Source organism: Arvicanthis niloticus, chromosome 13 (assembly GCF_011762505.2).
Source record: "Arvicanthis niloticus isolate mArvNil1 chromosome 13, mArvNil1.pat.X, whole genome shotgun sequence".
NCBI classification, from domain to species: domain Eukaryota; kingdom Metazoa; phylum Chordata; class Mammalia; order Rodentia; family Muridae; genus Arvicanthis; species Arvicanthis niloticus.
This window is the reverse complement of record NC_047670.1, coordinates 71247138-71391316: the sequence shown is the minus strand read 5'-3', so window position 1 is coordinate 71391316 and position 144179 is coordinate 71247138. Positions and strand designations below refer to the sequence as shown.

Genomic DNA, 144179 nt, shown 5'->3' with positions numbered 1-144179 from the left:
TGGGCCTCTGGGGATTCCCTGTCTCCCCATCCCGTGTTACCATAGGAACACTGGGATGGTAGATGTGAGCTATTGCATCCAGCTTTCCTTGGTGTCTGGAGGCCTGAACTCCAGTCTCTGTCACTGACTTGTCCTCCCAGTTCCTTGGTCTCCTACTCTTTAACTAGGTGAAGCAGAATACTACTCCTGAGGCAAACCTCTTGGGTCAGATTCCCTGGGTTTGAATGACGGTGGGGCTCTCATCGGCTGTACCATGTTAGCATTTCAGGAAGCTTTTTTCCACATATACATTGCTGGTTAGTTCTCTGTTGGAGGGTTCGTGTTAGGCGTACACAACAAGAGCTACAGTTGTGCATACCCCAGCTAGTCAGGAGGCTGGAAATAAGTTGTATGGAACATGCTTAGAATAGCCTGGTAATACTCTAAAAATTGCCCATATTTCCTTCTCTACGGGTTCTTCATACATTTTTCCATGAGTTAGTTTCTATAATCATTTGGTCTGGTTGTCCAATTCATGTTCTGCAAATTAATTATTTAATTATAATTCCCACATAAAAATTAATTATTATGTGGGAAACTATATCCAGTAGCGAATCTTTCCCCCTTTTTAAAAAAATTGATTGCTTCATTTTCATTTAAATTGCAAACTCAGGGTTTTTTATATCAATTCTAACCTATTTATTTATTTATTTATTTAGTATGTGTATGTATGTGGGGCATTGTGTGGGGATGTCAGATGATAACTGGTGGCAGTTGATTATCTTTGTCCACCATGTACATCCCAGGGATTGAACTCAGGTCACTGGGCTTGGCTGCAAGCACCTTTACTCATTGAACCATGTTGCTGACTCCTGACAATTTTAACTGTAAAAATTGTTGTTTGTTCACCAAATGGTTACCATTCTCTACGACTGGTTTTGCTTCCTGGCTTTAGTCTTTTGGAGTGCTGGTTTTCCTCATAGCCTGGCGACTTGGTTTCTTTTTCATGTTGCTGAAAGACGTACAATAGCTTGGCCTGGAGTTGTATTCAGCAACAAATACTTCACTCTCTTGGTTAAACATCGTTGTCAACAGAGGTCCAAATAGGAAAACAGAAACCATGCTAGGTATCAATCATGAAATTCAATTTGTTTTCTAGTTCTGAGTGTGAACTCGGAGACTGAGGCATACTGCACGAATGTTTTCCCACTGAACCATGCCCCTGGCCCCTGGGCAGGTCAAGTTTAATGAGAAGACTCCTTAAAAGGCTCTTGGAAGGTTTTAGTGGAGCAAACACAGTAAAGATTAAAAAACTACAGGAGACTTTTTTGGGCCAAAGAGGAGGAAGATTTAAGTAGACAGACAGACAGACAGACAGACAGACAGACAGATTGTGTTGCTGATGCTGGAGCTTGGAACTTGAATTTGTGAGCCCAGGAATTTTATCTAGTGGGTTACAATTGACAGCTGCAAACAGCTGTCTCCAAGGCTGGGAAGCCTGGTGCTCAGGGAAGCAGGTGGGCTGGGGCATTCAGACGACAAGAGTAGGAGCCATGACTTGCTGGTGAGTGCATGCTCTGCCACAGACTGCCACACACAATTATCACAGGCCACCGTGTCTGACAGAACTAGTTCCAACTAGATTCTGTGTTTCCTGAATTTGTTGCAGAAAATACTTTAAGAGCTATTTTAGAGAAACATTTACTTTTGTTTGTTTGTTTGTTTGTTTGTTTTTTGAGACAGGGTTTCTCTATGTAAACCCTGGAATTTACTCCAGGCTGGCCTCAAATTCACAGAGACCTGCCTGCCTCGCCTCTGCCTGCCTCTGCCTCTCTGCCTCTCTGCCTCTCTGCCTCTCTGCCTCTCTGCCTCTCTGCCTCTCTGCCTCTCTGCCTCTCTGCCTCTCTGCCTCTCTGCCTCTCTGCCTCTCTGCCTCTCTGCCTCTCTGCCTCTCTGCCTCTCTCTGCCTCTCTGCCTCTCTGCCTCTCTGCCTCTCTGCCTCTCTGCCTCTCTGCCTCTCTGCCTCTCTGCCTCTCTGCCTCTCTGCCTCTCTGCCTCTCTGCCTCTCTGCCTCTCTGCCTCTCTGCCTCTCTGCCTCTCTGCCTCTCTGCCTCTCTGCCTCTCTCTCTGCCTCTCTGCCTCTCTCTGCCTCTCTGCCTCTGCCTCCTGAGTGCTGGGAGTAAAGGCATGTGCCAGCTAGATGCCTTTAAAAACAACAAACCGTGTCTCCAAGGAGAATTTAGACCCCCGCCGTGTGTGTGTGTGTGTGTGTGTGTGTGTGTGTGTGTGTGTGTGTGATGTGTGTGGTGTGTGTATGTGTGTGTGTGTGTGTGTGTGTGTGTGTGTGTGTTAGTAAGACTATTTATAGAGGTAGGCATGTACACAGGCATATACGAGCCTAGAGCTCATCATGGGGTATCTTCACCTTTACTTTTTGAGACGGGGTCTCTGACGGAGCCCTAAGCGCATGCATTTGGCTGTGCTGGCTGCCAGTTGGCTCTCTAGAGCTTCCTGTCTCCACACATGCTGGTATTACAGGCATATGTAGCTATGCCTGGATTTTTCTGTAGTTTCTGGCCATCCAAATTCAGGCCCACAGGGTTGTGTGGCATGTCCTTCTTCCACACCTATTCCCGAGCCCACAAGTTCAGTTTTGTCCTTACGGTTGCCATGGGAAATCGGTACCCTACTTTATCTTCTTATTCTAACTCGATATTCCAGAAGACTTTGGTCATACTGATCTAAGTATTCAGTATTTTTGTTGTGTCCCCTGAGGCAGATGACAATAATTCTGTTCTCTCTAGCATTTTGTTTTTTGTTATCTACAGAGCTGCCAGACTTGAGCTAGAGTATCTTGGGACTTGGATGCTCTCCAGACATGAGTATCACTTTTCAGACCATAAAAGGAGCCTAAGAGCTTTTGGCAACCAGGGTAGAGCTGACTCAATCTCCGAAGGGCTGACTTTATGCTGTCAGGAGCAGCAGAGAAAAGGGACCACAAGAAAGCAGAGGGGCTGCCATGGATCACAGTTTTCAGGCACACTATGCCAAGATGGAGAACTCATCTGCAGTGTGGAGAGAAAGGAACTGATTGGTGTGCCCATGCATGCGAGTCCTGTCATGCTTGTCATTGTGCCTTCTTAAATTGCCCACTTCAGGCAAGCACTTTAGCCCATGTTGCCGATAGGAAGATTGAGGCTTAATACTTTCAGGCAACTTCACCAAATAGATAGAAAAATGGTGGCATTTTGGAAGGTCAAACCCAAGACTATTATACCCCAACACTCAGGTTCATCCCTATGAATCATGGTATCTCTTTACAAGGTCAGAAGTTGGTGGGAAACTTCAGATCTCACAAAACTACCAACAAAGAGAAATTTTCGAGATCTGTCCATCTCCCACTAATATGTTGGACGCATTATAATATTCTGTATTAATGTGTTGAAATATATTACAGCTTTCACTGTCTGATTTGTGGGCGGAGCAAGTAAGTAGATGTCTTCCAGTTTTACATGAACTTGAGTAGCTGCAGGGACAAGCCAGGCTTTCTGGTCCCCTGCCAGTCTTCACCCTGTTCCACAAATAGAGCAGCAGTGTGTCGTCTGCCCATGGTTGGTACTAAACACACACTTGTGCACACACCCTGAGCTTACTGCTTCTCTGAATGTTGACGGCCACGTCTCAAATCGTAGCTAGGAATAGGAGAAGGCCAAGAAACCAAACACTGCTCTCACAGTCCAGAACCCTCACAAGAGCAGAGTGGACTTCAACAGGCAACCTCAAGTCAGTTATGGAGCAGGGGAGTTCACGTGTGCGAGGAAACTGTTCATGAGATGGCTTCTGCTCTGGTCCTAGGTCAGAGGCTCTGGAAAGCCAGGCACTTGGCTCTCTTGTCTGAATTCCTTCTTAGACCACAGTGTTTGCTCATTTATAAACCCGCAATAGGTATTGCTTAATACTGCGTGTTATTCAATGCCAATCATGGGCTTTCCTCCTTGTGTGCTTTCTGATTGATCAGTTGGTTAATCAGTGCAGCTCTGATGTTTAGGAGCTAATTGATCTGGCCATCTGAGTTTGCAGGTGAGGTTCTCAATCAAGGCTAATGGCCACTCTCCCACAGAAGCCACACTTCAACCTTCTGTCTGCCACATCCTGGTTTTAATTGAAATACACCTGGGAGGGCCCTTCTGTCTGCTGACAGAAAATACAAACATCCTGTCTCCCTTACATCCTCTCCCGTCCTCTCCCTCCGATCCACTCATCCTCAAACTTCATCATGCATGGCAGCGTTAAGTATGATGTGCTCGTTGAGAAACAGGTGGCTTGTGCCCCACCCTGAGGACACCCCTTTCACTCATGTCCAGGATGGAGCCCGAGGTCTATGTTCCTAGCATTCACCTCTGTGTTGCCTAAGCAAAGCATAACATTCTTCAAAGACTTGCCTTTGACAGCAAAGACACTAAGGGCTTTGTGAGAAAAATAGAGAAAAACCTAGGTGCCCTGGGATGAGCTCCTGATTTAGAGCTTCTCAATAGTCCCTAGGTCAATTATCAGCACCATCTGAGGACCTCACGGGCTGTGACTCTCAGGCCCCACCTAGGCTCCAGCCCGATGCTGCTAGTGGAGCCCAGAAGGCCCCAGTAATAAACTGTGGGAACCATTGCTTCAAACCTGTGCTCACAGGACAGAGAGACATCCCCCAACACACACACACACACACACACACACACACACACACACACACACACAGACACACACACACACACACACACACACACACACACAGACACACACACACACACACACACACACACACACACAACTGAACCACCGTAGATCACATCAACAATAAGAAAGAGCAGAGGTAGACACTGTGTCTACCTTGGCCAGTGTGTGTAAGTTCTTAGCCCTATATAGTTTTATCCTCCAAGGCAGCTCCATGTCCACAGCACCAGCCAGGTTTCCACACTATCCAGATCATTCAGTTTGTCCTTTACAAAGACACCCATCTCCCCTGCTCCCAGGGCCACCCTCTTCTCATCTGCATCAGCAGCACCGACTGCCAATCTGATTTCTACTTCTAAAAACTTTGTCATCTGAAGAAAGTCTCATGGGGGTGGGGGTAGGGAGATGGATAACTCAGAAGGTAAAGTGCTCGCTGCACCAGCATGAGGACCTGAGTATAAGTCCCCAGGGTCCAAGTCAAAGCCTGGTGTAGCAGCCTGTTGTAACTATTGTTACAATGGTTATAATAGTTACAATAGTTACAACCATGGGAATGAAGAGGGACCAGATCACCTTGAGGTCACCACTTCTGAGTTGCACCCCTGGCCCTTTGGCTTGTTCTGCTAATTTGATTATCTTGTCAATGGCTTTAGTCTAGCTTTTGAAATTTCACCATGGATCCTCAACACTAGTTTGTTGGGTCTGAGGTTTGCAAATGTCTCCTTCTAGTCTGTATCTTTTCTCGCCTTCACACCTTTCAGAGAATAAAAGCTTTTCATTCTGATGATGTTCAATGTATTGATGGTTCTCCTTTGTTGAAAAAAATGACACAGAGTAATTCAAACAGAAGTGTGACAAAGGACAGATGAAAGTGATGGCCCACACCTTTCCAAGGTTGCCTATTATATACACGTCAATGTAACATTGTTTCTTTCTCTAAAACATCTTGGTGGCCTTCCACTCCTTCCAAACTCCTTGTGCCTTAGCCTTGTTCTATGCTATTATTCATTGCTTTCCCACAAACAAACTGATTTTGAGTTTCTGGAAAGACTCTGCAAAGGCTAAGCCGTTTTCAGGGCACTTCCCACCCCATAAATCCTTTCCGACTTTTGCTACATTTCTGTGGTCCTCCTTCCATGCGCTGCCCAGTGCTAACATCTCTGAACTTGAAGCACCGTGTGTGGCAGGATTAGTGCCAATCTCTTCTTCCCATAGCCTAGCAAAATGTCCACCTCACAGGCAGCCGATGCTCGCCTGCCTGGCTTTTGATCCACACTCTCCTCACAGCACTGCCCTGCAAGGAAAAAAAACAAAACCAAACTGAAACGTTAACTGGCAAATTACCGTCACCCTTAGGGTCTCTGATTGGCTTTCAAAAGATTCTGCAATTACGGAGCAGCCTTTATTATCCAGCCCTGTGTGACCGTCTTCGGGCTAAACCTGTTATAATTAGCTCATCAATTGTTTCTCTAACTCCTTAATGAGAAATATTTTCCCTGTCTTAGAGATGAGGGAACCAAGCCCAGATATGTTGGAAACCACATCTAAAATCAGCAGGAAGTCTCCGTGGCTTTGGCTCTGTCATACAACACATTGATATTGGTGAGGTTCACCAGAGCTGGACGGCACTGAGAGAGCATCATCTAGCACAGTGTTCTCTGTTGGACCATGAACAATTGAATAATTATCATTTCAGATGCTTATTCAACGCAACAACCGAACAGATGCATCCTTGCGTTAGTGCCATGTCTAAAAAGTAGCCCCTGCACAGTGTGAGCTCACCGACGAGTCTCTGACCAATGGGACAAACTCTGCTGGTTCCTACAACCTCTCTCATATGGCAAGTAGACAAAACTCATCACAAACAACACTAGTTACCTTCCCCTTTTGCATAATTTGATCTGGCGCTCATTCTCGGTTAGTTGAGAAGTCATTGGCTCTGGTTTCATTCTGTTGCTCTGATCAAACACTGACCGAAGCGGCTTAGGGGAGGAAAGGGTTTATTTGATTCTCGGACCTTCTTGAACTAAGTGTTGCTGGGTCTCTTCTTATCCCTGCTCCCTTTTGCAGTAGGGCCACAGACCTTCTGGGTCACAGTTCACTGTTGAGGAACGTCAGAGTAGGAACGTAAGCAGAAGCCATGGAGGAGGCTACAGTGTGCTGGCTTGCTTGGCCAGGATCATGTTTAACTAACTTTGTTATGTTTCCCAAGACCATGTGTTTAGATATGGTAGCACCCATGGTGGTCTAGGTCTTCCTGAAATAATTAGTAATCAAGACAAACCCCACTGACACACCCAAGGGCCTTTGATCTAGGCACTTCCTCAATGGAGACTTTGCTTTCAGATGACTAGACGGTCAAATTGACAGTGAAAGCAAACTAAAAGACAATTCTAACCTTCTCACGTTGTCAGATTAACTTTGCTCTCTAATACTGCAACCTGGCAAAAAGCAGAAGCATCCACTTAAAAAGAAGAGTGGGCACTAGGGAAAATTCAGGGAGATGGATTCCACCCTGCCTTATAACAACTACTTCTGCTTCCTCCTCCTCCTCCTCCTCTTCTGTCACCTCCTCTTCCTCTTCTTCTTCTCCTTCTCCTTCTTCTTCCTGTTGCAGGATCTCTACCCATCCTTGTCCAGTGGGCTACATCGACCTACCACATGGCCAGAATGTCAAGAATATCTCTGACTTTTCTGAGTGAACTAGTAACTGTGTCCCTTTAGCTGTCAGAGTCATAGTGGACACATTGTGGTCCCAGAGTCCCTGAGATGCAGGAGAGTTCTCAAACACTGGGATGGCCATAACAAAAGTGCATCTCAGAGGCTCTTGCTGCTGGGAGCTTCATCACCAAGGTCTCGGCTGCATCCACTGGACGCACCGGAACCTACCGTGGTGAGCCTGGGGCCATGCTTCTGCTGGGCTGTAACTTGCAGTGAGTGTGACAGCAAGCATGATGAAAATGCTTGAGTGAATTCTGTGAAGGAAGGGAGAGATGGAGGGAGGGAGGGAGGGAGGGAGGGAGGGAGGGAGGGAAGTGGGGGGGAAAGGCATGGGGAAAAGGAAGAAAGGAAAGGAGAAGGATGGAGAAAGAAAGGGAGGGAGGGGAGGAGGGAGGCAGAGGGAGGAAGAAAGGAGAAGGTAGAAAAGAAGAGAGGAAGAAAGAGGAAGGGGTGGAGAAAGGGAAGGAGAGAGGGAGGGACAGAGGGTTAGAAGTGTCTCCATTGCTCTAGAATTTAGATGCTCCTACCCAAATTCTTTCCCTCTTTGGTGCTGACAGCTCTTCCATCAGGTCCAGTTCCTTCTCTGTCCCTTTCACCTAGATAACCCCTCTGCTAAAATCCCCACAGATTTGGCATCTGTTTCTCATGGGACCCAGACTAGCACATGAACCTAGTATGAAACCATCCCCATCAAACTCTGATTCACCATGACCAACTCCAGGAACTCTCCCATCCCCACACTAACCCAATAATGATACACTGTGGTCAATGCTACGAAGAAAAAGAGCAAGATACTCATTGAGCAACTAAAGGTCTGTGGCATCAGGGGCTGTCACCCACAAAGAAACTGCATCTAGACTGAAACTTAGGGAAACAAATACCACTCCAGAGCAGGAAGCACATAGGCTAACTGCAGGGCTTCACCTCTCTTTCAGCCCCTCTACGTCAAACCCCCAATCCTCGTCCCAGCTCTGCAGCAGCTTCCTTTCTGCTGCCTTTCTTCCCCACTTGCCCTTTCTTGAGTGGGTCACACAGCTCCTCCCCTCCTAACCCTACCCCTCATTGCTTTACCCCAATCCACAAATCCGGCAGGCACTCCCTAGAAACCCACAGACTGTGACCATGGAAGTGCATAGCCTAACTGTGCAGTTTCACTTATTTCGCTTCTCCTCCAAATTCCATCCCCTAGCCTGACCTCCAGCTCTGCAAATGACCACCTGCTGAGGCCCCTTCCCCTCCCTGATGCCACTTCCAGTAGATTACACAAATCTTCCCCACAACTTCCATCTCTCCCTCATTGTTTTATCCTAAACCCCCAACTCCAGCAGTCTCTAGGGACCTGCAAGCCACTCAAGCCAGGGAACCTGGTGGGCTAACTGCACATCTTCATCTCTCCCTCTGCTCCTCCAAATCCATCACTGAGTCTCATGCCCAGCTCTGCGGCCTACCTTCTGCTGTAGCCTCTCCTTGCTTCCTGCCCCCATTCCCAGGGACTAAGCAGATCCTGGTGGAACACCCTGATTTTCTCCCTTCAGTAGACCCCCTCGGCACCTGAACTGTCAGCTCCTAATACTTAGAAGCACAATTTACTGGGAATCCCCCAGTGGCTACACCTATTAGGATTCTAGAAGAATTTCCTATAGGTAACACACAGCCACCACCCTCTCCTAAGAACCAGAGAGGTTAGCAGAAATCAAGGAACAAAACACCCACCCAGCAAAGACAAAACAGATAGCAACACTTAGAATTACAATCTCCCCAAACACAGACATCTACACACCAGCATAAAAACATAACCAATAACAGTCATGACAATATGCCTCCACTAGAGCCCAGCAACCCTAAAACAGCAGGCTTGAGTACTGTAATATAGCTTAAGCACAGGACAAAGGCTTTAAAATAGACTTTATGACTATAATCAAAGTCCTTACAGAAGGAATGAATAAATCCCCTTAAAGACATCTATAAAAGCACAAAAACATCAAAGGAAATATATAAGATAGCTCAAGACCTAAAAGTGAAAAATAGAATCAATACAGAAACCTAGCCTGAGGTAAATCTAGAAATGAAAAATTTAGGAATTTGAACAGGAACCGTCACCAACAGAATACAAGACATAGAAGAGAAAATCTCAGGCATTGAAGACATGATAGAAGAAAATTGATATTTTCGTCAGGAAAATGTTAAATCTAAAAATACTCCTGGACCAAAACATCTGGGAAATCCGAGACACTATGAAAAGATCAAAACTAAGAATAATAGGAATAAAGGGAAGAGAAGAAATCCAGGTCAAAGCATCAAAAATATCTTCAAAAAAATCACAGAAGAAAAATTTCTAACCTAAAGAAGATGCTCATCAAAGTTCAAGCAGCATACAAAACACCAAATAGTCTGAACCATAAAAGACCCTTGACACATAATAATTAAAACACTAAATGTACAGAGCAAAGAACGAATATTAAAAGCTGCAAGGGAAAAAAGACTAAGTAACACATAAAGGCAGACCTATCAGATTAATACTTGACTTTTCAGTGGAGACACTAAAAGCCAGAAGGGTCTACACAGATATGCTACAGAATCTTAAGAGACCACAAATGGCAGCTTAGACTACTGTAACCACCAAAACACACACACACACACACACACACACACACACACACACACACACACAGAATACAACAATCATTGATCATCGATGTCTCTCAACATCAATGGTCTCCCTTCCATAATAAAAACACACAGACAAACAGAAGGTATGCAAAACCAGGATCCTTCTTCTGCAGCCAAGAAACAAACTTTAACACCAAAGATAGAAATCACCTCAAGGCAAAAGGATGGAAAAAGAGATTCCAAGCAAAATGGACTTAAGAAGCAAGCCAGTGTGGCCATTTTAATATCTGACAAAATAGACTTCAAACTAAAATTACTTAAGAGTGATAGAGAAGGACATTACACACATGTCAAAGGAAAAAATCCACCAAAAGAACATTGCAATTCTTAACATCTATGCACCAAACACAAGGGTACCTGTAACTTAAACTTTTTCAAAACCTATTTGTAATTGTAGTGGCTATTCCTAGTTGTCAACTTGACTATATCTGGAATGAACTACAATCCAGAATTGGAAGGCTCACCTGTGATCCTGATCTTGAGGCTGGGAGACACAAGTTTCTGACCTGGATCTTGGCATGGAGATCTTGAGGCACAGTGGCTATGAATCCCAGATCAAGGCAAGGAGATCTCTGAGTTCAAGGTCATCTGGGACAAAGCAAGTCCCAGATTTAGGTGTGGTGGTACACACCTTTAATCTGGGCCACATCTTTTGCTGGAGATGTACATAAGCACATTGGAAGAAGGTAGATTCTTCTTTTTTTGTCTGCTTGCCTTGTGGGACTGAGCAACTGCTAGATCCTTGGACTTCCATTCACAGCTGCTGCTGACCATTGTTGGGGAGTTGGACTACAGACTGCAAGTCATCAACAAACTTCCTTACCATATAGACACTATCCATAAGTTCTGTGACTCTAAAGAACCCTGACTAATACAGTAATGATGGTTCTTAAACAATGTAACCTCCCTTGTAGCCCATTGACCATCAAAGGTCATGGAAAAGAAAGGATAGGTAGAAAGTGGGCCTGTTTAGAAATGGTTCTTTGGAACAACTCCCATCTGTGTTGTTAGGAAATCAGCAGTTCAGTTGACAGGTCAGCAGAGGCAACTTGATCCATTCACAAACACTTCACAGATCCACCAGCAGTCCAGTTCAGTAGTGTTGGAATAGCAGCAGCACTCGTACAACCTAGCAGAGACAGCCAGGCCTTAGCTAAATCAGCACAAGTCACCAGGAGGGACCAAGGTTAACAGGAATGCAAGGAAAAGTCCTCAGCTGTGACTCTCAAGGAAGCGAAGATCAGGAAGATCAGCGAAGATGTGAGACAAACAAGCGTTGCACAGCTAGTTCTGTAAGCAAGTGTAGTCCTCATTCACTATCCATTGAGTCCTATTTATACCCTCCAAACATCACGTGTCTCCATGTGAGTCTGTCTCAGCTGATATCACTCTGACAATCTGCTGAGTCCGTGGAAGCAGCAAGAAAGTGCAGCACGCCACCAGAAGTTTTTTGGTGCATTCCTCTCTATGGAGTCCCAGCAAATGAAGCCCAACTCCACAATGAAAGGAGAACCAATACATGTGTGTCATTAATGAAGAATCCTTCATCACGTGTCCTTTCATGTGCTTGTTTTAGCAGAATATCCTTTCACCTTTGTCTGCTTCGGTGAAAACTCTTCTTCACGTGTTTGCCCCAGCAAAACACCATCCTACACAACTGACTTTCCAAAGAAGCCTTAAGTTTCCACTTCAGGTCCCCAGGGTACAGCCTAAATCACATATTGACTCTCACACACTGATAGTGGGAGATTTCTCTACCCAACTCTCACCATTAGACAGGTCATCCAGACAAAAACTAAACAGAAATGCTGGAGCTAGCTGATGCTATAAACCAAATGGGCCTAACAGATATTTATGGGGCATTTCAACCAACCATAAAAGAATATCCTTTCTTCTCACCACCTCATAGAAGTTTTTCTAAAATTGACTACAAACTCAGACACAAAGCAAGTCTAAACTGATACAAGAAAATTGAAATAACAGCCTGCATCCTATCAGACCACCATGGATAAAGCCAGATATCAACAACAGCAGAAACAACAGAAATGAAAGCTTACAAACGCAACAAATGACTGTGGAATAAAATTTTAAAAATGGGTCAAGATGAGACTATTGAGGAGAGGAAGGAGACACAACGCTCTAGCTGTATGACCATGGAGTTGGGAAAGAGTGAAGAGACATCAACCACGTCAGGTGCTGGGGGGACAGCAGACATCCGGTAAGCTTTTATAGTCCTATAGAAGGTGTTTGTTGCTACGCTGACTAAGAAGGAAGTCAATGAACTGTCAATAGTGTTCTGAAATCCATTCTAGTTGCTGTGGTAGCAACAGATTTATAAAAATAACTATAGCAGGCACAATTCCACAGGTTACCCACTCCCTCAATATTTCCATTCTGTAATTAGGCAGTCCAAGGTCAGTCTAGGCACTGCTGTGAAGGAATTCTGCAGATGGAATTAAAGTTACCAATCAACAGACATTAAAATAGATTGTCTTAGATTATATGGATGGGACAAATCTAATTGCTCGTGTCCAGGAAGAAAGGAAATTCTGGATGAAGGGAGAGGGACAGAACAGAGGTAAGCAGAGGGATGATGAAGCTGATGAAGATATCAGGGAGACTGTGAGGCTTAGGGCTGATCCTCTTTGAGGATGCAGAAAGATGCGAGGAGCCAAGGAACAGGGATGACCTTTAAATATTGAGAACTGGCCCCCAGGAAATTGCCAAGAAGGAATCATGGCCTTAGTTTCATACCCACATGAAACTGAATTTGGTCAACAGCTTGGGTAGTTTAGGAATGGATCCATCTTCGGTTTTTAGAAATGTCCACAGTCTTATCAGCACCGACTCTGAGACCTGGAGCAGCAGCCATGCCAGAGGGGATCTCTATGGAAAAGAGAACATCTTCAACTGCAGAGCTACCAGTGATTTACAACAGCGGCAACAGGAAACTGATACAGGGGTAAAAGGCATAAATTAAGGAACGAGGACAAAAGTCTACCGTGCGAAAGTATGGAAACATAGGTGGTTGGTATGTCTATCTTGAAGGGAGAGGTGGGAGGGTTCTGGTCTGAGATACGCATGTCATAATTCCAGAAACAGTTAAAAATCAAAATCAAAGAGATAGGATTAAAATAGTGCAAAGGAACTAGGGATACCCAATAATGAGCAGAACAGAACATAAAACAGGCAAGCTCATTACAGATAAATGTAATTGAGGGAACTTCAATCATATGTAAAGGTAGATCATAATTGATTAGAAAATACAATTTTTTTTTTTTTTTTTTTTTTTTTTAGCGTTCAGTCTTTGCCATTTAATTCAATGAGATTCCAATCATAACCCCACAGACTTTTCTAGTTTCTGAAAATTGGCAGGCTGGCAATAAATTTTATATATTTGGGAAGACATGAAGTAACCAAGATATGAAAAAAAAAAACCAGTTGTAGGACACCCCAAGTAAAACACACTTTATACAAGTAGGGGGTAGCAAGGCATGCCACTGAGGGTGAGCACCCAGGGGGTGGAGCACCCACAGGGTGTGGGGGTATCTGATATGGCCATTTTTTCCTGTATGGTATGTGAGGCTGTGCCCTCTTGCTATGGTAGTGGTTACATGAACCTTGCTGTGGGTAGTGAGATGTGTAAGGTCACTGAAGCATCAGGAAGTGGAATGTCGTGGGTGGTGACGATGGTGGATTCCAGGGTGACCATCATCTTCTATGTAAGGTATGAAGTGATACTTCTTAGTGAATGGAATCCAGCTGTGATCATGGGGACGCCCTTGACAATAGTTGGTGCAAAATGAATTCAATAGTCTTATAGTTTTGATACTGTTCAAGACCCAAAGTCTCTTCTGAAATGCAAGACAACCATTTAACACAGAGGCCCTGAAAAATTAACAAATAAAAAAAAATCCCGTGCTTCCAATGCACAATGGCACAGACTAAACATTCCTGTTCCAAAGGAGAGGAAAGCGAACACACAGAGAAAGATCAGATCAAACAAGATGACAACTGAGCAGAGCAACGCTGTATAGTTCCAGTATCCAGGACCTGTAACATCGCCTGGGCACCTGGGTTGGTGGATCTTCGTTGACAACTTGACTACATATAGATTTACCTAGGAGATTCCCTCTGGACAGGTCTACAAGGGTGTATCCAGAGAGGTTTAATTAAGGAGAGAAGGCTTACCCTGTGTCTTAGGTTACTATTGCTGCGATAAAACACCAGGACCAAAAGCAACTTGGGGAATTATTTCAGGTTACATTTTTTTTGTTGTTTTTGTTTTGTTTTGAAACAGGGATTCTCTGTACAGCCCTGGCTGTCCTGGAACTCACTCTGTAGACCAGGCTGGCTTCGAACTCAGAAACCCGCCTGCCTCTGCCTCCCAAGTACTGGGATTAAAGGCGTGTGCCACCACTGCCCGGCCTCAGGTTACACTTCTATATCACAGTTCATCACTGAAGAGAAACAGAGCAGGAATCCAGAGGCAGGAGCTGATGTCGAGGCCACGGAGAAGAGTGCTACTTACTGGTTTTCTCCCCAAGACTTTCTCAGCCTGAATCTTTAGGACTCATCTTTCCCCAGGTGGCACCACCCAGAGTGGTCTGGTTCCTCCCTCATAGATCACTGATTAAAAAAAAAAATGTGTCACAGTCTTGCCCACAGGCCAGTCTTGAGGGGGCATTTCTCCACTGAGCTTTCCTATCTCCAAATGTCTTTAGCTTGGGTCAAGTTGACATAAAACTAGCCATCCATGAGTGTGGATGGCACCATCCGCAAGATGGAGTCTGTTGTGTAAATTTCCTCTGAGATTGAAACATTCTATCCTGCAGAGATGCTCCTTAAACAGGAAGGTAGGTAAGTAGCTCCAGAGAGGTCCTGAAGCTGACCAGATTCAGTAGGTCGCTCTCTGCCAGAGTAGGAAAGCCAAGCTCCAAAGGAGACTCTGGGACAAGACCAGCTTCCTGGAAGAAACAGAAGCCGGGTAAGCTGCCTAGCAGGGGTTTAAGATCAGGGGCTTGGAAAGGGCATTCCCAACCTGGGAAACCCTCTCCAGGCCATGCAGTGTGTTCCAGGTTCGCAGCTGTGTGAGATGCTGGGGTGGGGCTTTGGTGATGCAGATCTCTGTAGATCATTTCTGTTCCTGTAAGTAACCCCTAACTCATACTTTTATAAGTAACCCGATTATCTTTGATTCATCATGTTGGATTTTGGTGCTATCCATACTTGAGTCTGTCATGGGTTCCTTATCTGGGGTGAGTAGACATGGGTAGTGTCTCTGTTATACAACAGAGTGACAGAATAAATATAGAGAAAAAAGGAGACAAGCAGGAGAACTTTAGCATGGACTAGCTGCCTCATGGACCCGCCATCATGGCTTCCACCATGAGTGACTGTGTGTTCAAACTGTGAGCCGACATGAACTTGTCTTCTCTGAAGTTGCTTTCATTATATACTTTTGGTCACTGCAATAAGAAGAGTAGTGAACAAATAACAAAGAAAGACCAGACCAAAGACCAGCACCCAGCAGGAAAAACACCAAATCACAACCCTTGGAGAAGAAAGGGTGTATTTGGCTTATGCTTCCATGTCTCAGACTGTTAAGAGGAAACGCAGGGAGGAGCTCCAGACAGGAACCGAAGCAGAGGGCAATGAAGAACACTACTACAGGTCTGCTCTATGTGGCTTGCTCAACTGGCTTTCTTATACCACCCAGGACTAACTGGCCAAGGGTGACACCACCCATAGTGGGCTGGGACCTGTGACATCAATCATTAATCAGTGTCCCCTGAAGGCAATATGACTAATCCCCGAGCTATGGTTCCTTCTTCCCATACAACTCTGGCTTGTGTAAAGGTGACAAGAACCGACCAGCACACTTAGGCTGACTCCATTAAGTCCCTTGCAGCTTTCCCCTGTGACCTTCCACATGTGTGGCATCTCTCATATCCTGGCTTCTCCTTAAAATTCAACTTCACCTTAAGCTTCCCAGAGCCCACTCCAGAACTCTGTGTAGGTAGAGGTTATGACCCTGCTATGTATACACTGCTTGCCCTCGACAGCTTCTCTGGATCCTTTACACAATTCTCCATACTTTATACGTTGTATGCTTGCAAAGCCAAATCATATACCTGACATCTGGCTGTAGTGTCAGATTGAGATGTTATCTTGGCTCCCTTGGACCAAGAGAGCTTTGGGTGCATTCCCAGATGAGTCTATAAAACCAGTCTCCTTGGCGGCCATTCTCTATCTGTGTACTGATAGATTCTAGCCTCTCCAGACTCCACCTTCCCATCCTCTCCTTTCAAATGAGTTTAATTGTTACCCTCTAGGGCTCTGGACTGGTATGGTTTTGCCCAAGGTTCTCCTTAAAACTCAAGATGCCTTTCCTGCTGTCTCAGTGCAAGTGTGTTTTCTCTTTAATGGCCCCCTGTCCCTAACAATTGCTGGTGCACTGTTCATTGTCTGTACCTCCTTACCCACACCGGGCCTGTTCACTGATCTCTAAATCTGCTCAGACTTCTTTCCCTGCCGAACTGAACATTTTTCATCTTTTTGCTCTGCTTTCTGTTCTCTTTCACTGTAAACTTGGCTAAGAGCAGTGAACAGTAGCCATGGCACAACCTACATGTTACATTGTCTCGAGTTAGCCTTGATCAAACACTTTAGTTCGTTCCTTTAAAATTTATTAATACTTAGATTTCCAGGATGCCGAACTAACGGAATGTAGCCAGTTTCTTTGCTACAATATAACACAGATAGCCTCCATCCCAGTCCCAATACTGTCCCTGTTCCTCTCTGGAACTCCACGAGCCTGGCCTTCATTACCCACATTTATGTCATCATCTTGACCTCTTGAACGTCCACTAGAGTGACTCATTACAGTCCACTTACATCATTCTAGGGACTCTGTAGCCCACAGGTCCAGACTCTCTGACAGTCTTCCTGTAGACCAGCTCTGGAGGCTTAGGAACCAAAGCCACATGGTCTGGTATCTCTAAGCCTAGACATAGCTGAGTATGTGAGGCAGTGGGAGCTAAGCCGATGCTTCCCTACCTCAGAGATAACCAGGAAGCAGAGAAGGGGACAGAGGCAGGGCTAAGCTATGAACCTCAACCCCACCCCCACCCCCACGCTGAGTGACCTGCTTTTTCCAGCAAGGCTCCACCTCCCAGAGATTCCACACACAACCTCCTCAATAGTACAATCATCTGTGGACCCAATAGTACAGACAATGTCGGAACACAGGAGCCTTTGGTAGAGTATCTCACATCCCCCTGACTACCAACAGTCTCTTCACAGACACAGACATCACCATGTGCATAGGCCGTGTGAGCAAGCAGTTCCCTTTAGATAAAAATGTTAGACCTGAGTAGGTTTGGCTTATTGCCTCACTGTTGAGCCTAGACTGGGAGTGTCCCCGCTGCTCGGTCTGTCTGTATCCCTGACGGATAATCTTTGTGCCGCGTCTGTATGTAAAAATCCCTTTCTTTTCATTTTGCTTCCATTTCCTCATTTTGAATTATCTTCTACTTCTTTCTCTCCTCCAGGACCGGCTACCATAGCAACACCTATCTCAACCATCAGTAACATGTCCTTGTTCTGGGCTCAATTTAAATGAATTCAATAAATATTTATTATTTGCCTAGTGGGCGTAAGCACATCCCAGTTGTTATTTAAAAAAAAAAATCAGCCACAAATCTTTTCTCCCATCTCCTTCCTCACAGCTCAGGATACATTAAGCTGTGGCAATAAGATACCTGATTTTAAAAAAAATGTTAAATGAGTGAGGGGACAAAGGCAAGCCACACACAAAACACGTAACTCAAAGTTATCTAGAAAACATCGGCAAAATATTCTTGTCACAGCTCTTGTTGTTGTCGTAATTTTTTCATACCTAAAGATGCCTTTATTTTACTGTGCAGTCTAACTGAAAACTCTAAATGCCACTGGGATTCTATGTCTAGAAGGTAAAGCCTTTGGTAGAATCATAAGACAAGCCATACATTTGAGAGAAAATATTATATAGTTTTTAAAGCTCTTCTTTAATGTCCAGTATATGTATTCTTATAAAATTGTGTCACTTTAAGAGATGTACCTCTGTGGTTAAGAGGTTTCAAAGGTTTGAGATAGTTAACTGAGATGTGATTGTTTATGCTAGAGGCCATTTATTGGTTCAAATACAGTTCCGATGCTTAGGTTGGACTAGAATGCCTAAATCCTTAGAAGGCACAGGCCTAGAGCTTACCAAAGCACAGAGTAGCCTCAATGGCTCTGATAAATACCATGTGGAAAATCTCGTTAGGGTAGCCTGAACTTTATGGCTAATACCCGTTTATAAGTGAGTACACCCCATGCATGTCATTTTGCCTCTGGGTTACCTCACTCAGGATGATATTTTCTAATTCTACCCATTTGCCTGCCTACCCATTTTCTAATTTCCCATTTACCCCAAATTCATGATGTCCTTGTTTTTAATAGCTGAGCAGTATTCCATTATGTAAATGAACCACATTTCCTGTGTCCATTCTTCAATCGAGAGACATCTAGGATGTTTCCAGTTGCCGGCTATTATGAATAAAGCTGCTTTGAACATAGTGGAACAATCCACAGACCCAAAGAAACTAAAGAAGGAGGAAGGCCCAAGCAAGGATGTTTGAATCTCACTTAGAAGCTGGAATAAAATAGTCATAGGAGGTAGAGGGAGGAAGGAAACTGGGTGGGAGAGGGGATGGGAGGCATGGGGGGGGTGTCTCAGGATCAGGAGTGGGGAGAGGCAGGAGAAAGGGCCAGAGGGCTGGAGGAGGCATCGTATCTCTAGGACATGCCAGAGACCTGGGATGGGGCTCTGGGAAGTCTATGGGGAGTGACTTTCACTGAGACTGTGGGAATATGGAGACTGAAGTGGCCACTTCCTGTACCCAGTCAGGACCCTTCAGTGGAATGATAAAGACACCAACCCAGCCACAAAATTTGTTCTGTCTACAACAAATGCAGAGAGAAAGATGGAGCAGAGACTGAGGGAATGGCCAACCAATAACTGGTCCAATTCAAGACCCATCCCATGGGCAAGCACCTTCCCTGACACGATTAATGATACTCTGTTATGCCTGCAGACAGGAGCCTAACTGTCCTCTGGGAGGCTCCACCCAGGGACTGACTGAAACAGATGCAGAGACCCACAGACAAGCTTTGGATATAGCCTGGGGAAGGATTGAGGGACTGCGAGGAGGCGGGGTGAGGGGGAATAGAAACTTCACAGGAAGATTAACAGTCAACTAACCCAGAACAAGCCACCAACCAAAGAGCATACACAAGCTGGACCTTGCACATGTGTAGCAGATGTCCAGCTGTGTCTTGGTGCAGGCCAACTGGAGCTGGAGATGTCCCTATCTGTTACCTGATTGTGGATTCCATTTCCCTAACTGAGTCACCTTGTCGCCTCCTGTGGGAGAGGATGCACCTAATTCTGCAGAGACTTGATGTGCCAGGGTGGGGTGATACCCAGGGGCAGGAGGGCTCCGCCTTCTCAGAGCAAAAGGGAAGAAGGGATGTGGGGAGGGACTGTAGGGGGAAGGGATCACTGATCAGGGGAGCAGTGATCTGGATGCAAAGTTTATAAATAAATAAATTAATGGGAAAAAAAAAAAAACTCATGGTAGGGGTGAGGGGGAAAGATGGCTCAGCATTTAAAAGCACTGTCTGCTCTTCTAGAGCTCCAGAGTTCAATTCCCAGCAACCAAATGGTGGCTCACAACCATCTGTAATGGGATCCAACACCGTCTTCTGGTGTGTCTGAAGACAGCAATGGTGTACTCATATACATAAAATAAATAAATCTTAAAAAAAAAACCAAACATGTGTCACACATTGAAATTGAGTTCTGGAATTTTGCATTTGAAGACATTGAAGAGTATGTGTAATCTACCACAGCTTATGTAATTATGTTCAGTCTGGTCTCCCCTTCCTTGCAGCCATTGTTCCCTGGGTCTTCATTATTCCTTTGCAGCCTCTTGCACATGTGTCTAGGGCAGAAATCTCTCTGTTCCAGTTTCATAAATAGGGGTGTAACTCTCCTGCTAATATCGCCACAAAGTTAGAGATGGAACTGTTTTACCAGGGATGTCAGTACTCGAGGGTGTGGTTTTCCTGGGCTCAAAAGGTTAATAAGCCCACTGAGTTCTCTAATTTGTAATTATTTGAAAACAAAAGCTTTGTTTTAGCGTCATATATTAATGTGCTACATTCTAAAGGGAATGAGAAGTGCGGTGGCCCCGCCTCCCTTTACGTGGCACCAATCCCGTCTTGACCTCCACTTATCCCTTTTAGAAGTGACTCTTCCTTACCTTGTGCCCTGGCTTTCAGCATGTTAGTGTGATCTCCTCTGGGATTCATTCTTTGCATGGACATTCAGGAAGGAAGCTTGGCAGTACAGTTCCTACGAGTGGCCAAAATGTGGCAACAGCTGAGAGTGACAGTGTGGCCAGGCAAAGCAATGGCCAATGGCATTTGCCAGGGATGCTGAATCAGTCACAGGCTTTTAAAGCCAAATGCACGCTCAAGAAAATAAGAAGCAAAGCAAAGGGCAGCTGGAGCAGCGGCTGGATCCAAGGCCAGCAGCAGGCAGGCTGGGGCTTTTGGTGTTGGGGGGGGCAGGGGAGGTGTGAGGTGAGGGAAAGGGGGTAGGGTAGGAGTGTTAGGGGCCCACTGTGGAGCATACCAGTGGGCCAGGAAGAGAGAGTCAGAACTTGAGCTGTGTTAATCACGCACTCTCTGTAGTGTAGTAGCTACCGGCTCTCTTCTGAGCCCTTCCTCAGACTACTCTGTCTATAGAGAAAGGAAACAAAAGAAACAAGAAAACCCAAGGAAACTATCTGTAACCTTCCACTCCCGCTTCAATTATTTTGAACAATCTCTGTACCAGGGCCAGGCTCAGTAAACACACACACACACACACACACACACACTGCTTCTTTTTCTGCGGGACTGGAGATTAAATTCATGGCCTTGTGTGTGCTAGGCAAGTGCTCCACTATGGCACCGCCCCCCACCTCCATTCCCAAGGTACACATAAGTCATGTATCTGCTGTTCAGCCCCCATTCACCACCCAAATCCCCCACAGTCCCCTCAGCGCTGTCCTTGCATATATATATATATAGACGGTGTGTATTTTCATAGCCACCTCCTCCTCAGGTCTCACCAGCATGCCTTTCTGCTGGTTCCGATCTCCTTGAGGCTTATCTGTTCATTTATTTGGTGAGACTGTACCCCTCACTCAGCGTCTAGCCATCAGCCAGCATTGAATGATGGCTAGCTGGTTCGGAGTGTCTGCCCCGTCCTCCGCAGTTTATCAGCCTGCATTTTAAAGCATTAAAAGCGTGGCATTTTAAAGCAAAGCCTGCTCAAGATTATTGCCCAGGGTTTCTCTACCATCTAACCTACTCCTAGACTATCTCCATGCCTCCTTTTTAAACTTTATGTTTCAAGTGAAATCATCTTTTTATTGGCTATGGTATCATAGGTTGATAGCAATCATTCACGGAGTGCTTTCTGTCCACTGTTACTTGCTGGAGATTTCGTTTCTATGTATTTGTTTGTTCAGATTTATTTTGGTTTGTAGGTGTTTCTTGTCATGGTTGAGGCACTGTGAATATATAAGAAGAGAGTATATAGTTACTGCACTAACAGTGGAGCCAGGGCTTGGTTTTATCCTCCATGTCTATAATGGTCAAGGATACTCAAGAGATAGACAAGAGGTCTGGCTCCCGCTATTCTGGGTCTAGGTCTGGGTCTCCTATTTCTTTAAAATACTTTCAGAAAATACTTTATGTCTCATCAAGCATCTTTGCCAGGAGCTTTCCCACCCTTTATCTTATTATGCCAAATCGGACCAGTAGGCTGTGGCCTGATCCTAGATTAGAGACACGGGAGGGAGAGAGATTCATAAAACCCAGAATTCCACAACTGTGCTCTCAACCCTATCAGACGTGTCCCCATGCAATCCCGGCAAGGCTTCCCGTAAATCATATAGCTTGAGGTTTGCTAATTTATTTGTTGTTTTATGGAGCTTATAATTAGTAGTAGGGTGTGGATTTAAGATCTTTTATATCTGAGAACAGTATCATAGAGAGAAAGACTATAATTAGATAAGAACTGGTAACAACGACCCAGACTGAAGGATCAGGGGAGCGTCCCCCCAGAAAACATGCAGCCAGTGGAGGTAGTGCACACCTTTAATCTCAGCACTCCAGGGTTAGAGGCAGATGGATCTCTGAGTTCGAGGCTAGCCTGGTCTACAGTGAGTTCCAGGACAGCCAGGGCTACACAGACAAACAAACAAACAAAGGTAAAGAAACAGCATGTGAGCTGAGACCTCAGTGATGGGTAGACAGTAGCTCCACGAGAAAGGACAGAAGGCTTTGAAGGTTTGTGTTTTGAAAAATCTAATCTACTTGTCTTCAATGTAGTGAACATGTTGGAGAAATCCAGGGGGCATGAATGGAGAATGGTTCAGAAGCTGTAGCTGACATCTGAACGAGAGATGGTAGTGGCCTTGCAGGTATGCTAGTCAGAGAGGAAGAGACAAATGGGTTAATTTGATGTGAACTGAGGGTGTGCTGACAAGTTAAATCAGATGGTGAATAAGGTCTTAGGGTGATATCTGGGTGTCTGAGGTGCCTAACTGGGACAGTATAGCATGTCACATTCGGAAGCAGGAATAAGTGGGAGTGGGGGAAGTCACAGGTTGGGAGGGCTATGTGTGTCAAACGGAGAGATTTGTAGCACAAGACAGTGAGCTGTATGGACCCAGCTGGCACTCCAAGGAGACACGTAGATGGAGGGTGGGCACATAGGAGTTACCATTATGAAGTAATAATTCATCCCTAAACATGGACGAGACCAGCCAGGGAGGACAGAAGACTAAGAGAAGGTGGCCCGTGACTGAGCTATGCCCTCATCTGAGGAACTCTCGCCAGTCCTTTAAAAGCAAACTCCTTTCTGAGGAAGTGCACACACTTCTTAAAACATGTAATCACTTGGGCTCAGCCTCCTTAGCTCGGAGACACTTTAAAAGTGTTCCACTTATTTGTAACATTTTGCTGACTTCAAGACAAAGCCTGCTGCCCCGCATTTTCTGGGGCTGACACCGTAGGGTCCCTGACAGGTCTCTATGCTGTATGCATGAATGAAAGATTCCACAATGAAGCAAGAAGAACAGCAGCAACAGCAACAAATGTATCAGGGAGTAAAGCCTAAGCTAACAAAACATCAGAACAGAACCTTAGATGCCACAGGCAGTTAAGGCAAAAACAATGAGGTGGGGGAGCTGGCAACCAGCCTCTTGGCGCAGTATGAAAGGCTTTGTTTGTTTGTTTTTAATTCCAACGTGAGAACATGGGACAGAGAATTGACAGCTTTGGAGGGTAGGTCTTTCCTTCCTTGATTTTCAGATTTGAACACTTGGTGATATCGAGGGTAGGGTTAAGAGCAACAGTGAGAACACGTCAGGCCAGGCATGCGAATAATGCATTACAGGGGAAGGTTGAGGCCAAAATGATATATAGGCCTGCCCCTATAGATTATCCTCAGTTCAGAGCTGAAGACATCACCCTGGCAACCTTTTCCCAAAGTGGCAGCATCCCATTCATGGGTCAGGTGCATCCTCCATTGGGGTCTTGTTGGTGCTTTGATTACTGATGAGTCTGAGCCGCAGAGGACAGCTGGGGCACAGCCGGGCTGGACAGCAGAGACCTTTGTGATAATTCTACTTTCCAATCCTAAAAGCAAAAAAGTTTCCTAGTGTTTGAGTGAAACAAGGACATTTATTGCATAATCCTAAGTGCAAAGGCCTTTCCTTCTGATTCTAGAATTTCTATACGGTCAATTACTGTTCACTGTGTAGCACCTAGTCTCCTTTCAATTTCTGGCATGCTACACTGTGAAGACACTTAAGGGTTTGCATCCTTCAGTGCCTTTCACTTAGGTTTGTTTGTTTGTTTGTTTGTTTAAAGAGCCAGTCATTTTCCAGAGGAGAGAAGGTCACCATGGCTCCTGGTCTCCTGCTCAGGCTATAATGGCAGCTGTTTGGCCGTTTTCCTCAGAAAACAACAGAAAGCAGATGAAAGTCATCCTGTTTACCACTAATCAAAACTAGAGAACACACACACTGTGGGGAGCGGTGTGGCGGCCAGCTAAAATGGCGCCTAAGCTTACGAATGGCCTAAGCTTACGAATGGCCTAAGCTTATGAATGGCACCCGCCAAACCTTATGAATGGCCTAATTTTATGAATGGCGCCTGCCTTCCTCACACTCCGCTGCCAGCTTACACTGCGCAGACTCGCTGCCACGTAGTATCAGGTCATTTGAAGTGTGCCAATGGTGTGTGCCCACGTGGCAGGCTCTGAGTGACCAGGCATGGGGATAAAAGGGAAAGTGGAATTGGGATCCGGGGCTTCCAGAGAGATTGTAAGAAAGGTTCCTGAGTAAAACTGAGTTGGGAAGACTCTCGTGTTGTGTCAATCCTTTCTGCGGGTCAGAACGGGTAGCGACAACACACAACCATACACACACACACACTCATTCTCACACACTACATACCCTCCATGTACACACACCACACTCACACTCATTCTCACACACACATACACATTTCACAAACACTCTTGGACACACTTTCTCACACATACTCTCACGTACACACTCACACACTCTCTTGCACACACTCTAGTGCACACACTTATTCTCTCACACACTCACTCACTGAATTTTGCTACCTCCCACTTAGTGACTTGTGCTCACTCTCTGGGCCAGGTCCTCACGGCAGAGGTGAGTGATGGACTCTGTTATTGCTTTGTCTTCACAGCTATTTCTAATATCGACTTTAAGGTGATAATTTTTGATAATACATTCATTTCTATTTTTTTGCATCATAAATTATGAGTTTAATTCATTCATGGGTGGATAAGCTCTTGGATTTGTTTAGTGTGTGTGTCTTTCATCTGTGGATCCAAGGGAACCAGGGAGGTGGCTGGTTTCACAGTCCTCTTGGAGCTTAAAGCACAGTAGTAGAAACTACATGTACAATGATACATAGAACATACCTTTGGCCTAGACTGGCTGGTATTGGTGCACACACCTAGAGTCCCCATCTGCTTCATCACACATTTCCAAGTTCCTAGGAGGACCCAAGGAGCCCACATCTTGCAGCCCACTCTATGGATACGCTTGTGAGTGTTGATCGTGCATTCTCTAGTCACCTCTTTGTTGGTGACAGAATGGCCCCTTTTCTCACTAAATTTCTTTACTGTTGACATTCTGTCCAGCCAAAGTTAGAAAGGGACCAGGTTGGTTTTTGTTTTAATATGCCTTTATTTATTCTTTGAGAATTTCCTACACAATATTTTGATCATATTCAGCCCCCACGCCTCCCCCCAATTTCTTCCAGATTCCTTCCCACCCACCCACATTTTCTAAAAGAAAAATAATCAACTGAGTTCAGTCTAGAAAGAATAATCAACCGAGTCCAATCTAGGTTGCATATAATTATGAATATGGGGTCATAACCGAGATGGTCCCCCTATCAGGGGCCACATCCTTAATGAAAAGTGACCCTCCTTCCTTCAGAATCCATCAACTGTCAATAGTGACTAAGTTAGAGGTGGAGCTCTGAGCTCTTTCTCACTCCGTGCTGGAATGTTCATTGGCTTGGTCTTGTGAAGGTCTTATGAAGGCAGCCACAGGGCCTGAGAGTTCACGAGTGTGGTGATCCTGTCATGTCCAATGTCCTCCCAACATCTGGCTCCTACCATCTTATACACACACACACACACACACACACACACACACACACACACACCCCCTTCTATGAGAGTCCATGAGCTTCAGGCATGAGCTGTGATAAAGATAACCCACTTATAGCTGAGCAGTGTGCTGACATTTATTCTCTACTCTTTGATTAGTTGTGAGTTTCTGAGTCAACCTCACGGAAGTCTCTGTAATAAAGACCCATAGTTGCACCGCAGGCATAGAGATTAATTTAGATGGCAGTTTGATACTGTATCCATTTAGCAGAATAACAGTGGTAAGTTCCACTCCCCTGGGTCTCATGAGAGACCCAACCCTGGGCTTTCAGCCAGATTTTCAGTACCACACATGTTTCTTCCTGTGGCACTGGCTCAAAATCAGAAAGCAGTTGGTTGCCCCTATAACATTCATATGAGTATTGTGTCCTTGGACATATCTTGCCAAGCTGGCTATTATTGTAGTTCACAGGGTTCACAGCTGGCTAAGATGGTTGATGACCTCACCCCGGCAGCTGGAATTGTACCTTCCAGTACTGTGAGAACGAGCCAGTAGGGAGGAAGCTTCTTGGCTATTACCCACTGGATTTTTTCATATCCTATGACCAGAGTGCATGGTGTCAAGTTCTGGTGGCCATCCATGAACAATAGCAATAGTTTGTATTGTTTTAGGGGTATCTGGGACATCCTTCACTAGCAACTTGAAGGGAGGTACCACATAACTGGCACAGAGATTTTTATTTGGTAATTTATGGCCTTGAAGAAGAGAACTCTTCAATGCGAATATATGTACATTTAATATATATATATATATATATATATATATATATATATATATATATACTAATATTTATTAGTATATATAAATGTATTTTACTTTTTCAACCATTTCTGTTAGTTATACCTTCTTCTCTTCTACCCTCTCCTCTTCCAGTAGTGACAATTTGAGAATTTTGGTTTCTTTGAAAAACACAGAAATATTATAAGAATATGTTTTCATTTTAATCCTAGAGGTGGGATATGGAGCTGCTTCAGACTGTCCACAGCAACTGACTATGATTTGCCTCGTGCTCTAGCAGGGGTGTGATTTTTCCAGATGCAGATAATCTTTGCAATTGTGTGACATTTGGAATTCTGGGGACTTTTTAGAGAAGATACATGTAAATGCTAGGACTCTGAGAGGCAGGTGAGATGTTGTTTATTGGTTGTTGGTCATGGTTTGTTAAGCAGCCATGCTCAAAGAGGAGAGAGAGAGAGAGAGAGAGAGAGAGAGAGAGAGAGAGAGAGAGAGAGAGAGAGAGAGAGGATATTAAGATAGTAAATATCTTGATGGCAAAGATCAAATTTGCCCCAAGGAACTTGACACCCCTAATCAGCAGGAAGTAGTCTAATGATAACTTTGCCCCTTTTCCCTCTCTTCTTCTCTCTTCCTTATCTGGTGTTAGGGGATTGAAAGGATGGAAGAGAACAGCCAGAAGACGGTGAAAGAGAGAAGAACCCACAAGGTTGTGAATGCCGCTACGTCTGCCAGGATGGGAATATCTCAAACTATAGAAGCCATAATAAATAAAAAACCTTGGCTCGGAAGTCCGATGGCAAAACTTTCTCTGACTGTGCAGAAAGTTGATACGTCAGCAGAAGAAGCAGATGTACTTTGCGGTGTGCACACACAGGAACGCTATTTAAAATGCGAGGTCAAACTTTGCTTCGAAGAAGAGTCATCCAAACCGACTTTGGTTGGTGGCATAACCTGATAAGGAAACCACCCTGGCTGTGTTCAGGACCTCCTGCTTCTACCAGATCTATGGTCATGTCCCTCCACCTCCCCAAGGGATGAATTTAGAAGCCCCCTTCATCTAAGCTCCTAACCCTCACAGAATGGCACATAGACTTAGTAGAGGACACTTTCTCTTGGTATAGGGGAATATGAACCACAAGATTCTGAGAAATACTCGTTAAGAGAACTGCCAACAGTTGGAGCTGGAGCAGAGCTTTACCTCACAGAGTTGGGGTTAGTTCAGAAACAGCATGGGAAGACACCGGTTCTGCTGGGCTGAGGCCTTCAAGCTCCCTTGACATCCTTCTGTTGAAAGATGTGAATATCTTAGATTTAGGAAAATAATTAATAATGACTGGCTCCTAGTGAACATCCTGGCAGACATTCCCTAGGGTGAAGCCGAGCAGGACTACCAGAGGGAAAGGTGCCTGTGGTGGTTTGAGACGTCTCACAGGCTCATGGATCTGACATACATGGCTTAAGTTTTCACAAGACACCAGGCAGTGGTGGCGCACGCCTTTGATCACAGCACTTGGGAGGCAGAGGCAGGCAGATTTCTGAGTTTGAGGCCAGCATTGTCTACAGAGTGAGTTCCAGGACAGCCAGGGCTACACAGAGAAACCCTGTCCTGAAAAACAAAACAACAACAACAACAACAACAACAACAAAAGTTCTCACAAGACATAGAGTATGGTGGGTTTAATGTCTTCTTTTTTTCTTTTTAAGATTTATTTATTTATCTTATGTATATGAGTACACTGTTGCTGTCTTCAGACACACCAGAAGAGGGCATTGGATCCCATTGCAGATGGTTGTGAGCCACCATGTAGTTGCTGGGAATTGAACTCAGGACCTCTGGAAGAGCACCCGGTGCTCTAAACCACTGAGCCGTCTCTCCAGTCCTGGGTTTAATTTCTTAAAGACTCTTTGATTGACATGTAGCTGCTTTCTCTTTACATCCTGTATCTCTTATTGTTTCTTATTGCCAGAATCTCAACAAAGTATGATTAACTACTTATTTTGTGTAGCAATATTGTGGATTGGCCCCAAATGGAGGCATTCATGCATCTCCTACAGTGGATTTAATACCTCTCTCCAAGAACCCATGCCACCATGAGCCGTGAGACGTGACCATTGAGAAAACAGTGTGTGCAGATGTCACTAAGGAGAGGTTCTTTAGATGTATGGGTGTGGGCCCCGAATCTGAAGACAATGTCCTTCTACAGGACAGAAAGTGGCAGGAGATGGGAACAAAGAGAGAAAGGTCTTGTGACCATAAGACATGAGAGAGACCTAGTGTAGCAGTTTGAATGAGCAGCCTCCCCTCCCCATAGTCTAGGGCATTTGAATACTTTGTGTTGTTGTTTGGGTAGCTTCGGGATGTGGCACTTGGTTGGAGGAAGTGTATCACATGGAGAAGGTGGGCTCTGAGGTGTCAAAAGTCACATACCATTTCCAGGCTTTTCCGTCTCCTGTTTATGGTGTGAGACTGTGTTCTCAGTTCAGTTTCTAGCTCCGGTCACCATGCTTATGCGCTGCTGTGCTTCCGCCATGATGGAAATGGTCTCTCTTAGTAAGCCCAAATATACTCTTCTTTTTATACGTTGCCTCGGTCATTTTTGTCACAACAATAGAAAAGTAATTAAGATACACAGTCATGACGGAGGAAGGTGATTGACACCACCGCCTGGAATCAGTCATGAGTAGCTGAAGCCTCCACTTTCATAAGAAGCCTAGGAAGGGACAGCGGGCTCTAGGCAGAAGGTGGACTCCTGAGTGCCATTGCATTTCCCTTCTGGGGGCTGGGTAATGTCCCTCATATCCCATTCCATCCTCTCAGAATTCAGTGCTTGGGAGAGACATGTGACTTACCTATGCCTCCATTCCTCTTGGTCTGAAGAGTTAAGCAATTTGGGATAAACAAACTTAAATTCCTATAAAACATGGTCTAGAATCTCTTGAGCATTGTCAGTTAAAACACTGGTTTTGTTTGCTTTGGATTTTACTTTGAAAAGGGGGTGGGTTGGGGACAAAGTGTGAAGGCTTTAGCCTCCAAGTCTGCTAACCTGAGTTTGATCCTTGGAACCCTTTTGGTGTTAGGAGGAATTCTGAGATTTGCCCTCTGATCTTCTCACACATGGTGTAGTATGCATGTGCAAACACACACACACACACACACACACACACACACACACACACACACTCACTAAATAAATAAATTTTAAAAAACCTTTAATGAGGGGCTGGAGAGATGTCTCGGCAGTTAAGAGTACTGACTGCTCTTCCAGAGGTCCTGAGTTCAATTCCCAGCAACCACATGGTGGCTCACAACCATCTGTAATGGGATGCCCTCTTCTGGTGTGTCTAAGGACAGCTATAATTGTACTCATATACATAAAATAAATCTTTAAAAAAAAAAAGAATTTGCTTAAAAAATCTTTAATGAGATGTTAATTCAAATTTTATATATGCACCTAATAATAAGCTACAATTATTAATTTATATAATTCACTGGTTTTGAGTTATAAATTTTTCTTTATGAGACTTCCAGGTAAGGTGGAGGTAAGGTAAGGTCACTCTTCTTGTGACCCAGTGAAGCAGTGTCAGGATGAGAAAACAAACTGTTCTCAGGACGGTCCAGGAGGAAGAGCCTCAGATCCCACAAAATGGGTGGTGCTAAATTAGCTGAAAAGTCTGCAAAGACATGTAAATGGCGTTGTGTTTTATAAAAAGAAAGAGAAGGAAGGAATATGTTTGGTGGAGGGGCAGTTCACCTTTCACCCACTCACATTCACTAGGCCGGGCCGACTCCAGCTTTAAAACCCGGAGGGGGGGCTGGACTTACACGTCATCCTTTTCCAGTTATTTATTTTTGTCCCTTTGATGCCCCCGTTTCCCCTTTCTATGCGTACAATAGCATCTTTACTATGGTGTAGGGTAAGGGGGTGCCTCTGTGGGCCCATGCTGAAGCATCCCATCTTCCTGAGGAGGCTGGCCGTGAGCACGTGGAGAGAGCCGGGAGGGGAACGAGGGAGAGTGGAAGAGGGTAAGGAGCAAGAGCAAGAGGAGGGGAGGGGAGGGGAGGGGAGAGGAAAGGGGAGGAGAGAGGAGAGGAGACGGGAGGAGAGAAGGGGCAAACAGTCCGTTTATAGTGAGTCAGGCCTACCTGGCTGTTGCCAGGTAACTGTGGGGCGGAGCCTAAACGAAATGCCAACAAGTGGAGCCTTTAGAAGACAAAAGTCAAGCAAACTCCGCCTCAGCCACACAGCTCCCCGGGAAGGGGGGTGGGGGGGTGGAGGAACATGCATGATTTGGGAGCGGTCCTGGTGGAGCAGAAGCCACAACCAAAAGGTAACTTTGGTGAGAACAGATCCAACAGCGCAGCCCACGGGACAGGCCCACAGTACACAACTTAGTTGTAGTTTTGCTGAGACAGTGATTTTTTTCCCCAGTGGGCCAGGCCAGCAGTGTAGAGGAGATCCCTCGGCTCAGAAAGCTGTATATGGCTGGACACGATCTTGAAAAGGAGTCTACTGTTTAAAACTGAGCTATCCTAGAGCCCCAAGGACAGGGAATAGCCATAAACCAGAGAATCCTGATTTCAACCTGTGGCAGACAGTTATGAAGACCGGGAAGCTGGACACTGCTTCAAAAACCAAAAATGAGGTGTCAGGTGACTCAGCTCAGACAGTGACCTATATGGGAGGCGCAGTCTCCTCCTGGTGTCTGGGAGCAGATTCCATCCACTAAGACGGAGTCTGGAGTTGGGTAGCCCTGAATTTGAAGTCTACAGGTAGATCAGCCTCTGGAATCAACTGTCGACCCCCAGGTTCACTGCTGGTACCTGTCACTCCATCGAAGCCACAGCCGTATCCCTCCATTATGGTTGTTAATGTCCATTGGATTTTGAAGAAGCAAAGACAGATCCTCGTGCTGTGAGGGTCTCCTCCACTCCCAGCACACAGCGGGGCTATAGCCGCCCCACAGGATGCAAGCTGGGGGGTGTCAGGGGGTGGGAAATCCTGTCCAGGACACAACCTATGAAGCTAAGTGTGACTGGCAGAGCATCCCTTACTCAAGGAAAGGCAAGTTCCAAGTGAAGACAACTGCCGTGGACATCAGAAATCGATGCTGTACTGGCTCAGCAGCAGAACTCACAGGACAGAGCCGGGCTCACAGAGTCCAACCGTTCACCTTTCACCCACTTACATTCACCAGGCGACCGACTCCAGCTTTAAGACCTGGCGGGGGCTGGCCTTACACGTCATCCTTTTCCAGTTATTTATTTTTGACCCTTTGATGCCCCCGTCTCCCTTTTCTATGTGTATAATAGCATCTTCTCCCTACCATCCTTTCAATTGTGTATTTTAGTTTTTAGTCCTGGCATACATTTATATGATGGTTCTTCCACTTTTTTTTTTTTTTTTTTTTTTTTTTTTTTTTTTTTTTTGTGATTGGTCAGTCTTTGTCTTTTAAGGTTTTTCTTTTCTGCTTTTATTACTCTCTTGGCATGCCATGTTTCTCCGTTTTGCTGACCGTTAGAATTTTATAACATCTTGATTTTAAAGGATCATTTCTAAGCCTTTTATGCTTTGGCTTTTTAGATTCCTTTGCCTGACTTGACTGGACTTCAATGACCTGAGAGTTTGCAGGCACATCTGTGAGGTCTGATTTACCTAGGAGGTGACTTCACCGATGGGGCACACCTGTGCGGGATAATTTTCCCCTCCAGGCACCCCTATGAGGCATGATGTTAACTCCTGGGCACACCTATAAGATGATGGTTTTAACCTCTGGACACCCCTGTGAGGAATTTTGTTTTTTTGTTTTTTGTTTTTTGTTTTTTTTTTTAAAAAAAAACCTTTTGGGTACACAGCTGTGGGGGATAATTTGCCCCCTCAGGCACACCTGTGAGGGGATTTTTTTTTTTTTTTTTTTTAAATAAACTGCTTGGCACACACCTGTGAGGGAATTTTTTTTTTTTAACTTCTGGGCACAGCTGCGAGGGATGTTTTACCTCTGAGCACACATGTGGAGGATAACATTGGCTAGGTTATCTGAGGTGGACAAACCGCACCAACCAACGGTAGATAGAAGCCTTCCCTGGGCTTAGGGCGCAGATTGTATAAACGGAGCAACAGGGTTGGGCTCAAATGTCCACTGTTCTCTGCTTTGTTACAGTGGATGAAATGCACGCAGCCGTCACCAGCTTCGGCTGGCTGCTGAGACGTCCCCAACCCTGAAGAGCCGTAACACTGAGCTGTGGGCTAACGTAAGTCCATTCATTCTTCCTTCCTTCTTTCCTTCCTTGAATTGCTTTTTTTATTTTCGTTTTTTGTTTCTTTATTTTTCACAGCCACAGGAAATATAACTAAGACAGAAAATCAGTACTGAGAGGAGGCTATTGCTACAAAACTCCTGACCATGTTGATGTAGTTAATAAAAAGTCAGGATATGTTTTGTGGGGCCCTGTGTGGTGTGGTAGGAGAGGGTACCTCAGTGGGCCCATGCTGAGGCATCCCTTTCCCGGAGGTACCGATGGGTCTAGTATAGAACAGAGTTTATTTTAGGGGCATGGGAAGGAGAGTTGAGACAGAGAAAGAGAGGGGACAAAGAAAGACACACACACACACACACACACACAGAGAGAGAGAGAGAGAGAGAGAGAGAGAGAGAGAGAGAGGGCAGCCAGGAATATGTGGAGAGAGAAGGGAGGGGGAAGTGGGGAAAGGGATGGGGAGAGCAAGAGGGTCAGAGAGTCAGAGAGAGAAATGGGACAGAGAGAGCAAGGAGGAGCCAAACAGTCTCTTTTGTAGCAAGCCAGGCCTATCTGACTGTCGGGCGGAGTGTAGAAGGAATGCCAACACACATGGCCCTTAGGCCTTTGTACCTGATTTGATGGAAGATGACAAGAGTTTGGAACCACAGGGTAGCAAAGCCCTTGATTCTGTAAGCAGAGCTCAGGGGGCCATTGGAGGAGGAGGATGCTCAGACTATTGGCTTAGGGACCCAAGACGGCGTTCTCAGCACAAAGATTTGCCCCAGAGAGACAACGGCCAGGGAATGAGAGACAGAGACAGGAGACAGAGGGCTAGGGCAAAGGGAAAGGGGAAGGGAAAAAGGGTGGGGAGGGAGGTGGGGATATTTGTTCCTGAGGAGGACAAAGGACTGCCTCTCCTTAGTCCACAGGCAAAAGATGGTTTCTAAAGGTGAAAGGGAACATGGGCGGAGGCCGTGTGGGCAGTGGAGTCAAGAATCTAGGTTTGTTCTGCTGGTTGTCCCGAGGAGTTGAATTTAAATGTCATAGATTAATTTGGCAGAAGAAATTTCTAGACAGGAGACCATTCTGCCTGGTGCTGAGGAAGGATGGTGTCCTCAGGGCAGAACTCCACCTTTGGAGCTCCTTCCTGGTGGTCCAAATTCATTTCAGAAGAGAAAAGCCTAAACTGAGGGATTGCCATATTTGAAAGCAACCACCTAGGAAAAGGTTTCCCCAGGTTAGCACTGTGGCCCCAAAGGGCTAGGCTACATCTCAGCTGGTAGCAGAATTTGGCAACACCGCCCACATAGCACTGGTATTACAGGCATGGAAATGTGAGACTGGAGAGGTCATGGAGACTTTCTGCATAGTTTCAGGGGGTGACCAAGGCCAGGAATCCCTGAAGGGCCGATGCATGAAGGTGTGTGAAGGTTAAGTTATAACCCAGACTCCTGATGTTAGAGATGCTGGAACCTGGGGATGCCTGCTGGGAAAATGGCAGGCCTGACAGGAAGGGAGGAAGGAGGGGAAGGAGGAGGAGAAAGGGGGAAGGAAGGGGAGAGGTGTTGGGGCTACCTGAGCCTTTTGGGGCTCTGTTGGTTCCATTATCCACAATGCCAGATGGAGCCGTAGGATTTGGTGTCCCCCCCACCCCCCCAGCCCCGCTAGATTTTGGGTTTCTCTTATAAAACATTTCACTTTTTTTTTTTTTTTTTTTTTTTTGTGATCTCTAGAACTCTAGACTCACTTATATATCCTGTCTGTCTTAGGGTTTCCATTGCTGTGAACAGACACCATGACCAAGGCAACTCTTATACAAGAAAACATTTAACTGGGGCTGGCTTACAGTTTGAGAGATACTGGACAGTCCATTATCCTCACGGCAGGAAGCGTGGCACTGTGCCTGCAGACATGGGGCTGGGGGAGCTGAGAGTTCTACATCTTGATCTGCAGGCAGCAAGAAGAGACTGTCTATCATACTGGGCATAGCTGGAGCACATGATCTCAAATCCTGCCCCCACTGTGACACACTTCCTCTGACAAAGCCACACCTCTTAATAGCACTACTCTCTATGGCCAAGCATTGAATACATGAAGCTGTGGGGAGCATTCCTATTCAAACCACTACCCCGTGTTACTAGAATCCACTTAAGGATAATATGAATTTAAGGAACTTAGACATTCACCTCCTAGGTGTCTATAATGAGCTTTCCTCTCTTCTTTCTCCTTCTCCAATTTGATCCCTCAACTAATTATTCATCACCACCATCATCACCATCACCATCACCATCACCATCATCATCATCATCATCATCATCATCATTCTGTACAAGTTTGTCTTTATAATAAACCCAGAGGATGAAGGATGATAGAAACGCTTGCAGAGTGCGTTCCATTAATCGTATTTCTCAATTCAAGTTCTCTTCAGCCCTTACTGTGGGTCTGAGTCGCTGTCTGGAAAATAATTCCACACAGCTTTGCTCCGAACCACTTTCTTTGTGCTGTTTTGCCAAACATATTATTTCTGTATGTTTTTAAATATACAGAATATATATAACTATACAGAATAAACAATATAATACATATTGTTACATTCTACTGTCTTTGAGTCAGCTAAGAAAGTATAAATATCCATTTACGACGTCCTTTGAAGGTGCACAGTTAAGCACAGTGTCCAAGCATAGAATGTATCTGGGGCTGGGGCTTGCACTGAAATTTTAGTGTTTTGGGCATCGATTACTCAGATTTATTTCTCTGGCAATGTCTTTATTTCACCTTTGCTTGAAAGCTACTTTGTCTGAACATAGCATCCTGGTTGAATTTTTTGTCCTGTGAGAACCCTGGCTGTTCACTGCTGGCTCTGGTACCCATTGTTTCAGGGATAAAACAACAGGTTCCTTGCCCCAGCTTCATGCTTTTAGAATTCTTTTCTAAACCATGATGTATCTGTGTGTATTCCTGCACTAATCCTGGTGTCTTGGAGCTAAAGGGGCCTGGCCTTTATTAATATTTTTGAAATTATCAGTCATAATTCCTTCAGGTATTTTTCTGTTTCTTTCCTGTCTTTTGGCACTCAGTTACACATATGCACATGTGCTTAGTGGTGTCCCGAATGTCTCCGAGATTCTGGTCATGTTTCCTTCCCCCCCTCCACCCCCAGTCATCCTATGGTATCTGTATCATCATGCAGTATAATCTTTATCCATCAATTATCAGGCTTGCAATTCTTTACTCAGCCTGTTTGAATGAACTGCTGAATCTGTTGACTCCTGTCTTCAAATTCCCAGCCAGTTTCTTTCAGAAATTCATGTCTTTCCATTTACAATTTCTCTTTCATGAGCTGTGGCTACCTCCTCTTTCTGTTTCTTCATTCGTCTTAGTCAAGAGGCTGGGAAGCGATTGTTTCTACTTTTCATTACACAGTCTCCTCTAGTCCTTTGGCTGTTTGTAAGTGGACTGGTTATGTCTTTGCCGATGTATGTGGAAGCCACACGTGGAGCTGTGGCTGAGAACGGGTCCCTCTTCCTCTCATGTGTTTCTCATACTTTGTCTTTGCAGAGCTCAGAACTTATTTCGGCTAAAGCTGGAGATTTCAGGTGGCGGCTTCAGACAGTATCGCGGCTGCAACAAATTAGGATCACTTGCGTAGACGGTCGTACTTGAAGAAGCATCCTGATTGCCTTGATTGGATGTAGGGAGACCCACCTGGATCGTGGGTGGTCCCTTCTGTTAGTCCTGGTGAAAAGGGTGTGAAAAGAAAGAGATCATTTCTCCTTTGGCTTCTCGGCCTTTCCTCTTGCCACCAAGTCAGTCTGTCCCTTTGCTGCTGTGATCACTGTCCAGCCTTGTGGACTGAGCAATCCCCTCACCGTGGATGTCAGCCAGCCTCCCTCTACGCAGAGGCCATGGTGGGACTACTCAGCTGCTGAGGAACACAGCCTCAAGGACTGACTATCTTACCAGGTTCTTGCCTCTCAGGTCTGATTCTGCTGTTGTCACTGTGTTAAAGCTGATGCGATCAATTTTTTGAATTTGTAGTGTGCTAAATATCATTAAATACAAATATGCAAAATTATATCTATCCATCCCACTAGTTCTGACCCCGTAGAGAGCCCACACTAATACAGCACTCTCCCTTTTTTCTGGCTTGCCTTTCATGTGGCATGCTCGTTCGTGTAGTGACTTGGGTGGAACTTTTGGGTGCGTTCTGTGTGTCCATTTTTGACAAATTAGAATCACCCGCTTAGACTGTCTTCCTTGAAGAAGCATCCTGATTGCCTTGGTTGGATGTAGGGATTCATCCACCTGGATTGTGGGCGGTACCTTCTGATAGTCCATGCAGAGTAAGTGCTGAGTCATTTCTACAGACACCACGATGGGAATACGGACACCGCATCCACCCTGGGATTCCATGGTTTTCACAGAGCTCGGTCTCTTTCCCAATCTCTATGAAGTTGTCTGCCTGGCTGGTATCAAGCACACCCAGGTGTTAGACTTCACTAAGGTCTGGCTGGAGGCTCATGTTTGAGACGTCCAGAGCGTACATTGTTGCTCAAGTTTAGGTTGTATTTAGAAGGGAAGTTTTCGAAGCCAACCTTTGGGGTTTAATTAACCAAGGAAGCTCAGTCTCAGTTTTCCCTTTCCCAGATTCTCTTAGAAAACCAGCAGGTCTATAGTTTAACGCGTTGCTTTCACAAATCTCTCTTGCTGCCACCTAAGCCCACGTACCCACATAAGCCCAAACTCCCACTGCTCTAGAGAGTAGGAGTCAAACTTCTCTGAAGTGTATTTTGAAGATTTAAATTTTTTTATTTTATGTAAAGAATGCTTTGTCTACCAGTATGGAAGTGCACTGTGTGCCTAGTGCCCGTAGAGGCCAGAAGAGGGCACTGGATCACCAGGAGCTTGAGTTACGGAAGGTGTGACCATCAGGTAAGGGCTGGGACCTGTTCCTAACCTTCCATAGGAGCTGCCCTGGGAGTGTGGCAAGTCCTCAGTCTTCCAGTGGCCCAAAGCCTCCTGCCAGGCCCCACCTGTTAACGTTAGAAGAAGCCTTTTCAAAGACACGTCCAAATCTAAACTAAAGCAGCAGCCACAGTTTAATTGCCGTGGGCAGTCAACATCCACTGGCTACCAGGTGGTTAAATCATTAAGAGGAGAATCCTCACGGTGGATCGGTGGATCGGTGGATGGTTGATGCTGTATAAGGCCAAAGTGAATTGTTCCTCTTGAATACATTTGTAGGCAGAATAAATGGGAGGTTTTATTTTAAAACTACTAAACTTGGAAACAGAGAAGTGTCTATTAGGTAGCCACGGAAAGCAAGAATATTTAAGAAACTCACTAAATTTACCACACGGTTCTTCACTGGTCACATCCTCAGCTCTTCCTTCCTCACCCTCCCTTGTTTATCTGAAGAGCGGCTGCACAGAGCAGGAGCTCAGAAGGAATCAGAGGATGAAGATGATACGATGCCACCGACATATCTACCGCTTCATCATGGGTGGCAGCCAAGTGGTTTGCCTTTCTCTCGAATTGCAGAGATGGGTGAATACTGATGATTACATGGAGATTATGACCTCTCCGGCTAGAGAGTAACCAAGAAAGGAAAAATCATCTCCTGTCCCAAGAAACCCCACCCACACAGGAAAACAAGATCAGAGTTTGATTCTTGTTTGGCAACAAGTTCCAATGACCTCTGAGGGCACAGCACTTATGAATTATAAAGTCACACCTGCTAATGAACGGTGTGACTTTAGGTTAATCTCACCCCCATAGACCTTAGTTTCCTCACCTTTAAATGACAGGGTTAGCCGGAATCATTTCCAAGACGGCTTTCTGCTCCAGTGGCTACACTTTTTGAAAAAAACATGATTCATCTGTCCAACACTGTTAGCTCCATCATTAGCTAGAAATAAGTGGATATCTTCAGCTATATGCTGAAATTAAAAGGATAGATGAGATGTGGTCTCTTAATGAGTTAGTAATACATATGTAAGTAGCCGTGATGGTTTAATAAATGATATTAATTATGCACAGAACTAATTACAGCTATGATCCAGTTGTTTGCTCATGTCTCCCAGGAATAGTGCCATACAACAGGACACTGAGAGAGTTCAGTTTACAACAAAGCCATCCCCATAAGTCAGTGAATTAGCTCACCTGTCACACAACCTCTCCCTGAGAGTCTCATCTCTCAATATGACTCCACTGGGTACCAGGTTTCATGAAATTTGGGGGACACACTTGAGCCTTAACTCTAAGGAAAAAGTCACCAGTCTTGTTACTGTTAATTATTGCCTTCTGCCATCTGAAGTAGCTTTCCTTTTGGACCTTTCCTTCCAAAGCTATTCACCCCCTGCCTCCCCAGGCTTTATAGACATGTGCTCTGTAAGTCTTTATTCATCCTTAGAACTGCTTTGAAATCGTTCCTGATCTACACCGTATCTTGGATGACAGTGCACAGGAGCTGAACATCTGAAATGCTCTGAGCAACACGCATGCAGGTCACCTGGCTGGGAACTGCCTTTCCCAGGCAGTCCAGCGGGTCTGAGCCAGACAGCTCAAAACTGCCTCTTGCAAGCAGCTCAGCTGGTCTGTGTCTCTTCTAGGCAGCTTGTCTAGTCTGAGAGTGTCTCTGAGAATTCTCTACTGCCTAAGGGCTCAGGAGGGAGGGCTCTAGTGTATCTGGTCAATTTCAGGGACTTCCTAGAGCCATTGAGATGGTTATGTCCTGACCTTAAGCAGCTTCTCCGTAGAATCTTCACCCCCCCCAAACACACATACATATACACATACACACATGCACACTCACACACACTCACATATACACATACACTCACATATATACACACACGTACACATACATACACATTCACACATACACACTCATACACACACATACACTCACACATACACACTCACATACACACACCCTCACACATACACACATACTCACACACATACACTCACACATACACACTCACATACACACACCCTCACACATACACACATACTCACACACATACACTCACACATACACACACCCTCACACATACACACATACTCACACACATACACTCACACATACACACTCACATACACACACCCTCACACATACACATACTCACACACATATACACACATACATATACACATATGCACACTCACACACATGCATACACACACATATACAACCACACAACACACGTGCACACACTCACACGCAGATGCACACACTTACACACACTTACACACTCATGTACACACACACACACACTTAGAACATCCTACTGTTTCACCTCCCTTTTAATATTCTGCATCTGGAGCTTTTTTTTTTTTCTTCCGAAATCAAAGGTTTTCATCTCAGAGGAAGTTGCTCTGTTTCGTTATAGGACACCCCTGCCATGCTGTGCCTTATCTGGGTGACCCTCACTAGAAGTCAATGCTATTGGACTTCCCAAACTTCCAGAACTATGAGCTAAGTAAACATTTTTTTAAAAACTAGGCTGTGATATTTAGTCATAGCAACAGACAAAGGACTAAGACACTGAGTACTTATTACATGCAAGCTACCATTTTATTGTATGTTAGGTATTTTTAAATTCTATACAGGACAGCCTCATGAGGTACGTTATTGGCACCCTAATTTTATTGCTAGGAGCCTATAGGACAAACTTGCTCAGGGAGTGAGTGATGGAACCAAAGGCAGGCCCAGGCTGGATGCCCCTGAGCCCTGTGCTAGTGAGTTTGGACAAAGAGTGTCCAGTATGGTCCCATGCGAGGAGGTTCCTTTTAGGCTAGGAGATAAATATACTTGGTTTAATAGCAAGGCGGGGGAGATGTCTGAAACACTAAAATAATTCTGGTAAGACAAATAGTATTAAAGGATTACGTGGGGAAGCGGGGTGGGGGATGAGATGTGGGCCTCTGTTCATCTCAAAAATGGACCAACAAAGGCCAAGACATATGGACCAGGTAGTAATAAAGTCAAGTACACAGGAGGTACCCAGGCATCTAGCTGCTAGATTGTAGGTACTTATGCCTGCTTGTGCTATTTAGTATCATCAAAGATGGAAAGAAAGGATGCATGTAAAAGCACCCTGGTAGGGGGAACAAACTATAGGAATCCATCACTATTATCTGTAAATGGTACAGGCTAGAAAAAAAAATGTCTCCACCACAAGTGTTCATTTAACTTTTTTGCCGCTGTTTGCCCAGCCCTAGCCCCTTTTCTCTCCTTTACACCAATAATTTTCTGGAAAGTGTTTGTGGCAGGAGGGGTGTTGGGCAGAGGGAAGGAGGGATGGAGGAGGTAGAGAAACAAGGAACCAGAAAGGTCTGTCCTTCCTAATACTGCAGCAGCCTTCCTGGTCATGGCTACTTGGGAGGAGGAAACTTGAAATCCTTGCACATTGCACTCTGGGTGTGGAAAGATGCTCCTGTCCATTATCTTCCCAATTGGCTGTTTGATTTGCTGCTCTCAATGAGAAGCCAGAATATAGGAAGAGACAGTTTGATGACCAGATAAAACTGGTCTTCTGGTGTTTGGGGACTGTTCAGGGTACCCCCTTTAGACACTCTTAAAATGTAGTCGAAAGTGCTTTTAAAGAGAAGAAAGCTCCTTGTGTACTTAGGTTGAAAATTTTGCATATATATGTTTATAAGTTAAATTATATGGTTATGTCTTTTTATACCATATAAAACTACCATCATCTATTTTATATACCATATAAAAGTACCAGCTTACATTCAATTTAAGCTTAGACACAGGCAAAACATTATGCATTAGAATAACTAGACAGTACAGTTTTAAGCAGCATTTAAACATTTAAAATGTTTTTATTGTAATCCGTATGGCAAGGTGCTAATAAAATGTCAGTCTTTGTGAAATATCTCCAGTATGAGGTTGTTCTAACCGAAATTCAGTTGGTCATTTAACATCTTCCACATTATCAAGACTCTCCCATTTGTCACTGAAATACGCAAAAACAAGGCACACTAATTTCATTGACTGCACAACACAGCCGTTCTCGGGAAGGGAAAATGGAAATAACCACTTTTCTTGCGACTAATCAGGCTTCTGTTTCCTTCAAGGTCATTTCCTCGTTGGGCTGACGTCATGAGAGGCAATCTTCCCTGTGGAGCTCAGGTCACGACTCGTACCGGCAGCAGCTGGACAGCTGGATGCTATGGCTCCTGCCCCTCTCTGACAGGCTCCCTCTCCACTCGAGGCTGTCTCTTGAAGCTGCCAAAAAACACAGTGCCATCTCGGTCTAGGTGAACCCCACCTTCAGGGCTCCCTCCTTGGGTCACTTGGATTCTCAGAGTTGACAGTGGGTTGTTTTCTTTATAGTTTTCTTCTGTCCAAATCCTTTCTCTGTCACTTGCCCTGAACCCAAGTATTCTTGAAGGTACCAGCACCCTCCCCTAGACCCCTGTTCCCAATGCCATAATCAGAGGGCTGCATGATGAAACACTCAGTTACAACATCCCTCTACTGTCTCACTCTACCCATCAGAACTTCTGAGTTCATCCTAGAGGCAAGACCCACAAGTCATACCCCCTGCTAGAGCCTATAGCCTACTCATAACATAGCACAGTATCATCAGACCCTTCCGGTTCAACGTCTGCCTTCACCCTAATTCTCCTCCCCTCAAATTTAGGTCTAGATACTCCTATTCTTAGTGGGAACAAGAGCCACATAGGAACAGTGGCTGTTACAGTCTGTATGTTGCTGGGGGCTCACTCTACAGACTAATTCCTTAGGCCTAGGGCAAAAGTAAGGAATGGTTTATTCTCGTCTTCAGCCAGGGAGGGAGCTTTACAGAACTGTGGCTTGTTCAGGCCAGTTGGCCCCAGCATGCTGAGTGAAATTGGTGAACCTGATCTCAGGAGGGTCTGTGATAACTTAGTGAGAGACAGAAGGATTTCTTAGCATAAACAGGAATGAACCCCGAACACCAAGAGACCAGTTAAGCCCTGACCATTTTACTATCATTGTGAGGGGCTTTGGAAAGGACAGGAGCGGACTCCCAAACAGGCCCTGGCAATAGTGGTGCTACTTTTAAGAATCATGATGTAAACATCTGACATGTCCTGATATGTCCAGGATACTGATATGCTACCCCTATGAAAGGGTCATTTGATCCACGAAGGGGTTGTGACCTGCCGGTTGAGAACGGCTGCCTTGGTTTGATGGTGGTGTGGTGATGTACGTAACTATACTACATACTCAAAGGCCACAGTTCAAATTATTAGTCAAGCAATTCCTTCAGGACAGAGTCCTGGGATTTTACTTCCCTGAGTGATTCAGATGACTGAGGCCGCTCTTTGTCGGCCCTGTCAATGGTTGGAGACCATACCGTTTTGTCCATTTCTTCCCTCACTTTTTGAAATTCCATAGAGACTCATTCATTATGTGGTCTATGAAGTGATCTTATTTTTGCTGTTAAAAGTTACAGGCTTTCCTCAGACAGCAGCCTCTCCCTAGCGTCAGACAGCAGCCTCTCCCTAGCGTCAGACAGCAGCAGCTAGAGAGACTGTGCTTTGGAGGTGTGAAGCGTGCTCAGAAATATTCTCCGTGAGTCAGCTTCTGTCACATTCCTTCATGTCTACTCTTCAACCTGGGCCTCTCGGCCGTCTCTGCACTCAGCACGATTTATTTCACAGCCCTCTATTACACTGCAAGTGCTTTAGAACAAAGGTGTCTTGTTTCTATCTTAGACAGTCCCCAAATTGTTCCTTAATCAACAACAGGACCTTGATCTGTTTTCCACTGAATGTCAGTAGGTCTCATGCCTCGCCCCTCAGCAGGTTCTGTATGGAGAAGTGGGTTCTATACAGAGAGAGATGAGAAGGTGAGAACATGGAAACGCCATCTTCCATGGGGTGAGAGAAAGCTAAAGACATATTTCACAGGTATCTGTATGGGTCTGTTTTTCCCCCACTTAGGGTCGACCATGTAGGGGTGGAGCCTCTTCTCCATCAGGAGAGTTTGTAGGCCACCAGGACATATGTCTTTTCAGGGCTTGCTCCGTAGGAAGGAGATCAGGAAAAGAAGTCTTGATGGGCTTTGGTATTGGTGGTACCTTATGGCTGCCTGCCCTAAATATCCTATCTATCTAAAGGAAAGTGGGTTTGTGATAAGATGAGAAAGGGGTGGCTTTGTTTGGGGGTAGAGATTCCATATCTGGGCAGCATAAAGCAGGACATTTATTTTCATATTTGAGTAGAATAATCCCTCTCCTCCCTCCTTCTCTGCCCCGCAACACAAGGGCCTCTCAAACACCAGAATCGGTAAGGGTCCGCGTGAGATGAGGAAGAAATTAGTTCAGCGAGACCCGGTAACCCGTGCCGGCTCAAACTTCTAGAACAGCGGCTATCAACCTGTGGGCTGAGACCCTGTGGGAGTCGAATGACCCTTTCACAGGGCTTGCCTAAGACCATGGGAAAACACAGATATTTACATTATAATTCATAACAGCAGCAAAATTACAGCAATGAAATAATTTTACGGTTGGGCGTCACCATGACATGAGGAACTGTATTAAAGGGTCGCAGCATCAGGAAGGTTGAGAAGCACCGGTCTCAACTCTAACACTGGACAGCCCATTTCAGGCATTTTAAAATACAGTACAATTTTGGGGGGGGGAGTTTCCTGGTATAGTGCAACCCCATGTTCGTGAGGAGGCATAAGTTCAGAACTCTTCTCGGAGTGCACGTTGTTTCTGGCATAAAGACAGGCAGAAGGGTTCTGAAGATAGACATCATCTTAAGGGCCTAGGGGAGGATCCCGTATGGTCTTGGTCATGCATTTAGTACAGAGGTCATCGGGGCTATAATTACCTCCAGACCCAGCTGCGGGAGCTGGGGGGAGCCAGGTACGATCTGGCCCTACAGATAGCGCAGAGGTTGCCCTGGCGATTGGCTACCTCCGTTCCCAGCCTTTAGGGCAGAAAACAGGTTATACGTCTTTTTCCAGGCAGCCCTGCATGTGTTTAACATTCCTGGTCTCCCTAGTGCTATCTGTGATCAAAACCTTTGTGTTCCCGACATTCCTTCATTCCCTCCCTTTGTCCCCTAGTGTGGGGTGTGGGGTGTGGGATGTGGGATGTGGGATGTGTGGTGCGTATGTGTTTTGTGTTGGCCAGAGGTCAATCTTGGTTGTGTTTCTCAGTCACACACTTCCTTATTTTTTTGAGAGAGGGTTTCCTGTTCAATATGGAGCTTACCAATCCAGTCGCACTGGCTGACCAGCAAATCCCATGATCCTCCTGTCTTTTTGCCTCCCCAACCTTGGGATTTCAAGCAATACCTGGTGTTTCGTGTGGGTGTTCAGGATGAGGCAAACACTTTCCTGACTGAGCCATCTCCCTGAGCCTGGAATAAACTTTCTCACCTTGTAAGAGTGGATAGGACAAGTGACTAAGCATGCTGGGATCAGAACAGGCCATTTAAGCTAGAAGTTAGAATAGTGTCCCAAGGTCACATTTCATTCAATGTGCTTCTCTACCAAACAGCAGTCTAAGCTGTGAGAAGGGTGTGTGTAGCCAATGAGTAGGATACTGTATCATTAGATCATCCCAAAGGGAGAGCCTGGGAGGCAGAGGGGTGAGCTTATGGAGAGAAGGAAGACACAAACCAAAGAAGATGCTTGGGATTATAGTCAGATACCAAAACGTCAGCCATCTTGACACTTGCCGATCCATCCCGTTGAACAGGAGTGGTCAAGTCTACCTGATAGGGTTCCCACCCTGCCCCCCAGTTCCTACAAATTCCACGGGCAGCATGAATATTGGTTTTGTGACAAGCTACAAGCAGAGCCACCAGCTGAGGTATGACTTTGTCCTTTACTCATTAAATATTGCAGAGTCTTGCAACACATCTTTCCTAAATCACAGCGTGCTGCAATGTGTCAGCACGGGTTTCAGAACAGACGTGGGGCCGACTGTCAATCACAGTCTCGAGTCAAACCCTCTCGTGGTTTTTCTTGCTCGTTTAAGGTTTAAAGGAATCTCCCTCCGCTCTACATGCCGTACCCTTCTTAAAACTTGGATACCCAAGGTCTCCGCATCAGACCAAATTCAGTCAGGTTCTCTCCGGGTAGGCTTCTTATAGCTCCCTAACCACCCCTGAGCTCCTTGTGGTACACTGAGGTAAAAAGTTTTCCTTCTTATATATTTTTACATCAGTAGAAAATTCTCTATCAGGAAGAATCCCCCTTCCCCCTCCCAACCCCCCCCACCACCAGTGAGATCATTTCCCTTCCAGTGGCAAAGAGAACGACCTGACAGTGAACCATGAGGCTCAATGTGATGAGGCCCCCCCCACCCCCCCACCCCACTTCCCACCCCCCACCCCCCACCCCCCACCCCCCCGCCAGGAGGCAGACGTGAAACCAGAGTCACAGCCATGAGTTTATGGGTTCTTGAAGGCTAGCCTGTGGGGGGATGGCAATGAGAGATCAGGCTAGCCTTGTGCTGTCCTTTCCCCTAACAGCTTCATAAAAGGTGGGGCTGAAAAGACACTGACCTCTGGGGAAACAGAATAGGGAATTGTGGTGGGTCGGTTGCAGTTGCAAGGAGAGGTATAGAGGCAATTCTTTGAGTTTTGTATAGGCTGGGCAATTTCCCCCTTCCTACTGAAATAGTAAAAGCCTCCCAAGACCCCCCACCATGAAACCACAGTGGCACTGACATGTGACTCAGGCTTCAACAATGAGAAATGAGGCAAAGTTGACAGGTGGAACCCATAGCAAGAATTTCCAGAAAGAGGGGACAGTCCAAGAAACACTGAGCTGTGGAAAGCTACCGGCCCTAGGAAGCTAGGGGCCAGTGAGAGCTTTAGAACACCAGCAGTTAGGATACAAATGGTGGATGGCCTGAGGGTCAGAGCCAGAAAGGAGAGTGAAGGTCTTGGTTGGTTGTCTGCACGTAGAGTCGCTTACAGACTTTTGAGTGGAGGCATTTTAACTGGGAAAGCTTTACACAGTGTGAGCAGACCCCAGCTGCTTCTTACTTCTTTCTCCAAACCCACAGTTTCTTTTCCTTCATCCGTAGGTGAGCTTGTGATGCTGTCTGAAAAAGGATATACTCCAGGCAAGCGGTGTCAACAATTTTTGTTTGTTTGTTTGTTTCAGAAAAATCAAGTCTCTAGAATGTAACTAATTTGTCCCTGTGGGGTGACCATAAACTTAGGGTAGAGGGTGTCTTCTCCAGCGACAGAGAATGATCTCACGCTAAACTGAAATTCGTGTCAGAGTGTGGTCCTGCAAGGAGCGTCACAGGACTCGTCTCTGAGCTTCCTGACCCTTTAGACACTGGTTTCCATGACCCCGGAGGAACCAGATCACTGCTGCATGGCCTTTCATGGTCAGCTCTTCACAGCAGAGACAGAACAGGCTTGTCAGTTGCCTCTCGCTTCTCCACATTACCCTGAGACCTTCTACAACTCCGCTGAAGTATGGTCCCCACAAAAGATGAGCAGGTTTCACTTAAATCAGAACGCCAACGCTTTATAGATCCATTTCCCTCCACCCACAACCTGATTCATTTTCCCAGCCTATATAAATGGATAGCACAATTACACCAGGCAATGAACCATAACTATTTATTTATTTATTATTTATTTATTTATTTATTTATTTATTTTGATGCTAGCTAAGGTGCAGATGCTGAGAACTGATTAAGTAAAGAGTTTATTTGCAAGTTGGCTGGAAAGATGACTCATTTAAAAAAAAAAAGATTTATTTAATGTATGGGACTACATTGTACACTCCAGAATCCTGGACCCCATTACAGGTGGTTGTGAGTAAGCACATGTTGCTGGGAATTGAACTCAGGATCTCTAGAAGAGCTGTCAGTGTTCTTACCTGATGAGCTGTCTCTCCAGCCCCGTGACTCGATGTTGCAAGAGCACTTGCCGCTCTTGCAGAGGACCCGACTCTGATTCCCAGCACTCCTCATGTGGTGGCTCACAACTTCCTACAATTGCAGTTCCAGGGGATCCAACACCTTCTTCTGGCTCGAGAGCACCAGGCGTGGCCATGCTAGGCATATGTGCAGGCAGAATTCCCATACACATAAAATAAATAATTAAAATAAATAAAAAAGAACAAGAAAGGAAAGATTTTTGTTTTTGTAAAAGTTGGGCGGTTACACATGAAGCTGCTGGCATGAAGGAACTCTTTACCCTCAGCTGTGTTTTCTCTTCGCCGATGTTCTGTGTACAGGCCTGCCTTTGTTTCTCCTGTGTCTCAGGTTAGGCTGTTGTGACCTGTCAGTGGCTTACAACACTACTTATACTTTCTTAAAGCATAATATTAAAGAAACAGTGGCGGAATATCATAGTATAAATAAAACCCAATTTCAACAAGCTGAAGGGGACTTTATAACTACTCTGTTATATTCTAACTTCACAAAATATGAATTTCTTGCTGGGAGAAACCGAAAAGGTGTATATCATATTTGACCAGGATTGATAACCTACTCTCATGAAACTAAATATTTCCTATATATTGTGCTGGGGGTGGGGTGGGGATTTACAAAATCATGCTATGATACAAGTTATATATTGTGCTATCCTGCTGTTAGACTGTTTTGTATAATCTGAGGTGTGTCTCTCTGTGTGAGAGAGAGACAGAGAGACAGGAAGAGACAGAGACAAGATAGACATACAGAGAGACAGAGACAGAGACACAAACACAGAGACAAAGACAGAGACAGACAGAGATAGAGACAGAGACACAGAGAGACAGAGAGAGAGAGAGAGACGGGGGGGGGGGACCTAGCACTAAGGGAGCGTTTTGAGTGTTCCTTACTAGCATGCAGAAGTTTCTGTTGTTACATTGTTTGAGTTCTGAAGTGCTGCCATGTCCCCAGTACTGTTGTAACACAGGAGCTATAAAATGAGGAGAGCTGGGTGTCCTTCCTGAGGACAGACAGTGAGATGAACCGCAGTTCTTTATTAATTTACATTGGGCGTGTGAGAGTTCAAAAAACCCTGTCTCTGTCCCTGGTGGGTCTGTTAAATCCTCAGAGGCCAATTCTCCATTGGTGAACCCCTTCCTCCAAAAAAGAACCCCAGCTTTTCTTAAATAAACACGAGCTTTCTTTGAAGTGAGAACTATGCTTTGTGTCAGAAAATGGTTTTATCAGAAAATGGTTCCATATACATACTTTTCCTTAAGACCTTCCTAACAAGCAGAGAATGCAGTTTATTATAGCTTCCTTTATACTCAGAATTATATTTAAATTAGGACCCCAGAAGAGAATTACAGGAAAGGTTCACAAGTAAGTGATTTTTTTACTATGACCACCATTTTCTATTTGTTTGTATTCAATTCTTTATGTGGTGACAGTCAGCTTTGTAGTCTGTGAAAAAGTTGTTTATTGAACAACTCTACACTGAACATGTTTACCTACTTAAAGAGGTGGGTAAATCCTGCAAACAGGAAAATCCCCCCAAAATAAAGACATTTCAGAGTCAAAAAATGAACTCGCAACCAACTCTTTGGTAACAAGGGCCCAGGGCGGGTGGAGGGGACCTCCATTGCTCTCCTGGGCTCCTGGCTTCCCTGTAAGAGGACAGCTGGACAGCTAGACTCCACCTGGAAAGATGTTTCTGTTGACAGATCAGGTTCCTGCAATGCCATTGGTGGCTAGGCTGAAAGGGAGGGTCCTCAAGGAAGCAGATCGAGATGCTGCCCCCTATCACAGGATGGAAATTTCCACTCTTTGGGAAGCGAAAAGAAAAGAAGGAAGGGTCTCTCAGTCTAATCCTTGCCGCCACATCCATTGGATTCCAATCCGAAGAGGTTAGAAAGAGAGGCGGGTAAGTGAAATGCGGTATATTTTTCTCTTAAAAACGTCTCAGCGTGGAAATGTAGGGCTGGATCCTAACCTACTTGGACGTGTTTGTGTGTGTGTGTGTGTGTGTGTGTGTGTGTGTGTGTGTGTGTGTTCGCGCGCGCGTGGGTATAAGCGCACGTGGGGCATACAGGTCTCGGAACTGTGTAGGGTCAGAATTTGTTGGTTGTTCCTTAGAACTACAGGCTAACTGAGTTGTCTCAGTGACTAGAAATAAAAGCACACCAGGGTAGGCGGAGGGGATAGCGCGAAGGGTTTATTTGGAGATTTCTTTTCCTACTGTGCCTGCGTGGCCGTTTCCAGGGACAGGGTGTGGGCTTGCCGACGGGAGGTCCATTGGCCCTGAGGTGTCCTTCTGGGACCTCTTCGAACCTTGTGAAGAGGGTCACACCCTTCCTAGGAGTTGGTTCCTCACCATTGGGGGATCGTACCCAAAAGGTGTTACCCGAGTCGCTGGAATCGTGCCTGTGACCCCCCCCCCCCCCCCGCCCCAGGGGTGGTGGGGGAACGCGGATTCAGGGTTTAAAATAGATTCGGTCTCTTGATAGCTGATAGCTGATAGTTGTTGGATTTCCTCACCGCGAGCATGCTCGCGCGCGGCTGAATCCTTACTGTGAATGAGTAGATCAAAACGCTCCCGGAGTGCGGACTCTGGGTTGGGGACTCTAAGGGAGTCCCAAGAGTCTGGAGAAAAGTGAGAATTTGTTTTAGAACTGATGCTGCTTCCCACGAGGTGCGATCGGGGACTCCCTGCGCCTGATCGCTCCGCTCCGCTCGTAGTAGGCGCTGAAATCCCCGCAGTAGGGTGGGGGTCGCGGGCATGAACGGAGGACTTCAGAGGAGAGGGAAACCGACCAAGACGTAGTTGGGAGGAGACAGCTCGGCCTACAAGAAGCAACTTTTCCCACTTGGGGCAGTGAGCGCAGGAAAGGACACTGGAACGACACAGGTGGCTCTTCGGGGTGGGGATCGGGCTGGGTGGGGTTCGACCCGCAGCGAGCTATAGGGAAAGGTGGATAGAGCCACTCTTCCATGCACACCAAAGAGTAAGATACTTCAGCACTGCTGACCCAGTTGGAGGAAGAGGGGCAGCTGAACCTGAGATGCCGGCGAAGACCGACACCTGGGTGGTTGCCACACGCGCCTAGAGGAAGTTTGGAAGGTCGGGCTCCTGCCCGGAGATCGGAGATCAGAGCTCTCCGAAAAGCCAGCGCTTGCTTGATGTTTGGTTCTCATTATGTGTGTACGGTGAAAGGATAAATCAGGATTTCTCAACTTTCCTAACGCCCAAACCCTTTACTATAATTCCTCATGCCGTGGTGAACCCCCAGCCGTAAAATTATTCCATTGCTACTTCATAACTATAATTTTGCTACTGTCACGAATCAACTCTGATTTTGCTACTGTCACAAATCATAATGTAACTCCCTGATAAGCAAGCAGGATATTTGATATGAATACCCTGTGAAAGCGCCTTTATATTCTCCAAAGAGGTCGGGACCCACAGGTAGGTTCCTCCTTGTCTCCTTGAAGACAGTAAACCAGGAGGGAAGAGAACAGAAAGGTATGTGTCATGATAGGATGGGAGCCATGGGAGAAACGGAAAAACAGAATCACTTTCACATGACCATAAACCTTCCTGTGGTCCACCTTTTATTTATATAATGACATAATTCCACTCATTCATTCCGGAGTCATTGAGACACTGGCTTGCAGGAAATCTGTTAGGTTTTTGGGGGTTTTGTTTGTTTGTTTGTTTGTTTGTTTTTTAAGTCTGTCTCCCCTGACATTTCACACAGGGCAGAGCAAATTCTATCCGATCATAAATGTTTGTTGAATAACAGATTAGTCTAGTGGAAGATAGTTAAGTCAGCCATTACGTTCTGTGCCAGAATTTAATTTACTAAGTAGTGTGTGTCACAAGACCAGGTGATTCCTTTGTTCATTTGATTTTTATATTTGTTTGTTTATTGAGACAGGGTTTCTCTGTGTAGCCCTGGCTGTCCTGAAATTCACTCTGTAGACCAGGCTGGCCTCCAAACTCAAGGATCAGCCTGCCTCTGCCTCCTGAGTGCTGGTATTAAAGGCATGTGCCGCCACTGCCCGACAAGATGAGGTGATTCTTAAGCGAGGTTTTGAAGCGGAAGTAGGAGTTGGCCAGGTGAGGAATAAGAGGAGGTGAGGAGGGAAATGGCAGTAACCATTGCAGGATGAGCAGGAGACAGGAGCCACTTCAGGATGTAAGCCTGGTGCTCAGGGGTAGAGATGCCTCAGGGGAGAGAGGAGGGTTCAGAGTCCCCTCAAGTTACCTCTGTCCTCTCTTGAATTAAGTGCGGGCTGATGTGTAGTCACCAAAACCAAGTGGCTAAATCTGAAAATTAGAAAAATACTTTTATGGGTCCATTACTTTATGATGGGCGTCATGGTAGCAGGCACTACCTCAGGTGGGAAGGTGAAGTTCTGCAGTGTCCTCAGAGGGAGGCCCCGTGTTATTTTTCTGGTTGTCTGAGGAATCTGTTTTAGCATAGACCCTGCTGACACCCATAAAAAGATTTCACAACAAATGCTTTGTGTATAGAGAATTAGAGGGAGTTTTCGGTCCTGATTTTAATTTTTTGTGGTTTTATTGTTTACTTCAGTATCGGTACTCGACGCACAAGTCACAGTATAAAAATATTACCATTTTTATATTTAAATATATAAATGTATTTATAAATAATATTCACATATTAATATAATATTAACATTATACTATACATATATATAAATAAAATTTAAACTGCAGTGAAGTGGGGATTTGAGTGGCAGACAGTATGACTGCCATCTTCCCACACCCACAGATGTTCATAGCAGGTCTGCTCAGGGCTTTTCAAACTATATTTTGAAAATTAGCTTCCAACGTCAATCCTAAGGGGCCTTTTGTATGAGTTTAGCTTTTTCACCCAGGGTTTGAGGGTCAGCCTGAGCCTCTACCACATCCATACTTGTAAGCTCTTTGTTTGGGAGGGTAGTCGGAGGGAATTCAGAGTCAGTGAAGCACACACACACTCTGAGATGTTTCTTTTACTCAAGTAGACGACACACTTTTTAAAAATTTTTATTAGATATTTTATTTACATTTCAGATGTAATCCCCTTTCCCCATTCCCCCCCACACACATACCCAGGAACCCCCATCCCATTCCCCCCTCCTCCTGCTTCTATGAGGATATGCCCCCACCCACGATTTCCCCCACACTGGGTCGTCCAGCCTTCACTGGACCAAGGACTTCCTCACTCTAGACGACACACTTTTGGAGTAAGTCTTTGAGCAGGGTTACTTCCTCTGTGATTCAGGATAGTGGCACATGCCTCAGTGCATTATAAGGAGTGAGCAACTTATTCCTTGTGGAATGTTTAGGTTGATGTCTGGTGTACCTCAGCACTTGGCATGAGATGGCTGTTATTAAGGATGCTGTTGCTTTAACTGTCTGTAACAATATTTGAGATGTTTAAACACTAACAATGATTTTTGTTTAGTGGATTCATGGATATGCATTGGTAAGTGTGTGGGTGTGCATGATGCATGGAGGCCAGGCGTCCATGTTCGATGCCTTTCTCTGTTTTAGTCTTTGAGATAGTATCTCAGTGAAACCAACATGGCGGCACTGGCTGACCAGGAGATCTGGGCATCTGTCTGTTTTCTTTTGTCTCCAGTGATAGAGCTATAGACAGGTTCTGCAAGCTCAACATTTACACAAGTGCTGGGAATCTGACCTCAGGCCCATTCCTCTCTGGAGCCAGCCCATTAAGAGATAAAGAGGAGGGAGGAGAGACAGAGAGAGACAGAGACAGAGAGACAGAGACAGACAGAGATAGATAGATAGAGAGAGACAGAGAGATTGTGTGTGTGTGTGCTTTTTTTTTTTTGGTTTGTTTTGTTTTGTTTCCAGACAGGGTTTCTCTGTGTACCTCTGGCTGTCCTGGAATTCACTCTGTAGAACAGACTGGCCTTGAACTCAGAGGTCTGCCTGCCTCTGCCTCCTGAGCATTGGGATTAAAGGTAGACACCACCACTACCGTGGGTGTAGTTGCTTTTGCTTTTGATAACATTTTTTTTTCCTGTGTTTTCTGACTTTTCCTGGGGAAATGTGAAAAATGTCTACTTGTCTCAGATAAGCACCAATGGCAGAGCTGAGCAAGCTTTTCATCCCAGTCTCCCTGAGGGAACCAGTGAGCTCACTGGGATGAGTCACTAATGAGAAGTTGCTTACAGGAATCTGGATGAAGGGAAGATAGCCACATACCACAAAGCCCACCCTGGCGTCAGTGAGGTGGCCTCCCGAACGATGGCTGGAGCTCCCTGTTCAATTTGTTGGCAGTTCTACTGAAGAGTCTCCTCTCAGCAAATGCTTAATCCTTGGTATAACCTGGGGCAGAAGTTTTGTAAATCTTTTAGCTTTCTGAGCTTCCTCGACCTTAAAGACCTTAAAGTTCTGTTAGTTTCTGAAACCTTGTGAGACTTCCTCTTCCCTCCTGGGGAGAACATTTCAATTCTGAGGGAAAAGTTACACACACACACACACACACACACACACACACACACACACCACTACCACCACCACCACCACAACCAACAACAAAAACCAAAACAAAACAAACAAAAAACTACCACAACTGAAATGAAGGAAATTATGGAGTAAAAAAAGAACTGAATGAGTCTCGTGTGGGACAGTCTGGCCTCGGGGTGCTGCCATTCCTTCGATGACACAAAGGCGGTGTGAACTGTGTGCTGGCCTCCCCTGATCTTGATCAATCACACATCTGTCATTCAAACGGATGTTGTCTGCAGCTCCTCAGTGATCTTATTTTTGGACCTTGTTGACTAGTGTCTTACATTGTCGTACACATCCCAGACACTTGGTACATGTTTGTTGAATGAATGAAGAAAAGGAAAATCTTCTTCCTCCTCCTCCTCTTCCTCCTCCTCCTCCTCTTCTTTCTCCTCTTCTTCTTTCTCCTCCTCTTCCTCTTTCTCCTCCTCTTCCTTCTCTTTCTCTTCTTCCTCCTCCTCTTCTTCTTCTCCTGCCAGTATTTGTTTTTCAAGTAAGCACTTCCGTGTTTAGCTCTTGAAGGGCATTGCCGACAGTCAGTGTGTGGGTTTATAAGCTACAGTCATTACATCTGGTTTGGGAGTTCGAGACCAAGGCTGTTGGCAGTCTGAGCTTTAGGATCTCACGTCTGGGTTGTGTCACATGGGTGTTCTGGGTTCACTCTATGGCTCTTCTGTTTTGTACTAGAGTGACCTTGGGCAAGTTGGCCTGACCGCTTCACTGTTCATCTGTGAAACCAGAGAACACACTGGTTCCTGCATCACAGGCCCCGTGGGAAGCAAATGATTCCACATTTGCAAAGTACTTGGAGTCCTACACGGCGCTTTGTAACACTTGGGCTGTGGAGGATGAAAGAGATTGATCTTTCCAGTTCCGTGTAACAGTAGTTCACACCTTATAGATGATAGGGTGCTGTACTGAGCCTGGGAAACACTGGGCGGGACGTTTGTACCCGCTCTCTGCTCGCTGTAGTCAGCCTCGGTGACTTCCGCATGCTGAGCCGCTGAGAGTCTTGGCTCTGTCTTTGCTCCTGAACTTTTCGCTTGCCCAGCGTGCCTGCTGTTTGTCCTGTCCTTTTTACCCTGCTCCTTTTACGTGGCCTGCTCCTCAGGACAAGGACTTTGCTCTTTGTTTTGGCGTAATTTTATAACACCGGGCACGTTCCGGGTGCTATAAAATGTTGAAGAAGAAAAGGGGAAAACCGGCAATTCACCCGGGAGGTAGCTTGGGTCTACCGCTGCTTGCAGGACTGCTGCTGGAGCTCCAGCAGGCCCTGGGATGTCCACGAGTTCAGCATGAGGCTCCGAGTGGAACAGGAGGACCAAAGTTGCTGGTGGGGATACTGCATACACAGGTTTGCCAGATGCCTTGACTATGACTGGGTACCTCAAAGAGAGAGGGGCCAGCAGGGGTGAGGGAGGGGGCAGCAAACTTGACAGGACAGTGTGGGAAGGACCTGCAAAGGGTAGTGGATGGTGGAGGCATTCACTGGGCACAGAGGCTGGAAACTCCTGCCCTAGGTGGTGTACACATACAGGTTTGGTCTTATTTGTCCACAAAGGAGGAACCTGTTGTACCTATGCAGGGCCTCCCTAAATGCTGTGTGACCGGCCTGACCTTTGCCATTACAATTTCACCCAAGGGTTAGAGTTTCCAGCTGGGCTTTGAGGATGCTGCAAAAGCATCCAGTTGGCATAGTATCAGCCAGACAAAACTGCTTTATGCTAGTCCAGGATGCATTGACTTTGCTCTGGCTTTCTGAGGAGTTTTGTCATAATAGCACACTTTAGAAACATGCCAGACACTTTATTGCCTCGTGAGTTGTTTTGCTATCATTTAATTATGCTTTGTATAGAGGGGAGTCCATACCCTTCTGGGAGTCCTCTGTAGTGATAGATTTATGTAATCTTGAGCAATTGGGACAGAGAGGGCTGGGTATCTTCCTCAGATTTCCCTCAGAACTGTTCTTCCCTCCTGCCTCATTCCCTCTCCCTCCGATCTGATGCTAGGGATTGAGGAGAGACTCAGCACAGGACCACCAGAGTGCATCGTCAGCTCCTGGTTTTCTGTAGAAGTTGCATTTGACACATTCTAACACAGCATCAAAACCAGGAACTTGATATTGGCTGGATGGGTGTGGCCTCTGTGTTATTTTATCTTGCACATATATGTGTGCGACTGTAACAAGTCAAGATACAGAACTTGCATGGCCACCATCTTAGATGCGGCCTATGCTGACCCTTTATTATGAAGCCCATCTCTTTGTTCCTGCCCCTGTGAACTAGGTATTCTCTGTGACTTATGTTCTTTACAAGGGTCTCCCATAAACGGAATCATCCTGTGTGCTCCTTTTCAGATTGATTTTTTCTACTCTCTATGCTGCTCTTAAGACCCATTCAAATTGCCATAGAAACCAGTAGTTTTCTCTTTTCTTGTTGCTAAACAATACCCCAGGTACTTCACACAGTGCCACATTTTTAAAAAAATCCGTGAACATTCTTGTTTAGCATAGCAGTAGAAGCCACAGGTATCTAAGGGAGAGAGATCACTTCAAATAGTGCCCAGAAGAGTTGGGGTCCCTCTGTCCTTCAGCCAGTGCCCAGCAGACAGTTGTACAGCCTCAGTGAGGAGCAGGAGAAAAAGGTAGACAATAGAGTCTGGATTTTAGGGCTCTACATACAGACCATAAACTGTTGTCAAGTCATAGCGGTATGTGGGAGTCTTACCCAGTTTAGCCTCCATGGGGTTGCCCTTCCGAAAGCCAAGGGTATGGTCCTTAGCTTACATTTTGTAAGAGGAGGAAGGGTGGGTCGTGTGGTGACTGAACAGTCTAAACATGGCTGACTGCTACTGCTCACATAATATGTAAGTCCTTTCACTGGCAAATCTGCCTTTTCTTACCCCTTTTAAATGTCTTATTTTATTTAAAGTAAACATTAAGTACTTGTCATCTTGCACTGCTCTTCTGGATCATAACTACTAAGGGGTGTATGTATGTGTGGGTGTGTGCTGTACATGTCCTATGTGTGAGTGTATATGTTCATGTGTATCTGTGTGTCTATGTGTTTGTGTCTGGGTATCTCTGTTTATGGGTGAATCTGTGTGTATCTATGTCTGTGTATGTATGTATTTGTGTGTCTCTATGTCTACATGTATGTGTGTATTTATATGTGTGTGTGTCTATCTCTGTATATCTGTGATCTCTGTGTGTATATGTATCTGTGTGTATCTATGGCTATGTGTATGGCTACGTGTGTGTGTGTGTGTGTGTGTGTGTGTGCACACGCATGCACTCAAGAGACCCTCAACTTGTAGCAGACTAGTTACCTCAGTCCCATAATCTTCTGCAGTGAGCACCTGTGTTAAGTCAGGGACTGAATATTGGTTCCCTGTATCTTGTGCTCAGTCCTTTACTTTCTGGACTAATGATGACAGTCATTCGGAAGACATGATACGAGATGCAAATATATCCATCACACTTCTTAATATTGCAGGCTTCAGTTTTGTTTTTGTAGTATTTGGGTTTGTGTTTTTTTTTTTTTTTAACATGATGAGAAGGGTGTTCTGTGTTTCTTTAAAGAGAAAACATTTTCTGAATTAAACGTGAAATTTCTTAGCATGGACAAAAGTCAAGTGCAGGCTGTGCAATCACTTTCAAAACACTTTGTGGTACTATCTTGATACCTGCACTTTGAAGAACACAAAATATGATGGATTTCATGACTCTTCACACCAGAATTCCTTCATAATTGAAACTTCCTAAGCCTGGGAATTAAAGTCAACCTCAATCAAGCACATGTTGTTTTGGCAATAGTGGGCTCAATCATCTGGTTCCATTCCTCCTGCTAGGACCCGAACTTTTCTCCCTGAAGCCAAAGCGCTCTCCCCACTGAAACCCCCTCCACTGCCCAAGCTCCCATTCCAAGCTCCCAGTTCTAACCCCCACACCGCAGAGGCATAGACCCTGCTGTCTGCATAGTGACTGTTACCGTTTGGATCTTAATACCCACCCTCCACCCTGGAAGACTCAGCTTTGTTGAAACCTGTTGGGACTATGTCTGTTGGTAGAACATTTTTAGGAGGTGGGCCTGTCTTGGGTAATTTTGACACTTGGACAGGAGTTGACTAATCATACAGTGTCCAATACAAAGTAAGTACCTGAAGACAAATTCATGTGAGATCTGCTTTCACTACCCTCATCAGCATATGTCACTCAAATCTTTCTGAGCATCAGTTGCCTAGCTTGTAAGTTAAGGTAATAATAATCCCCCAAAGGTGAGGGGGACTATAGTTTCACCCAGTAGTAATATTGTCATTGTCATTTTTGTGATTTCTTTAGTTATAAGGACTTTTTCAACTGAGGTGGCCATTTTTAACAGGTTATGGCCTAAAAGGAGATACAGACCCTAGATCTTGACTATTAGGCCTTTGGCGTTTGCCTCTCCATCATTAGAGGGAACGGGGCCTTTCTAGATTCACCAATAGAAAACATTGCTCATGCATGGACATTAAGAAAAAAAAAATCTTCCTTTTTTAGGTCTTAAGAAATATTCATGGCATGATGCACACTGAATTTTGGATAATCAGTAAAGTATAGCTGGATTCTATAGCAAGCAAGCTAGGCTCTAGCTTCCACCAGCAGTGAAGAACCATAGAAAAGGGAAATGTCTCTTCACTGGGCTGACTGGTTTCAGCCACAAAATACCAAATGATAATGTTTTCTGGTACAAATGATGCTTCCCTGCCAATTGGTTGTATTTCATGGAGCACAATTTCAATCAACTCGTGGTGTGTCTATTAGTGCTCTGCCTGGTGACACTAAATGACTCCTTTCATGCTCTGAGCTACAGAGCTAAAGGTGGTTTGTTTAGGTCACGGCATACATTTAAATAAAGCTGCGGTACTTTAACCATCAGAGGAGAATCTGAGGAGGAGGCTAACGTCACAGCTTCTAACTCAACCCTCGAGCAATTTCTCTTTAAGTGACAGGAAATTTGTGTTTACACGTATGTCAATGTAACATCCTCCCAAGAAGCCCTCAAACTCTAGCTACTGAGTGGGGTTCACTTAGATATATATGAATTTCACAATGCCATCATTAGTGTGTGTGTGTGTGAGGGTGTGTGATGTGCTTAAGTGGGGAGGTGAAAGGAGGACTCTGAGGACATGTGTCTCTCCTCTCCAACTCTTAGGGATTGAGTTTGGGTTGCCAGGCTTGTGCAGCAGGCACCTTACCTGCTGAGTTATCTCTCTGGCCCTCATGATCTTATATATAGAAAAAAATTCCTTAAGACTCCACAAAAAGTGTTACAACTAGTAAATAATTTCATGAAGTTACAGCTTAAAAAGTCAGTTTACGAATATCAGCTGTCAACTACACTACACAGGTAATATCCCAAAAGGAGTTTAACACCAACAACTCACCCTCAAAACCACATTTCAGTAAAGTATTTAGGCATAAAGTTAGGCAGAGAAGTCACAGGCTTGCAATAGAAAACTATAAAACACTGATGACAAGAATTGCAGAATTGCAAGAATTGACAAATAGGTGTAAACATATGGTTTCATGGGTGGGAAGCTTCATGTCACTAAAACATTCATAGGACCCAAAGTAACAGTCAAGACTGGCCCTCTCATAGTCCCGTTTACTTAAAATGAAAAAACAATAACAACCAAAAAACTAAAACCAAAAACCAATCAGAAAAACAACCCTGAAATTCATGTGGTACCACAAAAGATTCAAAATAGCCAAAGTGACCTTCAGAAAGAACAAAATTAGAGACACACTCTTGATTTTGAAACATATTTAGAAAGCTTAAGTGGTTAAGACTATCTGATGTTGGCCATGTGGATAGCTGCATGGAACAACAGACTAGAACAGAGATCTCAGAGTTAAATCGGTGCAATGTGGTCCATTGATGTTCAACGTGACTGATCATGATACACACCAGGAAAAAAAGATTGCATCTTCAATAAATTGTGTTGGGGAAAACTGGTAACTACACAGAAAACAATAAAATTGTGTTCTCATCTTATAGCACATACACACACGCACATACACACATGCAGACACAATACCTTTAAAATGGCTTAAAAACATGGCCATATGGCATGAAACTATCATCTTGGGAGACAACATAGGTTGTAGGGGTTTTGACATTGGCCTTGGCAATGATACCAGAAGCACAGTGAGATGGTTTAAACCTAAGAAGCTTCGTTGTGCAGCAAAAGAAATGGGAGAATGGGTATTGTAGAATGGGAGAAAATGTTTGTAAACTACGTATCTCTAAAAGAAACAATCCAGCTATAAGTGAGTCACAGAGGTTTGAAGATAGTTCTCTAAGGGAGGCACACAGGAGGCCAGTAGCACCAGGAAGCTGAGGACCTACCTACCCGTCAAGAAAACACAAACACAGTAAAGTCCCGCCTCACACCAGTCAGAACAGCAATTCAGAAGAGAACCCAGAAGATGGCAGGTCTTGTCGAGGATTCGGAGTCATTGCTGCTGCTGCTGATACAAACTTCATGAAAACAGCACAAGGGTCCCTCCCTGCATTAAAAACTGGTCTACCATGTTAACCAGCAGCCTCACTTCTTGGTTATTTATTCCAAAGAATAGAAATCATAATCTCAGACAGGTAGCTGTACCCTCATTTCATGGCAGAGATGGTCACCCTCACCAAATTACAGGATAACCTGTTTGTCCCTGGATGGGTGGATGGTGGAAGAAAACACGTCATCGTGTACAATTCAGTCTTTTTCAGGCTGTGACAACGTAGAGGGTACTGTGCTAAGTGAAACACACACAGTTGTCCGAGGCAAGTCCTACAGATCCCATTTGTCCGAGGTCACTAAAATAGTTCAAGACAAAGGTGCCATAATATACTAGTGGGTTACTAGGGAATATGGGGAGTGAAAACTGGGAGGGGGGGAGGGGGGGCATCAACTGATAGAACATTTGATCCCTGCAAGACTTTAAAGCTCTGCTGTCCAGCCTTGCACCTGTGGAACTCTTAAGAAGAATTAAAATACTGTAGCACTTGCTTGATGTTACCAAACATTCAGATAGTTCTTTCAAACACTGTCCAGATCTCTCTGATATTCATTCTCCTATACCCCACACCCAGCTCCAACATTTCTTTGAGTCAGAATTTAAGCAGGGCTCACACTGGGGGTGGGAGTGGGTGTGGGGTTAATGCTCTTCTCAAGTCTCTTTGAATACATAAGATCTTTTACCTCACCCTGTCCCTAGCAATTTATTTGATGGTGGAACTTAGTGTTTTGTTGTATAGCATTACCCATATTTTAAAGAAAAGCTAGAATTTTTTTTTTTAGCGTATTGCCTGGAGGGTCATCCAGCCTATAATTCTATTTTTTTTCCCAATATCATCCTACATTAAGCTTGGGGTTGAGTTTTCCTGACACTTCTTCCTTCAGGATGTACATGACCGGGAATGCACTCTGGATCAGGTTTCAAAATGTGTCCTGCTCTGCTCATCAGAGGTGTTTGTTCAACTTTTCCCCAAAGATTGCAAAACAGCACGTAAACCCAAGGTGTTGTTTTGACTTAAGACTGCGCCATGAGGCCGTGTTGTAAAAGCACTTTTGTTATTGGTGTGTACTGAAACATTTATTCTGAAAATATAGACCTTATAATAATAATGCGAAGGGGAATGGCTGGTTAGATGGGATGAGATTGGACACGGTTAACTGTTCAGTGGTGGAGCCTACACAAAAGGATATTATTATATACCACCTTCTTTTACACAAGTTTGAAAATGTCTGAACTAAAAAGTAAAGCCGAGTCATACCATGCTATCCAAATTAATGAGGCATTTTGGGAAAAAGTGCCAAATATATGCCAAATATCATTTTTAAAAGTCACATGTCTAAGAGTAAAGAACTGGCATTCCTCACCCTGCAAGCCCAGCTGTCTTGCCTAAAAGCACGCCAGACTTCAACTTCGAAGTCAGCTTTTTAGTACACAGAGACAGGGAAATGGCTTGGGATGTGTGAGACTGTGACTCACACACAGTTGGCTCCCAGGTTTGGTTGCAGCTTATACTTAAGTTGGGAAGATCTAACAGTTGCTCAGGGGTAAGACCTCAGGCTGCATCTCGGTTGGTGAGGAGGGAGCAGTCGAGTTGCAGAAGGGTGGCCATCTTTGACCTGGGATACCATTTTTCATATTCCAGATAAAAGATCTGCCTTGAGAGGCGAAGGAATAAAAATGTACTTAAATTCTGGCCTAGTAGGTTAATTAAAGGTTTCTAGAAGTTTCTTCTAGAAACCAACTTAGTTAAGCAACCAACAACTTAGTCATGTTCTTGAGCTCACACCTGGACAGAGAGCAAGCAAGAGATAACAGGTTTAATCTAGAAGAGAAGCATAGCACCAGGGGCTAGAAAGTGGAGCACTGGAGGAGGCTTGTCTAGCATATCAAAAGCCCTAGGTCCAACCTTATCATGGAAAGCAGAAAGACAATGACAAGACCACACCCAAGAGTGTCCCTGAATGAACTTTCAATTGTTGGAGCTCTGGGTGAAACAGACCAGCAAGAGATGGAAAAATAAACCATTTGTATTTATTATTGCCATATTAAAGTATGTAAAAAATAAAAGACTCATTCTATAATTCTAGTCTTTCAGGAATGACACTGTTACTTCCTTCTAAGCCACTCAAAAAATACTGAGAATGAAAACTAAAGGTATCTCTCCTGATGAGACGAATACCCTCCTCCACACACATACATACCCGAGTTTTAATTTCCATCTTTGTAAAGTCTCTTGTAAATCATCAGAAAAATAATACGTTCATGAAAATACACATTTTTTAATGAATCCTTTATTCTTATACCAAAATAGAAGGGGGGGGGGGGGACAAAAAACAGAAACTACAGCAGTAACGTGTCCAAGCAGAAGTGAAGCATGGTCAGACTCCATGGCCCATGGGACTTGGTGGGCTCATAAAAAGATGAGACTGAACTACCTGACCTGACAGCAATGTAAAAAAAAAAAAAATTCCCTTGATAATTTAGAAGAAATGTCCTGTACCTGTTCTTAGGAATATAATGGAGGGTTGTTTTTTTTTTTTTTTTTATCTCTTCAAATTTTACCTTTAGCAAATAATAGAGAACAGTAGGGAAAAAAAGGCATTCTGTTTTGTTTCTCTTTAAAATGAGTCACTAGCCCAGACCAGGGGACTACTCTGGCTGTGTGTCTTTATCACCGTCTAGACGCACTTAGCACTAAGATTCTGTTTGTTAAAAATAATGAAAATGAAGCCGGGCGGTGGTGGCGCACGCCTTTAATCCCAGCACTTGGGAGGCAGAGGCAGGCGGATTTCTGAGTTCGAGGCCAGCCTGGTCTACCGAGTGAGTTCCAGGACAGCCAAGGCTATACAGAGAAACTCTGTCTTGAAAAACAAAAACAAAACAAAAATAATGAAAATGATAACTTTAATCCAGATTTAACAATCACACGGTCTGATAGTAAGTCACTACAGTGCTTCACATTTCTATTCTGACAGATATCTAGTTTGCATGTATCAACTAAAACATGCTTGTATGTTTTCTTAAAAATGTCCCTCTTATCTTAGAAGCACTGGGGTTTGAGTTGCTGAAGTTACTATGGGCAGGTCCACATATTTTGCTAAACACAGGCCAGAGTGAACAGACATGACAGCGGGCAGAGCTGTGTCACAGACGTCAGCATACGGTACAAATACAGGTTTTTTTCAACCTATAAAAGGTTAGCTGTTCAAGAAGCTAAGCAGATAGCCAGGCGGTGGTGGCACACGCCTTTAATCCCAGCACTTGGGAGGCAGAGGCAGGCGGATTTCTGAGTTTGAGGCCAGCCTGGTCTACAAAGTGAGTTCCAGGACAGCCAGGACTATACAGAGAAACCCTGTCTCGAAAAAAACCAAACAACAACACCCCCCCCAAATAAAAAAAAAAACCCAAAAACAACAAAAAAAGAAGAAGCTAAGCAGACCATCGGCTGGGTGTTTTAAGGGCTCACTGGGAAAGCCGTTTGTCTCAATGTCTGTTAACTTTCTAAGTCAAACTCAGGGAGTGAATCATGAAACGCTGGCCCCAAAGCCTGGGAGTTAAACTCAACCATTTGGATTTTAGCCAAGGACAGGACTGAAGCGTTTGAATTGGAATTCAGTAATTTTATGTGTAGTCAGTGACTGGAGTCAAAAGCCATCCCCTCCTTAGGAGTGGGTGGATTCCCTTAAAGACATTCAGTTCAATGCCTGCCACTTTACATGGACCAGATAGAGTCAGACTACATGGTCAGCAGTAATTGATATGTATTTAGTTTTTACTCCACTCAGTGTGTTTTAAGTTTTTATATAAATTGTTTCATTACTACACACACACACACACACACACACACACACACACACACACACACACAGAGTGGAGAAAAGGAAGGGAATATCCCTTGTAGTCTCTTAGAACCCTTAACAAAGTCACTTTTTGTTCCCAAATCAATGTAATTCATGCATGGTACCTCATCTGTATTTCATAGACAATTATTCTCAGGCAACATTCTCGTGTAACACAGATTTTCACACTGCCTTCCGCATGCATTAAAGACTCTTGCGCTGGGCCTATCTCACTAGGCTGACAGCAGAAGTGGGTGGCACTGAGACTGATGTCTTGGTATCCTCAGAACTCAGAATGCAAGGGACCTGCACTTAGGCATTTGGAAAAATGTGTCTTCATTCATCTTTGAGTCTTGAAGTTTTGTCAAACTCACCAAAAAGAGTGATACCACCAAGCAAGACCAAACAAACCCTCCCCACCTTCAAATCTGCCAGGACAGGTATGCGTTTAAACACTGCTAAAGACAGGTTCAGAGATATTTACACCATGGCTTGGTTCTGTCTCACACGTTGGTTAATATTAAACAAAAACACATTGCAGACCATGTCTTATTACAAGGTTGTTTTCTGAGGTTCCGTGGGTCAGGGCCAAAACCTGTCCTTTTCCCGCTGTCCGATGGTGCCAATCAGTAACATAACAGATGAAACAGTAGCGCAGCAAACAGCGGCCCTTCCTTCTGAATTGAGAAGTGTTAACAGACTCACTCCTAAAAGCAAATTTATGAATATCACATAACTCATAAGCAAACAATGAAATACCTTAGTTAGTTAAAATATCCGTTACCTCGTTTGGCTCTCAAAGTAAGCTGGCATCAGCTTTGCTAGATCTAGTTATCCAGTTATGAAGAGAAAACTGGGGTTCCATATATTTACAGGGGTTTTGTTTACTTCAGAAATCCTTTGTTGTTGTTGTTGTTGATTGGGTTTTTTGTTTGCTTGTTTTATTTTGTTTGTTTTGTTTTTTTGATGCACTGCTGCTATGTAGCCCAGGCTGGCCTCAAATTTATGATCTTTCTGCTTTGGTCTACCAAGTGTTGGGATGACAAGTGTGTGCCACCACGCCCAGTTTATCAAGCCCCATTAAGCACACATGGTGGTGGGGCATGAATGATGCTAACAGCTCTTTAAAGGCATTTATAAATATACCATCTTCATCATGTGGCAGATCCCCAGAAGAACACCGTTTAGGCATTAGATGGGTTAATCCTTGTCACAGAAGTGCAAGGCAGGCATTAGTGTTTCCTCTGTAAGTGAGAACACTGAGGGAAGGGAAGAGGGAAGAGAAATGGCAAACAATGCTCCCAAAGTCAGAGCGCTAATAAGCAATGGAGACTGGAGTCAGGTCTAGGCAGGAGTGTCCGGAAAATGCAGTGTGATCTGTGTTCTTGCATAAGGCAGACACGTCAGCATGTGTGTAGCTCAGCATGTGAGTCTGTCTGCAGGTACGTACGGGGCAGAAACACAAGGGGATGAGGTTTTAGATCCCGTCTTAAGTTCCTGGGGCCAGGAGGCGGCAATCAGAATCATTGGAAGTGGACGCCAGAGTCACTGAGCTCATGTCTTTAGCCAATCTGTATTTGGTGAGGCTTTGAGAATCCAGGGAGACAATAGTACATGTGTTACATACGTGAGTGGTAAACGAGAGGCTCAGCTTCTTTAGACAGGAAGTCCTTCAGTGTCTAGTAGACCAATGCAGAAACACGGATAGCCATACAGAGCCTACTGTATAACACAACAACACAAAGTTTCATACACGAACGCATTCCTACCTATGTTAATATCATGTATGTCAGCTCAACTCTAAAATCCCCTGAGAATTTCAAGGCTTATGACCCTTCATAATAAAACACAGCCACTCATTAGGGAGCTGAAAGAAAGCCAGGCAGGGAGGACCATGGAGGCAAGAAGGGCTGTGCTATACACCAGGTGCCTAAATGCTTGCTGATGGAATGAGGGGTAGATTGACTGGAAGGGGGAAGAAGAAAAAGCACTAGAGACGACCACACATCTCTTCCTTTTGGCGAAAAATTTAAAGAGAAGAGCTAAATTGAAATATTTAAAATGGAAATTCTATGCCAACAGAGAATTGTATCTTAAACATGTTCCTAGTGAACAAACATTTTGGAGACTCTCTGATTTCTATGTAAGTATGGTTGCCACTTGCTCATGTTAAAATGTTTCTAGCTTGGTGACAAAAGAGCGTTGTTAGCAGGAAGACCTTTGCTCAGATTGAGCTGAAATTATTCGTACCACTTATTTTAGAGTTGTGAATTTCAAATTTTTAGTTTTTCACCTTGTAGCTGCATGAGGGTGTGATATGCAGTTTCTACTCCATGGTTCTGTCTATTGCCCTATGATTTGCATATCATTTAAAAATCATTTCTTTCGGATTTTGAGATTATAATATAGTCACACCATCTCTCTCTTTCCTTCCTTCCCTCCAAGCCCCCTCCCCCTACTTACCCCCCCCCCCCCGTGCTCTCTTTCCAATTCATGGCCTTTTTTCATTAATTGTTATTACATATATTCCTAAATATATGGGTACAACCTGCTCAGTCTGTCTGTTGTTTTCAGAGGTGACTGTTTGGTGTTGGATAAGTAATTGATGTACTTTTCCTGAGGAAATCTACTGCTCTTGGTCTCAGCATCCTTAGACCCACTGCTTGTTGCCTCTGTGTGTGGGGCTGAGGCCTCATGGGCTTTTCCCATCCACATTTGCCTGTCTATTTCTCTTGTTCCTGTCCAGCTCATGTTTATAAGCGATCATGTTGGTGAGAGTTTACGTGTGTTTGGTGGCTATCAAGTGGTTATTTCTAGTATGTAAAAAGGTACCTTATAAATAATTTCTAAAGGCAGGTTTGGATGGGCAGCTTGACCCAATGCCTTTAATAAAACCTTTTATTCATTCAACATTTATACAGTGCCAACTATAGCCAGGCACAGTCTATTATTATGCAAAGCAAACAAGGTGGGTTGTTTGTAGCTAATTTAAATGGGTTGTCTAGACAGACTTAAACCCTTCCCCAAACCTAAATATACCGTGTGTCTGAATGACTCCCTTCTGTCGCTATGCCACTGAGTAGGTGAAGACGTTTACCTAAAGGAAGATCAGTACTATTCATTTTATACTCACTCTCTAGAGTTCTCATTCTTTATATACAATATATTGTTATTATTATTATTATTATTATTATTATTATTATTATTATTATTACTAGTAGTAGTAGTAGTAGTTACAGGAGCAGTATTTCGAGACAGTTTCTCTGTGTAGCCCTGGCTGTCCTGGAACTCACTCTGTAGACCAGGCTGGCCTCGAACTCAGAAATCCGCCTGCCTCTGCCTCCCAAATGCTGGGATTAAAGGTGTGCGCCACCACTGCCCGGCCAGAGTTACAATTCTTAACTAAAGTAACCCATAGAACACAAAAGGCTGAGTTATGTTGCCAGCCTGGGCACTGCCCAACTCCTTGAGAGGAGAACAGTCTGTCAGTGGGTGGCCCTGTGTGAGATCTTTGTGAAGTGTGGGCACACAATGGGGTTCTTGGAACCCAGTAGGGCAAGTGATCTCTGTGTCTGAAACCTGTGTTCCTTCCATTGAAGAGACTCACTTCAAGAAACTCCTCCCAGTTCACTGCTACTGCATGAGGAAACCTCAGGAGCCCTACCCCTGCCCCCACTTCTTTCTACCCCTACCCCTACCCCAACCCCACCCCTGCCTTACTCCCATCCCCACCCTACCCCCACCCCATTCAGATTCCTTTGAACAAGTCTGTCTGCTAAGCATGTGTGTTAGTTTTCTGTTGCTAGGTGTAAATACCTGAGGAAAATCAGCTTAAAGGACAGGAGATTCCTCTGACTCATGGTTTGAGACATCTCCGTCTGAGGTCACTTGGGTCTGTGGCTTCTGGGCAGAATGAGGTAGAGCATCACGCAGAGGAACTCTGGTAGAGTGAAGGGGTTCACCTCATGGTGAGAGTCAGACAGAAGAGGAGGCCTTAGGCAAGATACACCCTTCACAGGCGCATCTTGTGACCGGCTGCTTCCTTCCCTTAGGATCCAACTTCAACAGTTTCTACCGAAGGATAGAGTGCAGGCCTTTAATCCCATCACTTGGAAGGCAGAGGCAGGCAGATCTCTGAGTTCAAGGCCAGCCTGGTCTACAGAGTGAGTTCCAGAACAGCCAAGGCTACAAAGAGAAACCTTGTCTCAAAAAATCCAACCAAACAAACAAAAAACCAAAAAAATAAAAGACCAGTTTCTACCACCTTCTAATAATATATGATTTACTGCAAAAGAAACATATCTGGGGACTCGAAAGAAAGCAATGGGAATAAATGACCTGTGACCCAGAACAATGTGATTTGTTGTTGCTGTTGTTTAAAGCACCAGTTGCTATTAACTTGAAAGGCAACCAATGCAACTCAAGTCTTTATATCAGGGTGAAGAACAGAAATGAACAAGGTGATTAGTTGTCTCAGATATAATGTTGTAATTAGCCATGCTATTTTATCTAGTAGGCATTTTATGCATATAATCTATATGTGTGAAGTATATTATCTATGTGTGTGATTATGTATATAGTCTATGTGTATAAAGCATTTAATGAGTATACACACACACACACACACACACACACACACACGTCAGAGGATGGGTTTGTTCTTCACCTTTCACCTTGCTTAAGGCCATTTGCTGCTATGTATACCAGGTCAGCCGGCTTGAGAACTCCCGGGGATTCCCCTGCCTCCATATCCCATCTTGTTGGAAGAACAGCAGAATTACAGAAGCACACACCCTGCCCGTCATTTTGAGACGTGAACCCAGGTCCTCACACTTGTATGAAAAGCCCTTTACCCACTGAGCCGTTACCACAGCCTTCTAGGGGGAATTTTAAAGGCCGAGAATCGCTATTTCAAGCAAGCTTTAATGAAGTCTATTTTAATATTTAGGATTTTTATCAACTAAGTTCTTTTAGTTCCTGTAAGTTTTAAAGACCTTGTTGCTTTTATTCACCATATCTATTTGAGCAAAAGCCTAGAATGAGTTTGTGATGCCTTTTCCCTGTGTGATTTCAATGTGAGCTGAAGAGATGAGACAGATCAGAAAGAGCTGTTTCCAAGGGGAAAACAGAAGAAATATCAAGGTCGTAGACTATCTTCTAACAAGTCCTTTTGTCAGCTGAGGCTAAATACAATTTTCTACTTCGGTCGGTGGCAAAGTCAATAAATTTGTCAACCTTTACCAAAGCTGTTTGCTAATTTTGCAATGTAGCTGTTGGTTATTCAAACATTTCTAAAATAGCCCATTGTATAACCATGGAGGTGGCACAGGCTGGGTTGAAGAGTGGTGAGTGTCATTGAGTTAACAGTTTCCTCAGACGTCTCAGGTCAGGTTGGAGCCATTCCCTTCAAGCACTTAGAAGGGAAACTCAGCCCTCTCCCATCCTGAGACCTAGACTCAGGAGCCCTTTGGGGGCCTCATATTTGCAAGCATTATAAATTTTGACTTTTGAAGATTTCATTGAATGAAGCTATCCATATAGTAACCTGCGATGTGTGTGTGTTAAGACATTTTTAAAAAAAGATGAAAGGACCCTAGTTCATTGCATTCATTGCAGAATTCCAGTGGGCAGAGACATCAGAAATCTCGAAGAACCAGTGGAAGAAAACTCTAACAAAGTTGTAAAACGTATTCATGGGTACAATGAAAAAATGTCCTGAAATTCTAAATCTTAAAATAGAAGCATCTGCAACACACTGCATTTTAAAAAATCCTCTCTCAGATTTTGTTATATTAAATGCATTTCCTGCTTAAAAAAAAAATTCTACTGTGCCGACATGCCACGGACACATGGCACGTTCTAGAGGGAACCTGGGATGGAGCAGGAAGAGCGGTGGTTACCTAGTGTGAGTGAAGTCCTGAGTTCCAGCCCAGAACGAAGACCAAAAGGCGTGTGACACAGTGCTCTCAGAATGCAGTGGATGCAGAAAGATCAGGAGTTCCAGGTCATCTTCAGCTATATAGTAAGCTGGAAACCAGCCTAGGATAAGAAAATTAAAGAGAGAGAGAGAGAGAGAGAGAGAGAGAGAGAGAGAGAGAGAGAGAGAGAGACAGAGAGACAGAGAGACAGAGAGACAGAGAGACAGAGACAGAGACACACACACACAGACAGAGACACAGAGAGAGGCACACACACAGAGACAGCAAAGGGAAGGAAGAGAGAGAGGAAGGAAGGAAGGAAAAAAGAAAGAGGATAGAAGGCAAACAGACAGACAGACAGATGGAAGGAAGGAAGGAAAAACAACCATACTTTCCTATTTAAAATTAAAGTGATGTGTGTGGCTCTTGAAGGTAATATTCAATTTTGTATTTTGTTACTTGGTTTTATCATTATTATGTAAGCTTAGGCAAAGACTACAGAAGCATGGGAAGATACCCGCTGGGTAGTGGTGGTGCACAGCTTTAATCCCATGAGTTCAGGGCCAGCCTGGACTACAGAATGAGTTCAAAGACAGCCAAGACTACACAGAGATACCCTATCTTGAACTGTACCCCCTCCTAAAAGTGGCAGAATGTTGTTTGCTGCTGAATGCTATAAGCATCCATGTGTGAGGGCAGAGTTGGTATGTTGGTACATCAGACAGTCATTTACCTGTACCATTACAAAAACACTTGGAATAATGTAAATTCCGTGAGAACATACCAGGAAGCTTGTCATCTACTGCATTAGATTTTGCATTTATAACCCTAAGGGCTGGAAACAGCAATCAGAGACTCTTCTTGGAGACTGGAGCATCGTGCGTACAGTAGGATAGAGAGAAGTTTACTGAGCTGTGATGATACAGACCCATGATGCCAGCGCTTGAGAAGTAGAGACAGGAGGCTCACACGTTTAAGGTTACCCTAGACGACATACAGAAACTCTATAAACAAATACGTTAAATAAATACATAACACATAGCCTAGGAAAGTTTAAAAAAAAAACAGACAGAAGAAGGAAGGTTGAAAAGCAAGAAGAGACAAAGAGGGAGCCAGACAAGAAGTGTGTGGTTGCAAGTAAGAGAAGATGTGTGCATGTTGTGAAAGGGTTAAAAAGTAAACCACTTTGTTTCCTAGTCACCACTGGGTCTTTGTGTCTTCCCCGACTTTGTCTACAAGCAGAATCCATTTCCACATGTTATTTTGTTCCATGACTAAAGTCAGAAATTCAGTTATAGTCAAGATGAGACCAAGAGGTTACCTTCCTATTCCTTCTTGTTCTGGTGCAAAGTGCTTATATGATTGGGCTCAGGTTACTCCTGGGACAGTCTCTTTGAGGACATTGTTGCAGCTGAAATTTCCATACTTTAGTTCTTTCAAACACCAGCAAGACAAAGTTTGATTCAACACACTGCCATGCTCTAAGTCTCCTGTGATTCAATAGTTTTGTGCTTTCAATTAATAACATTTTCTTGGGACACATATTCTAGAATCTTCTCTATGTGAGGATAACAGCCCCCCCCCCAATGTAAGCTCTCTGCTATGTGAGGAAAAGGTTTGATTTTAAGTTTCATAATACAGCAATACAAAATTCATAGCATGTATTCTGAGCTCAAAAAATGATTAAAAAAAACATTCAAGGAAAAAATGTTAAATTCCTGTTGACTTCTATTTGAATTTTTCTATTTGTCTCCCTCTTGTTCCTCATTCTCAGACAGGCAAGTTAAATCCCAAAGGGTCATGTCAGTCACCCTTGTCTCCACCTCCAGCTCCACCCATCACCTCTCTGTGTACTACCCTGCCAGCTTGCTTTATTATGAAGGTTCAAGGCCTCTCATCCCAAGCATCTGAGTTCCCAGACATCATCTCCTTCAATCTGGATTCCTTCCTTCTGTGCTCCTGTCTGGGTCAGAAGGTCTCTGCTCTGGCCAGGAGGGTTCTCACGTTGTCAGAATGCGTCCCTTTTCACTCAGGAGGCCTCTTGCCTTCTCTCTGCCCACTGGGATCTCAGCCAGAGGTTGCAGAGATCCCTGAGAACTTCCTGGATGACCTCAGCCCCTAGCAGCTCCTCCTTTGACACATCCCAGGGGATGCTGTGCAGTTAAGCTGGTATTAACTGTGACAGAGCCTGGGAAGCTAAGGATGCCTTCATGTGGGCTTGTGTCCTCAGTCCCAGCCATGTGCTCACTTAAGACTGAAGCTCCTGTCCCTATTTGTGGAATTATCTACTTATGGGTTCTTTTAAAAGGGGTCAGTTAAAGTGTTTGTCACCTCAGTATCCAGATTTACTTCATTAGCCATACCTACAACCTAGGTCGCTTTACTATTTTGTTTATTTATTTATTTAGAAAAGGTCTCTTTTTGCAGCCCTGGTTGTTATCTGTTCTAGAGCTTACTCTATGAATCAGGCTGGCCTTGAACTCAAAAATCTGCCTGTCTCTGCTTTCTAAATATTGGGATTAAAGGTGTCTGACATCATGCCTGCCCATTCTTACTTGTAAGAGAGAGTTTGTGATCTCTTACTACCTTCTACAATGACAGTTCAACCATCCTAGAACCTGACTGAATATATTTACTGTATTTTGAAAGTCAAAATGGCATACATCCATCACCAGATGTATGTGAAATTACACTACATTATTGTAAGACATCATCAGGGTGTTACATTATCACATGCAACCCTGCTTTTTCCTACAGAAGGGAAGCCTGCCTCTTGCCAAGGCCAGATCATACAAGTTCTTCACTAAGTTGGCCACACTTAAATGTGTGAAAATGTCTACAGAAAAAAACAAATACCCTAACAACAAACCAGGGCCTTGGCCATTTGAGCTAGTTTCTGTGTGTTCGGATTTGATTTTAAGAAAATTCTAAGTTTCATGATTAGAATTTTTCGGCATAAAGTAGATTGGAATTTTTAAAAAATGCCAGGGAAGTATGTTTGTAATTTTAACCTCATGTGCCCATTGCAATAATTGCTCATTACGCTTGGAGGGAAGAATGGTGAAAGTCAATACATGAAGTGTTAAGGGAAGTGAAATGTTTGGCGTAGACACACGTCTGTCTGTCAGTTCCCCATTTGATACAAAGACTTGGTACAACAAAGTTCTCCCATCAGGATCACTCCATCCTGGCTCAATTGACCCACCAGGAAACGGGATTTTGCCAGAAGCATTTAATTTCCTAATAGTTACTGCAAATCTTTGCTTGCTTCTTCTCATCTTCATCGGATAACTTTGCAAACAGGGTGGAATTCTAGTTGGGAAAGATGACAATTAGGAGGTTGAGACTGTCCTTTGAAAAGGAGTGCTTTTTCTGACTTCCCTGAGATCTACGAGTCCTTGTCTTTTTTCTGATGAATTACGGTAGCACTCATCTGAGAGAGGGAAAACAAAAACACGAAAAACCTCCAGAGTGGAGAACATGCTGTCACAGGTGAGGGTAAGAGTGCCATCTCAGAGTTAATAAATCAAACAAGCACACTAGAGAGGAAGGGGGGAGCAGGTGGGTCCATGTGACTCTTAATGGTTTGTGTATTGCATCAACTTGGGAATTTCTTAACCAGAGGACTGGCAATGTTTAGTTTTTACAGAACAGGTAGTGATGGAGAATTATAATAGAGCTTCTGATTGGCTATGAGATTATTTACGTCATACACATTTAAATGGCAAAGATCCTGAGTCTGGTTGGTTTCTGCTTCTTCCTCATCTTCCTTTCAGAATGTCTAACTGATCAGTTTTTATTGCAGATAAATTATTTGCCAACATATTTGAATTCCTCTTCTGGTTTGTGGATCACTACATAGGTTTGTTTCTTTTTTTTTTTTTTCTTTCTTTCTTTTTGGTTTTTCGAGACAGGGTTTCTCTGTGTAGCCCTGGCTGTCCTGGAACTAACTCTGTAGACCAGGCTGGCCTCGAACTCAGAAATCCACCTGCCTCTGCCTCCCAAGTGCTGGGATTAAAGGCGTGCGCCACCACTGCCCGGCAGGTTTGTTTCTTCTAAGGAAATAATATACTCCCTTAGAAATTCTTTAAGAACATCCCATAGCTTCCTTTCCCAGCACACTCTACTGATGCAGCCATGGTTGACAAGGCCTACAATCTCCACCTCCTGGCACCTTGAGTAACTTGATGCTGTTGGAGCTCCTGTAAAACTCCTTCTGAACCGGTCAGCGAGGCACAGGAAAATGACCTCCCGTGTAACCAGTACCACCTTTACCTTCTGACTCTGACATCGTACACTGTGACTTTTTTAATGTCTATTTTTTTTTTTACTTTATATGGTCAGTTCATAAAACCTGAGAAATGAATGCTTCTAGATCAATCCCCTGACCACGCAATAGATTTTTTTAATGAAGTGTGACACTGAAGTGAGACTTTCGATAAGAACCTCATTGTAGAAAAGCCAAAATTCTAAAAGCAAATAGAAATTGGTGTGACCAATGTTTAAGCCAAGTGACCAGCAGCAAACCAAATCAGTGCCTCTCTTCTGGGCTGACGCAAGCTGGACTGAGGAGGTGTTGGGTCCAGGTGATGGTGTTGATTGGCTTATGTCGTTCACTCCCACTGGCCTTTAAATCATTGTCTTGCTTTCCAAAAAGTTCAGATAAGTCACCTCTGTGACAGGGGTCTGCCATCCCAAACAGTTCATGAAAGACGGCACAGGACTGCATAAATAATTAAGGTACAGTTCGTTTTACATATGTGTTCCCAGACTTACAGTCAGTCGTGCTTGCTTTCCTCTTTATAGTGTGTCAATTGCTTATCCATTACAAATTAAAATGACTGGAAATACTACATGGATAACTTTTTGATTGAAAGATCAATTTGATATCTTATCAGACATTGAAATTATCTATCCAGGTCCCGGCTGCACTTCTCTTTTGCAAATGGCTCAGGTCTGATCAGAAAGTTGAGTGGTGGATGACAGGGAATGGTCAGGCTGCGAAGCCTGCAGGCAGTCTCAGTCCCTGTAGCTGCTGCTAAGTCACCGACTGCAATAAAAGTTAGGAAAAGATACATAACTGTAACTGCCCTGACTTCAGCTGACACAATTCAACAAAACTCACAGAAACTTAATCAAAGAAACTGTCCCATGAGTGAAGCTGGAGGTGGATATGTGGTTTCCCTTTTTGAGAGAGAGGGGGGCAGCTGGGGAGAGAGAGGGAGAGGGGGGATTTGTCTTCTTTGTCTTTTTAATTGACAATTTTAAAAAAGAATGCTTTTAAGAAGAGCAAATTCTTAAGAAGAACCTGTGGAATTGAATATATAGAAATAGAACTTTAAGTTTTGAAGATGTAGAATTGGCGGTCTAGAAACAGCTGTTCTAAAAATGGCCAGGTGGGTGGGGCAGGGGGTGTGTTTACACATCCATATACTGAGCATCTGATTGAGAAACTGGCGATGGAGACCAAAGCAAAACCAAGAGTGTTATAACACAGTGGAAACATCCCCAACTCAAGAAATAGCCGGTATTCTTGTACAGCGGTTTACAATGAACCTTCTGGACAAGTTAAACAAAGCTAGTTGGTTTTTTAAAAAGAAAGATTACAATTCTTTCATAATGCAAGACCCTCCAGTCTAGATTTATGCTTAAATTATTTCTAGAATTCTCTTGATGATATTTAAAAACTGTGAGGGTATCATTTAGGGTTGTGATAGTCAGGCTTTAAGGGTTTCTCTAACTGTGTTTTATAGTATGTGTCAATGTCATTTTTAATATCTAAGTTGCTTTATAGGAGGAGGAAAATCATTTATTTTAGGGAGAAAAAGAAAAAAGGTCTCTCCAGAGGTGGCCTTGAATCTGTTATGGAATGTAGATATCTGAGAATCTACTGTTTCCACAGTCATGGCGAGTTCTTAGACTTCACTTATTTAATTGAGTTTCATAAAGAGTTTTCCTCTGACAAGGTCACATATGCTATGTGTCCCTGTATGTCCTGTAAGCTGGCTATTGTATGAGAGAACAAGAGCTAAAGATTAGTTGTGAGTTTCTGCTTAAGATAACTATGTCTTCTGAAAAGAATCTGTGAAGAAGAAAGCGCACTCCAAGTTTATGAATGACCCTCTGTTCCTACCATTAGTGAGCATATCATATTTTTGTTTTGTTGTTCAGAGACCGGGCTTCACACAACAGCCCATGCTGGCCTAGAATGCACCCTATAGATTAAGTTGGCCTCAAACTCAAAGCAGTACTTCTGTTGAGTTGACAGTCACATGCCCTCTCTTAGCTGGCTAAGCATGTCATCCTTGTGGAGAACAAAGCCTCATCGTAGGCTGTTGATTATCGAGGTCTTCATTCTTTGTAGGTGTTATCTCTAAGCTTCGTCTAAGCATGGGATAAAAGGAATTCTAAAATGCTGAAGTAAATCACTGGGTGTCCTCCTTATCTTCTCTCTACCTCATTTTTTAGATAAGATTCCTTACTGAACCCATAGCTCATGGATTCAGTTAGACCTGCTGACCAGTAAGCCCCAAGAGCCTTCTTGTCTTCTGCCTCCTTGGGGCTGGGATTGCCCACACCTACCACCATGTCTGGTTTTGTTTGTTTGTTTGTTTGTTTGAGGATCAAACGAAGGTTGTCATGCTTGTGCAACAAGGAATTTATGACGTGAGTCATCTCCCCAGTCCCAAAATGTTTCCATATTTCCATAAGAAACAGTGGGTTAGATGACCAGTCTTTTCTTGCTATCAAGCTATGAGTAGGGCTACGTTATTGGGGAAACAGAGACATTTTAACATGGAGGTAATATCAGATTCATTTTTATATCCATAGGGTAGCCATTTATCTGAGGTACATTTTAGATGTGACTTTAAATCAATTCTTCAGGTAGAAGATATTTCAGTTTTGAGTTGCATGGGCCACTGCTACTCGCTTGCCCAACCCAAGGGTCACTGCCACGTTGGCCATCAGCTACCTCTGCCAGGCTTTTGGAGTAGAATGGTCAACACTGAGATGGTCTGAAGGACAAGACCAACGGCAGCGGTGGAAAGTCCGCCCTGACGTCACTAGCTCCTCTCCACTTTCACTTATCAGGCAGAACAAATGTTTGTCGTCCTCGTAGAAGGTCATCCCCCCAGTGTCTGACTGGGGACAGTTTTGTTTAACCATTTTTTGAGGTCTTGGGTTGGTGCTGAGCCACAGCCACAACATTTGAGACGTTTCTCATTTTGAGGACCCTCCACCATGAGTTTCTTAGCAGCAATTCAAAGGTTAAAACCCTAACACATTTGATAACCAGGATTTGGCTGTAAGGGATTTGCTGCTTGAGACGCCTGCTAATACATGTGCTAAACTCAAAGTCTGCAAACTGAATGAGTAAACTGGAAAGTCCGTCGTGTGCTACTGCCCCTGGTATGGTAGAAGGAGACAGTTTAAAGAGGGGACAGAGGGGAAACCAAGTGCAGCAGCCAGGAGGCCCAAAGTACAGACAGTGGACAATCAAAATGGCTGGATTATATGGGGGAGGAGCAGCCTACTCCCTGGGCTGGAGAGTTCAGGGTCAGCCAGGAAGATTCTGTAGGGACTGAGGGCTGAGGGATGCAGGGAGAACTTGGAAGCCAATGTTAACTTTGATGTTAAATAGGTACTTCAGCTTTTTGTCTCAGATTTGAAACCTAACACTAGCAGTCTTGTGCCACCTTAGGTTTTGATTTTGCATCTGCATACATATTGGATGGTACCCCAGCTTTTGAGCTCTGCCTGTGCTGTTTGTTCTAGCCTGTTTAGTCATAGAGAGATTGAACTTTGTTGGAAAGAAAGGCCGAAGGACCAACAATTCTGTCAAAATTCTGACTTTTAGAAGCATTCACAGCATTTGGGGTGGGGGCGGGGGCGGGTGGCGGTGGGGAACAATGTAGCTGTTTTTTTATTCTCTTGCTGATCCAAATAAACTTGCTGCTTAATTTTGAGGTATTAGTGTCATTCCTCGGTACGCACCCCGACCTTCCCCCATCGCACGCCCCAAACCAGCAAGCATGTATGCCCATGTCTGTAATGAACACAATTTCAAGTTGCTTTGGTATTTTCAGAATATAACAGAAGGCACAGTGCCAGATGCTAGGAAAATGTAGTTTGCAAACCTGGTGCCCACTCCATCCCCATGAGGCTCCTCCCTGGTTAGGCAGGTGGCTCTTTGTCAAATAAGCACACAAGTACATGTGTAAGCACAGTCTATGCCGAGTCCTGAGAGGAGAAGGAGAGCGTACTCCGAGAACATGGGAGCTCTCCTTCAGATGTGTGAGTCTCAGAGGTGCGCCCCAGCCACATGGCTTTTAATTCCTTCAAGTTGCCCTAGCTGAGCCCTGGATGCCTCCTTAGAAGTACAGGGAAGAGAGTTCTATGGGGAGGAAACAACAGGTGAAGAGGCTCTGAGGTGGCAACGGGAAAGACAAGATGCCCCAGTGACTCTGTGAACGACGGCTGTAAGGAAATTTTGCTGCCATGGGGACATTGCTCCAGTTTAGCTATCTAGGGCAACAATGAGGTGGGTACATTCTAAATAAGTGTTGGGAGACTGGTAGGCTTCGTTCTTTTTGGACCTGAGTAGGGGGATAGAGAGCTAAGACGTGTGTGTGTGTGTGTGTGTATGTGTGTGTGTGTGTGTGTGTGTGAAGGCTGAAGACTATCTGCATCCAGTGAGCTCCCAGTAAACTGAGTTGCTGAGTACTGAGGCAAGGAGCAACATTTAGACTACAGAAAGGGACTTTCTCAGGTTTGGTGCTTGCAGGCACCTATCCTTTCTTTCTTACTCATGCCAGGATTGGCTGATTATTTCAGCAAATATTTAGTCAGAGAATAATGGTAACAATGTTCATTGTATTGTATGCGAAAGTTTGCTGTTTCCAATCTGTTTTCTTTAATAGGGTGAGTTCCTTGAGTTCAGGGCTCAGCCTCAAGCCGTTCTCTGGGATTTCCAGTTTCCGGTTTGCACTTCATTCTCCACCTCTGCTGAATGAATGAGTTGCTGGATGTCAGGGTGAAACACTTTCACACTGAAGTCTATTTATGTTAGGAACGTGAGGTTACACTTTGGCAGCAACAATGTGACCAAGAGGTTTCTTTGTGATACACACAATCGATCTGAGGTAGTTCATGTCTTAATGTTCTAACACTGTTTAAATTGTGCTTGCTGCTGTTGGTCCTTTAGACCAGATCGGTAGTCCGGTATCCAGAGATGAAAATGGGCTACACATTTTGTGACTGTTGCCTGGCAATGGCCAAATTCAGGATTGGGACTGAGGGCTCAAACTGTCTTATAGGATATATCACTCTCCAAAGAATATATATAGTAATCTCTGATATATATAGTAAGAGTACTATAGAAAGAAGTTCTTTTCCCATCTTACAAGCTTTGCAAGAGTTCTGAGAACAAAAAGCCTTCTTTTAGGATGTCTAAGGTAAAATATATGTGTTAGTATGTATGTTCAAATGTTAAAAAAAAAGGCATTGATGGGATTCTGATTATTGGAAGAAGGAAAAGGGATGGAGTGCATTAGGACCACCTACATGCTAACCTTTGATAAACACTATCATACTTAAACTCCCATCACGCTAGTTTTGTGGTAAATGATAATACTCTCATTTTTTTTCCCAGAAAGCTGGAAGTCGTCAGTTAGGTAATTTGGCCAAGACTTACACCTAGTCCTGTTTGCCACCAAAGCCTGAGTTCCTGTTCCCCACTCAGGTGTTCATTCCCTGTGGATAAGAAGCAGTTGGTGAAGGCCACTCAACCCGAATGTCTGTTTCCAATCTGTATATGCAATAAGAGCAAGGCTGGTACCTATTCAGAGGGCTGCTGTGAGGTTTACCTGGGGTGATGTATTCAAAGCCTTAAAATAGTTCCTGGCCTGAGCTGTACATACATACGGAGTAGATGCCACATGAGGTTTGGTAACTTCTGGTTTTGACCCCAAGATTAGCATGGTTTTTCAGTGAATGATGCAATGAAGCCTGTACAGTGGAGTGAAACAAACTTTAGCTTCAATCCCTGGAGTGTGAACAGAGATCTCAGCCCTGAGCTTCCCCAGAGAGCCTTCCCTGATTCTTGGACCCAGTCGAACTCTGTGGTAGAACTTCTTGTGATTCTGTAGATGGGAAAGCTGAGGAAAAAAGAGAGTGAAAGAGAAGGCCATTTCAGTCATGGTGACTGGTTGTACAGATGGCCTGGGTGACAGAACGCAGTCTGTTCCCCAAAACATAGACTAGTGTAGATACAGAGACTGGAGAAACACAGATCTTATAAGCCATAGAACCGTGTTATGCTGGTGAGAATACGGATGGTGTTCGAGGCATTCAGCAAAGAGAATATGATGAACTCCAGCAATTCACTCTGGCTCCTGTGTGGAGAACCTGTGTGTGCAACATGGATATGGGGTGGGGCAGGCAAGAGAGGGTTCAAGGAGCTTGAATAGGTCCTGTCTACTTGGACATGTATTGGTGGAAGACATGGAACAATGTAGACCAGTTTGAGAACAGCTTGAGTTGCCTGTAAAATCATCCAGGCTCTGTAAAGGACTGGAAATTGGGAATAGGAGCGGGTATTTGCCACGTTAGACTCCTGCTTCTGGTCCAAGTAGCTGCACCCATGTGGCAACATTCTTAGGGTGGCTTGTGGTGGAAGATGAGGAAGATTTTAGACATGTGGTGTTTTAAATGTTGAGATACGCAGGTGTCAGCTAGGCACAACTTACGAGAAGAAGCCTGGGCTGAATCATAGCTTGGAAGTCGGCTGTGTGCACTGAAAGTCAAAGAAACAGGACAGGTAGGAGGCAAACAGTAGGGAAAAGAGATAGTTAATAGATGTGGTCACAAAATGGTATGGGAATTGGCCCCTGTGATAATGAGGACTCAGTGGTCCCACTATCTGTCATGTAAGTTAAAGAACTAGAAAGCTTGGTTGAATAATTTATTCAGAGGCTGTGGGACCTCAGAGCCAGACAGTTATCTGCAAACTCAAGGATGAGTAGACTGAACAAACATGGTGGTGTTCCAGGCTGAGGCGTGAAGGTGATTTTCCCCATCCCCCTCCACCTGTTTGTTCTGTTTAGATTATCAGGCTCACAGGTCACTGAGAGAATTTATTCTTTACTGGGTCTGTTGATCCAAATACTACTCTTTTCCCCAGAAACATACTTATGGAGGCTCCCTTTGAAGTAAGTGTCTTACCAGCATTCTGGCTATCTCTTAGCTCCATCAACTTCAGACCTAAAAGTCTTAAAAGTAGATAGAAGTGGGCATGGAGCATTGCCTCTAGAGAATTAAGCAAGGAGACTTAAAACAAAAACCAAGCCCACAGAAAGTATGACAAGCAGTAGCTAGTGATGCTATCAGCTCATGGAGGCTTTGAGGACCTCAAAGAAGCCAGAAGGGAAGATTGGGGAATCTGAGAAAGGGACCAAGCCCCAGGGAAGATTGGGGAATCTGAGAAAGGGACCAAGCCCCAGGGCAAGTGGTTTTGTTTTTTTTTTTTGTTTTTTTTTTTTTTTTTTTTTTTTTTTTTTTTTTTTTTTTTTTTTTTTTTTTTTTTTTCCTAGAGGGGCCTCTGTAGCAATATCAAGTCATGACAACATATTCAAAGAGAAACAGAGGTCACAGGTCATCAGTGGCAGTAGTCACCAAAGAGCCTCTCTTTGGCGCACTGCAATTTTTTTAAATTTACTTTTTTGGTGTAAATTTTACTTATAAGAGAGAACTATATATCATTCTCACCTTTTCCATCTCCCTGCTCCCACCTCTCCTGTGTCCCACCCCCTTTCGATTCATGACCTCTTTTGTAGTTAGAACTGGTGCACAGAAGTACGAACGTTTATAAAAACCTACGGAGCCCACTTAGGGTTGCTTGTGTGCACGCCTATTTAGGGCTGACCACTTGGGCTCCTCCCCGGAGGTGACAGATTCTCTGTCTTTCCACAGCCATTGGCTGCTTGTAGCTCTTCTGTGGCTAGGCCTTGTGAGAGTTCCCCAATCTGAAACCTGCATGTCAGCTGCTGTGGTTGGGATGCAGAACTTGTTTAGGCAGCCCTACTGAGATTCCATGGGCATGCTTTCCCTGAGAATGCCTGGAAGGCAGTACCTAATCCCAGGAGTCCTGGTTTTCTGGCTTACAGTTTGTCCACTTCTTCAGTGATATTCCCTGAACCTGACATCTAGAGTTTACATTGTAGATATACCAGTGTGGACTGTGCATCCCGTGACCACTTTGTCTCTACATTTGGATCGGTTAGGATTCCTGTAGTAGCTTCCATGTATTGGGGAAAAAAAAAGCTCATTTGTTTGGGGGCAGGAGTAAGGGATGCATTTCTCTCTCTGGGCATTATCTCTGGTTAGAAATATCTAGCATATAGTTAGAAATTATATTGGTTTAGGAAGATGTTGGTCTGCCATTTTGTCATTTCTGAAATTTAGTCCATAAAGAAAAACTGCAATAAACTCTCTGGCAAGTGTTAGGGCCTTGATAACCAAGAAAGAAGTGTACCTAGAAGGAGCAGAAGCCCCAGACCCAGTGGCAATAGTACATAGGAGTGGGCCCTGCAGGGCGCTCCTCCCCCCCACTCAGGGTCTCCTTATGCCTGCACACTGCGGAGGAGCCAGAAGGACCAGCAAGAGAGGAGGGAACTCTGAATCAACCGAGTCCACAGTGCCACAAAACACAGCTATCTAAGCCGACTGATACACTCCTCACCCATAAACACAGCAGATGGGCTTTGATCGCAGGAGTTCGCAGGAGTTCCAGGGAGACCAGTGGCAGGGAAGGTGGGGGAGGGGGACCTCCAGATGTGCCACCTCTCCACATGAAACATGGAATTTAGGGAGCAATGGGAAGTTCTGGGGATGCCAATTCAGTAGCTTTAGAGTTTGGGGAACATGTGTGTTCCCCAATGAGACAATTTAAACCAGATTAGATTGTATTAAAGGCAGGTTTATTGGGAAGCGGCTTTGTGGTGGGCACGTTCATGGTCCTCAACCTAGGCTAGGAAAGTCGCTATGGGGAGAGGAGGGAAGGGGAAGGGGAGGGGGGCACATGCTCGCGCATGCAGAGAGAGATGAGGAGGAGAAGAAGGGAGAGAGAAACCAAAATGTTTGGATTATACAGGGAGGAGCCTCTGGGGGAAGGGCAGCCCAGCCTCTGGGCTGGAAAGTTCAGAGTTGGGGGCAGGGTATGCCAGGTAGTAACTGAGGGATTCTGGGAGAGCCTGGAGGCCAGGTCTGCTTTGGTATGTAAAATATGCACCTTAGTCCCTCGACCTGCGACCACAGGTCGGAAACCAAACACACCCAGAGATACATTTGCTGTTTCCGATGTGACACAAGAAATGGAAGACACAGTTGCTACTTGATTTGCAGTGAAACAACAACCTGATACATTTATTTTAAGTTGAAAATATTCATAAGATGAAGATGTATTTAGTACATCTAACCTCCTGCGAGAGTCAGCTTTCTGTTACTGTGACAAAGCACCTGAGGTAACCAAGTTAAAGGAATAAGGGTGTGTTTGGGTGGATCTGTTCAGAGCCTCCCTCCATTGGTTTGCTCTACTTAATGTGGGTCTCTGGGAGTGTCGTTTACTTGGTGTAGCACGTGGCAGAGGAGACTTGTTTAACACGGGAGCGGGGGTGGGGGGCAGTGAGAGGGATGTAAAGCGAATAAATAAAAAGACAAACCAAACTAGCTTCCAGTGATCTAAAGTTTCCCTGACTTGCTAATAGTGCTTACAGGCTGACAAGCAAACCTTCAACCCATGGGTCTTTGAGGGACATTCAAGACTAAAAGGAACAAGCACAGCAGTTTATCCACACAGCAAACTGGAGAATGGATTGTTTTTACCCTGGGAGGGGGTAGGGAGTGGAGGGGAGGACGTAGCTGACTGACCCTGGAGCTCACGACTACCCCCTAGTGTAGATTGTGTCAACTAAAGTTAGAAACATTGTAACTTCATAAATAGTCTTCTCTTGATTTTATGTTACTCTGTCTCGTATTATGCCTCTGGCTTGAAATGCATGTCCATCCTCTTCGAAATTCTGGGAGCTGCTATCTTTCCTGGATTCTGAACCAGTTCTTTGTCAGTGTCTCTATTCTGTCTTTCTATCTTGGGATTCTGTCCCATGAGAACAACTGTTAGACTCTGTGTCAATCTCTTAGCTTTTCCCTCACATTAAAATTTGAGTGATTTCTACGGCTCTATCTCCCACTTTCCTAACTCTCTCTTCAGCCGACTTTCCTGTTTCTATAATTGTATTTTTTTTTTCTTATGTTTAGAATTGCTTTTGCAGAAACTACACTTTCCTTGTTTTACAACGTACTTATTTTATAGATGCTATTTCCTTATTTGGATATTATTATCATTGTTGTTCTCATATCACTTTAAAAACCTATTTTATATTGCTACATTACTTGGGAATCTTGTCATTTTTTGTGCCTACTGATACTCATGCTAGTGAGTTTTCACATGTCTTTTGAACTTTCATAATGTCAGCTCAAGTATATGCCTTCTACAAATATACTTCTGGAGTTGGTTGGGGCATTCTCGTGTATAGGTTTCATGTTTCTCGGGATTTGGGGCTTTTTGAGTTCTGGAACAATGTCCATGGTTGTATCTCTGCTCCGTATGTGCTCAGCAGGTGGGCAGCTCAGAGATTAGAACCACTGCCTTCCAGTATATTCATATTTCTGCCAGTATAAGGGCTCAACGGCAACCTACTGCATCTAGTGTAAGCAGCTCAAGAAATTTCTATCAATAGCATAGGATGCTTTACACGAGGCAAAGCCAGCCAGTCTCCCTCCTCGATTTGCTGTCAAGGATAACAAAGTCCAAACAACATCTGTACTGAGACCCATGACTTAAAGACAAGGCACAGTATAAAAGACGAATCTCTTTGTGGTTAACATACATTTCAACTTGATGTAGATGATGCGTAACGCCAGTTCAAAGGCAAGCCCGAGTACTTCGTTTGTTAGCGGTTTCTGCTGTGGCTTGCACTCCAGATTCCTTAGAACATGACTTTCTAACCTCGATCCTCTCCTGGGCCACGTTTTACCGAGCACTGTGGTGGCTTGATCTCTTCATGCTCAGTTACATTAAGGCACTAATGTTCTTTCTAGCTGCTGCTCGTAGGGACACTTGGCAGGCCCCCTTTCTTTGTCAATAATTTACTTTTGTCCTCTCCCTCTCCATTTGAAAAAAGCATATGCAATCAGCTTACAAGACCCAATCTGCATGATGCCTGCTTCCACATCTTGAATTTTTTTTTTTATTCCCATGGCGAGTTGCAAAATATCTCCATCTTCTTTTTTTTTTTGTTTCTTCTCCTTCCCTCCCTTCTTTCAGCTCTTTCTTTCTTTCTCCTTTCTCCTTTCCTTTTTTTCTTTTTTCTTTTTTCTTTTATAGTAGGTGAGGGAAACTTTCAGGGTGTGTTGTTTTTGTGAAGTTTTTCAAGAACTCCGTTCCTTTACATGTTTCACAGCGATCGTCCTCACAAAGTGAGGGATTCGGACTCATCGATCCAATTCCCAGCAAATTGTAATGATGTGTTTTGTGCTCTGTTCTCAGAACAGAGTGTTCTGAGAGTCAACACACAGTGGAAGAGGCTTGAGCTGAAGGCGCCGTGTATTATTTGCACTGAAGAGTCTTTTTCTGTGGACAGGAAAGGCTTGTGAGGGCAAATGGACCCCATGGAACTGAGAAACGTCAACATCGAACCTGACGAGGACAGCTGCAGCGGGGATAGTATTCAGGACAGCTACACCGGGATGGGAAACTCCGAAAAGGAAGCCATGAGCAGGTACGGGGTGAAAAATTGCCAGGCTCTGTGGAAAAAATCGGAAGGGCCGTGGGCTGGGAAAACCAGGGTTCTGGTGGAATGACTGGGTTTATTATGGTTAAACATGAGATAACAATGTTGATATTGACACATGAGGCCTCTGATCCTTTGTGTGGCTGACTGGAAACTGAAGTTGCAAGGTCTGCGTCTCCATTGCTGATGTAACCCACGTTTCCCGAAAACAGCCTGTTCTTCCCTTGATGTTCTCGATGTTGTCTGTCTACAGAGGGTATTATATTATTATTATTATTATTATTATTATTATTATTATTTATTATTATTATTATTTGTTTGGTTTTTGCTCCAAAAGCATGTCCTGAACAATCTCATTCACAAACTATCACAGGGTCACCCACTAAATATAGGGCACATTCTCAGTCTGTTAAACCTTCTATCTGAACTTCTGGTTGTTATATTCCTCCACCAACCTCACTTTTCTGCAGAACCCATGTCGTTTCTGATAGGAACTTCTCACAGCTTCCTTCCCACTGCCAGGGAAGGGCAATCAGGAAGCAGTGCTGTTCTTACAAACTCAGTGAGTTGTAGGGTTGTTGGGGCAGTAAAGAGCAGACTCTGGACTCAGTGGCTCCTGAATGCAGTAAAACACAGGGCAGTGATGTCTGATCACTGGTTGCTTGGCTTAGGGGTGATTTATCTTCTTTTGAGCTTCTGTGCAAAGTGTGGACTAGCAAATTGTCACCACCATTTCCAAAGAATAAGTGAGGTGACTATATAAATATAAAGAGGTTTTTAGCAATCCTGGGTTCTTTCTCCTCCACATTATTGCTTTTGGTGCGATGGCCCAAACCCGAGGCTCTTTTGATACTGAAGGGAATACACTCAGGTGTGAGTCCTGTAGCAGGTAGAGGAGCTAAAGGGGACCTAGTCCTAACAGCCCCGGAGTCCACAGTTGGATGCGATTGTCAGACCCCACACAAAGATACACTTTCTAACTGCTGGCTCGCGCCTAAGGTGCCATTTTTGTGATTTTTATATTCACTTTGAACAGATGGGCTGTGTTTGTATTTGGTTTTGAATGAATGTGTAGCTGTACTTTTTTTTTTTTTTTAAATTCTATTTACTGTAGCCTTTGGGTGAGATCATCTCCCTTGTGTTTTCAGTAGATGTTGGGTGTGCTTTAAAACAGTTAACATGCTGAAGGCATTCCTCACTTGCTTTGTCCAGTCGCGGTCTGCTTTATGTCCACGTCTCATTTTGCACCAAAGTAAGAACGTGAGAGTGCCTCACTCAGAAACAATTTCCTTTACTTTCAAATTCTAACTTTTAAAAACCGCTCATGCGGTGAAGATTTTAATTTGCCGAGGAAAGTAAAGTTAGAGCGTTGGACACAGTTCGGTTTAGATTGCTCTGGAAGAGACACTTGTGTTTACGGTCCTTCTTCCCGTTGTATCCCTATCATCCCAGGTTCCAACTGTGAACATTGTGTAACGGCCCTTCAGAGCCAGTATATTAAACATAGACACTTAAATCACATCAAGACGGCAGAGGGATGTCAGACAAGGAGGAATGCAGTGGCTGAGGGATCCGTGTTTCCTGTGAGGAACATGGGGCTAACCTAGGGAACGTCCTTCACCTGTACACTCTGGGCTGTCTACTCTCTGGTCTTCTGCACACAGAAGCTTTGTGGGTGTATCTGATGTGTCCTAGCCTTACCGCTACTGTATTCTACTGTCCGAGAGTCACCTCCTTCATGGTGCATCTTTTGTTGTGACTGTTGGCAGTGACCCTTCCCTGTCAGAGTATGTTCAGGATTAGCTCCTATCATAAAAGACAATTTGTAAGGACCTCCTCAAGCAATTCATATTTCATTTTATTTCCAGCGGTCATTTACCTGAAACCATCCTCCAGCACTTTGGTCTTACTCTTGAATATGCGAAATGCCTTAAACAACCCCAAACTGCCCGCTAGTACATGTTTTTGAGAAACATGCAGAGTTGAGCGTGTGATGTAGCCACAAAGGCTTGTGTTATATCTTTGTAGGTGAAACTGTAATGGTGACAGCTGGCCTTGCTGGACAGGCCTCTTGGGAGTGACACTGACCCCCTGGCCATAGCCTCAGAGCATATGACTGCTGGAGCCGACCAGAACAGGAAGGGGACAGCATCAATGAGTGTACAGCCTGAGGACAGGCATATCATAATCAGCCTGAGCCTGTGTGGCTTATACATTTTAATTCAGTGTGTTAGTTAGCCACTTAGTTAGCTAGCTAGTTATCTAGTTAGCTATCTAGTTAGCCAGTTAGCTAGCTAGCTAGTTAGTTTTTCAGTATATCTGCAGTTGTCCTGGAGCGCTCTCTCTGTAAACCAGGATCACCTCCAACTCAGAGATCCCCCTGCCTCTGCCTCCTGAGTGCTGGGATTAAAGTCAAGTCCTACTGCTGCCACCAGCACCTGGCACTTCGTGCCTTTTTTGTTGTTGCTGTTGTTTTGTTGGTTTTTTGTTTGTTTGTTTGTTTTTCGAGACAGGGTTTCTCTGTATAGCTCTGGCTGTCCTGGAACTCACTCTGTAGACCAGGCTGGCCTTGAACTTAGAAATCCACCTGCTTCTGCCTCCCAAGTGCTGGAATTAAAGGCATGCGCCACCACTGCCCGCTACTTCATGCTTTTTAAAACTTTTTGACCACTTACCTTGGTTTCATTAATAATGTTTGCAGCTTCATCTATTATCTAATAATACGCAGGATACCTTCTTAGAGCAATTAGTGCACATGCACCCATGTGCACATGTGCTCACACTCGTTCCCTGTGCAGGGATACATTGGACATCAGATAAGGGGAGTGCTTGAACATTTGACAGATATTTTTTACATTGGTAAAATTAGGGGGTGTGGCTATTCAGAGCCCTTGCCTTACAGAAGGTTAATTTCTAGCGCCATTAAAAAATAATAAACAATAATAAAAGTTATCATCTCATCATGGCAGGACAATAGTTTTAGCATCTCAGGACCATGGCTCTGCGCCCTCTCTTGGAATGAGCTCCTAAGCGGGAACAAAATAAAACTCAGTTAATCTCTTTCTTGCACAGTCAGTGTTGGAGAAAAGAGAGATAGCATACACAGTTTTCAACTGAAAGTGTGTCCTTCCTTGTAACACCCTCTCCTTTCCCAAATCTGTTCATCAAGAGTTCAGCCGTCGATCTGGAAGGCACACACACGTGAGGAGGAAGTCACGTTTGGATGCCGTCTTCCCTGACTCAGTTCGTAACATTACTCTGATCTTAAGTGCAAGTCAGAGCGTTTACTGAACTGTCCCCATGTTTCTTTTTTTCTTTCCTTTCCTCACACAGTCAATTTGCTAATGAAGATGCCGAAAGTCAGAAGTTCCTGACAAATGGGTTTTTGGGGAAGGAGAAGCTAGTCGATTACGCGGATGAGCACGTAAGTGACCGCTCTGCTTTCAGGAGGTAAACAGGACGGAGGGTGTCTGACCTGCCGAGGTCTCGGTGGCAAAACAGTGTGATTGAATTTTTCCAAGGCTTCATCAGCACATCGTCTGTTTATTCAGGCCGTTACTGGAATAAAGGCTTGTTTTTCCCGTTTGCCATATGGCTGCATGAATCATTTATGAAATTTATTTGTTTTTTCAAGAAATCATTCTAACCCAAATGTTATCTGCAGCCGTACCTCGTTTTCCCCTCTTCTTATCACTCATCTGTAGTTCTAATTTTTCCTGCCACCTATGCTGAAGCCAAGCCTTTGGTTCCATTCAAAAGAACGTGTTCTTCCTGACACTCGGAGTAATTAAAGGCTTTTACTCCTTACGGTTTTATTTCACTCTTCCATTTGGGGTCATTGTCTCAGAAGGCACAGTGAGCGGAGTAACCAAAGCAAAGATCAACCCTTTGGCAAACATTTTCTTATACTGCACTTCTTTTCCTCAAGCACCCCGGAATGACTTCCTTTGGAATGTCCTCATTTAACCTGAGCAACGCCATCATGGGCAGTGGGATCTTGGGCTTGTCCTACGCTATGGCCAACACTGGGATCGTCCTTTTTGTGTAAGTGAACATACATGTCTGGTTTTAGTGCCGAATCTGTGTATAGCCTGACACCCAATGCGAGCTCTCTGTGAATAAGACTAATCTGAGGGAGTGTTGGTGAGTGACCCTTGCCTTTTACGTCGATCTGCCACCAAGCGGCAGAAGGTTTAGGTATCCAACCACTGAAATGTCATGGCATCCCATCATTCCACGGGAAGACAGCACCACTTCACGGAATATCTTGTCACTTGACAGATGCATAAAATAGCTTAGCATTCAGTATTCAGAGGTATCCCATCCCATATTCTTGAATAATGTCGGAAGAAAAATAACTCATGTCCTCTAAGAGCCCTGCACTCACCAGTGCTATTCCCTGTGGCTCTGGGCACCAGACACCAATACTGGTCTCTGTGTGAAACCTCAGAGTGTTTTTTCCCTTCTTCATTTCGATAACACCTCACATCTCAGCAGAACATTGTCTTAGTGCGGCTTTCCATGACCTCTGTGACAGGAGCCAATATATTATACACAAGCCACAATGGTAATACCCTTGTGTGCATGTCTGATTTGCTTAGTTAGTGTCTAGCTCCCTATGAGACCCAGAGGGTTGACCCCATGTCTCAACACACACCCTTTCCTGAAGCCTAACACAGGGCCTGGCATGGAGGATATTTTTGAAGTGACTGAAGCTGGTTTCTAAATCTATGAACTTTCACCACACTTGGAAAAAGGATGCCTGAAAGTAGCAACATCTCACAGCTGACTAATAGGATAGCTGGACAGGAGCCTCGCCTGTGATGGACAACCACAGGCATTTGAGTGGTCACCCAGGGTTTGGTATTTTCTAAGACACACTTGTCTGTAGTCATATTCTTCGCAAGCGTAAAGTCTCACACTAGGAGTCAGTATGACCAAGAAGCCTGGTCCCAAACACAATGCCGGATAGCTAACTGTCTAAGAATGCAACACTTACACTTTAAATATATACTATTTGTGTTCTGACATCACAGATGATTAGGTAATCAGACAGCTATTTAAGGACTGAGGATCAGAATTATAAATATTTATCTTGTGTCAAATGAACTATTTTTTGTATAGTAGTCTTTAGCTGAATGGGTTTTTATACCAACTTCAATAAACTGTGTTTGAAATCAGTTAGTCATTTACCATCTGAATAGTAGGCTCATAATATATTTGCATATCTCTATGCCTGTGTAGTGAACACAACTTTTGAGACAAAAGGCTGCCTTCTTATTAATCACTCGTGGCATTTAAAATAATCATAAAATTATCACAGAACACTGATGAGCAGAAACTGAAAATACTTTCCCCAACCACAGAGCCACAGATCAACTTCTGGAGAACCTTATATTCTACTTAGCACAAAGCCTTCATTTCGTTTAGCGTGTTAACTTGACCAGAGCCGTCACATTGCTAAACACCATAGGATGTGCATGTGTATCTAAGAAATTAAGGAACAGACTTGGCTGTCCCCTCTTAATTCAAAGCAAGTGACATAGCATTCCATTGATTTAGTTTTCTAGAATGTATGCCGTAGCAAACACACATTTAAGATATAGGAATGCACATTATTTTTCCATGGAACAAAATTATGTAATCTGAACTCCACAAGTTCTCTAAAAAGAGGTACATTCACACTGCACAGACGAGAGAGCCATCGCTTAGACTGTCCTGGAAGGCTTGTTTTCTGGAAGAGGGGCACACACAGGGCTAGAGCAGCTCCAAGTGTGTAATCCAATGGACTGAGTGTACACAAGGAAGCAGTGATCTCCCTGGGAGTGCCAGAGAAACTGGGAAAATGTATGTTCTCCAGTAAAGCAGAAAAGGAAAGATTGCTTTGTAGAATGTCAGATGTTAGTGCTGCCCCCTTTGTGATCTAGATGATGCTATCCACGCTCATTCTGTTAGCTTGTTTTATATAGCCAAGGATGACCTTGACCTTCTAATCCTCCCGCCTCAGCTTCCCATGTTGTCAGGGTTACGAGCTTGTGCCACCATGCCTGGTGGTAACCACTCTCCTCTTTCGATGCTCTAAGTCTTGGTTTTGGAGAAATGTTGATGAGTGCAACATATAGAAGCCGCTCATACATGTGGTCGTGTGGAGGGTCCTGACATCAGACTCGATTCCTTCTGAATATAAGCAAGTCCTGGTCCTGCCTTCTTTCTTCCCCTTCCTCTGCTTTCTTTAATGTGCCTGACTCTCCAGGTAACAAGGTGTCCTTCTTTCTCAAGTACAAGATCAGTAGACAAAAATGGCGAATGTCTGAGCAAGCCTAGGTTTAGTCAGCTTCTAGACTTTTACTGCATTTTACTGTTTTTTGTTTTGTTTTAATCCTGTTGCTTAGCGTCTCCACCGTGAGGTATGTTACACCACGATGTGAGAAGCATTAGGTAGTACTTGAAGCATGTATAGTGTAGAAAAGTCCCAGTTGTATGGCATCAAGGGGACATGTGGCAGTGTGAAAAGGATTTCCCAGAATCCTTCAAAAATCCATTTTTTGCAAAGTTGGTGACAAAGAGGCAGAGTTCCTACTGTTTATTTGCAACGCTCAGCGCAACAGTGTTTCACCTGTTACAAACCTGTGCTGTCTGCTCTCTGTCCCATTACAGAATCATGCTGCTCACCGTGGCAATTCTATCGCTCTACTCGGTTCACCTTCTACTGAAGACAGCCAAGGAAGGAGGTACGCCACCCTTACGTCCTAACTTCAGCCAAAGGCTATCTTCCTGGTTCGATTCCCATGAGAGAATCTTGCCACTCACACAGCATTATAAGCTAAGGAGATGAGAACTCAACTTCATGGGCCGTTTATTTTTTTTTCTGACCCCAGAAATATTTTCACTCAAGGTTTTTAGTTAACTGAACAAGTGAGAGCCAAGAATGAAAGCCGACTGGCTCAAGTTTAAGCCAAATAGGGGGAAAATTTTTCTGGCAAATGGTAGGAGATATCTGTATACAGCTAGCGGTATACAGCTCAAGAGAATGGCGCCATTGCTTCTGTTTGGAGGGCATTGGACATTGCTCGTGGATTTCTGAGGAGCGTTTCCCTGTACTGTTTAGTTATGTGCTTAATGTTTCAGTTATATGAGGAAATGCTAGAGGCATGAAAATAATTCTCTAACATGGCAATTTTTTATATTCATAAATTTTAATTATGAAAATGTTATTTTGAACAATCTTTAATCAATTAAAAATAAAATAATGTTTTATATTGTTCTCACGTATTCACTTTCTAGCACTTTTCCTTTTACAAAGATACTTTTTTTCTCTTTAGTCACGTGCACACGTGTGTTTGTGCACATTAATGCAGTTACAGTTAGAGTCCGGAAGAGCACATCAGAGCCTCTGGAGCTGGAGTTACTGGTAGTTGTAAGCCACCTAATGTAGGTGCTGGGATTCAAACCCCAGTCCTCTTCAAGAACAGTACATGGTCTTAACCACTGGGCCATCTCTCCAGTCCTGCTCTTCCTTCTTCTGATTCACGACACGGCAGTTTTATCTTTTCTTATAGGGTCTTTGATCTATGAAAAGTTGGGAGAGAAGGCATTTGGATGGCCTGGGAAAATTGGAGCCTTTATCTCTATTACAATGCAGAACATTGGAGGTAAGGGGTCAGCTTGCAATGGACCACTTGAACTTCCTGTAGGATGCTCAATTAAAAAAAAAAAAGCAAATAAATAAACTTTTAGAACAAATGCCTGGCTTTACAGAAAAACAACCACAGTCACCAAGAAAGGAGGTATGCCACCCTTACGTCCTAGAACCTCCACCACCAACAACTGAACACACTGGGGCCTGAATAGGCGTGAAACCTAACACTGAGCTAATCCCACAGTGCTCAGTGTACATTTATTTATCTTTATGTTTTTAGATTAAAGTCTTGTGTAGACATCTCCAGAATCACTGGGATTGTCTTCGTTGTTGTTGTTTGGTTTTGGTTTGTCTTATTTTACTTTTTTACTGTATCCAAGCCATGAGCATGTAAGCCCAACATAGAGGTTGTTCTCCATTTGGTTAAAATCTTTAGCCTTATGGGAATTTAAATTATCAAGCATTTCATAAGATCACCTCATACTCACTCTAGCTTGTGACAAGTGACGTCAGGAGAAATAAGGAGACCTGAATGTGTTTATCCCTTAACTCCCCAGGTTGTTCAAAGCATCAGTGCAGCCCCTGCTGGACATCCAGATGTAGATCAAAGTGGGCTGTGCGTCAAGGCAAACACAAGCAGTGTGGCTTTAAGAGAGATAAGGTTGCATATTACCACCCCAGAAAACAATGCCCTCACTCGGGCTGTTTCATGTGATTAACAATTTGGCCTAAGGAGAGCCACTGGTATCTCTTAAATTAGCAACTCCACATTTACAACAGTTCTATTTTTCAACCCCCTAAGGAATTGGCATTCACCCCCAACGCCTTAGCATCAGCAGAATGATGTTGACATTACCTGCACAGGGCTGTAGCACCCTGAATTTCCAAAGACCAAACACATTAACGGTGGTGACCTCACCGAGACTCAGCAGTTATGAGCTTTAACATCGAATGGTCCCTCAGTGAGCCAGCTCATCAGAAACATCTCCTGTTTACGCTGTGTAAGATTCTGCTCTAGCCAAGGACTTTGTAAAGATTAACCAAACCACGTGGGCAGAAGACACAGCAGGTATTGGAGAAATCGTTTTGCTTTGACTGTAGTGGAGAAACAACAGTTCCCAGGTCAGGGGCCCTGTGTGTCTCATGCACTCCTCCCTTTGCAAACAGGATGAACTTGTCTGTGTCATTGGGTTTATCAAAAATCCTGATGTCCTGAGCAGCAGGATAGGATAAGGACCTGTCTTCTCCAAGACTTTTCAGATGATCAGATGATGAATGCACAGAATCCATCAGTGTCAGAAACAATAAGCACAGATCTCACCTCTATGGGACCTTAAGGACTAATTTAGAACTAGTCAGAGGTCAGTGTACAAGAACTAGTCAAGAGTTAGTGTGTGGCTTGTTCCATAACCACACCAGAGGGGTACAGCACACACGTACAGCTTCTATGTAAAACTGGCCTTTTCCTGTTGTGGTTGTGTGGGAGCTAGAACCTAGATCCCCAAGAGTGCTGGTCAGTCGTTCTACCCCCGAGCTACAGCCCCCAACTCTGTCAGTTTTATCTTTAATTGTACCCTTGATCATGTGTCAGATAACAAATTAGTATCAAATTGCACCCAGTGGGGGACTGGGAAAAGAAGTGCTGCACAAATCTCTCCCATAAGAGATTTGTCTGCTTTGTTTGTTCATTTGTTTTTACATACACACACACACACACAGACACACACACGTGTGTGTATGTATGTATGTATGTATGTATGTATGTATGTATGTATACAGGGAGGGGTCTTTGGCCTCCACCTTCTTTTTGTCAGACCACCACCCAGAGACACACGTAACATAGTCCATGATGGTCTCTAATGAGTGAGAGTGAGAACGTAGGAAGTTCCCTCAGAACCCAAGTTGGATTTAGCCCAGAATCATCATGAACACTGTTAGCACCCACCGCCCTGTGTATGAGATGGACAGATGGCTGCTTATGGACGAGACCTGGAAGCCCTGTAGAGTACATGGGGCCTTCCCCTTCTTCTTTAGGGATGAGATGCTTGCCCCTTCAAGGAGAATGGATGTCCCAAATGCTGCGACTCCTCTCGGCTCGTGTTGGGTGGGCAGACCAAGGCTAATCTGTCCCTTTGTCCTTTTCAGCAATGTCAAGCTACCTCTTCATCATTAAGTACGAACTGCCTGAAGTAATCAGAGTGTTCATGGGACTTGAAGAAAATACTGGGTATGACTTACCGTCTCTGCGATGCCGCGCAACGCGTGTGGTTGGCCTTCTCTGTTCCCAACGCCTCTCTCTTCCTTTTCTAGGGAATGGTACCTCAATGGCAACTACCTCGTCCTGTTTGTGTCCGTGGGGATTATCCTTCCGCTCTCTCTCCTTAAAAACCTAGGTATCAATTCATTATTTAACTGAAAGTCTATCTTTTACTTTGTCTTCTAATACGAAAGCTCTTTTGAGATGATAAAGCCACCTTACGAAGTATTTCTGTTGATTCCTAGGCTACCTTGGCTACACCAGTGGATTTTCCCTCACTTGCATGGTGTTTTTTGTCAGTGTGGTGAGTGCTCGCCTGACTCGGTCCTTGCAGCCTGGCGGGCATGCCATGCTTTATCCGTGTCCTCATTTTTATCCGAGATCTTCACTAGCATAAAATAGCTCTTGCATCACAAGTGATTTTATTGTATTCTAATTTGGAATGAGAAAAAGACAGTCATTGGGTTTAAATATAGCTGAATCACAATGCCAATGGTCCTAGCCAATGGCATATTCTGGGTGAACACTCAGACCAAGGAGCATGGTAGTGATCCAGTATTTAAGAAGGTGGGGATGGGAGACAGGAGCAGGCTGGGGCTCTGTCTGTGTGTACCCATGCTCTCTTGCACTTTGTACCCAGTAAGAGAGAATGGCTATAGCTGAATTAAAGAGAAAATCAATTCAAAGGTGAATTTTTTTTTGAAATATCATAGATGCAAAATTTGTAAGTCATCCCCCCCACCCCCCCCCCGAGAGATAAAGGATGAGGAAGGACTTTTGGAAGATTCGTGTCATGAGCAGTTTGATATATGTAACGAAGAGATGATCTCTGTCATAGAGTAGCCAGAGGGCAGGGAGTGGACTCGCCGGAGCCTGGTACTACTGACTAGAATGTACCATTGCCAACCATAGTTCCAGATCTTTCCTTTGAACCGAAGCTAGAAAGAGTCTTTGTGGCCCGGTTGTCTAAGTAAACCCTCAACTGAGTTTTCTCCCCTACATCCCTCAAGCCACATAGACAGATTTTTATTCCATTGCTTCCCCCCACAAAGCTTGACGGTTTTTTGTTTCTGTTATTTCAATTTTTTTTTTATGACTGGCTCTAGGTGATTTACAAAAAATTCCAAATACCCTGCCCCCTGCCTGTTCTGGATCACAACAACGGGAATCTGACGTTCAACAACACGCTTCCAATGCACGTGATCACGCTACCCAATAACTCGGAGAGCACGGGTGTGAACTTCATGATGGATTACACTCACCACAACCCTGCAGGGCTGGATGAGAAGCAGGCCGCAGGCCCTCTTCACAACAGCGGCGTGGAGTATGAAGCCCACAGCGGTGACAAATGTCAACCCAAGTACTTTGTATTCAATTCCCGGGTAAGTGACAGATCCCTAATGGGCTGAGTGCTGTGGTCGCTGGATTTTATTTTATGAACTGAGATGCTCTGGAATCTGTATCTATGCTGGGCTTCTAACTATACGGTGTTGTGTCTGTTTTACAGACGGCCTATGCGATTCCAATCCTAGCGTTTGCTTTTGTCTGCCATCCCGAGGTCCTTCCCATTTACAGCGAGCTTAAAGAGTAAGGCGGCCATTGTCTTAGCGTTCTAATTTGGTTTGCAAATATGTTCATTTATTCAACAATGCTTTATGAGGAGGCATACCCTGTGGCTTTCTGAATGGGGATGGTTTTTAAACTGAAGCCCGATGTTTTTTATCTTCCTAGTCGATCCCGCAGGAAGATGCAGACGGTGTCCAACATTTCCATCACAGGGATGCTCGTCATGTACCTTCTCGCTGCCCTCTTTGGCTATCTAAGCTTCTATGGTAGGTCACCCAATCCTAGTTATTCTCTCTGTGGTTAGACTGATAACTCACTCGGATGTATAAAATTCTTTGTAATTCCTTCTGTAAGTAGCATGGTCTGTAGATGGTACGTTCTTAACATGCTATTTTGCTTGGCCACTTTTCCAAAGACGATGGGCTCTGGAACCACCTGGCTAATAGAGTTCAGCAATTTGTGAAGTCTCGTTGATTTTCTTTCTTTCTTTCTTTCTTTTTTTTAATCTCTCAAATTATAGCTAGGATGATGGCTCAGTAGGTAAAGTACTTGGCATCTGAGCATGAGAACCTGAGTCTGGATGCCCAGCACCCATGTACAAATCCAGGCATGGTAGTACATGATTGTAACCCCAGCACTGGACAAGTGGAGACCAGAGAATCCCTGGTATTTGTAAGCTAGCTAAGAAAACCTGTGAGCACTGGTCAGTAAGAGAGCCTGCCTCAAGAAATCAGATAGAGAGCAGCTAAGGAAGACCCTCAATGCCAACCTCTACATGCACATGTATGTCTTCACACACGCATGCGCACATACCAAATCCCTCAGATTCAGTTAATTTCCTCCATGTATAAGTGATATTTGTCAAGGTTCTTGGCCAAGCTCAGGCTAGAAACAATGAGAATGATTCCAGCTATACACAGGAAAATTCTTTTTAGGGAAATGTGATTGCCAGGAAAATGGCAAAAGCCCACAGTCCTCAAGTTTGACCCTGCTCCTTCCTTACCAGTTGGTGGAAGCTGGCATCTTAGTACATTAGATAGAACGTCTGCTTCATTTTGTTCAATTCTAGTAGAGTAATTATATTCTGAGACAAACGGTACAAGAGACTTCCTTCAATCTGGGAATCAATCCTTCAAACACTATTCTAAATTGTGTTTATGTATAAAATATTTATATAATAGTGTATAGAATATGTATGCATATGCATATATATATATATATATCCACAATATACATTAAACATTCTGTCAGGTATTAGACATCTTAACAGTCAGCATCATTTACTCCTTCCAGAAAGTATAGCCCAATAGAGAAATGATTGTAATCAAATATAAGTGTGTTATCATATTTGCACACTGACCAAGGTCTCTTGCACACTAGTCAAGGTGCCAATACAAATAGACATTTTTAATAAACGCCTACAGATTTTTTTTTTGAGATCTGTCAACAAGTGTTTATTGCAAGACATACAACACCTTGGAAAACATCTGTTATTTTAAAATAGAAAAAGAAATGTGTGTATAGTACATACACATTGGAATTTCGAAAACTGACTGCAAAGATGTAAATAAAAGGAGTTCTTCCTCCTCCCAGAACCTCCATTTTTTTTGTAACTGATTTGCATGACACATTGAGAGTCAAGTTAAACTGAATGCATGACACATTGAGAGAAAATGGCTTGGGAGGAGCCATCATTGCTCAGGAGTCTTCTCTCTTTGGTTAATATTTAACTATTAACAAGGACTTGCTCTTGATTTGGTATTATCTTCTCACTGGTTATACGTTAAAGTCAAGATCAATACTGCTGAATGTGTTTGCGCCCTTTGTCTCATCTTGAGAGTAACAGAGGGGAAACCAGCTACATATGATTCCCATGGATCCATGTTCCGCTTGCATTTTGATTTCATGTGTATCTTTGTATGTTTGGGTCTGGAATTCTGAATGGTTGTCTTCAAAGAAGACATCAGATAGACCTTGGAGTAAAATGCCTGAGGGATTCAGAAAAAAAAACAAAACACAGCGATTCATCCTTGAATGTTTGTCTAATGACTTTTGTAAGATAAACAACCTTTTAAAAACCTCAAACAACATGAGTTTGGATCCCTAGTGCCTGTGTAAAACTTAGTTATGGAGGCCTGAGTCGGAAACCCCAGGGCTAGGACTGGAGAAGCAGAACCCAGGGTCTAGCCAAAATGGCAACCTCCAGATTCAGAGATAGACCCTGCCTCCAAAATAGGGCAGAAAAGTGATTGAGGAAAACATCCCAACATCAGCCTCTGGCCTCCATGTGTCAATGCACACAAACACACACACACACACACACACACACACACACACACACACACACACACACACGAACACGCAGAGTTAGAGATGGCAGTCCTGAAGTTTCCACACTGAGTGCAAAGAAGCTGCATCAGGATTAGCTGGACAGACAGGTTGGGGAACGATGGTAGTGTGGGCATGACAAGGGGTTTGGGCTTTTCACTCCCTTGACAGGAACACATTGTCCCGCCTTGTTCTGCTTCTTTGTAGCAGATATAGATTTATTACGGTGCAAAAAAAATCTCAAGAAACTTCTTAGCAGCTCTTCATCCCCCAGCTTTATAAGCTGTTTGAATGCCCAGGCCTGGGCCTCTTCTTGTTACCATCACATGCTTCTGTAAGGAGCCAGTGCTGATTCAGCAATCCCAACCCCCACCCACCCCCAACTCTTCATCTTTCAGGGGAAGTTGAAGATGAGTTACTCCATGCTTACAGCAAAGTCTACACATTTGATACTGCTCTTCTCATGGTCCGTCTGGCAGTCCTGGTGGCAGTGACACTGACTGTGCCCATCGTCCTGTTCCCGGTAAGTACACGGAGTTCTGAAGGATTGGTGCAATGTTCTGACTCAGTGTGAACTTAGGTATCTATGTGCTTGCAGTTGTGTGTTTCCCGGCCAATTCTTATTTTCTCATAGAATGTAGGTCAACTTAAGGTTGACCAGATAGATAGATAGATAGATAGATAGATAGATAGATAGATAGATATCAATGTTAGATAGTGTTTTTGAAGTATGTGAAAAACTCTTGAACCTTATTTTTAAATTCAGATTTACAAAATAAGCAGAGCTTATATAAGCTGTTACATATAATAATAAATAAGAGATGTGCTTCTGACCCCGGAAACATGAAAGCCACATAAACTTTAAAACATCTTGCCATAGTTTTGACGGTATTTCCGTTTGTTCCTTGGTTTCTGCTGATGTAACATCTGCAGGTCAGATTATTGAATCTGATGTCTTGTCTTGGTGGCTAATGGGAAGGAGACCCATTAAATAAATGACATATCAGAAGAGATTTTTTTGACTTCTCACCTAAAACTGACACGTGCTTTCTGGCATTTGAGATCCCTGCTCCTTGGCCCTAGTCAGGGTATTGGTTTGTCCTGAGTTCATAGCCCTGGGCTGAAGTGGGCCACACCTATGGACAAACACGGGGTTTTCACCTCGCTGCCAATCTGTCCCTTTTGTAAACATTCAGTTCACTCATCCATTTTAGGGATGTAAAAAATAAGCAACTCGTTAGACAGCCTTGCTGTGTACAAAATGTTCCACACAAGATTCGGCATAAGAGAGCCACCGAAATAATGTGCCGTGGTCACTTTAAGTGCAGCTTGCGTGCTGAAAGTGTATTTTGGCACATTCCTTTTTCATGAGCGCATGAAATCAAATCCCTGCCACTATCGTGGCTAACACTTGACACTGAAATAACGCCTGGCCTCTAATAGATCTGCGGCGAGCCTTCTGGATGTCATACGTGGAACTTTAGCTTAAAGTGAACTCAGGCTCCAGAGGGAAGTTTTGATGTACCAGACACCTGTGTCATTGTTTAATTATTTTGTGCAAGGAAATCTATTACATACTTCTACTTAGCTTTACACAGAGGCCCTTAATACGGTGTTTTTTGAGCCACAGTCTCCAGAGATTGATGGATGTGGTCGTGGTCATTTGTCTAGCAGATAACTGGTGAGCTAACGCAAGGCTTGTTGCCAGAATGGGGAGTTTTAGCTAGCCTCGACAGATATTGCATCTTGACATTGAAAATCCAAACCTCCCTTAGGAACTCTTACCTTGTGTAAGAGCAAATGCCCTGGGCTAGATCTGATCATCGGGAACTATCGTCGTTTGTCAGTGTTGGATGCCATTAGGATCCAAAGTGGGCATGAGAACCAACATCCAGGAAAATAGCCAATGCTCACCCTTTCCTGTGTAGTCTCACTTTCTGTGAGCAGTTATGACATCGTACACAAAATGGTCTTTCAGGGCCACAGTTACAGGTAGACGTTAACAGACAGAGTAGTGGCCACACAGAGGATAAACCAGCAGTGTTGGATATGAAAATTGGGGTTTTTTTTTTTTTGAGTGAATCTTGCCTTTCCTGGAACATATGAACTGATTTTCTGGTTTATTATTGTACCGTTAACCCATGGGAATGGGGATCTGGGTGAGCAAATCAAGTGGCCGTGATAGTGACAGAGACAGATGAGTGGCAGCTCCCTTGCCCAGATAAGCTCTAAAAGGCCAAATTCTGATGCGTTGTTAACAGAGTTGTGTTGTGTGTAGTTTTAAAGTCATGATGCTGACTGTGCTATAGCCCCTCCCGGCTTCCTTTTGTTCCTCCTGGCTTTGCTCCGCCAAGCCTGCAGCACTGACCTGACTTCTCTCTCTCTCCACATTGCTAGGGGAGTCGTTCTCTCCACTAGCCCACTTCTGTGATCCTTGCCCCGGTGTGTGTGTGGGGGGAGGGGGCATTACCAGCCCCTTGAGACCTTTGAATCCGCAGATAAAAAACACACACTTGGGCTGGGCGGTGGTGGCGCACGCCTTTAATCCCAGCACTTGGGAGGCAGAGGCAGGTGGATTTCTGAGTTCGAGGCCAGCCTGGTCTACAGAGGGAGTTCCAGGACAGCCAGGGCTACACAGAGAAACCCTGTCTCCCAAAACAAAACAAACAAACAAACAAAAACAAACAAACACACACCAAAAAAGAAAACAAACAAACAAAAACCACACTCGGCTTGTCACTTTAGGGTTTGCCTTTCGTTTCACAATTGTTGGGCACAGAATCTCCTGCCTGGAAAGACATGCCCTCATCAATTCATTATTCCCATCTCTTCTCCACATCGTTGGCTATCCGCTCGTAGTGGAGGCCACTGGCCCTAGCTGTCCCCCAAGGCCTTATATCATTGCAGCATCCCTTTCCTCCAAGGCATGACAGAAAAGCTCCCTCTCTTTCCCTGTGTCCGCCTCTTCCTCCTGGGACCCGGAAGTCCCACCTGTACCTTCTGCCCGGCAATTGGCTTCCGGCCTTCTTTACTGACAAAATCAAGAACCAACTAGGGAACCAGACCTTAGTATCAGCACCTCCCTCAGAGTTTTTATTCGTTTCTTATAACTTGGGGGCAGGACTTCTGTGAATCAAATACAGGGTGTGGCTCTCTTGGATAGCGTTCTTTGCATTCAGAAACATCTTTATTGGCCTTCATATTCCCACATACAAGTAAGGAAAGAGACCTAGTCTGGGTTCTCAAGTCTGTCAGTTTTACCTACTATTTTGCATTCTTTTTCTTGAAACAAATGGTAACCAGGCTCTTCCTTAGATGACAGGATAAGAGTTTGCCTGCTCGATCTTCTCTTATCCCATTTGTCATCTCAAGTTAGGTTGGGGTTTCCTTCTTCGCCCAAGTGTGTAGGAACCATCTGGGATGTTTGTTGAGCAGAAGCCAAGGTCAAATGAATTGAGGCTAGCCTTCCACTAGCAGCTTAACATGGATCGCCTTAGGCACAGGCTAGGCCATCCATTATGGGATGCACCTCCTTCCAGAGGATGGATGGTAACATTCATAACTGTGCTTTGCTTCATGCAGTCAGGTTCACATGTTTCCACAGAGGATAAAAAAAGCAAGCAACCTTTATAATTTATCCTAAATGGACAGGCTCATGTTCTACCTGTAATACGTTCAGATCACCCACCACCCAGGCTCTCTAGCCACTTCTATTTCACCTTCTTACAGAACAATCATCTCTTCTGTGTGTACTGCTTTCAGGTCTCCTATTCTGAGCGTGCACCAACACAAGCATGATATTATAGTGGGCATTGGCAGGAGCCCCAGCAGAGTTGATATTCCGAAGATGCTATTCTCAGGCGACCCTGTAACACAATGAAGGAGTCATTTCTACTCAGTGGGAGAATCTGTGTTTATTGAGAGTATCAGTCAAGGCTGTTCCACATCTATGACCTCCACACTGGGTCCCCACATATAGCACCTCCTTACAGGCTGGGCTGGAGACACTGTGTAGGAACAACTAAGTTTCTGCCTAAAACTGCATGGAAACTTATAAAGTCATTCTGGGTCAGGGGCCCTGACTGGTGCTAGGAACTTCCCCGACCTGCTTCTCATCCACATTTTTATATCCTCATCAGCTTGCATCAGTAGAAAGGGGGCACATGGGTAAAGGGGAAGTGCACCAGGGCCTTATGGGTAATAGGGCTGAGTTGCCTCTATTGTCCTGACAGGGGTAAACGGAGCTGCCCCAACTGTTTGGATCCACTTTCTCCTAAAGGTGGCGCTGTAACATGGAATGGTTAATGTTCCCTTCTAACCCATTCCCAGTGTATTATTTTAACAACAAATCAAAAACAAAAAAACAAAACAAAACAACAAAAACCGAAAGCATTGTGTCTTTAGGATCCAAGGGTCTGCATTCAGCTTGCTTCCCAGAGTCAGACACACCCTTAAGCAACACTCCCACTATAGAAAACTTATCACAAGCTCACAGACTTGTGGACAATATCAGACAGGCATTCTTCACAGGTCATAATGTAGACTGTCCTAGCGACTGAGGGGAAGGGTCAAACTCTAGATTTCCTCTTCGTGCTTCTCACAGCGAGCTTCATATTTTTCACTGTTCCGACGTTTAAATCCTTTCACAAAGTCACTGTTAAACCATACGAAAGACTAGACTGTATAGTTTGCCACTCTAGAAATGGAGTTCCCTTTGACCCACACAGATGGCTTTAATTTTCCGGTATGGTATGCGAGGAATGCCTCAGGAGAAACTGCGGGCCATTTAGCTTGCTTTTTTTTTTTTTTTTTTTTTTTTTTTTTTGGTTTGTCCATACATGTTTCAAAATGGAGTTCGCATTTGCTGTCTTTGCAGTGAGCTTCTGTCGCGCCACACCATTCTGAGAGTTCGGGACTGAGACTCAGTAGATCACCTCTGAGCATGGGAAGCTCTTGCTAAACTGAAGGGCTTATACACCATAAGGCAGATAGAGTAATTCTACCAAGTCCCAAATGGGTGGCCTCATAAACACATGCCAGAGAGAAGCCTGTTTCTGTGTCGGGCTGTCCCAACCCAGATGCTCTGTCCGTCTGTCATACACACCATTTACTTGTGCTCTGCAGCAAGTGGAGCCTCTCTTGAGCCTTTGCGAAACTTATTTCTGCTTCTGGAATCTGTTGAGAGCCCCCAATGGGAGTGGAAAGATTCCTGCTGTCAGTTTAACTCAGCATGTACTGAGTGCCTGCTACGTGCAAATGACCAAGGGAGGGCCTCTGAGGAATGTTGAGGTTATTAAGTTCCACTGTTTGCCTTTGAGGGATCTGTAATCTATTAATGTGTGGAGGAGAAAGGAGGAAACACAAAAAGTATCACATTTTTCTTTTTCAAAATACCAGTGGAAAATGTTAAATAAAATGGAAAATTAGGGAAAGCCAGGTCTACAAAGATTGCTTTACAGTCTGTGCAAGTCATCCCGGCGTCTTGTCTGAGATGCTTAGCCAGTCTAATGAGAATAAGACACACTTAGCTATCAGCGGGGGCTTCACTGCCTCCAAGTTGCTCCAATAATCCTCCAAGATTAATTTTTAACGCAAAATACTAAGATTTGAGAAAGTGAACGAATGATATTCAGATATTCATCCAAGGAAAAATATCACTCCCAGACATGAAAATCAGCGTGAAGTTTGCACAGCGTTGCAAATGGACTTAATTCTGCTCAACTGTATAAAGTTAGAAGCAGTTAGGGTAATAAGTGTTACTCTGTTTCAACACAACGAACGTGAGAAAAAGTCAAGAGATTTTTAAGTGTGTGGGGGGGGGGGGAAGCGAGGAATTAAAATAAAAACAAATCGCTTTAGATTTGAACACTTAAAACCATAGCAGAGATCAAAACCAGAAGTTAAAGAAGCGACTGTGCCTTTGCACACCCTCGTTGCAGATCCGTACTTCCGTGATCACACTGCTATTTCCGAGAAGACCCTTCAGCTGGGTGAAACATTTCGGGATTGCTGCCATCATCATCGCACTCAACAACGTGCTGGTCATCCTCGTGCCTACCATCAAATACATCTTTGGATTCATAGGTAAGTTTCAGAAAAGCTTTTGTTTGGTCGGCTCAGACTTAAACCTCCTTAAATGGCAAACACGGAGACGGTGCAGTGTAGACTGGGATCCCAATCCCCTTCAGGCTAAGATGAACCCTGCCAGCCCCTGCTGGGCTCAGGGACGGCGCTGGCCGTGCCCTCTCCCTCCCAACTGATGTTGGGAGTCACCTATAGCCATTTAGTCCAAGGCCCTTTGCAAGACATAAGGAAACTGAACCGCAAAGAAACCACATCCGGGTGCACCTTTTGGTGGACACTAGATTCGGGCATGCGCTGTAGCTCTGTCTTCGACTCAGGATTTGGGCATGCGCAGTAGCTCTGTCTTGAAGAGACAGGTGTTAACTACCCCAGGCTCTCTGGAATCTGTGTCAGCTCGCATATTCCGGATGGTTCCAGAGGAACAGAAGGCTGATAGCCCAAAACATCTTATTTCCTTTAACCACATGGTCTGTTAGTACATTTAATTTCTCAATCCAGGCAGAGGATTTACTAGATTTTAAAAGCAGAATGACTTTTAAGAGAATCAGGTGTAGACAAATTGCAAAGTAAGGGCGGACAGGAAACATGCCTGGTGTGTTCAGCCCTCTGAGTATGTAGTTATATTTCTAAGTCTTTACCAACTTGTATTGTTTGGTCTTTTACTGTTTATTATGGTTATACTTATAATGCTATGATGTGAGGCACGTTTTAATTTTCTCTATAAAGTCACAATTATAGACAGAAATACTCAAGATTATCCATGGCTTAAATGTAACTTTTAATGCTAAGAATAACAAGATAGGATTATATCGGTTTGTCCTGAAGCCTGGGCTTGCAGAGACCTTCTTTTCCAGGACAACCAGCCTTGTGAGACATTAACCCACCCCACATCTCTTTCCTCAGGGGCTTCTTCTGCAACTATGCTGATTTTCATTCTTCCAGCAGCATTTTATCTCAAGCTTGTCAAGAAAGAACCCCTTAGATCACCCCAAAAGATTGGGGTAAGTAAGACTTGTAATATCCCCTCCTGTAAGTATCTCTCCAGCTACTTAGAATAAGCCAGAAAACACATATGGTTTAGAAAAATGAAGCTGTAAACAAGACAGAAAAGCTGAGGCTCGGTGGATGAATAGCAGGAAAGAGAAGGCTTCTGACCATCTGAGGATTCTAGGACTTTTCCCCTTTAAGTAACAGATATCTAAATATTTTGTTGAGTTCTCCTGTGTGGTAAATGCTGGCTTGGTACATTTCCCACAGGCGTGCACGTCATATGCACGCTGGTGTCCAGTGCCAAGATTTGTGACATACTAAGGCGTTAGGTTCCCTCGAGATGTTGGGGGTAATGCCAGAATTTTAGTGCCTTCCGAATTGCTAGATTCACAAAGGCAAAGATGGCTTTGATTTCCCTTCCATCTATTTATCTATTTATCTCCCTTATATGCACTTCCCTATAAATTCTGCTGTTTGGATTACAATATAAAAACAGAATCAATCATATTTTTTATTAATCTTTTCAGATGTAAACTGCAATCGAGATTTCACCAATAATTAAGTATTATCAGTGACTAGTTAAAATAGGTCTTCTGTGAAGACTTGGGAAAGCATACTTCTAAATGCAAGTTTAGCCCTTGAAGTCATTCACTTCTTGGGGTGTCCAGGGACATAAGAGCATCTTGATAGTACAAGTCCCTCCTGTTATCTTTTCCCCAAGTCGGGATTCATGTGTTCTACCCTGCCCATGTATCTTTAGCAGTGTCCCCTGAGGAAAAAACCCACCTTGGCTGTGACCCTTTGTCACTTGGACCAGATGTAAAGTGGGTCCAGTTGTCTCCTAGACCCCTGCTAATGACAACCTTCACCTGCTGCTCTCCAGCAGGTTGAATTAGAAGATGGGTCTATGTGGTGTATGTACGAACTCTTCCAGTTAAAATTCTGAAATATAGATGTGTTCTCAATAGTTCTACTTACAAAGATACCTATGCCTGGTCTTTTTTTTTTTCAGAAATGACCAACACACACTGGGCTTCCATTTTATCCATACGGCTTATCAGTTGTGTCACATACACTACTCTTACAGTAACAGCTCTTGGGTACCAAGGGGTCATGAGTGTTTCCTACATCATTCCGTCTTTGTCTATCACTTAGTTTTTGGTGACCCCCATATTTTCATGTACCCAGTCAGTCAACTGGGACTCTCTTCTCCATCTGTATGCTATGTGTTCCCTGTTTTTCTCTCCTTCCCCAGCAAGGGTTCTAAATTGATTTGCCATTTTTCACTAAAAATATACAAGGCACAGTAGCACCCTGTGACACTGTCCTAAAGCATACTGTGTTGCTCCCCGTCTCCCCTCCTCCCTAATGGTGCTCCCTCTAAATTACAGGCTTTGATCTTCCTTGTGACTGGAATTATCTTCATGATGGGAAGCATGGCACTCATTATAATCGACTGGATTTACAACCCTCCAAATCCCAATCACCACTAATCCCGGGGAGGCGCTTCTCAATTGGAAACAGCTGAAATTATGCTCCTGAAGGGCATTTTAGTTGTCATGATTGGGATGGTTAGTCAGAGGAATTAACAAGATTCCAAAGACGGTTTTCTAGCTCTATCATCTGATACTTGTGGAAGAGAAAATTGTGGGTTTTGTCGGGAATGGTTTGTCGGGAATGGTGAAGGGTGCATTAAAAAATTCTGTAGCGCACATCTTAACCCAGGCCGTCCAGTGCAGTGTGTGTGATGCCCGAGTTGTGTTTGCAGCTGTGCAAGCTGAATCCTGTTGGCTGCGTGTCTTGGTCAGCAGACAATAGCCTGTCCCCCATGTTCACTCCACATCTCACCACCCCACATTAACAAACGATTCTATTCTCAGAACAGCAGACAAAAATCTCCTGGTTGGCGAAGCTATCATCACTTACGGCCGTCTCCCACTCTACCCCAACACTAAGGGTCGGTTGACTGGTTGAGGCGGGGACACATCTTGGGAGCTGTCCCTGTGAGGTTCATGAATGACAGATGCCGACAGAGAGTGCCTCATTTCAATTCTCAAGGAGCAGTTTGCCCAACTTGCTCATTATACTGAATTAGTGAGTTTTTCATTCATTTTTTTTTTAATATGGCAAATGTTCAAACATCTCACTAAACATAGAGGGGGGTTTATTTAGTTATCAAGAAACAACTTCCAAAACAAAAATAATGCTTTTTAACATCTGCCTTTTCATGATGTTCCTGATATCTTTGTCCCATTTTGTCCTTGAACAAGGCTTCCCCTCTCGTCTTCCGTTCTCACTCGAAATTTTCAGAAGACCACAATCCGTGTGGAGACACACTACCCAGTATTGTTTGATATGTTTCTATTTGGTAAACATTCAGTGCAGGAAACTGTGATTTTGCTATATGTTTGTGTACATAATCTCATTCTATAGTTATCAGAGCGTTGACATATGGTACATTGGATTTTTTTATTTTTTACATATGTAGTTTTCTTTCTTCACAGACAAAACATTTATATGGCTGGGGTGGGACAGGGAATTAAGCTGGTGGGCTCAAAAAATTTCCATGTGTACGTATCTGTCCGTTGGAGACATCTAAACCTTAAAACCAAAGTTGTGCATAGTTCAGTAATGCTCGTCCTGTTTACAGTGCTATAATCATCTACACAAAGTAACGAAGAAAGGGGCTACGTATCTGTAAATAACTCTCAGTGGCAGCAACGGTCTTCGAATTTGCCATGTCTAGAAGAGGGTTCAGTTCATTTTAGATCATATAGGAGTTCGGTGATGTCCATCTGCTATTAATAGAACATCAAGCGGTTGGCAATAAATGCACCAACATGACCCCAAATCACAGACTGCCAATCTTGCTCACACCTACGGGTGCTCACATGGGATGAAGTTCAGTTTCCACTCGCTGCCTAGAATCTGTGGCATTGACTTTTTTTCCCCCAATTACTGGTTGTGTACTTTACATTTCAATAAAAAGCCAAGTCTGAAGTACAAGTATCATACAGGGCAGTGATAATTCTGTCACACCAAAAACAGGTTTTCTGCAGTGTGCCTAAGAAACACATATTTGTTTAATGTGTCATTTTCTAGAGTTTAAGATTATAAAATGGTGTGCTTCGTGATAGAAATTGAGCATTACTAGAAACTGTCGTAACTCTTGAGTTACTACAATTTGGGAGGGAAAAAAAATCACCAAATAGGACCTTTAAGATGTCTTTCTATTTTCATTCATCCAAGAAATGAACCAAGATAGAAGGCGGAAAGGATGCATTGCAAATATTAAGTATGTTTCACCTGAACATGTTAAATGTAAATATAAAAGATTAATCCACAAATATTGGAAACCTGTAAAATCTGTACATATTTCAAATATTTCACATTTAGAACAACTAACTTGGCAGCATCTACTTGTGTAGTTAGACAGATATTCAAGAGCAATACAACAGTGCCAAAGACGTCACACGGCACCCCTCATTTGTGTGGCTGTTTTCAGGATTAGAGTTCACACATGCTGCAGGGCAGATACGCACAGTACCTTTTTTTCTGGTAAATTTAACCCATTTGTAAACAGATACAAATTTTATTTTCTTACATCATTTATAAGATGGTTCAATGTACTGGGAGGATTTTTTATTACAGAATGTATATTGGTATATAATAAATAAACTTTTCAAATGCTGTGGCTGTGATCTTCCTTCTCAATAAAGGCTGTGAGTTATTTCTACACAAGATAAAATCAGAAGTATACATATTACCTGTCTTAAATTGATGCATGTTGATTGTGCACATGTAGAAAGAATAATGTCCTCACCCCCTGAAGATTAAGGGCACAGCAAAACCTTCATCTCACACATAGAGTTGCTGTTGTTGCAGATTACTGCACACTTAGATGTGTAGACACATATAGAAAATCCAAAGCCAGACATGGTATCATATGCCTGTGATCTAGTGCTGGGAAACAGAAGCAGCAGAATTGTCAATTGAGGTCACCCTGGGCTGCACAACCTCAAAAAGTCAGAGGGAATAAATACCTTATCAACTCATGGTTGAGGAAGTCAGCAGTCCTCAAATCAGGGTTGCTCTGCCTCTTTTTGGAAGTCTTAGGGATGAATCTAATCTATTCCCTTGCCTTTCCCGACTTCTAGAAGCCACCTATACCCCTTGGCTCATTACATCACTCTACATCTTCAAAGTTCATGATACATGGTCTTCCTGTTCAAACCTGTCTCAGTTTCTGTCTTTCTATCTTGCCTGTTTTGGTCTCCACCTCTGTCTGTCTTGGTCTGTCTTTCTCTGTCTCTGTCTGTCTCTCCCTCCTCTCTCCATCCCCTCTCCCGCCTCCCTTCCTCCTCCCTCTCTCTGTTCTCTCTAGACCATGTGCATGTGTCTCACTCCCTTTAGGGGTCCTTGTGAGTGTATGAGGTTTATGTAGATAACGCCCAGTCACATCTGTGACGTCCCTCCGTATTGTAGAAGCGTGCAGAGCCAAGTCAAGGACCCATCCGAGGCCTCAGACTCGTGAGAATAGAAAAGACTTTCCCAGGTCAGTCTCAAGGAATTGGCAAAGCCTTCCTCTGGTCCTTGTGTGAATATTGACCCATTGTGCTCCCATGTAGACAACAGCCTGAGTTTGGCACTTCCGGAGACATCCTACCAAGACTATTTAACCCTTCCTGCTTGTGCTGTATATGATAAACTTCCATGATACCTAGTACAGTAGCAGCACCCTCTGTCAGAGCAAGCACAGTCCATGAAAGCCCACCTCTATGTATGTGTATCTTTTCTATCTTTAATGTCTGTCCTTCATTCCTGTATTGCTCCAATCAGGTTTCCAAGACCAAGCTATGCAGGGTGTGGCACCTTCTGCTATGTGCAGGCTTTAAAAGTTTATTTTATCAAAGCAGTTGACTATGTATTTTTAAAAGCAGGTTAGACTACTTCTCATTCCTACACTTCAGTATAAATACCGCCCATAGATGCCTTTAGCTTTTTACAGCATGTTCGCACATACAGTATAATGCAAAAGCAACAGAAGAGCTCATAAACATTGAACAAAAGTCACTTTAGGCTTTTTACATATTTATTATTTTATTAATATGTTTGTGTTTGAGTGTGTGCCACATGAATGCAACATCTGTGAAGGCCACAAGAGGGTGTGAGATCCCCAAGAGCTGGAGTTACAGCCAGTTGTGAGCCACTGGGTGTGGGTACCGGGACTGAGACTTACGTTCTCTGGAAGAGCAGCGCATGTTCTTACCTGCTGAGCCATCTCTCCTGCACCATAGTTAGTTTCTTTAACAAATTACTGACTAAATTATGTAAAGCAGGGAAAGTTTATTTTGATTAATCACTTCAGAGATTTCAATCCAGAGCAGCTCACCTCCTAGAAGATGGGAGTTGGGGGAAACACTGGGGGTGAAGAGTCTCAGGTTCAGGCAGGTCTTGAACCTGAGATCCTCCTGCTTTGGCTTCCCAGTCGCTGGGATGGTGACTCTGAATCATTAGTCTGGGCTTAGATTTCCTTCCTTAAGGTTGAATGACATCCTGCATGTGCACATTGTGTTGTCTTCATTCATTCTCAGTGGACCATAGGCCATTTCCTCTCTGGGTGGATAATGCTCCAGTTACCACGGGTTGCAGGTGTCAAAGGTCTAAGAACCTCTCTTCCGTCTCTTGGTTACACACTTAGAAGTGGGAGTCCTGGGTCACAGGGCAAATTCCATTTGCATGTTTTGAGCGGTCTCCACCCCATCTTCCACAGTGCAATGCCATTCACACCCATGGCAACTTGGTTCTCATATATTCATAATTTTAAATGTGTCTGATGGCAATCATATGTATACCATGCACATTTTCTTCAAGCCTTTTCTGACTTCTATAGCTTTTCCTATAATATCTTTTCACACAGCGGCATTTTGACCAGGTTTATTATATCCTTTCTTTTTCCTCCATGCCTGAGGACATCATTGTGTTTTACACTTTTAGGTGTGCTTAAGATATTTAGATACTTACCAGTAATTTATTTCTAACTGTGGTGCTCAGAAGAAATTGTTTTCTTTCCAGGGAATCAGATGTCTTTCTCTGATTTGGGAATGCCATTTCTGTCCTATAGACTTCTTCCATAGGGCAAATAGTTCCTCTGCAGTTATGTTGACTGCTGCCTTCTGAGACTGAGTAGAAATAACCACACAATCTTCTCCAATCCTTCAGCGAGCATATAATTGAATGCTTTCAGTGGGCGAAGTCAATCATGATCCCAATTACACCCAAGAAGGGATTTGAAGTAAACGAGAACACAGAGGTGTCCCAATGAAGAGATTAAGATCAACTTGGGAGCTATAAAACAGGCAGACAATTACTTAATGGTGATAAAGAACAGGGAGGACATCAACACGAGCCTCACACGTGCACAGGAAGTGCTGTGTCATCTATTGTGGAGCAGAAGCAGCTCCCTGGGAAAGGAAGTTGGAGTGATGTTCAGAATACGGGAGAAGGGCATGTCTTGGCTATGACCTATGAAAGCTTGGGAAGAGAGGTCAGTGGGGAGGAGGGAAAGGAAGGAGGATGGACAGAAAGGAAGAGAGGGAGGAGAGAGACAGAGAGATAAATAAACACACACACACACAGAGAGAGAGAGAGAGAGAGAGACAGAGACAGAGACAGAGACAGAGACAGAGACAGAGACAGAGACAGAGAGATCAGATTGTCTAGGCCAGAGGCCATGATTGAACATGAGGACTGCAAAGCTTACAAACAGAAGCCTCCCTGGGTTAAATGCTGATTCCATCATGTCCCGACTTTAGTAAGCCTGACAGACATTATCTGTGTCTCAACCTTCTTACCTACAGATTCAAAGTAACTGCTAAGAGTCCCTGTAATATAAGGTTATTAACATGGTGCCTGTCACCTCCTTACTCCCAACAATTGCTCTCACCCACAAGCTGGAGGGATACTGGTGGAGGAGACTCAGATCTCTGTGAACGGTCTTACATGCTCAGCTGTCACATTCTGATGTTTGCTATGTCCTTCAAGGGAAAGTATGTATTTCAAAGTGTTTTTGTGATGGGGATGGAAGCTTATAAGTGATCTGTGGTCAATCGAGAACTCAGCCATTGTCTAATGGAACAGGACTCCATCTCGTATGGCCAGTGTGAGCATCAGCTAGCTGACTTATGGGTAGCAGACCATATATCCCCATCTTCTAGGACAGCCCCAATTTGTGCATCATCTGTACTTATATCATGTTAACATCCCCATTTGCTCAAACATGTCTAGATTTAGGAGATAATTTTAATAGCCAGTGTGATCGTTAGCTTTCATTGTCAGCTTGACCTATTTAGAATCAGCAGGGAAGAGTCTCAGTGGTGGAGTGTCTGATCAGGTTGGACATAAGGGATTGTTTTGAAACTACTTAAGATGAGAAGACTTTCTCATTGGGGATACCATCACTTCCTGGCTTGGGGTCCTTCCCCATGTAAGAGTAGAGAAAGTTAGCTGAGAAGTCAGTATGCATGCCTGCACTCTCTGTAGCTTTGGGGTGTTTGTTTGGTTTTGGTTTTTGAGACAGGGTCTCACTAAGTACCTCTATATGTCCTAGAACTCACTATGTAGACCAAGATGGCCTCGAACTCACAGAGATCTGTCTGCTTCTGTTTCCTGAGTTCTGAGATGAAAGGCGTGTATGACCACACCTGACTTTCTCTCTTAGCTCTTGACTGTGGACATGACTAGTTGACATCATTAAGTTTTGCCTCAACTTCTCTGCAGTGGTGAGCTATAACTGGAATTCTGAACAAACGTAACATTGCTGTTTCAGGCTCTGAGAGCTCTGCACACCGTGTCCCTCACAGTGGCCAGTCCCAGTACAGGTTAAACATAGCAACTGCTGTATAGACAGAACAGCCACAAAACAGTCTATTAATCCAACTGTACTTGACATGTAGAAAAGAAAGTACATAGGGAAACTAAGTTCAGGGGTTTCTGCTCAAAACCTTAGGCCTGCACACTCCACATCTCAAAGGATGGCTTTGTGGTCATGTCTGCCCCATATCTGAGTTTCACAGAGCCTAAAGGCAGGCTCTGGTATCTCTGAACAGAGTACTTATCTTGCCAGTGTGCCCTCTACTCTCTTCTTATCTGTGTTGGTCTCTTTTGTATTGCTGTAGTTAACATGCTTGCTAGAAACAGCTTAGGAGAGGAAATGTTGATTTTGGTTCACAGGTCCAGAAGGCTCAGCCTGTCATAGTGGGGAAAGCGTGGTTGAGCAGATCAGATCACTGCTTGGTAGGTCAAGTAGCAGAGACTGGGGGTGAGGGATGCTACCCTCTTTTTTCCCTTTTTATTCTGTCATGTGGGACCATGCCACTCACTTTCAGGGTCCTCCTGTTCCCTCTCAGTTACATCTGTTTATAAATGACCTCACAAACACATGTCTTCAATTTCCTAGCTGAATCTAAGTTCCATCAAGTTAACGAGAAAGCTCGCCTCGAGTTAAAATAAAACAAACCTTAACAACATTGTATTTATATGCTGTTTTATAATGTCCGAATATAAGTGTATGTGTGATGAATAATTGTGGGTTCATTTCAATATATTCCTAGTATTTCCTCCGGAATCAAGATGCACTCTTGTTAAGCAGAAGTACATGCAAGCATAAACCAGGTGTTTGACACAGTGCAAAAAGAAACCTTCAGAAGAATGAGGTTGTTTTTATTTACAATGCTTATTTTTAATTACATGAAATTAGACCCAATACTCGGCATCGATTGGTTTCCTTGTGATACATTATCTACTACAATAATGAGATTTAGGCTGTCTGTCCTAAAGCCAAGATTCCCCGGCATCGTTTTTCACTCCAGAACAAGATGGAGAAGAAAATCGGTCCTTCTTGGATAACATCCAAAGTAGTTTAATCCCTGAAGCGCTAAAGAAAATGGCTACAGGGCAAGAAAGACCCGGAGTGCTGCAGCTGGGGTATGTCCCTTGGAAAGAAGTAAATGCAAGCAGGGATTCAGATGGTGTTAGCCTGGGTCTGCACATGCTCAACACGCTTTGCAAATGCAACTCATAGTGAGATCAAAGGCAAGTAATAGCAAATGTTTCTGGTAATAAAACAAAAACAAACAAACAAAAAACCTCAACTATACTCTTAAGGCAGGAAAAAATGACTAGGAAGGGAAGAGGAAGGAAGAAAGGGGTCGACCAGATATCTGGGAGAAAGAAGCAAAGGTGGGAAACCATGAGACATTCCTGAAGAGTATGGATCTTGAGAGAGAGCAGGGAAGCCACCCATCCAAAGGCTGGCCTCCCTGCACTGAGGCTCTGAGAGCATTTCATAAGAATCAGGTCACAAGAGGATGAAAGTAGGCAGCACCTGCCCTGTGTCTGCTTTTTCTCATCCACAAGCAGTACTGGCTAGTAACAACGAAATAATGGCTAACGTGGACTGGTCATCGCCTCTTTTATTCATGTTGTGTTGTGACAAATGTATTTCAGCCATGTGCCAAGTCTGATGGATGCACTTGAAATTCTCTCTCCCAATCGACTCTAGGTTGTGTCAAGTTGACCAAAAGTAAAGACCAAGAGACACAGCATATGCCTTCTTAACAATAAAATTATATCACTTAGTATAGATCATGCATATTTGTTCAGGAGACATTTTTTTTTCCTTTTGAGAATTCAGTCACATTAATATGGAGAACAAAAAAAAAAAAAAAAAAAAAAAAAAAAAAAAAACAAGGTAAAAATGATCCCTGTTTACTTCATTAAAATCCGAATTATTGCCTTCATGTGGAGCCTCATATGTAACATGGTGGCCTTCCTGTCTCCAGTCCCAGCTCCTTCAATCTCACTGTCATCGCCTACTTTACAAGTGTTAGTCGTGGTCATTAGTTCACAGCACAAATCACCTGGGGAGCTGCTCCCTAACCATCTTGGTGAAGATGTTGACCATCACTAAGTCAGAATAGGTAGGTAGGCACCACGTCCTGCTGATGGGGCTCGTTGTACCTGCTGGTACCTTGCTCTGCTCTGAAACCCCAACAGCTGGGCAGCTGAACAGTGTTGGAGATCTCCATAGTCTGCTGATGTGTTCTCTCCAGGCACCGCTGAGTCCCTGTCTCTGCCCTTCACTCTTTAAAAAAAAAAAAAAAATTACTTATGTATGTGAGTACACACACTGTTGCTGTCTTCAGACACACCAGAAGAGGGCGCCAAATCCCATTACAGATGGTTGTGAGCCACCATGTGGTTGTTGGGAATTGAACTCAGGACCTCTGGAAGAGCCATCTCTCCAACCACTGCCCTTCATTCTTATCCTCAACTCCAGCCAACTTTCTATATGAGGTTACCACTGCAAACCCCCACCATCTTCCATCTCCTAACACATCACCCTCGTGAGTAGCAGTTGACATTGCAGAAGCCATCAACCTTACACGTACACAGCTTCCATATCCTCCTCTCTCCTACATCCTCTGCTGCCCCTGGATCCTGCAACTGCCCACCTCGTACACTGTGCTCTAGATGGGAGACTGCTAATTCCTCACCAGGGCTGTTTCAGTTAACTACCAATGCTTCATGGCCCCTCCCTTCTCAGATTTGCTTCTACCAGAGACCTTCTGTGAGGTTTCTCTTTGTCTCCATTTCCCAGCGTCTACTCCTTTCAAATGTGTAACCCATTCAACTCAAACCCAGTTTCTGCCAAGTCACCCCACATCAACAGTACTATATGGCCCCTAATGTATAGGTTAAAGTGTGAGCTAAGGCCTTCTCTCTTTCTCTGGTATTTCACTGTATCACCAGGAAGGTGCATGTTACAGTCACCCCACTTGTCTTTCAGCCAATCAAAATTAGGCAAAAATAAATTTGGTTTGCCTCTTTTGAAAGAGGGAAGAAAGGAAGCTGAAACTATAACAGACATACGCTGTTCCAGTTTGTGGTGGTTTGAATATGCTCCGCTCAGGGAGTGGCTCTATTTGGAGGTGTGACCTTATTGGAGTAGGTGTGGCCTTCTTAAAGGAAGTGTGTCACTGTGGAAGCCAGTCTTCTCCTCTCTACCTTTGGATGAAGATGTAGAAATCTCAGCCCCTCCTGCACCATGCCCACCTAGATGCTGCCATGTTCCCACCTTAATGACAATGGACTGAACCTCTGAACCTGTAAGCCAGCCACAATAAAATGTTGTCCTTATAAGAGTTGCCTTGGTCATGATGTCTGTTCGCAGCATTAAAATTCTAACTAAGGCACAGTTGGTTTATTTTCCTGGTTCCAGCAATGACAGAATGAAGCCTAGGCCTTCTTGTGTCTGTCTGTCTGTCTGTCTGTCTGTCTGTCTGTCTGTCTTCCTTTTCTTCTTGTTGAAAATTGTTTTTTCATACAATATGTTCTGATTATGGTTTCTCCTACTGCTATGCCCCTCATGTCCTTTCCATGCCCCTCCCATCTGGATTCACCTCCTTTCTGTTTCATTAGAAGCCAAACAGGCTTCTAAGGTATAATCATAATAAAACACAGTGAGATGAACTAAAAAAAAATCAGACTGTGATAAAACAACAAAAAATTTAAAAAGCCAAATAAAAGCACAAGGAAATACATAAAGGCACAGAGACATACACAGGAATCCCATAGAGACCCCCAAACCAGAAGCCATAATGCACACAAAGAATCTGTAAGATTAAAACAAAAACAAAAAAAAACTGCTCAACTTAACATTATGAGACTAAGAACCTCCAAAGCCCTGTAGGGTTTTGTACTGGCCACCATGACTGCCAGTCCTGTTGTGTCTAGAAAGTGACTCTTTGGTGTCTCTCATCCCTTCTGGCTTTTACACTCTTTCTTCCTCTTCTTCCCTGTAGTTCCCTGAGCCCTGGGGGGTGGGGGGGGGGAAGGTGTCTGATGGAGACATCTGTATACGCTGAGCTTTCCAAATGTCTCTCACTCTCTGTACTTTTGGCTGTCTCTGTACTTGCTCCCATCCCCCACAGGAGGAAGCTTCTCTGATGATGGCTGAACAGACCATAGATCTTGTTAATTTTGGGGGGATGGCGAGTCAGGGTCTCATGTACCCCAGACTGGTCTCGAACTTGCAAAGTATCCAAGACTGACCTTGAACTTCTGTTCCTCAGGCTTGTGTATCTGGAGTGCTGGGATTCTAGACATGTATTACCATGCCTCTCTTTGTCTAATTACTTGTCCAGCTGGCATAGTATAAACCAGGCTAATTAACAGACACGTTCAAGAAAAACATGGCATGTGATAAGAGGAAATTACTAAGCAAATTATTTTCTTCTGCAGGAACCATGTCAGATTCAAGTTAAATTGGGTTTGTGGGTTTTTAAAAGGCATTCTGGCACCTTGAGGTGAGGATGTCTCTTTGCTTACAAGCCTGTTTGCACACGCCTATACATTAGCAAACTGTGCTAGATGCTTGCTGCTGGTGTTAACACAGCATATTTGATGGACCTGTCATGTCTGGAAGCAGGAGCTTCCTCTTCTGGGGCTCAAGGCACGTAGCTGCTTGCTTCAGTTCACTTCTTCCTTCCCAAAAGGCTTAGCGCATCAAGGAAAAACGACAGCTCATTTTTCAAGAACTTGGACGTGTCGGAGTTGGCAAGAACGAGCCTGCCTCCTTCATGAAGACCGCTTCCCTGCTTCTTGATTCAGTTTAACCACACAAATATTCATCACTTGACTCGGGTATAAAAGACCAGGCAGGATGCCCTGGAGAAGAAAGGCACGCAAGCAGTAGTACCGAGATATATTACAGAGATATCTACAAAGCAAAGTAGCATGAAGTATCAGGAGGGGTAAAGTGCTAAGTGGGAGTGTCCTGGGAGATGCTTTGCTTCGGGGTTGGGGGTGAGGTGATACACCTGTATCTGCTGCACTCAGATCATCTACATCTTCCTCTGGACAAGGAGGTAACTCACTCTGAAGTTCATTCTCAGCTGGAAAATGGACGTGTCTGTCTGTTGCCCTATGTCAGAGACTTAGGTTGAGGATTACATCAAATATTTTGTGTGCATTTCCTTAAGGCAGCCCCTAGAAGGCAGCAGGGTCTTGGCAAGCATTAGGTTCTTTTGGTTTGTTATAGAAGAGATAGGCAAGGAAGGGTGAGCTGGGGACCATCCTGAGGGGAAGTGGCGTCTGAGGAACACCTAATAAACACTAACCAGCTTTTTCTAGCCTGCTGAACTATTCATCAGGAAGGGCCATGGCCGGAGGGTGTGCCACAGACACCCCAAACACAGGAAACTAAGCCTGCCTTCACAGGTTGAGCAAACTCTCGAGACTGCAAAATCTCGGTGAGCAACGTCCTCAGTGGAAAATTCCATAGTGGGGAACTTTGTTTCATGCACAAAAAATTACTATAAAATTTTGTTAAGCTACCTCCAGCCAGCGTGCAAAGGTAGATGATACCTACATGAATTTCGGGTTTGGTTTACTCCCACCCACCCCTAAGATAGTTCATCATGGATATGCAAATGCGTCTGAACCCAAAAATCTATAAATTCTGGAACATTTTAGATGAGACTACTCAAACCACACTAAAGTAAACAGATCTTTCAGGTCTGTGAAATAGCCCACACTGTTCAGCTGAGTGTCCTGTTCAATGGTTTCTTAGCAAAAGATGAAGAATGGAGACAGCCTGTTTCCTTAGACTCCCTGCTCCTTGACTGATACACAGAGGCTGTCTCAATTCCACCATGGTTTCTAGCTTCATCTGGGAAAGGTGGCCATCATGGAGCTTCTGTCAATACCAGACATGGCTGCTTCTTCCTTTCTGGTGACTGGAGATGTGATCATAGCATGGCTAACAAAGAGATGGCTTAGTGGCAAGAGATGGTACCCCAAGTTCTCAGGAATGTTAAGTCTCACCTCCACTAAAGAGTGATGGGAGAATTTGGGCTCAGGGATGAGGGCTGCGCATGGACAGGCCCTGCTTGGCTATCGTCCAGAAGCTGGCTGACAAAAGGATCCTCCCCAGAAGACAGCGTTCCAGGAGGTTTGGAAGGATCATGAGCCCCCTTTCCCAATGTAGTCTCCAGCTGGCTGGCATATCTCAGGGTAACAGTCTTTTCTTTTGAGTTACAGCATCGAGTAAAAGATGGGTGGTTGGGATTAATATTTTCCTTTCTGTAAACCTATCGAGGGAAAAATCCATTCTACATGGTTTGGAAGAGAGAAAAGGAAAAGAAACTGGGAGACCCATGTGTGTGAGAGCATACACACGCGCCACAGGACCATGGTGAGGTGGGTAGTGCATATTACAAAATATGTAATATGAGGATAAGGATAAGAAGGTTGGGAGACCTTGATCTACTCAAAGCCTCAAAGGTTCAGATTGGTATACTGGGTGGTCCTGCCTGAGACAGTGTGTTAGTCAGTAATTGGCATATGACAAAACATAGCCAAGAAAAACAACCTTAGATAAAGAAAAGCTTGCTTTGAAAGATTGCAGTCCATGCTCCCTTGGTTCCATTGTCTCTGGGGCTGTGCTGTGGTATACTATGACAGCATCCAGTAATGCAAAGCAGATCACCTCACAGGAAGCAGCAGGAAGGGAGCTGGGACACCATACACCCTTTAAGGAACTCCCCAATGACCTATGTCTCTCAGCTAGGCTCTGTTTCCTTAAGTTTGCATTCCTGACCAATAGTCTGTTACTCAACACATCCATCAATGGTTATGTCCATTGATCAGCCCATGGCTCCCAAAGGCCCACAGCTGAACAGTGATGCAGTGGTGCCAAGTCTTCAAGGTATGAGCCTTGGAGGCCATTTAAGATCCCAAGCTATAATACACAATGAGTTTGGATTGCAGGGCCTTAAACTGCTTCTTACCCCTCTGATAACATTGAGGGAGTGAAGTATTAGTAGAGACAGAAAATATTTTAAAACTCAAGTCCTGAACAGTCTGAATTTAATTGTGTGCTGTTCTGGGATTTGTTGAGAAATGCTTGTTGCACACAACCTGAAGGATTCAAGAGCCTATGGGTATTTGCAGCCTCTCCTGCCATGACCAATCCAGAGGCCACACCCATTTCACGGGCAAGTTTGGCTCAAGTGAAGTTTCTACAGGTGATCTTGAGGGGTCTAAATCCCAGTCAACTTGCTCGTTCCATGAGCCTCTTCTTTGGATCTTGCACAATAGAGAATTGCATATTCTGATCTTGAGTGAGATTCTGAGCCTTGTTCCTATTCAACAACCAAGAATAAGACAGACTGCAAAGAGGAACTGTTTTAGCTAGAAATTTTATTGATGTGAAGAGACACCATAACCAAGGCAACTCTTATAAAGGCAAACATTTAATCAGGACTGGCTTATAGTTTCAGAGCTTCTGTCTATTATTACCAGGATGGGAAGTATGATGCAGTCAGACATAGTGCTGGAGGAGCCGAGAGTTCTATTTCTTGATCCAAAGGCAGCCAGGAGGAGGTTCTGATTCTAACTGGGGAAAGCTTGCGCATAGGAGACCTCAAAGCTTGCCTACACAGTGACACACTTCCTCCAACAAGGCCACACCTACTCCAACAAGGCCACACCTACTCCAACGAGGCCACACCCACTCCAACAAGACCACACCTACTCCAACAAGGCCACACCCATTCCAACAAGGCCACACCTCCTAATAGTGCTATTCCCTATGGCCAAGCATTGAAACACATGAATCTGAATAATAGGTCAAACCTATTCAAACCACCACAGAAAACAAGTGTTGCCGCAGAAGTATTTGAAGATTCACACAAGCTATAGCCTTTTCCCTCTGGGTGTTCAAGATAGTGACAGGCACAAAACTCACATTCTCTGGCACTTCAGACTGTTTGGCATAAAGGAACCAGGCTCATATTTAATGACCATTCACATTTAATCTTAGAGAATGAAGATTTGATAATGAGAAAACTTTGCCTCAGTATAAAAGCAAAATGAAAGTAGTATTATAACTACCCAGGAATAAAATGTATGCCCTCTTCCAAGAGCAGTTATCACTAGAGAGACTAAAGCAGAGACTTGAGGACATCTATCAATTATCTTGCAGGTGGGATTTGTACAATGGAAGATGGTGGGATTAAAAAGAGGGATTTGTCCTTGACTGACAACCAGCGGACGTTTTTGCTCCTCGGATAGCCAAAACTCTTAAATGTTTTAAATTATTTCACGGAAACCAGAGAGTTAAATGGTTCTAAGGCTCTACAAAGCATCTTGGGAATCATACATTGCAACCATTTTTTTTTTTTTTTTTTTTGTAGGTAATGAGGCCATGGCACAGTTGCTAGTTGCTTTTAAGGTCACATTATTGGCAAGGTGTAGGCGGACTTTTGCTTACTTAATGGTTTCTTTTCTTACCATCCTTCTCCACCCCAATCCCTTCCAACCCCCTAACACTAGGTAGGAGAGAAAGGATAGAGAGAAAGGGGGCATTGGTCTCAATAGACTACTTCCTGCTGATTAGGGTCCTTGAGATCCTTGGGGCAGTATTGATCTTTCTCAGCAGGATATCTCCAACCAGCAATCAGCAACCTCAATCAGTGGGAGCAGTGGCAGAGGCTGGGATGGCAGCGGGGCGGGGGGGGGGGGGGGGGGGGGGGGGGGGGACGGGGCGGGGGCAGGGACAGCAGCAACAGCCACCACCATTCTCAGGGCGCTAGCATTTTCATACCCTCTCAAAAGTCCCCAGAATTCCAAATGTCATAAATTTGCAGAAATTATCTGTGACTGGCAACATCATGCCCCCGCCAGAACATGGGCAAATCCTAGTCAGCCTCTGTGAACACTCTAGAGCAGCCCCATATCCCACACCTGGGATTCAAACGAAAACATATTCCTGTAAGATTTCTGTGATTAAAGAAACCAACATTTTCACTACAGCGAGGGCTGGAGCAGTGAGGTGAGCCTACGATCTGTAACTTCACTATGAGCTCTTTCTGTCTGTTCTCTCCCCATCCTACCCATCCACACACATACCACATGTGTGTATGATGGTGATACTCCAAGCCATGGCCCTGATTTGTTGGAAGCACGAAGGTCCTTGTGCCCACAGATCTCCAGGGAAACCAGAAGTGCTAAACTCAGGGACTTGTCTTCTAAAAACGAAAGAATGTAAAACCTATTCTCTCATCCAGAGGGCTGGGTGTTGCAGGTAATTAACAGCCTGGTAATTTGTGTTATCTCTTGGGCCTGGCCATATCAAACTCTCACAACCAGAACCACAGTTATCTAGAAATCTAAATGACCCTCACATTACCTGTAGAGCCAAGGGCTCCCTAAAAGTCTAATCTACCCTCACATTATCTATATAGCCAGAGGCTCCCCTAAGCTCCCACAAACCAGGACCAGAGGCATTAGCCATCTTGATGCTATCTGTATGAATGAGACCATGCCAGATCTTTCCTTAGGCTCTAAAGCCCAGATCTCTAGAGCCCATCTTCTTGGAAGAAATGACATGGTCTTTGAGTTGAGTTTCAATGTAATTATGCCTCCTTGTGCACGGGGGATTGCATTACACCAGAAAACGTTTTTCCCCCAATCTGTACTGTGTTTAAGTATGCTGTCAATAAATCGCCTGGTGTGAGACTCCTGAAGTTCGATCCTAAGTCAGGTGGAGCTTTTTGTTTTTCACCTCTTTGCAGATCTTTTCACTGCTGGCTGTGACACCTGGAGGGACACCCCCGGCCTCCGCCGATTCCATGTACACACACTGATTGTGTCATTGCTTCGATTAAAAATGTGCAAAAGCTACCCGTGTTCTTTGAAGATATACTTGGAATTTTCTATTACTACATTTAAGACTAGATCTTGGGGCCAGAAGGATGGCTCAGTGGACAATAGCACTGGCTGCTTTTACAGAGGACTAGGTTTCATCCCCAGCAAACACATGACAGCTCACAAATCACTGGTAAGTCCAGTTCCAAGGGATTTGATGACCTCTTCTGGCCTCCTCAGGAACCTGGCAAACCCAAAGTATATGTACATAAATGCAGGCGAAACATTCATACGCATGAAAATAGAAAACACACACACATACATATTTAAAAAGATTAGACCTGCTTGATTTTATCTCGCACTATGTCTCAATGTTATTTCTACATTCTACAAACTCTAGATTTAAATGTGTGCTAAATATGGTTGGTTTGATGGAAAATATCTGTAATTTTCAGACTATTTTCTGCCACATTTTTCCTTTGTAGAGTTTCCTGGTCATCTGGTGTTGAACAGCATATGACAAACCTCAAGATAACAAGTTGGTATTGTGGCAACTTCTTACTGCATTTAGAGAAAAAACAGTGTTTTTCTGGGTGTGTGCATAGTCAGTCTCAAAGATGGAGGCTTTCTTCGGTCACCATGCTCTGTGTCCCTCCCACACCTTGTTCAGGGGCTGGATTCCGTGACCCACTTTTAATTGCTTTTAATAGCTTCAGTGCAAACGAGGAGGTATTACTTCTATGAGTCAGTTATAAAAAGACTACACCTTCTGACTCTGGGAACTTTCGCAGTTGCTTTTGCTCTGGGAAGCATGCTGCCATGTTATTAAAAAAAAAAAAAAAACTTTAGAGAGACATGGCAAGAAAAACGATACCTCCATCAGGCAGACAGACAGACGACAAAGACCTGAGGCCTGCCAAAAAGCCTTGAGATGGTTGCAGTGTCAGCCACCTTGACTTCAGCCTTATGGGAACTTGAGTCTAAAACATCCATGTTCTTAGAACCCTAGATGCATAAAAGGGCATAGTATTGTTTGTTGTAAGCTGCAAACCCGGAGGGGGATTTATCACTCTGTGATAGATAAGCAGTTCAGTGGGAGGACCTTTGTTTTAATCCTCACGACTTAGCTTACAGTTCTATGAGTCAGTTGGATTATTGTCTTGGCACGGGCAAGTTCTTTTCTGATCCTCCCTGAGTGCTTTAGGGCTCTGTGGTGAACTATTGATTATGACGGTGAGTTTATGACCCTGGATGGCTCTATTCACATCTAATGGCTAGAGCTCACTGGCTAGTATTCACCCCACCCCAGTCATCTGACACCTTCATCAGCTTAACATGGCTTGTTCTCCTATGGTGTGTCTTGGTGTTCCAAACTCAGCAAGAAGGTGAGCACCAATATGCAAATGCTTTGCAAGCCTCTGCTTCTTATATCTAGTTGCTAATGTCCTATTGGCCAAAGTGAGTCACATGACCAACACATATTTAAATCGTAGGGATACAGACTGACCCTCACTGAAGAAGGGTGTGATCTGCCATGCCACACTATATGAATGAAGAGAATGAGGGGGAAATTTTCGGGTGGTTTAAATAATCTACCATACAGAGAAAACCTATTGAAAAAAGAAAAAAAGAAAAAACAAGCAACATTTCATATTGCCCTCTATTTCCTAAGGAGTGGAAGAGGTGATGGAAATCCAAGTATTCCTAAGCACTTATTGGGAAGTGCTTAGGAATTGGGAAGCGCTCATAGGACAGAACATTTGTCTGGCATAAGTGCCAAAGGTCTCCTGCTGACTCAGCACTCAGTATTAGTGCTGTCCAAACGGGACTAGGAGCTGATGAAGGGAGCCAGGAGGCTCTGTGACTCTATCAGTACTCACAGGTGTCATACTCACTTTCTCAAGCTGTCACTGACAACGCCACAAGTTTTTTTTCTCTTCTGACTTCTTGTTCATACAGGTACTCACACTAGTTCCCAGTAAATCCTGTGTGTGACCAGGCTGGCTTCCACTCTACACAGAGGCATCTCTATGCATCGTATTCGTGACTACTGGGACACTAGGTTCCAGCCACCTCTAGAGGAGCAGACCAATAAAATGTTTTCAACTCACCCCAAGGGGGTGGGTGGGGGAGGGGAGGGGGAGGGAGAAACATACACAACATTAGATCTATTTCTCTAACCTTGTAAAAGCAGGGTTTTCTTTTAACTCTCTGCCCTCTCCTTTCAAATTACTTACTTGTTTAGTTTACGTGTGTGTGTGTGTGTGTGTGTGTGTGTGTGTGTGTGTGTGTGTGCACGCGCGTGCGCTTCATCCACAAGTGTGTCTGTGTACTACTTATATGCCTGGTATCTGAAAAAAGCAAGAAAACACCACTGAATCCCTCCAGAACTGAAATTACTAGTGATTGTAAGCCAACATGTGGATACTGAGAACTCTATCTGGGTCCTCTGCAAGGATGGTAAGCACCTTTAACTTTGGCCTTGCAGAAAGATTCTTATAGGATATCCACATGGGTCATACTGCATAAGCAAGACCATAAAGGTGTAGATTAAATAGACTCTGTTAAAAAAATAACATTGAATCCAGCATAATATTTATCCTTTTGTATAAGATATGATGTATATTTTACATGCTTGTTATGTGTCATGCTTTCGGGTGCTGGTTGATTCCAAAATGTAGGATAAAGTGTTTGTACATTTCCAGAAGGTGAAACAAGAAGGTATCTGGTAATTTCTTGTTTGTCAGTCCACACCTGCTTCTAATGCCTTATCAAAACCACAAGTATTCCCTGGGGACACTGCAGACTTTGAAGGACCCAGCTTTCCTCCCTTACCCCATTCCTTTCTGTCAGCTGTCAATGCCTAGGCAGAGGGCATTCTCTGCCTGGGAACCCTCTGGCTACAATGATCTGGATATCCAGTAGGAGATGTTCACTCTCTTCCCTGTTCTCCATTGCAGATTCCCCAGTGTCATCCCCAGCTCTGCAGCAGACTACCTGCACAGACCTGGCTTCCCTCTCTGACTCTCCTCCTTGGAGAATCAGCAGATCCTCCAGGCAGAAGCAGCTTCCTGCAGAGCCTCTCCCTCTCCTAGTCTATCCTCAGTCCTTCACATCAGTCCCTGATACCTAGAAACATGTTCTAGCCCAGATCCACAGTGCCCACACCCGTCAGGGACTGAGAAGCACTCCGTACAAGGCAATCCACACCCACAGTTTCTCCTAATAGGATCCAGGGACAGCAACAAGAAGCAGAGACTAGAACACCTAACCAGCCAAGACAAGAAAAAAAATAATCCAGAATAAGAGTCATCTCAAGCTGAGATGCCTAGACACTAGCATCAAAACACAATCAATAATAGCCAAGACAACGTGTCTCCAACAGAACCCAGAAGCCCTATTAATGACCCAAGAAATGTAATAAAGCACAAGACAAGAACTTCTTTTTACAGTTACATTTACTTACATTTTACAAAACAGTGTCCCAGAAAATATCTATTATGAATATGCTCAAGGTCATTAAAAAGTATACAAATGAAAACACAAAGAAATACTGGAATAAAATGAGGGAAGCAACCCAAGACACTGAAGCAGAAATAGAATCACTGAAGGACACCAAACTGAGGGGAAGCTGGACATGAAAACCTTAGGAAGAAAACAAAATTAGAGGAAAGCTTCACCATCAGAATTCAAAAGATATAAAAGAGGGTTAGGCAGAGGAAGACAAGACAGAAGAAATGGATACCCCAGTTCTCTTAGGGTTTCACTGCTGTGAACAGACACCATGACAAAGGCAAATCTTATAAGGACAGCATTTAATTGGGGCTGGCTTACAGGTTTAGAGGTTCAGTCCATTATCATCAAGATAGGAACATGGCAGCATCCAGGCAGGCATGGTGCAGGCAGAGCTGAAAGTTCTACATCTTCCTCTGAAGGCTGCAAGCTGAATACTGCTTCGAGGCAGCTAGGATGAGGGTCTTAAAGCCCACACCCACAGTGACACACCTACTCCAACAAGGCCACACTTTCTAATAGTGCCACTCCCTGGGTCAAACATATACAAACCATCACACCAGTAAAAGAAAATCTTAAATAAAAGAATTCACACACTCAGGAAATCTGAGACAGTATAAAAAAGACAAGATCTATGAATACCAGGAATAAAGAAAGAAGAAATCCAGCTAAAAGGCACAGAAAACATCTTCACCAAAATCATAGAAAGAAAATTCCCTAACCTAAAAAAGGAGGCTCCTATCAAAGTAGAGAAGCATAGAGAACACCAGGAAGAGAGTCACCCCAGCACATTGTAATCAAAACATTAAATGTTCAGAACAAAGAAAGTCTATTAAAAGCTCAAGAGAAAAAGACCAAGCAATGTGTGAAGGCAGACCCATTAGAAGAACACTTGACTTCTGAATGGAGACTCTAAAAGCCAGAAGGGTCTGGATAAATGTTCTACACACTCTAAGAGAACCGCAGACGCCAGCCCAGACTTTCAATCACAATAGATAGAAAAAAAGCATTCTGTGAGCAACCAAATTTAAGCAGTTTCTATCTACAAGTCCATCTGTACAGAAAGCACTGGAAACTTCAATCAAGGAAGTTTACCATATCCAAGAAAACAGGGGGAGCCAATAATACCAGACCAGAGTGGGGAAAACCCACAGAATAGCAACCAGATAACAAGAAGCAGTAAACACTTCTCATCAATAAGTCTCAACATCAATGGTCTTAATCCCCCCATAAAAGACACAAACTAACAGAAGAGATTTGAAAACAGGATCCATCCATCTGCTATACCCAAGAACCGCACTTTGACATCAAGGATAGATGTCACCCCAGGGTAAAAGGATGGAAAAAGATACACTTTATCTGGACATTTTTTACTTACAGATATTTTGCTTATATATGATTGCTTCTGATTTTGTCATGGATTTTTTGTGTGTGTGCAAATGTGTGTGTGTGTGTGTGTGTGTGTGTGTGTGTGTATGTGTGTGTGTGCCAGCATCTGTATGTGTTCCTTATGCTTCTTTCTTCTGTTTATCCTATTTCTTGCTTCTTTGCTTTTGTTTTTACCTAAATTTATTTTACTATTATCATTATTTTTAGATGCTTGTGTTCTAATGAGAAAGAGAGAGTGAGGAAGAGGCAGGGTATGAATTTGAATGGGTGGGGAGCTGAGGATGATCTGGGAAGAGTTAAGAAAGGGGAATCTTAATCAGAATATACTGTATGAAAAAAAATCTATTATCAACATTTAAAAAGCCATGGAGCTAATACTGTATAAAAAACAACATCACGGAGAACTGTTCCTGTTTTCCACAACTGTACAATGTTTTGTCCCAGATTCCATTTTAAGGAGCAGGAATCTGGTTCTCCAGAGCTTGCCCAGGCTCACTCAGCCAGAAAATGACATAATCAGAACCATACTTTCCTCTAACGCCAAATCACATTCCTTGAATTTATTTCATGGCATACCATTAAGGTCTCTTTCCCTCCAGCCCCTCACAGCCATTTTATTTTTTTATGTATGGAAAACACTGAATCCATCCCATGAGTACAGCCTGGGAGAAACGCAATCTGTGAGGGTTTTTTTTTTTTTTTTTTTTTTTTTTTTGTCCCTTGTAAATTGAAGTGGTCAGATTAAAATATCTGTCCGTGAATTAGACCAGAAGACATTTTGAGTGTATGAAAAAATTCACAAATACAAATACATCACAATAATTAAAAACTAACCCTAAAGAATAATCAGGAAATTCCACTGATGTAGGAGACGTTCTAATCACCCCTTTTGCTAGTACAAACACACTTGAGCATTTGTGGCCTACCTTGTCCTAAGCTTAGGCTTCTGTGGGCTCCTCTGAGAATTATCGTGGCCTTTGTGTGATGTTTCATATTTTCACACAGTATTTTCAAGCACATGTATTTTATCCTGTTTTGTGAACACAGAACTGAAGCTCAGCCAGGTTATGAAATTCTCTTGAGGTTACACTGTTCTTAGGCTCAGCAGGCAGATCAGCTCAGAACATTGGTGCTCCAAGGGTCTTCCTGAGGGATGATGTAAGGCAGTGTTTCCCAGCATGAACTGTACCACGATGGCCTTGCAAGATGCTCCACAAAAAACACTAATCCAATCCCCAAATAAATTTAAGTTACTGCATATTAGTGTACATCCATCAAAATATGCTATTAGAAGCTGATGGTGTAGGTTAGCCCTGACGTCATATAGATAAGGGGACTGACAGCCAGAAATGCCAAGTATGTAGCATCACGTAGTGGCTTACATGAGGACCACAGAAAGAACCCAAGATCTCCAAACCCCAGTACGATGCTCTTTTCCACTCCTCACATAGATCTCTGTTCTTAAATGCTTACCTAGTAGAGAAAAAAAGTTGTCTAATACTCAAACCAGAAGCATAATTTGAATAAAAAATCTTATTTTTTAAAAAAAGAGAAAAAATACTGTCCTTTGTTTTTTTTTTAGTTCACCTCTGCGAATTAAACCATGCAGATGATAACAGCTAACGTTCATACATGTTAAAATGAAGACTTTCTAGAGCTCAGTCTAATGCTTTTTACAAGGTAGAAAAGGAATAGTTCATAGCTGAACTTCTAAGGCTCTCAAGAATACCCTAGATCAAAAAAGACCACTCACTGGTTGAGACGCGAGACCATGATTTAAAGTTGAGTCAGGGGATGGAGAAATGGCTCAGTGGTTAAGAGGTCCTGAGGTTTTGAGTTCAATTGCCAGCAACCACGCGGTGGTTCACAACCATCTGTGGGATCTGATGCCCTCTTCTGGTGTGTGTCTGAAGCCAGGAACAGTGTACTCATATACATAAAATAAACAAAATTGAGTCAGTTTGAGTTAGACCTGTTCATAACAATCCTAAATGTCCTCTCATTTCTGGGGAAGTCCCAGTAGAGGAATTTTAATCCAGCAATATGTCTGCTCTTGTAAGGGATCACATCCAAAGACCTTCTAGGTCTGTGTGGTCCAGCTGGAATGCAGACATGCCCTTAATACACACCTTTAATCCCTCTGGCTTAAATAAGAACACACCCTTGGGTAAGGTTATTTTGTAGAAGCAGCCATGTTTGAAAGTGAAGTCTAATTGAGGGGCAGACAAAGTGATGAATCAGAGAAAGACTTGACAAAATAAGTAAGGATAGGACATGACCAATTCTCACAAGAACAGTACAGGAATGTGTGTGTCTGTCTGTGTGTGTGTGTGTGTGTGTGTGTGAGAGAGAGAGAGAGAGAGAGAGAGAGAGAGAGAGAGAGAGAGAGAGATCAGTTTTACCTAGAGAGTTTTGTAGAGAGAACAGTCAGTCTAGTCAGAGGTGAAGACAGAATGAGCCAGAGAATAAGAAGCCAGAAGATTAGAACAGATTGCCAAAGTTAGAATGAGGCTGGGCAGAGCAGCTCAGTCAGAAGCTGAGAGAAGCCAGTTTGAATCAGTCATCTTGGAGAGATGTTTTGAGCCAGAACAGCTGAGTTGAACCAGCCAATCAGAGTTCAGAAAGAACTAGAAAGGGTGAGCTTATTCATCAGTAAGCCTCTGAGACGACAATTACATCTGTGGAATGAAAGTTACTTTTACAAATCCCCCTTCATCACTCTTCCTCTGGTATCGTGGCTACAGCAAGTGGCTGAACTTAGCGACAGAGGCAGCTCACACAGCAGAAGCACAACAGTCAAACTTAGCCCAGGACTGAGCAGTCTGACCACAAACACAGGATGCCCATGGAAAGGAAAAGAGGGTCAGTGGCTGACCACAAACACAGGATGCCCATGGAAAGGAAAAGAGGGTCAGTGGCGAGCGCAGTGCATAGTCCATCCTTCAGTTCCCTGATTTGTATTTTTAAAAATTAGGACCAAAGTCCAGAAGCAGTCTTTAACTAAAGCCAAAATAGCAATCATTTTCTGGGGACTTTCTAGAAAATGAGGTTCAAGCTGGAGGAAGACATAGAAGACACTGGCATATACCAGGACTTGAAATCCACAACATGCTGACAGGTGGCAATTGTTCAGCCTTTGCTTTCAGCTTTACTGGGTAGCATCTGAAGTCCTGTAGAAATTCATCTTTTACCACTGGACATCTTTAACTCTAGGACAGTGGTTCTCAACCTTCCTAACGCTGCAGCCCTTTAATACAGTTCCTCATGTTGTGGAACTATAAAATTATTTCATTGCTACTTCATGACTGTGACTTTGCTACTGTTATGAATCATAATGTAAATACCATTATGAAAGGGACCTGTGAAAGGGTCATCTGATCCCCAAAGGGATCGTGACCCACAGATTGAGAACCATTGCTCTAGAAAGTCCTCGAACTGCACTCAGTGTTTTCTAGAGGCAAGGGCTGCTTTTGGCAACCAAACTACTATAGAGTTTAGCAAAATAGTCTCCGTTGCTGAGTATCTTTAAAATAACTGAATGATACTAAAATGATTCCTTTTTACTATACATACCATGTTGTTCTAGTACCCATTGACCAAGAGGTAAAAATGACTTTTCCAGACAGTGTCTACTGGACAGCTTTCTCAGAAAACAAAACAAGGCCTAGCTACCTTTTCCAAAAAAAAAAAACAAAAAACAAAAAACAAAACAAACAAACAAAAAAAAAACCCAAAAAACAAAACCAACCCATGACTATAGAGCATTAGTACTGTTAAATGCACCCATTTAAATGTCAGGCCACTCTGGGTTTGAGACAGGGTCTCTCACTAAACTGGAGCCCGGCCACTGGGCCAGCAATCCCCAGGGATCTGCCAGTGTCTGCCTACCTCGCTAGACTTAACAAGAGCCTGTTGGGGATCAGAACTCGGTTCAGACTGGTCTTGAAGGAATAATCCCCCTGCCTCAGCCTGGTAAGTGGTTGGTAGGAGTGCACCACTGCCCTTGACTAGCTCTTCCTTACTTTACAGGAACACCTTTGCCGGTGCACATTCCTTTTGGCTCGGTGCTTCAGCCGTGTTCCGTGAGCTCTGACCTGCCATGCTTTTCTTGTATAAAGCTAACTCTGTGCTGATGGGCATAGAGTGTGGAAAGGTGTGGAGGGAAGGAGGGGAGCTTAGTGGAAAAAATCATTTATATGCTGTGAAATGTGTAATTATTGCTGTCTGTTTTTGCTCTAACGATACTTATAATTCTTTATATTTTTATTTGTGTAACTATGTTGAAAATGTCCCGCATTTCCTCATACGGCTCAGCTACCCTGCCTCGTGTCCTTTCATTTCAGACTGTGGGGATCCCATCAACTCTCTCTGAGGTAGGTCAGCTACTGAAAATTTCAGCTTTTAATTTGTGTATCTGGGAATTCTACCAGGTCTTCAGCTCTTCTGTGATAGTTGGTTTTAGTGTCACCCTGCCACAGGTTAGAATCATCTGGGTAGGGAGTCCCACCTGGAGACCTGTTCTGACTGTGTTGGTTGGTGTTATCTTGCTTGTGGGCTAACCTCTGCTCAGATGGAAGGGGCGGGGCAGAAGGTTGTTCTCCCTCCTTTTGCCTCAGCGGCCTTCCCTCTCTGACCTCTTGTTGCCATTGCTGTTCATGCCTCCACCGAGTGAGAGCAGAATCATCCGTCCCAATCTTCCATGTGGACTGGAGACCGCAGCTCTCCAGGAAACTTCTGGGCTTCCAGATTAGGACAACTGAGGCACACTACCTGTGGACTGAGGAACTGTAATGCCCCTCACTCCACTACCTGGCCTCAAGAACCAACTAACTGCTGGCTTCTCAGCTTTTCAGGTGTGATTTGTTATTTTAAAGCTGACTTAAATTTGAACAGAAATACACACACACACACACACACACACACACACCACTGGACTTATTCCTCTAGAAAACCCTCCTAATAGAGAAACCAAAACTACTTTGAAAGACAGGAAAAAATCTATACTATCCACCCATGCTACCCAGGCTTTACTGTCCCTCAAAGCCACCTGGGGAGTGTTTGTAACAGTAGCACATCACTCTCTCTTATTTTTAATTTGCAAATCGAATGACTTCTAAGCACATAAAGACCCCTAGAATATAATTCAAATCTGTTACTATTGGGGCTGAAGAGGTGGTTTAGCAGCTAAGAACACAACGGCTCTGCCAGAGGACCTAAGTCCAGGTCCCAGAACCCACACTAAGCAGCTCACAAGTGCATGTCACTCCAGCTTCAAGGGGATCTGATGCCCTCCTCTGGCCTCCAGTAACATCTGCACTCAAATGCACACACACACACACACACACACACACTCACACACAGACACACACACTCACACTTACACACACTCACATACACACTCACACTCAGTCACACACACAGAGATACACACGCTCACAGTCACACACACACACACATACACTTACTCACACACAAACTCTCACACACACACTCTCATACACACAGAGGCACATGCATGCGCATAATTAAAACATAATAGAATAAATCTTTTAGAGCACTGACTGGCACAATTTCAAGGTACAGTAATGGTATAGACTGAAACGCAATGCACGGGGTTGAGACCAGACTGCACACTGCTCTCGTTGATGAGAGTAGGACATGGGCTTTTCATGCTCTGCTTTGCCCCAGTGCTGCAGTTCTCAACCTGTAAGTCGCAACCCCTGTAGCAAACCTCTATCTCCAAACATATTTATAGCATGATTCATCTCAGTCCAAAATTATAGTTATAAACTAGCAATGAAAATCACTTTATGGGTGGGGTCACCACAGCATGAGAAACTGTATTAAAGGGACACGAAGTTAGGAAGGTTGAGAGCCCTTACCCCAGAGACTCCATTTTGCCAGTAGCTGTTGCTCTGTTTTGAGGGACGGAGGATGACTCTGCATCTGGAAAGATGTGGGAATGATATCATCTTCCCAGCAGCAGCCACACATCACAAAGAAGCAGGTGACTTACTCCTGGAAGTTTAAAGGCTGCCACCCTGCAGACTCAAAGTGCATTGAGACTGTATCTGTATGTGGGCATATTGCAATTATATCAGGAAAACGAGGCCCAAAAACTTATTGGACTCACCAGACCAAGAAGGGTTGTATGTAACTCTTTCACCTGGACTCCATAAAGTGATGGCCCCCGTGGATCTGTCTGGTGACTACCTAGTGTGTGCATCAGGCAGAGAACTCTGGACCACACCTAGTGTGGTTAGATCCCCATTGTTGATGTGGTCTACTTAACTACCATCTACCTGTCCTGGCTGTTGTCTCTCTGGACCTGCCGTCCATCCATCTACCCATTCCTTCATCTGGTTCCAGTCCTGCCCTTGTGACCCTGCATCTGGGCTCAACTCCACAGCTTCACCCCCAAGTCTGACTTATAATGGCTTGATTTGAATTAAGCACGAAGTTTCTCTGTAGCCCTGGCTGTCCTGGAACTCTTTGTAGTCTAGGCTGGCCTCAAACTCAGAGATCCCTGTCTCTGCCACCTGAGTGCTGGGATTAAAGGTGTGAACAACCACTGCCTAGCTTCCTGCTTCTTATAAATACAGATTACACACACACACACACACACACACACACACACACACACACACACTCTGTTACTCTGTGGTTTGCAATGTATCATCTGAGAGTAAATATTAATAATTAAGATTAGAATTTTTTTTAAAAAAATCTTGTGCTTACTTCCTCCATGAATACAAAGGAAAATGAAAATATCTGGCAAATTTCTACCATTAAAAATCCTGTGTCCCAGAGCTACCCAGACAACTCAACAGTTGATCTTGTTGCCCTTAGCACCCACGTCATCTGTAACTCCAATTCCAGAGAATCTAACCTCCGCCTTGGGCCTTTGAAGACACTGGACATGCATTTGGGACACAGATGTATATACAGGCAAAACAGTCACATAAAATGTTTTAAAAGAGATATATCTTAAAAATGACTGCACCTCTCAAATTCATTTTCTGCCACTGTGGAAAGAGACAAAGGTCTTCATCTATGTCTCTGACAAAGCACACCCATAAACGCATGTCAGGAAATGGTTATAGGACCCTCAAGAATGTTTTAAGTAAGTACACAGAATTGTCTCTTCATAATTCAAAAGAAGATGTGCCGTCAATGCCTTTACTGTATACTGGTTTAAAAGGGGGAGGGAGAACCAGAAAATGCTGAAGCCCACTGAGGGGCACTGAACTATTCTTGAGGCGTATTTATGAACAAAATAATATACAGCCTCAATTCTCAGGGAAAAGTCTGATTTCAAGTATTCTTCCCACTCTGCCTTTCCACTTTGAATCAGGCAGATGATCCTGATGTTTTGAATGTCTGACATTTAAACAGTACACTGGCAGCTTACAGCTGATGTTGAAACCATAGCCACCGCTTTACTCCAAATAAGCTCTTTTCTACCTTGGAAGAGAACAGTTAACCTGCTTCACAGGAAAGCCTGGGGGTGGGCGGGGATGTGTCAACAAAAGAAAGTCATGACAGAGCCAAGAAGAAAACCATCTCAGAAGTCGTTGAATACAATGTCATTTCCTTTCTGTCTCTAAGACGTGAAATTTCTAAGAAATAGTTTTATAAAGATAAGCATGACCAAGAACGCATCAGTATGCCGAGGAGCCTCTGGCAAACTTCTCTCGCAGTCACACGTTTCTAGGCACTCCCTCATGGACCTGCTTGCTTCATTCACCTGCTGAACATTACAACTAAAACCATCTGGTCTGCACTTTAATATCCACTTGAGAACTGCTGGGGATGGACGGAGGGCAAAGAGTCTGGGATCTGTGTAAGCCTACTATGTGTAAGCCTACTATGTGCTTAGCCATTCACCTGACATCCAAATTAGATTTCAATGAGTAACATAAGCCTATTTTATGCCAGAGTGGATCTGGAATAATGTTATCGTGTTTATCTACAGTTGGAAACAGATAGATACATGTTTCACTGAAGAGATGTGTTAAGTTTCAGGAACGGAGAGAAGAGAAGCATCTTTGTTATTTATTTATTTATTTATTTATTTATTTTGCTATTTCATCATTTCTCTATGAAATGTTTTACGAAAGTGTAAAGAAACAATTGTTTGATACTTAGCACTTGATTTGTTTTTGTCACAATTGTTTATACATACACACACACACACACACACGTGTGCGTATGCACATGCACACGCATGCACGTGTATATGCGCCATATCCCATCTCTGTCTTCTTCTCCCCCCCAATGTTTACAGTTGGAAATTTACTTCTAAACACCATTGATGTTATTTAGCAATACATACTGTTAATTCCCAATCCTCAGTTCTTATTTGAATCTCCCCAACTCTCTCAACATATCTTTTACAAAGTTTTTTTTTTTTTTTTATATAATTCAAAATCTATTCTAGGATTTTTCTTGAACTTGGTTTTCAAGTATCCTCAGCTTCCTTTAATGGGAAATAATTCTGTAGCATTTGTCTTTCATGAAAATTAGAGTCTTACCCTTTTTTTTTTTTTTTTTTTTTTTTTATAAATGGGAAATATAGGGCTGGAGAGATGGCTCAGTGGTTAAGAGCACTGAGTACTCTCTTCCAGAGGTCCTGAGTTCAATTCCCAGCAACCACATGGTAGCTCACAACCATCTGTAATGGGACCCGATGCTCTCTTCTGGTGTGTCTGAAGACAGCAATAGTGTACTCACATAAAATGAATGAATAAATAAATAAATAAATAGAAATGGGAAATATAAAAATGTTTAGCTACACCTGGTAAAGTTTTAATATTGATTGACTCAATACTGAATCTTTTAACTCAATATTACAAAGTATTTTGTGCGCCTATGATCCCACATGTAGAACACGAAGCAGAATCAAACAGAAAGAATGTTTAAAAGCTTGTTTTATTTATCATTTTCTAAGTCCAGAGGTCTTTCTAAAGAATTAGATTTACAAAGGGTTCTTCATCAGATTAAATTGATTGGTGTTTTCTCTGTTGCCTGGAGACCAAACTTATTGATCTAAGCTTCATTACTTTATAACTAATGTGAAAGGGAAAGGAAACAAAGAACAGGAATGGAAAAGCGATACAAGCACGTGGACACCAACAGGTCGTCTGCTGTCTGATGCATTCAGAGAAAACTGCACTAGGCTAAGAAACACCAAAACGTCGCCTTGCCCTTTGACATGTTTTAAAGAAGCCAGAATAAAGTTAAAGTATTAATCCATCTGCTTGGCTTAACGAACACCTAACAGGTAGTGGGAGAACAAGGAGGCTGTAGGAGACTGGAACAAAAGCCCAGTATCTGCAGCGGAGCTGTTAGTGTCCCAGTCTGCATCCTTATCCTAGAAGCCATGTGACTGGAGAGGCAATGCCTATACACAGGTGACTTCTCTTCAGGTCTGGTGCTCTTGGAAGTAGAAAAGACAGAGATGGGGAATGTCAACACCCCAGGAGGAATGAGGGCGCTAGAGAATGACAATACCAGAGTTAGGGAATTCTGCCTGACAGAAGCTAGTAACTCAGTTGCTGTGGTTCTTACTGGTTGTAAATTAAGGGAAATTGCAATGATTCAGGTATTGTGTCACTTAAAAAAATATGTGGAAAATGTATTCAGAAGGTTTATGAGAAATTTAGAAAGCTGTGAAGAGATAGATAGATAGATAGATAGATAGATAGATACATACATACATACATACATACATATATACATACATACATACTTAGTTGGATAGATAGCTACATAGATACATACATAGATACATAGAGATACATTGATAGATACATAGATAGGTACATAGATACATAGATCATATATTCATACACATTACAGAGGGACTCTCTGGATACTTACAAAGATACTTTTGTCCTCTGGGTGAGAGAGAACAGCTGAAGACTAAAATCAGGCCGTGATACAGTTGCCAAGCTTCAAAGAAAACAGAAGGACTGGACAAGACAAGCTGTTACCATAACCTCATCAGGGCTGCTTAGGGAAAACTTCTAGAAAAAAACTATCTAAAGTGGAAAACTAAAACTTTACTCTCCTTTGATCTTTATTTCCTCTTGTTAATGGCCAGGCATCTCAACTCTTCTTGGTTTAATTTCCCCTTACTCCTTTTTTCCCTCTTACACCATACTGTATGTATATTTACACAAAACCTTCCCCACACTTACCACCTTGTGTGACATTAGCACAAGACTACTACCAGGTGAGTCATCCATCGATCTATACTGGATGCCATTGGCTAGGAATGTGTGTTGGGCAGTACCGCCCTTCCTTGGCTGATGGTTTGATGGTTTCTGGACAGGCTTTCCAAGTCCAAACCTGAAGAATCCGAACAGTAAGCATGAGATTCTTCTCCCAGAACACTGCCATTTGATTAAATAGGTTTGGGAAGGGGTGGAATTCATACTGTTGTTTTAAATTAACACCCACATATAAGATCATGAAATTCTCACAAACTGGTCTATTGACAAAACCACTTTGTAAACTATTGCCATTGTTTACTAAAAACAAAACCACGTAGGATTCCCACTTCTGCATTATTTACTATTAGGTACATAATAGCATATCATTGGGTATAAATAGTATATAATAGTATATAATAGGTACACACACACACACACACACACACACACACACACACGGAGATGCACCCAAGACAGCTCATCACAGCATTCTTTAAAATACATGACATGACCATGGAAACAAAGTTCAGTTGCCCATTGGCCAGATAATGGATTAATAAAATGATAAACAATCAATAAACTATCTCATGGAGCAACGAGAATACATTGTGTTTCATATGACAAACATGTCTTATAATGTTGAACAACACTATTCCCAACAAGAAATGCACATTGAATCATTTCATTCACACAAACGCCATGAAGAGGCAAGCTAGTTGATAAATATTAATCCACCATGATGCATTAAGGGCAGTGCTGGTGGAAGACCTAAGGCAGTGCCCAGGAGGAAGTGCGTGGGGCTTCTTGGGTATGTTACCAAATTTTCCTTTTTGTTTCTTAAAGCTGGGCAGTAGTTTGATGGGTATTTGCTTTAGGACAACTCAATGAGCTGTAAAATTACATACTGTGTTTTGTATTCTCAAAACAACATTTTAAAGACATAATGGGGCCAGTGAGATGGCTCAATGGGTGTTAATGACCAAACCTGTTGACCTCATTCCCCAAACTTACACCATGGAAAGGGAAAAACCAAGTCCTGTAGACTGTCCTCTGATCCCCTGCACACACACCCTGGTGCACACCTACCCACACACATAAATAAATATAGAAATGTAAAAAAGGAAAGAAGCCAAGATTCAGCATGCTGTTTCTTATGCACAGAGAGGGTGTCATACAGAAATGTCCCAATATTTCCAAGTTAAAAATCTAGAGTCAGATTTGGAATGAAAGAGTTTCAGAGATAACTTAAGCCAGTGGTTCTCAACGTATGGGTCTCGACCTCTCCAGGGGTTGAGTGAGCTTTTCACGAGGGTCTTTTAAGACCATCACAAATGTCAGATGTTGACATTATGATTCATAACAGTAGCAAATCTGCAGTTATTAAGTAGCAATGAAAATTTTATGTTAGGGTCACCACAGCAGGAGGAATTGAAGGGTCTCAGCATAGGAAGGTCGGAAGCCACTGGTCTGAGCTGACATACTTCCTTTTATGTGTGTACAAGGGACATTTTATGAAAGTGCCAGTCTAAGTCAGCTTTTAAGAGGTCTGTTAGTAAATGCACATTTAAATTTCTAAGCACCAAGGAAGCAGCGTGGCGTAACTTAATTGGCAGGTTTGGTCTTAGTTGTAAGTAAAATAATAGTGTTTTTACAATAAATGCCTTCGTAGATTAGATGCTACATAATGTTATTAAACCTACTCTTTGTAGGTCAAACATATGTAACCAGAGGGTTTTGCATGCGGTGGCGCTGGGGAGTTGGCTCAAACACAGATTTTTCTGAAGCTGAGTCTCTGCTCACAGTTGACGTTTCAAAGCTCGGCAACCCTTCACTTGTGACTAAGCAAAGGTGATAGATAAACGAAAAAGCCAAGCAAAGGAGCATAGAGTTGGCCTGGAGAGAGAGAGAGCTCTGCCAGTCTTTGCAAGCTCGCCTATGGCGTTTGTTAATCACCTGCTTGGGCTCATTCCGGGTGCTGGTTATCACAGTCGGTGGCGCGGCAGCTGTAGCGTCCGTCTCCCACGGTGTTTGTGTGTTAGCCGTGTGCATGTGCTCCCGCACTTCCACGCCACGAACCCACGAGCCAAGGAGAGTCCTCTCTAGCACCCAACAAAATGTTAGCACTGTAATAGTCACCAAAGTCCCTGAAGGACACACCCCCATACTGTGAGCACCTAGTTGTGGGTGACTCAGCTCGCCTTTACCAAAGATGCCAAGGAGCTTCAAGACCTCCTAATCTCAGTCCACGCTCATTGATTGCTTTCTAAAAACACTGAGCTGAAATCTTTTTTCCCATGCCCACGATTCTAGTGCCCTATCCTTTGTCTTCCACGGGTGCCCGGCTTCCAGCTGCATCGGCTCCGTTTGACCCCCCACAAGCACTTCCGGACATCTCCAGCAGGTGGCTCAGCTACACTTGGTAACACATTCATTCTGAGTGATTACTAAGGCAGTCTCCTGCCTCTTACCTGCACATCTTCACCCAAGGCCACCCTCACTGGCCTTGTCCTCTGATCGATCAGATCCTCTGGGGTTTCCAGGATTCTTTCGGGGAAGGAGCCTTGCCTCTTTTGAGATTATATCTGTTAAAGAACTGCCCGGGCCAAACTGTTGACACACTAATGTCTCAGGGCTGAAAGCAATCTCTTTCAGGCTCTATTCTGCCGCCACCCCCACCCTACATCCCTTTACTCATCTACCCTATGAGAACTTAAAATTGACTTTCACTTTTGTCTAAATCGGGCTTCTGACAAAAAAAAAATCCCCCCCTCCCCCAGCTTTGGAACTCTAAGCACGATTCTCCTTGGTGTCACCAAACTGTCTCCTCAATCAGTCATACAAATGTCTCTGAAATACACACTTGGAAGGGGCGCTTGATTTTAAACCTGACATTTTAATTTGGATAGTTTGTGTGAAGCCTCAAAATGTCTATGAGCATTTCACGGTTAGGTAGGTTGCTGGTTCAGGGTGGCCCAACCTATAAATGCTGGCTACTGTAGGGAAGCCAGGACTGGCCCTAGAGTAGAGCAGGCGCAATGGTATTTTCCTGGTCAACTAAAAGCGTGGAGACAGGGCTATGGGCTTGCTCAGACACTTCGGAAGTAACATCATCCAACTAGCTCTGTTTTTTTCCACCTTCCATGTCTAGGCTTTCCCTGTACAAGCCTACTCATGGGACCGTTGCTACTCTTTTCTTCTTAAGCCAAAACGTTGTTTATCAGACCGATTATTAATTACCGTATCTGTCTTTATGCCTGGTCCTCCCTGGAGTCTTCACAATCCTACAGACACAACAGGCTTCTACAGAGCTCAGAGGGCATGCCCGGGCATGTGCTGCGTTCAGGGGAGTTTACACTAAGGAAAATGCTGTCCTGGGTGAGAGACAGACGTGGCAGCAGACCTCTCTCCTTGGCTTTTTATGACAAATCATGTCCCTTAACTATTAAATTTAAAAGGCATCATTTTGTGTTGGAAATCCATTAAGCAGTGTGTGGCACCACGGGTGTGAGAGCAACCGTATAAAGGGGTGGTTTCTCTGATGCTCACGGGGTCATCTTATGAGAATGAAGGTGTTTTTTTTTTTTTTTTTTTTTTTTGATGCATATTTTTTCAGGTAAATTCCGTCTCTGGGCGATCTCTCACGGTGGAGATGTGTAATGAATAAAACAGTAGCGTTTATGTGGTTTTGAAATTGCTCAGACACGAAGTTATTTATTTACTCTGTGGGTTAAACACTGCCTCTGGATTGAGGCAGGAAGTGGCTTCCCTGAGCGAGCTTGCGGGGTGGTGCTAGCAATGAACCTCCCTTGTAAAGCTGTTCAAGGATAGCTGGTCACAGCTTGCTTCAGTGGGTGAGGCCAAGACAGCAAATTACACAAATTGGTCCGCTAAACCCATTAAGTCAAGAAATTAAATAAGAATTAGGGACAG

At 43.9% G+C, this 144179-nt stretch overlaps 1 protein-coding gene and 1 long non-coding RNA gene across 3 annotated transcripts; both read left to right on the top strand.

Annotated features, from left to right (window-relative positions):
• The first annotated feature begins 30877 nt into the window (after positions 1-30877).
• On the top strand, positions 30878-37009 carry LOC143434242 (uncharacterized). Its single transcript, XR_013103586.1, has 3 exons — positions 30878-31028; positions 32859-32949; positions 36496-37009. It is a non-coding gene; the product is annotated as an uncharacterized LOC143434242 (long non-coding RNA).
• Positions 37010-55612: 18603 nt separating this feature from the next.
• Positions 55613-111109, top strand: Slc38a4 (solute carrier family 38 member 4). Of its 2 annotated transcripts, none has more exons than XM_076911958.1 (16): positions 55613-55750; positions 86405-86542; positions 89888-89978; positions 90483-90598; positions 93212-93285; positions 94114-94206; positions 96339-96420; positions 96504-96586; positions 96696-96754; positions 97557-97832; positions 97958-98037; positions 98182-98282; positions 100743-100867; positions 106284-106428; positions 107332-107429; positions 108810-111109. In XM_076911958.1, the coding sequence occupies exons 2-16, from the start codon at positions 86424-86426 to the stop codon at positions 108909-108911; spliced, it is 1644 nt and encodes a 547-aa protein (XP_076768073.1). In that variant the 5' UTR covers positions 55613-55750; positions 86405-86423; the 3' UTR covers positions 108912-111109. The 2 variants fall into 2 exon arrangements, with proteins under 2 accessions (XP_076768073.1, XP_034372616.1); XM_034516725.2 differs by lacking the exon at positions 55613-55750 and adding an exon at positions 75290-75446.
• Positions 111110-144179: the final 33070 nt, after the last annotated feature.

Excerpts from the sequence above, each read along its gene's own strand:
- Slc38a4 (XM_076911958.1), top strand. The coding sequence starts at position 86,424 with ATGGACCCCATGGAACTGAGAAACGTCAACATCGAACCTGACGAGGAC. Across the intron at positions 90,599-93,211 it reads ACTGGGATCGTCCTTTTTGT|AATCATGCTGCTCACCGTGG; the intron begins GTAAGTGAACAT and ends GTCCCATTACAG. Across the intron at positions 96,421-96,503 it reads GGACTTGAAGAAAATACTGG|GGAATGGTACCTCAATGGCA; the intron begins GTATGACTTACC and ends TTCCTTTTCTAG.